Below are 144179 nucleotides of genomic sequence, written 5' to 3'. Positions count from 1 at the left end.
CATTAGAAGCGTTGAATACAAGTTTTTCATGAAATAATCTATGGTGGCGTGATACACCGCTAGCTAGTTTATTTCTAGAATTACATCAAAGTCCCCTGTGTTAATCTCTATTAGGTCCACACTTCATTTTCTATCTGCTATATCAATGACAAGGGCTCTATATATAACCTTCTCCAGTAGTGTCCTACTCTAAGGAGTAGACACAAACAACACATATTCAAGTCTTTCTGGTAATATATCCAAGTTTAGTATAAAAGTATGTGAAACAAATGAATGTAAGACACCAGTATCAATCAAAACATGTGCAAGATGGTTACAGATAGTGTACGTACCCTGTATCACGTCTGGGTTGACTTCTGCATCTTGCTGAGTGAGGTTGTAAGTCCTACCCTGGATAGGAGGTCTGGTCTGATTCTGATTTCATGGGCACTCTCTTGCGTAATACTGGGCACTCCCACATATATGGTAAGTATTATTGAGGCGATAGCAGGGTCGGTCTCCATGATCCTTACCACAGTGTTGGCAAATCTCACCGCGTCCTGTTATTGGAATCTGAGGAGTAGGCTGAGTCATTAGCTTAGGTCTCTTATTCTGCTGAGCAGGTATAGTAGGTGCTGGTCTGTGGTATGAAATCGATGACCTGAGGTTCCTTACTGCTGGAGGAAAAATGCGAATGTTCCTCTCCACTAGCTGTGTTTTTGCCGGAACGATCGAGTAAGTACTAAGCTCGAACACATATAGCTGCTGTCTAATATCAGGACGGAGGCCCAACTCGAACTTTTTTGCCTTTCTGCCTTCATCCATCATGCTCTTAAGGGAATACCGGTCCAACTCCAGGAATTTTTAAGAATATTCTGATATAGTTATGTCACCTTGGATCAGGTGTGCAAACTCTATTTCCTTCAGATATCGGAGATGCTTTGGAAGGTACTCTACATTGAAGGCCATCAAAAATTGTTCCCAAATGACTGAAACGAGCAGGTTGGCCTGTTTGAGTTGTCACCAGTGGCCTACTTTTTCCACTTGCATGTAGGTGACAAGTACGACTCTCTGTTCGATAATCACCCCAAGGGTTGTGAAGGCCTTCTCTGTCTCAGCTAACTAGTAATTGGCATCTTCAAAGGAGGATCCCCCTGCAAAAGTAGATGGGTTTAGTTTTTTATACATCTCAATGTAGCTTGAGTCCATCATGGAAGGAATTGGGTCCCGTGGAAGAGGGACTAGATTGTGCTGGGATAGATTGTATGGCCCTATGATGGTACTGGATAATACGGTGGAGGCACATAATTATACTGTGGTGGTGTCAAGTGATGTGGTTGGGGCATCGGGCTATATTGTGGTGGTGCCGGGTGATGCAGTTGGGGTGCTAGACTATACTATGGTGGTGTCGGATGGTACTATGGAGGAGCAGGGTCATACCGAGGTGGCTTAGGATCCTCCCGCTGCAGGGTGACTCAACCTGTGGTAGCGAGGGAGGTTCGGGTAGCTCCCTTCTTTTCTCCCGGGCCTATTGGGCAGCAATGAGCCTCTCCAGCATTTCAAATAATCGGCCAACATCCTCTCGAAGCAAACCCTCCCAGATTGCTTAATTTAGTGGGGGTCTTCCTCTTCTCATCTATCTGTACCTACATTTCATAAGGAATAGTTGAGTGACGATGCATTTTTTGGTGTTTCCTAGGGTTTTTATGTAAGGAATGATTTCGAAAAACGCGGCTCTGATACCAACTGTAATGACCTGAAACTTGAAAGAAAATAAATTATAAATTGAATGCGGAAGCAAAATAATAGCATTAGAGTTTACATTCCTTACACAATAATTCAGAATACTCAATAGAGCTACGAAAATGACTCCTCTAAAAGAACAATGAAAAATCAAATAAATAAATGGAAAGTAAACAACTGGACATACTATTCACAACCCTCTTGTGGATCGGGATTTGGATCTTCATTCTCTTAATCTGAAATAGTTAATGAAAGAGTGAGGTACACTAACCCAGTAAGAATATCACACTGCTCACCGATACAGAAATGAATGTTGATAAAAATTATGAAAATAGCTAATGGAGCTCTTAATTTAAGTAAATTCATTTATCATAAATAAAATCATTTATTGTACATTTACCGTAGTGAAATTTCCAAAACTGACCTATAGAGGCAATAACACAAACAATATCATAATCTCATATTCAATTAAGTAGAACAACAACTTTTCCTTTTTATCTGCCTATTAGTATTCATGGGGGTCCATAGAGATGTCCCCATTACGCATGAACCCTTATTCAACATTGTCAACTAACCGGTCATTCTCATACCATGTCCGGTATGAGTACTAAAAATACCATCCTTCAATACTCCGTTCGGTAAGAGGGTGAAACGGGCCGTCCCCATACTTCGTCCGGTATGAGCGCCAAAATACTACCAATCCTTGATACCCCGTCCGGTATGAGGAAACATTCACGGTAGGGTTCCCTATGCACCCGATCCGTCCACCATCTCCCAAGATATCCAGTAAGACTACCATTCATTCATTCACTTAATCAAATAAGTCTCTGTTTATATTTAATTTTCAGTTTCATAATTTAACTGTAAATCATGCAAAACAAGCAATATATGCATCAAGAAAACACAACTGAATCATCTTACCAACTCTAGTGTATTATTATGCATTTAAAACTATAAAATTAATCAGTCAGTTAAAACATGACAAACAGTAATAAATGATCGATTCCGACTCTATTAGTAACCTGTAATTAATTATCAAAATTTTTTAAATTAAGCAAAATATCGTATTATTTATAGTTAAACTTCAATTCTATAATAAGGAATAAGGTAAGTAATTCTTACCCGAATCGGTGTCTGAACATTAAACTTTTAGTTGCACCTACTGACGGTCCCTAGGTTCCCTAAATTTTCTTTTGTAGATTAAAATACACTTCAAGTACCTAGAAATACCCTAAAAAAATCTAAAATCGGTGTTAAAATCCTTTTTCAGCCAATTTTGAAATTCCGGCACGGTGGCACCACCATGCTCCGACGACGACACCACTGTCTACAGCAGCGGTTTGCCTTGAACTGTCCGTTTTTGGCCAATTTTGATTGATTTCAGCCGGTTTTATACTCATCCATACGAGAAAACACGTTAAGGGACCTCGGTTGGCCGAAAAAAGTTGAAAAGCAGAAACTTACTGGCAGCGAGATTTTCTGGTGCGGCAGCTCTGCCGACTCACCTTCGTAGTTGGGCGTTTTTCTTCAATCAACCTGTGAGAAACAGAATGGTGAATACAATAGTGGAGAAATCGCACGAAACAGAAATTGGGAAGGGCCTCATTGGAGGTAATTTTTTATTTTTCCCGCGGCGGCGCCGCTGAACTTTACCTACGGTTTCCAGTTTATCCACTGGTTCTTTTACTCCGATTTGGTGATGGAGGTGTTCAAAATTAAATTTTGAGAGAATAAATTTTTTTTTACCTTTTTTGGCGGTCGGAGGTGGCTCCAACATGGCGGTGGGTGGCGGTCGACTCCCTTCTCCGGCGACTAGTTTTTCTTCTCCGATGGAGGGCTGGCGGCTAGGGTTAGGGTTCGGTATGAAGTGAGATATTTATGCTCATCTCTTTTAATCTAGACTGTCTATCGCATTTGATCTCGATCATCCGATCGCGTTTAAGAAAGAAAGGAATTTGCACCGTTCATCGCGATTTGATCTTAACCGTACAATCGCGTTTAAAAAGAAAATGAATTTGGACCGTTCATCATATTTAATCGTGAGAATCTGATCGCACCTGAGGAGGGAACGGATCCGAACTGTCCATGCGTGTGGAAATAAATCTAGATCGTCCGATCGCGGGCACGTGGATTGCCAGCATGGTCTCCCGCGCGGCACCGAGTCAGCATGTTTTGCCACGCGACGTGCTCCGATTTGTCGGAACTACTGACTCGGTGGTCCTACGTGACATATTTTTTCTAAATTATATTTTGACCTCCAGTTTTTTATTTTTCTTTCAAAAACATCCCCAGAACACAAATTTTCACCCATTTTTTCCAAAATTATTTTTAATTTCATTATCCACCTATTTTTTTTTCTAATTTTACATTAAATAAAAATTTATAAAATTAAAATTTATATTTATATATATTAAATTTAATTTTTAAAATTAATTCTGGGTATTACAGAAAAATATAACAACTGAATACTATAAAACACATTAGATGGGGGATCTAGGGAAGAGACAATAGATAATTATTAGAAACTACTTTTTCAGTAAGTAGAAACATAATTAGCCATGATTGTAAGTGCCCAGGAATGTTATTATGACTATGTTAATTTTACATATGCATACTAATAGAACTCACCTTAACATACCTGTATGACTAGCTAGTTGGGTTTTTACAATTGGTATCAAACCAGTGAGTCCTACAATATTCTGCCAGCGTTATAACAAAACAATAAATAATTAAATAATATTAAATGTAATGACGCTAGAGACATACACATAACCATCTTGTAATATCAAGGGAGAGAGAATGAAAAAAGGAAGGGGATAACCCAAGGGGGAAACAACTCTTACCCCACCTATCCCACAACCACTAATTGTAATTCACTAGTGGCCACCCTCATTTTATCAGGTATCTCTTCCAGCCTTTCAAGGGCCTCATCCATTCCATCATGCACCACCCCCTGCGACACCTGTACTCAAACCAGCTCCACAAACACCATACATTAACCAGCAGAATGCTAGTCAGGAGGACTTCAACAGGTTGTGCTGGACAGTGGAGAATTTGGCTGCAGTGGTTAAGGAGAGAGAGATGAGGTCTAAACCTCTACACCAGAATGGGGGAATGGATACTAGCAACATTGAAAAGTTCAAGAGGTTGAACCCTCCTACGTTCGCAGACGATGCAGATCTTATGGTAGCAAAGGACTGGCTTAAGGAAACATAAATTTTTTTTGGAGTAATGGAGGTCACTTCAGAACAAAAGGTGCAACTTGCAACCTTCATGTTCAAGGGAGTAGTGAAATGATTGTGGAACTTGAGGAAGGGAGCACTAGCCCCTCCCATCACATGGGAGACCTTGGAAGCATTTAATGCGAAATATTTTTTGGACTTCATTAAACAAGGCAAGGAAGCAGAATTCGCAAACCTCCACTAGGGTAGAATATCAGTGGCTAAGTATGCGGAAAAGTTTGTAGAGTTAAGGAGGTTTGCATGGGAAGTAATGTTAAATGAGTTGAAAGAGGCCATAAGGTTTGAGAAAGGACTGAAACCAAAATTGTATCATCAGGTAGCAGTGTTTGCCTTGCCATTCTATCATGCAGTATTATAAAAAGTTGAGTTAGTGGAAGCACTATGGAAAGAAAACACAAAAAACTCCAAGGGGTTCTCCACTTATAGGAGGCAGTTGCCAGAGACAAGTCAACCAGATAAAAGATAGAGAATGGTATCAATTCTAACCCAAAAGGTCGCGGTGACAATAAAAGTGCGAGACTGCCCCTGTTGTGGAAGGAGCCATGGTGATCAACCGTGCAGAGTTTTCAGTTGAGGTTGCTTTAGATATGGGACTACACAACACTTAGTTCGTGATTGCCCAGAACACAAGGAGCAAATCAGGCCAATGATACTAAACAGGGTATTCGCACTCATAACCCAATAGGTGAAAACAAACCCCAATGTGATACAAGGTACGATTTTTATTTTCAATCTACTTGCTAGAGTGTTGATTGATACGTGTTCTTCACATTCATTTATTTCGCATACATTTGCATTGCACTTAGAAGTCGAACCGGTTCCGTTAGAATGTGTCGTAGGAGTGAGTACTCCAACTAATGGCATAATGTATACCAATATAATGTACAAAACATATGCAGTTGAAGTGGAAGGTAGAGAATAGAGGAAATTTAATCTTACTAGACAGAATATTTCGATGTAATATTATGGATGGACTGGTTGACAGCACATCATGCTCACATAGATTATTTTGAAAAAAGAGTTGTATTCAAAATTTATAATGAAGAAATTTGTTTTTAAATAAATATGTGAAAATTTTCAAATCCATGAGTATATAATCCCCCTACAAGTAGAAATGAGAAGATTAAAGGAAGGGTTAGGGGTTAGTATGAAGGGATAACGACGTGCGGATTAGAGTAATTGAAAACTTTAAGTTGACAAAATCTTGTCAATTATGTAAGAACCTGTAACAATACTTATATAAATACGACTACTATGTTTGATTTTAGGGAATGTGGATATGAAAGTCGCACTTTAACAAATACTAATAGTTAGGAACTTCCTGGATGTATTTCTGGAGGATCTTCTCGAACTACCACCAAAGAGAGAAGTGGATTCTCTATTGAATTATCCCCAAGAACACAATCGATCTCTAAAGCTCCCTATCGTACGGAAAGGATCGAACTTGAAAAACTTAGGAAACAACTACAAGAACTACTAGATACGAAGTTCATCCGACCCAGCGTGTCACCTGGGGGGCTCCAGTGTTGTTTGTGAAGAAGAATGATGGAACAATGCGCTTGTGTATAGACTATCGAGGCCTTAACCAGGTAACCATAAAAAACAAATACCCACTCTCACAAATTGATGACTTCTTTGACCAGTTGCAGGGAGCGCAGGTGTTTTTGAAGATAAATCTATACTCTGGGCATCACCAATGCACCAGCAGCCTTCATGTACCTAATGAACAGAGTACTTAAGCCATTTTTGGACCGTTACATCATTGTTTTTATAGATGACATCCTCATATACTCTAGAAGTAGAGGGGAACATGTAAAACATTTAACTTGTGTGTTAGAGATACTCTGAAAGGCCAGACTCTATGCCAAACTAAGTAAATATGAATTTTGGTTGAAACAAATTACATTCTTGGGACATATAGTGTCAGACAAGGGTATCTCAATGGATCCATTGAAGATTGAAGCAATACTTTAGTGGAAGAAGCCAATTACAGTGGCGGAGATCAGAAGTTTCTTAGGGTTGGCAGGATACTACCGTCGTTTTGTAAAGAGATTTTTGAGTATCGTCGCTCCCCTTACACGACTCACCAAGAAGAATGTGAAATTTGAATGGGATCACAGTTGTGAGGAGAGTTTCAAATAACTCAAACACTGACTCACCACCATGCCCATTTTAGTCATTCCAGATAATTTAGGAGGTACACAGTATACCACAAGGCCTAGGGTGTGTATTGATGCAGCATGGAAAAGTAATTGCCTATGGATCAAGACAATTAAAAAATCATGAAAGAAACTACCCGACAGACGATTTGAAATTAGCAACAGTAGTGTTTGCTCTTAAGTTACGACAACACTACCTCTATGGTGAAACCTTTGAAATCTACACAGAGCACAAAAGGTTGCAGTATTTGACTTTATAAAAAGAACTCAATATGCGACAAAGGAGGTGGATGGACTTATTGAAATATTTCAATTGCAAGATCCAGTACCATATGGGAAAAAGGAATGTTGTGGCAAATGCACTCAGTAGGAAAAACATGGGGTCTTTAGCACACATGATGGTCTTAGAATGACAATTACAAGGGGCAATGCATGATTTGGAAATCAAAGAATGGAGCCGGGGAATGTATTTAACCTATCTCAGAGTCCAACCAGTCTTAATTCAATGGGTTAGAGAAGGACAAATTAAAGACCCCATGTTGCCAACAATTAAAAGGAAAATGGAATCACATGTTATATCGGACTTCGAACTATAAGAGCATCGGTATACTCAGGTTCCGGGGTAGAGTATGTGTACTAGATAACAGTGAACTGAAGAGGAAAATCTTAGCAAAAACCCATCACTCAAAATTTACTATACATCCAAGCAATACAAAAATATACCAAAATCTGTAGAAACAATATTGGGGGGAGGGGGGGAGGAGAATGAAGTGAGATATAGCAGAATTTGTCCCGATGTCTCACGTGTCAATGGGTAAAAGTTGAACACTAAAGACCTAGTGGATTACTACAATCTTTACCAATACCAGAATGAAAATGGGAACACGTCTCTATGAATTTTTTGGTGGGTCTACTAAAGACCCGATTGAACCTTGATACAATTTGGGTCATCGTAAGATCAATTGACTAAGTAGGCACACTTCCTACCTATGAAGATTACAGACCCGTTGGACAAGTTGGTCCGTTTATACATTAAAGAAATTATAAGACTTCATGGAATACCTGTCTGAATAGTGTTCGACAAAGATCTCAGGTTTACTTCTCGATTCTAGAAAAATTTTAGCAAGCAATGGGAATGCAGTTAAATTTGAGTATAGTTTTTCACCCACAAACATATGGGCAGACCGAACGAACTATTCAAACATTGAAAGACATGTTATGGGCTTGTGTTATGGAATTTGAGAAAAATTGGGATGAACACTTACCACTAATAAAATTTGCTTATATAATAGCTACAAAACCAGTATTAAAATGACCCCCTATGAGGCATTCTATGATCAACCTTGCAGATCGTCTGTATGCTGGAATGAAGTAAAGGAGAGAAAAATACTCGGCCCAAAATTAGTAGAAGCAATTACATCAAAAATAACTATGGTAAGGAGAAATCTATAGACGACTCAATGTAGACAAAAGAATTACACAGATATCGGATGAAGGACATAATGTATGAAGTGGGTGAACATGTATTTGTAAAAGTCTCACAAATGAAGGGCCTCTTAAGGTTTGGAAGGAATGAAAAGTTGAGTCCACGATTCATAGGACTATTTGAAGTGCTAGAAAGAATGGGAATGAACGCATAAAAGATAGCCCTACCACCATTTCATTACAATAAAATTACAATAAATTTTGTATGTCATGTTATATAAATTATGAGGTTATTTTAAACATAACTTAAATATATCTATCATGAGTTTGGTTAATAGGAATGCCACACAAATACAATATAGATTTAAACCAAAAAAAAAAAGTAAAATTCTAAGTCGATTTTAATATCCAATTTAAATTTGATCCTTTATAGTCTTTATTTGCAATGTGGGCATATAAAATTTATGATTATAGAATTAGAGATATCAATATTTAAAGAAAAAAAATTTGAAGATATGAATAAGATTAATTTAATTATGCATCAAATGTATAAATTAATAATAATTCTATCGAATAAACTATTATACTTTATGAATTGAATAAAACTATAATATAGATTGATATTTATTAAAAAATAGAAAATTACAAGTACAAAATAAAAACCAACATGAAAAGAAAAATGTAAGTAGTAATTAATTAAAAAAAGAAAGGTAAGATCTTGATTAATTGCCATATAAACTGATATTTTGAATACGAATAAATTAAGGAAACATAATTACTTTCATAATAAATACTAATGGTAATTTATCAATAAATTTATATTTTAATAGAAAATAAAGACCCACGCGCATCTCGTGCGCGTGGACGTCGAGATGCGCGTGGATGTCAACGTCCAACCAGTATAAATATCAAAATGGAAGCCCAAAAAAAAGTACGAGAGCCCCAAGTCAAGTGACAAACCCAATGTTAGCCCATACCATTTAGGGCTCTTTTGTTTTGGACGGATATCAACCGTTTATTTGAAGCCCACATGACAAGATCGACGGTCTAGATCGATTTCCACCGGAACCCCCAAAGCCACGTGTATCCATATCTTACAGATTTGAATTCAAACATTTACCAGTGTAACGTTACAAATTGTTAGCCTCAGCTGCGGATCCGTGCCAAACACCGAACCAAAAGGCTTAATAGAAATAAAAGAAAATCGCAAATTCGGATACACAGTATCAAGAACCCACCATTTCTGGTTCCAAATTTCAACTGTAAAAACAGAAGAAGAAAGAAAGGATCAGGAGAGTTTGCTGAGGTTCACTTTCTTTCTCTACAACTCTCTTATTCTCTCTCTCTAAAATAGCCTCTTGTTGCTTTCTGGATTTTGCGTGTCATTGTTTCTTGGGATTTTGAATTATTTTTTGTTGGTTAGGAGGATGAACACGAGTGGGTTAATAATGGAGGAGAGTTCGGGAAGTGAGTTTCATGACCTCAATTTGGCTTCAAGAAAAGCGGAGGAAGCAGGTTAGAGTTCTCCTTTCTCCTAATTCCTCTCCGTGTCTGTATATGTATATATAGATAGATAGGCAGATACGTATATGTAGTGCAGGGGCAATTTTCTCCGTTTGGCTGCAGAGAAAATGAAAGAAAAGGTTGAACAATATAAGGAAATATTACTGTAGTATTCTCTCTGTATTTTCTCCAAAATCAAACGGAAGACAAGCATAGATTGTCTTCAGCTTTCAATAATATGTGAAAGAATTCATTCGGCGTGTGTGTTGACTCTGCAGCTATACGGCGATTCCAAGCCGCAGAGTGGCTCGAAAGCATGGTGGGTCCACTCGGCATACTGAGTCAGCCATCGGAAAGAGAGTTCATTTCTTGCTTGAGAAATGGTCTGGTACTATGCAATGCCATTAACAAGATCCATCCAGGTGCAGTTCCAAAGGTACTACTGTTATATTTCCATCAGCAATTCATGATTTCATGCACTTCTTTTTGTAATTTTTTATGAGAAAACCGACGCAAGAAATCAAATTCTGGAATTGATTTCTTTACATGCTCTGCTGTTTAACACCAGGCTTCTTATTAGGCTAGAAAGCGTCATTATGGATTTTGATTGGGGTTTATTTTGGTTCACATTTTCTGACTGGTTCAAATTTGAATAAGGTTGTTGAGAATAATCTACATGTGCAATCCCTTGTTCGAGAATTCCAACCTCCTCCTGCCTATCAATACTTCGAAAATGTCAGAAATTTTCTTGTGGCTGTGGAAGAGTTGAGACTTCCGGCTTTTGAAGCTTCTGATCTTGAAAGGGTAAATTGTTTGATAGACTGTGTATTAGTTATGTATGGACTTGTAACTAGCTTCCATTTTGAATGATCATCTATGACTGAGTGAATTGATGGTCTATAATAATCTCAGGACACTTGGGAGGCAGGGTCAGTTGGCAAGGTTGTGGATTGCATATTAGGCCTTAAGTCATACCACGAATTGAAGCAGACAAACACTGGGAAATCTTACAGGAATGTAAGATCTCCTATGGTTCTGCATTCTGCCAGTAGGACCAACTTGCTAAGGGGTACAGACTCTTGTAGGCGTTTAAACATGTCTGCTGTCTGTGATAAACAACCTGTCGAAGGTGAACTTCAGAAACTTATGAAATTTACTTACTGTGCATCGATTTCATATACCGAGTTACATTTTCCATTCTAATTACTTGATGACATCCTATAATGGAATCTTATTTCTGTTTAAATAAAGATGTACCCATTGTTTTGCTTAACAATGTAGACATTTGATGTTATAATCTGTTGAAGAGGCAATTATTTATCATATTGATAATATGTGGGAATTGTTTGGTTCCTAGCTTATAAGTGTTATGGTTTCTATAAGGTTCGTTTTTACCTTCATTCTGTAGCTTACTTATCTCTTACTGTGCACTGGATTTTGTAGATGCGATTGTCAAGGTTCTCCTTGATCACATGATTGACACAAAGGAAAACATTAATGATAATCTCTTGGTTTCACTTCGGAAAAGGAACCCGGTAATGTTCAGATGTCTTGCTACAGATGTTACTTCTATTGACATATACTGCATGACCAGCAGCTAGATTAGATTTATTTTTTTCTTTCTGATTTAGTTTGTTTTGCTACAGGATTCAGTGAAGTTAATCAAGAAAATCATTTCAAATTTCATGAACGAAAACCTTCTATCTGACTTCCCAGATGTGAGTCTGATTTGATTAATTCAAGAATTAAACATTGCATACATTTTCTGAAACAGGTGACTCGTTCCATAGCTTTCCCAACGTATTATAGACAGTAGAAGGGAACTCCTTCCTAATGACAATCTCAGTGCACTCATTGTCATCTATCAGAACTTCTTTCATACAAAGAGTCCTGCAATTTGAATTTCGGTTGTGGAAATGATTATCATGCATCTCAGGCATTGGCATATAAAGCATTTCTCAAATTATGATATCTATAACTAACTGTTCCGTGGAGAGCCATAAATGAACATTGGCTTTGTTGGATATGCAACTATTCACTTTACACACTTAGATATAAGTTCAGGATGCTCAACCTTATGTGGCATGTCCGAACAAAGATAACAATATGAAGCAAAATAATATAGTAGCTGAATATAAATTTTGGGATTTTAGAATATAGTAGTTGGAAGCTTTATCTTGCCAATACTTTTCAAGCTTTTGACATAAGAAATGAGTTTGATGTCTGATACAGCTTAAATCAAAAATTGAAGATTTTCCGGATGAAAGAAGTATCTCATCTGCCTATTCAACACCTACACCTCTAGAGGAAATAACTATTCGTGGAAATTCTCAGGTTTATTTTTCTTTCCAAATCCCTCTACGGTCTTTTTTTTATGCATACAATGCTCTAATTGGAAATCAGAATTACTAATGCAGTTTCTACATCTTGAAAGATCAGACCAGGATACATTTGTTTTGCCTCCCCTCAAAAGAAAAAATAAATAAATAAATAAGTAAACCATGTGTTTTTATCTTGTAAAGTTCAAGAAAATATTCGTATGGAACTTCATGCTCGGTATCAATTGTTTGCAATAATATAATGGTGTGAAAAGTGTTTTTCTCATGAACTTATGATGAAAAGATTCATTGTTTTACAGTGCCAGAAAGCTAGCTTGATGAAGGGTGCATGCAACCACAAGCGATTGTTGCAAGTACAAGAAAGAGAACTTCTGGTAAGTATTTGTTGTGCTTCTGCATGTAAGGATCTACTTGTTGCGACACCTATTTATAATTTTGGATGTTGCAAGAGTAATCTCTTTATCATGACATACACAGCAATCTCTATCAAACAAGATTTTTTCAAGATGACTTTCTTTTCTTATATGCTGGCACATGTAACTGAAGAATATGAATTCAATTAGCATCTATTAATTTTCCAATTGCCTTCACTGAACTTATGCTCTTATGGATATGTTATTCTTCTGTTATGATATTAATCTCAAATTTAACTACTTATTTGTCTATCATGGGATTTTCATATAAATTTCAATTTCCATCATTTACTTTTTTCAGGATCTCAAGGAGCTATTATCAACAACAAAGAGAGAATTCCAAGACTTGCAGTGCCAGTTGCAAAGATTTTGGGGAGAAATAGGTAATTTTCAGTCCAAAAGAGCCTATAATTGGTGCAACTCTTTTTTAGCCAAAAAAAAACTTGTCTCAGTCAACAAGCCCAAGTAGCGAAACTAAGTCATTCTTCATTCCCTTATTAAAGAATCCATTCTTTTTGTTCCAGGATGCGTTTTGTTTTGTTTTGGCACTGAAATTTCTCCTAGGAATTTGTCTTTTACTTCTCATAAATTTTGAACTATGCATTAGTAATGGCGAAGAATATATAAGACAGTTTCATGTTTTACTCATATTCTCTCTTTTGGTACCTATCTTAGTACTATTTCAAGTCTGTCTTTCTACCAGTTTATAACTGAAAGCATGACCTCCTGAAGTTCTTCCACCACACTCTTCTTAGATGAATTATGACAAGTTACTTTTTAATGTTGACAACCTGTTTTTGCATGAGCATTGTAGGTTCTTCAATATTCAGGGGGAAGTAGTTTTCTTGGATGATATATTTTGCTTTTTTCCAGGAAACCAGGTGCAGGAGATGTCTACTGCTGCTCTTGGGTATCACAAAGTACTAAAAGAGAATAGGAAATTATACAACATGGTCCAGGATTTGAAAGGTAAAAGCATTTACAAAGTTTATGTCTAAATCTCAGTGTTCCATCAGATTATTGCCATTAGATAATCACGTCGTAAAAATCCCCTTCAGGAAGTATCAGAGTTTACTGCAGAGTTAGGCCCACCTTCACTGCTGAACGAAAAAATGTGGTAGATTTTATTGGAGAGGATGGTTCTATAGTAATTTTTGATCCGTCAAAACCTCAAAAGGATGGAAGGAAAGTTTTTCAGTTTAATCGTGTGTTTGGTCCTACTTCAACTCAAGGTGAAGAATGTGTTATCTAGATGTAGAAGGCTATGATTTGGATGTAAATCTAATTGTCTTTTCTTTTTGCCTTATTCTCGTTGTGCTTTCCTTTTTTTTTTTTCAGAGGAGGTATTTCTGGATATTCAGCCTTTAATTAGGTCAGTGATGGATGGGTATAATGTATGTATATTTGCCTATGGTCAAACAGGATCGGGGAAAACATATACCATGGTAAGAACCGTGAACATCTATTTCAACATATCAAGTTCTATACAACTTTTAATTCTTTTTAATTGATGTGATATGTTTATTTGAAGAATTGATTAGTCTTGGTAGCACAACCTACACCATATAGCTCGAGGGTGATAAGTTGAAAATACCGTTAATATTTTCCTACCTGATATATGTGATCCTTTTCATTGCAGAGTGGTCCATCAGATGGATCCACTAATCATACGGGGATTAATTATCAAGCTCTTGAAGATCTATTCCTAATATCCAAAGAAAGGGAGGACATTATAAAGTACATAATTCATGTTCAAATGGTGGAAATATATAACGAGCAAGTACGAGACCTTCTTGCAGAGGATTCATCAACCACTAGATATCCTTACGCATGGTTCTTTTTATAATCATATAGACGTATTTTGTTGGAAAAAGATTTTTACCTCTGGTTTTTTTCTATATCCAAATATTTCGTTTTCTTAACCCATGCACAAGTTGGAGATCCGGAGTTGTACTAGTGAGAGTGGCATGAATCTCCCAGATGCTACAATGCATTCTGTCAACTCTACAGTCGATGTTCTCAACCTGATGAAGCTTGGTGAGGTAAATCGTGTTGTCAGTTCCACTGCAATCAACAGTCGCAGTAGTCGTTCTCACAGGTTCATCTTCAGGAGCTTCCGTACAATTATTACTTTCTTACATTACACTCTTGATTTTCCCACTTTCTTGGCTGTATTAAAACAAACTAATTGATAAAATGAAATATAAACTAATAGTGCTAGGATGGTTAATCATAATCTGCAGCATCCTGACTGTTCATGTGCATGGCAAAGATGCATCCGGCGGCATTCAGCGCAGCTGCCTGCACTTGGTAGACCTTGCAGGAAGTGAAAGAGTTGATAAATCAAAAGTTACAGGCGACCGTCTCAAGGAGGCACAATATATCAACAAGTCACTTTCTTGTCTAGGAGATGTAATCACAGCTTTGTCACAGAAGAATTCTCACATTCCTTACAGAAACAGCAAACTCACACTTCTCCTGCAGGAAGCACTAGGTATTATGTGCATGAGTTCATTTTAGCAGCTTCTGATTTATTATTTCTCACCAATCAGATCATGCCACATCATTTAGACACAATAATTACTACAAAAAATTAGACATAATAGCTGAATTTTGAGGTAGCCTAATGTGAAGGGTGAGAGAATGAAAATTTTTTAAGAAATGATAAACATATCTTTTAAACACATAAGTCAGTTAGTTGGCTTTGGCTTTTGTGAAAAGAATTTATAATATATTGTAGGAATCCTACTTCCTGTAAAAATTTAATTCTTATATAGATTAGTATTTTTTTCTAGAAAATCTTCCAATAAAGAAGAATTATAATCAACTTTCATAAGTAGGAGGTTTTTTTTCTTTTTGAGACTAATTTGTATTTATTTTCTGTTGACTATGATAGTTTATTATTTCATTATTTTACTTTATTATTTAATTAGTTGATATTATATAATTGAAATTTTATGAAAATAATAATGTCATATAATTAGAATTGTAGTAGAATAAAAATTCTCTTGTCAATAGATTAGAAATTTTAAAAATACCTTAGGTATAACAACATAAAGGGTGTGAGAAAAAATCAAAAATCAATATAGTATCAAAGTCAAATAAAGTTATTTTAAAGTTATAATTTTAGAGTTTTTTCCAAACCCTAAAATGGCATAATATGGTGAGTTGGTACACATTTATCTAGATATACTCTCATCACCACCCCAACTATATCTAACCCGAGCCGAGTCGAGCTATTTTGAACCGAGTCAAGCCATTGTGAACCGAACTGAGCTATTTTGAGCCAAGACTGAGCGGTTTTTAAGGCAATCTCGAGTCATTTTTAAGCTGAGCCCGAGCCAAGCTGCTGCTTCGCAAATCTGGTTCCAGTTAACAATTTGGTCTGCAAGTTGAGCGTGTGTGATATCGCAACACCAACTTGAGGGAGGGTGTTGACTATGATAGTTTATTATTTCACTATTTTAGTTTATTATTTAATTAATTGGTATTATATAATTAGAATTTTATGCGAATAATAATTTCATATAATTAAGAATTTTCTTATTAATAGGTTAGAAATTCTATAAATATTTTAAATGTAACAGTATAAAGGGTATGAGAAATAAAATTAATATTTTTTCTCCAAAAATCAACATTTTCTCACTAAATTCTCTTTAACTTTCTATATATCCAAATGTTGTAAATTAAGTATCATTAAAAAAAAAATTTAAAAATAGAAAATTTATTTATAATTTTTCATGGTATCACAGCAGGATCTCTGAACCTTAAAAAATTTTTTCTCTTGCCGATGACTACATAAAGAATGGTCACGGCAAGAATTAGTAACCTGTCTGAAGCCACATCCGGGTCTAATAGAATTATTTCTACCAAACTACCTGAATCGAAAACCACTCAAATTCTAATCACCAATCACAAACTAAATGAAAGCAACTATTAATAGTCTTAATCGACTAAGATGTTTATATGCGGAAGTAAGATAAGAATACCTTAGAAGAGAAGTCACCAAACTGAGACCGAGACCCAAAATTCCAGAATTAGAAGGTTAAGAATAATTCGATCATGTTGTGACTGATTAATTCTATGATAAATGACATTGATGAGAATTTTTTATTGCACAAAACGACGCACGAAATTTGTGAAGTAGTTAAAGAGTTCTACTCAAGTAAAGAAAACATATTAGAAATTTTTGGTGTTGAATCTAGTCTCCATAACCTGTGACAAGGAGATCTATCCTTAAACCAAGTACTACAGTATACTTATCTGTCACCAACAACAACTCGATGTACTTGAAGAACTTACATGGAGTTATTTAGATGATATAAAACAGTACAAAAAAATTTTGAAAAGAAAAAGAATTTTCAAATTTCTTATGGAATTGAATAAAAATCTAAATGAAGTCCGGGGAAGAATACTGATAATGAAATTATTACCTGGTATCCTTTAGGTATTTTCCAAAGGGGAGAAGAAAGCAAAAAAAAAAAGTAATGTTGGAAGATGGATTCACAAATCTTACTATTGAGTAGAACTCTGCCTTAGTTGTTTGGGGCCCTTATTCCAACCCAAACAACCAATGTTTTTGAGGAATTTGCATAGAGCTGTTTAGATGATGCAAAGAGGTATAGAGAAATTTTGGAAAGAAAAAGAATTTTCAAATTTCTCATGAGATTAAATAAAAATTTGGAGAATAATGCTCAAAATGAAATCATTATTCAGTATTTATGAGGTATTTTCCGAAGGAAAAAAGAAAGTAGAAAAAAAAGTAATATTGGAAGATGGAATTACAGGTCCTACTACTGAGTATAATTCTTCCTGAGTTGTCGGAAGCCCTTATCCCAACTCAGACAACGGTAAAGAAAGGGAAGACTTTGGTGTGATTATTGTAGAAAATCAAGTCATACTCAAAACAATTGCTGGAAAATTTATGGAAAACTAGTTTATTTGAATACCACAAAATCACCTACAGATAAAAGAAGTAAGGAAAATCATGCCTCTATTGGTGAAGGTGTCTCCATTAAGGAATCATGCTCATTTAAGAAAAAGCATATAGATGTCATCCAAAAAAATTCTTATATTAAAATTCCATTAATTACAACACAAGATTTGGGACAACAGCATAAAAAGGTAATTCTTGTAATCTTGTTAATGCTATTAAAGGAAGTCAAGAAACTTGAATCATTAGCTCAAGGGCATCTGATCATATGGTGGGAAATAAAACATTATTCAAAGGATATAATTTATAGAAAGAGAATCTAACCATAAAAATAGTAAATGGATCTCACTCAAGAGTGGTTGAAGTAGGTGATATCCCAATCTCAAAAAAGTTAACCTTAAAAAGAGTACTTCACGTACCTAATTTAGATTGCAACTTGTTATCGATAAGTAAGCAAATTTACTCAAGATCATAACTATATTGCTAACTTTCCTCAAAATTATGTGAATTTCAAGATTTGGATTTAAGGAAGACAACAGGCAATGCTAAAGTATACTCAAAGCTCTTTCTCTTCAAGAATAATGGATCTTTTGGAGACAATCCTATAATCTTCCTATAATCTAGTATATGTTGAGACTCAAAACAGTGCAACTTACTTCGACAATTTTAATACGATTATGTTATGACATTATTTATTTGAACACCAAAACTTTGTTATCTCTAATAATTATTTTCTTCTTTATTCAGAAATAAAAATATAAAGATATACTCGTACTATATATCCCACATTATCCTATAATGCCTCTAAACTATTTGTTATGGTACATAATGATGTTTAGGAGTCATCTAGAATCAGTAATATTACTGGTATTAGATGGTTTATATCTTTTGTATATGATCATATAAGAATTACATGGCTATTACTCGTGAAAAAAAAAATCAAAAGTTCACTATGTTCTCAAAAAATTCAATTACATGGTCCAATTTTAGACAATACAAAAGCATACTTTGGAAAAGAATTGGATATGTATCTTGAAAAAAGGGGATTGTTTATCAAAGTTCATATGTTGATACTCCTCAACAAAATATCATAGTCGGAAGGAAGAATAGACATCTTTTGGAAGTTGTACAGTCCTTCGTGTTCACAACTCAAGTTCTAAAATTTTCTGGGAGACGCTATTCTAAGTGAAATGTCTTCTCAAGTCCTTGAGCTTCAACCATCCTATCAAGTTATGATCTAATTCTTTCCTACCACTCAACTTCTATCTACCCTTCCCATCAAAGTTTTAAGTTGTTCAGCGTTTATTCACATACATAATCATCACATAAGTAAACTAGACCACAAATCAATAAAGTGCATTTTTGTTGGCATTCATCAAACTAAAGGAATTTAAGTATTCCTCACTAGTCACCTGGAAGTTCAATAATTACATGGATGTCACATTTTATGGAAATCAACCATATTATAAAATTGGTATTTAAGGAGAAAAGAATACGCAAGAATCCTAATCTTGGGACTTTACCATTGAATATCTTCATCATCCTCCAACTATACCTATTCAGTTTTCAGAATACATAAATCAATATCAAATACTTGTACTTGAACCTATTCATCATATTAAAAAATTTGAATTTCAGGTCTACATCAGAAGGAACAAGAACCAAAAATAGAAAGAGTCATAATTACCTTATCAGAGTCATAAAATTTAATTCGGATCTAGATCCAAAATCACTGAATATTTCAAGTAATTCAAGTTCATATCTCTCTATTGATAATCTGTATGATGATAGGCCTATTGATTTAAGGAAGAAAAGAAAAAAGAGCATGTATTGATCATGCAATTCATAATTTTGTTTCAACTAAAGGTCTTTTAGAAACTCACTGAGTATTTGTTAGGAATATTGATAAAATACAGATACCAAGAATAATTTATGAAGCACTAAAAGTGCCTTAACGGAAACTACAATTGTGGAGAAATCCAAGCTTTAAAAAAGAATAAGATTTGGGAAATAATAGAATTACCGCCTAGTAAACATCTAGTCGACTGTAAATGGATGTTCACAACCAAGTATAATATTGATGGTTTTATCAACAGGTTCAAACCTCAATTAGTAACCAGATGCTTTACTCAATCCTAAAGAATCGATTATCAGGATACATTTGGACCAATAACAAAGTTTAACATAATTCGGATGCTAATGTCTCTAGCTGTCAATTTGGACTGGTCATTATTCCAACTAGATGTGAAGAATATTTTTCTTAATAGAGAATTGGAGGAAGAAGACTATATGAAGATATCGATAGACTTTAAAAGTCAAACAATTAATAGAAAGGATTGCATACTAAAAAAGTCTCTATATGGACTTAAACAATCTCTAAGAGTATGGTTCGAAAAATCCACTTAAGCAATGAGAGGTTTAGAATTGATTATCAGGAGATATTTGCACTAGTAGCAAAACTTAACATAACCCAAATACTAATGTCTCTAGCTACCAATCTGGATTAGCTACTATTCCAACTAGATCTGAAGAATATTTTTCTTAATGGAGAACTAGAGAAATAAGTTTATATACAGATACCATAAGACTTTAAAAGCTACTATCAGAAAGGTCTACAGACTCTAAAAAATCCCGATATGGACTCAAACAATCTTTAAGAGCATAGTTCAAAAAATTCTAAGGCAATTAAGAGGTTTGGATATAATCGATGCTAAACAGATCATACTATGTTTTTCAACCACGATCTTTCAAGAAAAGTGGCAATTATTGGCATCAAGGAGTAGTGTTGAGATTGAGTTCAGAGCATTAACATAGGTATATGTGAAAAAATGTGCCCACAGAGTATTGAATGAATTGAGAATTCCCTCTTCAAAGTCTATGAAAATATTTTGTGATAATCAATGCATAGTAAGCATGGCAAAAAATCCAATTTATCATGATCGAACTAAACATGTGGAGATTGAGAACCACTTTATTAAAGAAGAAATAGAGTTATTAGCACGATTCTTGTGACATATTCACTCTTATTATTAAACCTCAGATATTTTCACCAAGGCTAATTAAGAGAACTTTCGAAGAACTAAGGTTCAAGTTTGGTTTGTTCAACATCTTAAAACCAGCTTGAGGGGGAGTAGAGGAATCCAACTTCTTATAAAAGTCTTATTTCTATACATATTAATATTTTTAGGAAAAACTCCCTATAAAAAGAATCATAGTCGACTTCTATAAATAGGAGATTTTTTTCTTTTATGGGGTTAATTTGTATTAGTTTTTTGTTAAAACTTTCTCTAATTTTTTCTTATATATATTTAGATATTGTAGATTAAATATTATAAAAAAAATCAATAAATAGAAAGTTTATTTACAATTTTTCATTTCTGTATGCTAAATTTTTTAGGCGGACATGCCAAAACATTAATGTTTGCACATCTTAGTCCTGAGGAAGATTCTTTTGGAGAAACAATCAGTACCTTGAAGTTTGCTCAGAGAGTTTCAACTGTTGAACTTGGTGCTGCTCGCGTGAACAAGGAGAGTAATGAAGTTATCCAACTTAAAGAACAGGTAAATCTTTCAAATATCTAGAGGGCTTGTTTTTCTATAATAAAATGGAGGGTTTCATGGGTTAGAAGGAATCTTTTACAATCTAATAGTTAGAAGTACATAATGTCGAATGATGAATTTATAACCTGATCTTGTTCTCTAATCTTTCAGGTCGAAAGCCTGAAGAAGGCATTAGCAAATAAGGAACAAAATGTTCTCTATAGTAAAACCAAGGAAATAAGATCTCCACGTGACAAAACAATATCCATGAACGAGAGAACTCCTCCACATGTCCGAAGATTAAGTATTGAGAATGGTAGTGCAGCAAAGAGTTTGAAAGTTATAAATCCTGAAGATAGGAGAGCATTGAGAACTCCTATAGTAACTCGCACAAGGAGATTGAGTCTGGAAGGGCAAAGGTCTGCTGCTACCAAGGATAACATTCACACTAAAAAGTCTGAAGATGAGAGTAAGTCCACGTCACCTGGAATAGGATCAATTAAAAAACCATTTGGACATTTCAGCAATGGCAGTTTCACCATGGATGTTTATCATCTACAAGTTCCCCGAAGTCCAACAAGTTCCTGTAGAAAAAGAACAGTAAAAAAAGATGGAAGAACACAAATTCCACATCTTCAACTACCAAAATCACCCGAGCCAAAAGTAGTTGCCAGAAATCAGGTTCAGATTGTCATGCAAAGCGAGTTTAGTGTTCCAGATGAATCTCGAACAACAAACGGATATGGAATAAGAAAATCCCTCAGAAACATTGGAAAATTAATAAATGGCTCTGAGAAGAGGTAAGCAATTGAGACCACAGTTTATGTTATTACTATTAGTTTCCTGGTAGTAAAATTGTTGGTAGGCATACAAACATTTCAACTGCTAGACAATATATCTGAATGGATTGAAATATAAAGTGTCTCAACTCAAAATGTCTCTGTAATACAGGAACCAAAAAAATTCAGTGGAAGCACAGACACCCATTAAAGATGCAAACAATATAAATGAGGTAACATCACCTGTTACAGCCAATGCAAGGTCACTGAGGAGGCAGTCCTTAACTAGTATTCAAGCATCAGCACCAAATAGGTGTCGACGATCTTCTCTAGGGGACAAACCAGTTGACTCCAGTAAGCAGCGGCAATACTGAGACAAGAATTGGTTCATGACATGCTCTTTTTTTTATCTAGCAATGAATTAGAAATCCCTTTGGCTTTAGCCTTTTCAGGTCTAAATGAATCGAGGAGTGTCCAGAACACCTCCTGTTCATCCATCCACAAAGACACCAAGGCAATGGCTGTAGAGCGCTAACTGGAGAGATTGCATGGTTTGATGTTCTACACTTTTTTTCTTCAGTCATGACTCATGACAAATCAGAAAATAGAGAGTCATGCTGACACATTCTTGTTGTATATTATGAGAAAAGGAATGGTAGGTGGTGGAAACCTTCGAAGGTCATTCGGTTAAAGATTGAGCTTCCCTCCCATTCAAAACTTTTCATGGTGTAACATCTTCTATGCTCTTTTTGATATGTAGATCATGTCGGAGAAATATTCTTACTTTAAAGTAAAAGAAATTTTTTCTTGATGCATTTTGAAAATTTGATGTGGGGAATCCTTGTGAGCCTAGTTATTCTTTTATCCATTTGAATGTCAAGGGACTGTTTGCTGACCATGGAGGTTGATTGACTGACTGAGAGGCAAACAAGTTTTGGTAATCGATATAAACTGAGTGATCAAGAAAATGCCTGTAAAATCCATCCTTGTGAGCCCCTAGCTATTCTTTTATCCATGGAGGTTGATTGACTGACTGGGAGGCATACAAGTTTTAGTAATCGGTATAAACTGAATGATCAAGAAAATGCCTGTAAAATCCATGGAAGCAGAAAAAATGAATTAATCTACCATGCAGGAAGGCCAAATTCCAGAATGAGCCAATTCTGGTTGATTTTGCAAATAGGGTTTCGGGGGTGAATAGTACAGTGTTTTTTTTTTCTTTGGTCCCATGCAGTCGCTATAAATATATATATATATATATATATATTGGTTTAATTGCTAAAATAGTGATTAACTTTAAACTTTTTAATTTCCTTTAAATCAGTTTAATTAAATTTATCTGTAAAAGAATTCTATATATGTAATTATTGCATGGTAATCATCATGTGAATTAATAAAATTTATTAAAAAATTTTATCAGGTTTGAAAAATTCAAATCTGAAGAACTTTTCCAATTTTGCTCTCACTTCTTCTAACCTAAACAATTACATATATTTCACTCGATTTTCTCTCGAATTCTTTATAAGTTTAATTCACATGACAATCATATAATTATATTTTAATGATATAATTGTCACATAGATAATGTGTAAAAAGTATCTATCTATTTGGGAGGACAAATTAATTAAAAGTATTAATTTAAATTTACAACAATTAAAATGTCATACATCAATTTTTTTTTTTTAAAAAAAAAGAAAGATACAACGTGGAGACTATTTTTGTGAAAAAAATTTACATGCTTAATTTTTATCATAACATCCCACAACCATCCTCATCAAAACAGCTTGCTCCATAAGAATCATGTGTTATTATTATTCAGCCAAAGGAGCCTTCCCTCTTTCTGCTAAACATGTACAAAATGTTTACAAAGACACCTTTTTCCTTCTTACAATTCTGAGTCCCTTTTTTTTGGTTAATACATACAAAATCAAATCCATCTGTCCATACAATGTTCAAACAATCATAATCATAGAGCCGAGTTAACGTGAAAACGATTGTTCGAGTAATCGTAAGCACGAATTAACCTTTTCTGAAATCTTCTTAGATCCAGCCGCACATTCTGGTGCTCAAGATAAATCTTCTTTGTGTATTCCCATCCCTTCTTGTTGACACTTTCAGGGTCCGCAAGGACAGGATCATTCTTGTCATATTTGTCATACAATGAGCTCTCTCTAGCAAGAATACGGTACCCTATATACTTCAATCCAAGTTTCTTTGCAGGTTCCCCATAGTAAGTTTCTGCTGCCCAATCTGTTCCTAGAGGAATTATTTGAATGAACACACAGCCAGGTTTCATAAACAAGAAATGAGTCATGGCTGCACCATGGACACCAACCATGACATGGCTTGAGTTAAGTACTCTGTAAATCTTGGCAAGTTCAGTTGTTCTCTCAGGCCTTAGGACTTTAACTGCAAACCCAATTTCCTCTGCAATTTTCACCATTGAATTCTCATTGATTATTGCTCTTGATCCATTTCTTGACAAGAGAACCAGAGTTGGTTTCTTGGAAACTTGAGCTTTTGTCTCGGATTCCACTGGCACAGAGGATGATGATGATGATAATGATGGAGAAGCAAGTTTCTTTCTCAGATTCTCTTGAGCTTCTCTTAGCTCGGATTGAATCAAGCCTCGAATCCGCGGTCGGTAGGCTTTATCCAGAAGATTTCTGAAATCAACAATGCTTTTGTTGTTCCCCTTCATTTGAGAAGGATCAACGGTGAGTTCATCATGGATTCTGAGACCAACAATGGCTTCGGGAAAACAATGTGTTCTCTTGTCCCCATTGAAATCAATTGCAGGATAATATGATAAATGAGAAAGAATGTCTCCATACTTCAGGATCCACCAATTATGGTATTCAAGAATCACGAACACAACCTTCTTGTTGAAATGCTGAGAGGTTATATACAGTGGTAGAATCCCATCGTTGAATTCATGATAAACATTGCCGGTATATCCTCCGGTAGAGAAGAACACGGCGGGAACATCGTGATAAACATCACAGTGATGATCAATACCCATGTTCTCATTTTTCCTGATGAGCTCCAATTCATCAATGGTGTCCATCACACTTGTCTCCCATTTCCGGGTGTAGGGTTTGATCCTCTCGTGCTGGAGTTCAGTGTCTTCTTTCTCTTTGCTGCTTTCCTCAACAACACCGGAAATGTAGTTGATGAGACCGCCATTTTTGGTGGTTTTTGAGCTGTAAAGGAAGATTGAAGAAGAAGCAGAATGTGTTCTCACATCACCTTTCATTATACAAACATCTGTGCGGAAAGCACTCCTGTCACAGCATATAGTTCCTGAATCCAACCCAGAAAGGAAAATTCAAGTTTCAGACAAATTTTTGAAGATTAATGATTACATATCTGTGATTCAATCTGGTCTAATAAGAGTTCAGTGAATGTTTTGATTGAAGCTTAAAGCTTTTATAATCATATTCATCATGAATGCAAAAGTATGATGGTTCGCTTAAAGCATGAAGCTTTATACTAAAAAGAGAAACAGAAGTACTCACCATTAGAGATGGAAGAACATGGCGGAGAATTCATGTCTGCATCCAAAACAAATCTTTCACTTCCTCTGCCAAAGGAATCTGCAAGACCCACAAAAAATCAGCAAGACAGAAACCAAGCCAAACAAAATCATCCCCAGAAACAGAAAGAGTAAAAGAAAAAAAAAACGAAGGAAAACAGAGAGAGAGGCAAAACAGAGAATAACCCAGGAGAGAGAGAGAAGCTTACATAAAAGAGAGAGAGAAGAAGAAGAGCCAAAGAGATGAGGAGCCAAAACCAGGCCGCAAGAAAGAATAGAGAGAAAGAGAAGAGTAAAAAGCTTCGGCCTTGTTCTCTTACTATAACCAGAGTTTGCAAACAGAAAAACCAAGGCCTGTGTTTCTTCATCTTCCCCAATATTTTCATGTTCTCCTTTCTTTAGCTGACGAGAACGCTGGTATCTCACCATATCTCTTCACACCCAGCAACGGATTAAGCTTCAATCTCGATAAGATAAGCTTATTTTTAAGCTTGCATGAGCAGCTTTTTGTGGTTGCAGCTTTTAAAACGTTATAAAAATGATTATATAAAGGATAAAAAAAAAAAAAAAAAAATGAGGGTATAAAACTATAAATGTTTGAGCTTTTTGAAACAGTAATGGCAATTCTGACTTCTGGGTTTTGGTGCTGCTCTTGAACCAAGAACAGAGAGAGGCTTACAAGGGAAGATTAGAGGGAGGTTTTGTTGAATAAGAATGTAAGTATAAGGGGTAAGCAGGTCAAAGATGGCTTTAAATAGTCAACAAAAATTTTTGTACAAGAATAAATCAAGAGAGAGAGAGAGAACCTGTTCCTGTTGGCTCCTCCCGGGTTGCCTCCTTTGCTTTAGTTTGGTTTTCTTCTCTTTCCTTCACTGATTGTGATTGTTGCCTTGTTTCACGCGCTTCCTTATTAAAACAAGAAAATATAAAATATACCTTCTTGAATTTTGATTTTTCAAAGAACCCAACTTTTTGTTTCTATGAATTTTTAATAATCTAATGAAATATAATAAAAAAAAAAATTATTATTAATTTAAGCATTTTTATCATTTAATCTAAAAAGGGTTTGCTTTTTTTTTTTTCACTTTTTTTGGGTAATATTATTACTCATCTTTCTGTAATAATTGAATCAGCATTTTACCTCATCATCACCTACTAGCCTTTTCTTGTAATTTTCTTTTTCAAAAAAAAAAAAAAAAAAAAAGAAGATAACAAGTATGAAGAAAGAGTGGTTATGAATGTGAAATTGGAAATATGTTTTTTTTTTTTTTTTTTTTTTTGAATTTTCATTAGAAATTAGTTCATTTTAGTATTGAACCAAATGGCTAAACAATATCTGATTTGATTCAATCCACTCTAATATGTTTTTCTATTCTCAACATGGAATACTTTTAACATCAACTACATATATATATATATATATATATATTACTTGGTCCATTTTCTCACATTCAGTTGATAATCAAACGACCCCTCTTTTTGTCTCCAAGAAATATAAAAACAAGTTATATAACTTACTGGGTTATATTTATTGCTACCAATAATCTTTTATTTGGAATATATATATATATATATATATATGTAGTATAAATTGTTTTAATTTCGAGATTGCTTTAATGTATTAATGTTCCCGAAATTAATTATATTGAAATGGGTGGGGGTTGTGATCAATTACTCAGAATTTTCTTAAAAAGGATAGTGTAAATTTTTCTGTTTTGAAAATTTATTATTTTATTAATAATATAAAATATATATTAATTACAGTATAATTTTGTTGGAATTTATAGAAAAATAAATAAATATATATATATATAATAATTATTGAATGTCGTTTTCATAAGAGTAGATAAAGTTGAATTTGGATTAATTGATATTTGCGTTAAACTAACAACTATTGACCATTAATAAAAGGAACCCAATTCGGACAAGCCACTTTTACTTTTCTATTGGCTCTCTTTGCCGTTTAATTACTAAATTGCTACACACATATATATATATATATATATATATATATATATACATATAGCTGGTTCATTGATTTAATTAATTTCTGGATATTTATGAGATTTGATTACTTCTCTTGATTATTGGTTTTTTAATGTTTTAATCATCTATATTATTATTATTATTATTTCTTCAAATTAACCATGAGTTTTTTTTATTAAAAAATAAATAAATAAATAAAATTTAAAAAAAGAAAAAAGGAAGGTGACATGCATGCATAGGTAAGCTAGCCCATTAACGTTATCTTCAAGCAATATACGTATAATTAAGACACATTAAATTATTGATAAAGTTAGTACCATTTATCACATTAACAGATGAGGAGCTTGTCAAAAATTAGAATATACGTATACATGAAACAACTGGAATAAATAATTTTAAAAATATCACACAATTATAATAAATAATTAAGAGCATATATTAAACATATAATTGATTTTAAATTATAATGTTGTTACTATTTAAATCCATATCGGATTTGTATGTATTATATTCTTCTTATGTTTCATTACATTATAATTTAAATTAACCTTAATATAAGTGTACAATAATATAGAAGATAAGATAATATGAGTACACTACATGCATGCTTCATTTAGTTAACCATGAAATATCCACCATTATAAATTGCTATGACTTATATATATATATATATATATATACACGCACACCATTAATGTAACACCTCTAACTTTTTGGGGGTTAAATGTATCTGTTATCATTCTTTAACCAAACTATAACTAGTAAACAGATATATTATGCATTCGACTACCCATTATATATTAAATAATCCAATTCGTCCAAATTAATTCAATATATCGCACATTACAACCACCTAAAATGACAGGTGAAAACTCCTATTTATAAAAGGGAATGTTAAATTATAACTTCATAAGTGTAAATAAAGAAGAGTCTATATGGTTTGACTAATTAGCTTCCTCTAAATGTTGTACTGTAGTTGATACTCCTAACTCCATCCTATGTACTACTGCACCTGAAAATGATATAAAATGAGCATACTCTAACCCAGTAAAATTAATTTGGAACGTAAACTAAAGTATGAAAAAATATTTGCATTTCTAGTCTGGCATCCACCCGTGTAAACCTACTCCATGTGCAAATATATCCCAATTACTTACTTCCACCCGTCTCCCTCAAAAGTTCCTAACCCTTTTCTAACTAATTAATAATACTAACTAGTCTACCTCTTCATCACTATTGGTGTGTCCTGTACCTACAGAGACCTAATCAGTCCATATTTCACAATCTATGACAATTATATAAGCAGTACTAAACCTGTATCTAAAGTACAATGATCTTACACACGTGTATAGTCATGCCAACCGCATCAGTTCCAGAATATCCCCACCGATCACTCACTATGACCCAACAGAAACACCATACCAGTAATCCTAAGTGATACACTACTAGAGTAGCTCAACCATATAACACATGCATACGCCGACCATCACTCAACCACCTATGCCAACACTACATCAACCCTCACTCGGCTATACTCACACACACACCAACACCACAACAGCCCTTATTCGGCCACATATGTAGCAGCCCTGGAAATTTAAAATGGAATTTTATATTCAAAAATATCAAATGCGGAAGCGATGTCAAAATTTGAATAACATCCCTTACACTGAAACCGAAAACGTGCTCACAAAATATAAAAGATTAAACTACCTAAAGGAGAAACTTGAAAGTAAAAACTACGAATGTGACTATGGAGTCTTTAGGCGTCCCCTTCGTCGTCCTCCTGCGGAATCGGCTCGGGAACGATGTCCTCTTGATCTGAAATGATTAAATAAGGAATGAGCTACACTAGCCCAGTAAAGACATCACGATATCTCACCGTCACGGAGGTAAAGGTGGGTAGAAAACACAAAACAACCAATGGAGCATAATTTACAACAAATCCTTTTATCGATAAATAAAACCTTTACCATTTACTTACCTCGGTGAAATTCATAAAACAATATACGAAAGCAATAACATCATCATCATCATGGAAACATATATATGAACTGTATAACATAATACCTATCACATTTTTCGTAATTCAATCGTTACACAACATATTTTCCTAATTCACTAGCCCACTAGTATCCATGAGGATCCATAGGGGTCCCACTACCCGTTAATCCTTAACACTTGAAATCAAATTCCATGGCCGTCCCCATACCCCGTCCGGTATGGGCGCCAAACCATAGACCTCATTACCCTGTCCGGTATGAGGGTGAAACGGGCCGTCCCCATATCCCGTCCGGTATGGGCGCCAAAATACATAAGATCTCCATACCTCGTCCGGTATGGGAGACCACAATCCCGGTAGGGTTCCCTACGGACCCGGTTTGTCTACCATCTCCCAAGATATCTAGTCAGGCTGACCACATTATACCATTATCCATTTACATAATTGTTCATTCTCTTTTTCCTCAGTCAGCATCATTAATCCACATACAAGCAAGCAAAACGATAATTTATGCTAAGCAGACAACATACAGCATCAATATCCCGGTCATCTAATCCATAATCAATAAAACAGTAAAATATGCACACGAAACTATAAAATGAAAACATCGAACCTCATGCTACGTTTAAAACTGTAAAACAGGCCAAATAACAATTAACCGACAAACACACTAGACTCGGGCTCCATTAGCGACCTTAAGCAATTTCACACATTCGTTGATTCATGAAATACCGTTTTATCATTTATTGAACTTTAAAACCGTGATAGGAAATAGAGTGAGGGGTCCTTACTCGTTTCGGGGTCCGAACACGGCTTCACAGTGTGCTTGCAGGCTGTCCCTAATTTTCCCTGAATTTTTCTCGGGGAACTGAAACGCACTACTGGTACCTGCACGTGTTCCAAAAAAAATCCAAAATTAGGCCCAGGGCCCCTTTCGGCCCTAATCGCAACTCCGGCACGGCGGCTCCGCCGTGCTCCGGCGACGGCGCCGCCGCTGGCGGCGGCGATTCGCCTCGGGTTGGCTGTTTTCGGCCGTTTTCGGCCGAATTCGACCACACTCGCATCGGTCCCTGCGAGAAAACAACCCTAGGGCCCTCAGGGGGCCAAAAAATCACGGAAAAATGGAGCTTACCGGCGGCGACGCTCTCGGGTGCGGCGGCTCTCCGGCGAGGTTCGTGTTTTGGTGATTCGGCTCCGGTCAACCTGTAGAGAAAAGAGTGGTGATCACGGTGATATAAAAATTGCATCAAACGGAGGCCGGGAAGGGCCTCATCGGAGGTAAAAACCGAGAAGGGACGCGACGGCGCCGCTGGGCTTCGGCCGTGTATTCCGGCCGTTTGGCCGGGATTTTGGCTCCGATTTGGCCACAGGAGGAATCAGCGTGGAAAAACGAGTCGGGGGTACGAAATTTACCTCGATCGGCGGTCGGAAGTTCCTCCGGTGCGGCGGCGGGTGGCGGCGGCCGGCTTCTGGTTCGTCTTCTCCGGCGAGCGGCAGGCGGCTAGGGTTTGTGGTCTGGTGTGGGGGTTCTATTTATAACCCCTTGCCTTTTGATCTCAGCCGTCCATTTTGTTTTAATCTGGGCCGTCCGTTTTTGATTAAATCTGGGTCGTCCGATAGCCCGCTTGATCTGGGCCGTCCGATCGCGCCCACGCGGATCGCCAACGTGGCCCTTTTTGGAACGACATGATTTTGCCACGTGGCAGGTCCCGGTTGGCCGGGACTGCTGACCGGGCCTGCTGACGTGGCTTTTTTTTTTTTCCTCCTCCTTTCCGGGCGTTACAACATACACACACACGAACACCCTAACGGCCCTTACTCGACCACACACACATACGCACTAACACCTAACGGCCCTCACTCAGCCAAACCACACATACTTTAACCCCCAACGGCCCTCACTCGGCCACCCACCTCCACTACACCAACCACACACACACATCATCACCACACCAGCCATCACCCAACAGCCACCAAGTGACCATATGCACACACACGGTTCTGCCACTATTGGCAACCCACCGGCCACCCTAGGCCACACACATACACCATTCTGCCACTATTGAAGAATCATCGACCGTCTCAAGGCCACACCGTCTCAAGGCCCTCAATGACCATTCCAAGGCCACACACACACAGTTCCACCACACTGGCCCCTCTCAAGGCCACACATATTGTTCCGCCACCATTGGCATCCACTAGCCATCATACAGCCACACACTCATTCCACTCTGCCATCACTGGCAACCAACCATCGAATGACCACTCATACACACACACACAGAGCCTTTACCGGCACACCAGAGTAATTGGCCACTCATACACACACACATAACCCATACCGATACACCAGAACACACACTCCTTCAAAATTCGGTGATACTCCCAAATATTTTTACCTATTTTCACCCTTACCTCTCGGTCTCCATGCAATTCCTTCCTATCACCCCTAACCTCGGCTCAGACTTTTCTACTACATGAACTATTTGCAACATTATCTATTTCCCTTCCCCTTCTTCTTCTCACAAACTTGAAAAGTAAGAATTCAAGGTGCGTCGCCACATTGAAATTTGAAACTTCTTTACCCCTTTCTAGTATTCGATGCTCACTTACCAAATAATCCTACAAGAATTTCACAATTGATTTACCATTACAGAGTTCACCATTCAAAATCCACTTACCTCTCCTTTCTGAGTGTAGTGTCGAATCGCAGTGATGAACCTTGTTCCAAACAACCTCCCTCGTATGTGGTTGCACTCTGACGAAGTCTCTCACACCACCTCGTCCTTATTAGCCTTTCAAGAGTCAATTTCTCCTTTCATTCTCCATCAAGCTTCCTCACTTTTTCTTTCTACTAACCTCACCCTCAAACCCTTTTGGTGTTACAGATGAGAAGAAAAAAAGCGAAAATTATTCGTGTAAGCCTGGGGTTCGGGCTCGGGTGGGTTTTTTTTTCTATTTTATCGGGCCGAAGGAGACCTTGGGTCTACTGGGTGTTACAATTAATAAACTAATATTTCATACACAATCCCAAATGACTACTCCTTTAAACGATAAGGACTAGTAAAACATCCAATTGTTGATATATTTTTATTCCAATTGATGTTTCTTATATTTATATTCAAAATTTTAATATTGTTGTTTTCAATGTCCAAAACTTATAAAAAAATATATTTTATTTGTGACGTAATCAATATTAAATCAATTTTTTACCGTGACAAAAATTTTCTTTCTCTATAAAATTAGCAAGAAAAATCAACATTATTTTATATATTCCCAATAGTACCTCTCCCACCAGTTTTAGATGAATGATTTTGTAAAAATTACAAAATAGTTGGTATTTATAGATAAATATACGTTATTTAATATCTACATATATTATTAATAACTAATAAAAGAATAGATCAACTTAGGAAACTTGAACTTTCCACAATAATAGTTGGTATTCATACACATATGATATCCCAGCGGATCAATAGGGATATTAATTATATTCATTCTTAAAAATATTACATACAAAAAATTCAACAAGTATCAGATATATATATATATCACCAAGAGATATTTCTTGGATAAATTTTTAATTAAAGAAATAATAATTATGAAAATTAAAATTTATTATTCTCACCCTTATAAGTATTAAGGTAAGATTTCTTACTCCAAAAATTAGCAATTGGCTTGTTATTTTGGGTTCTTTAAATGATAATTAATTGGAAAATTATTATAATAATAATTATTATTTTATAGGAAGGAATGAAGAAGATCCTTAATATTTTTTAAAAAGGATATATATGATCACGTGTACCTCAGACGCCAAGCCCGAGACTTGGAGAGCCGCTGACAGACATTCAAAAACCAACCAATTGCGCGCTAATTACGACGTAGACGTCAGCATCTCCATTTGTATGCAAGTTTTTATTTGAGATATTATTTTATCCCATTGGATCAAATTGTTGCCTTATAATTTTTTAAATTAAATAATATCTTGTAATATCCAAATTCAAAAAATAGATCCGAAATAAAATCTGTTAATTTAAATATACATAAAAAAATAAAATAAAATACATATTATAAATTAATTTAATAAAATTTTTGTTTTATTTAAAAAAAATAAATTAGGAATGAAATTGAAAACAATTTTAGTAAAAAATTGTGAAAAATTGGGTTCGCGGGGTATTTTTTTTAAAAAAATCAGAAATTGGGGGTTAGAACATAATTTTAAAAAATTTTACCACGTAGGACCGCATAATCAACAGTCTCAACGAACCGGAGCGTGCTGCATGGCAAGGCACGCTGATTCGGTGCCACGCTGGCGATCTGCATGCCCCACGATTGGACGATCCAAAAGTATTCTCGCGCAAGTGGACGGCCTAGATCCCTTCCCTCCTCAGGCGTGATCGGACGTTCGCAATCAAACACGATGAATGGTCCAAATTCGTTTCCTCCTTAGATACGATTGGACGGTCAAGATCAAACACGATGAACAGTTCAGATTCGTTTATTCTTTATGTGCGATCGAATGGTCGAGATTAACGCAATATGGGTATAAATATTTCGCATCATACAGAACCCGAACCCTAGCCGCTAGTCCCCTGCTAGAGAAGAAAAACCAACCATCGGAGAAGGGAGCCGACCGCCACCCACCACTGCACTCTAGCCACTTTCGACCGCTAAAAAAAGATAAAAATTCTTCCACCCACTCAGAATTCGATTTCGAGCATCCCTATGGCCATATCATAATAAAACAAATGGCGGGTGAGCCGAAATTTGCGGGCAAAATTTGCAACCGTCTCCGATGAGCCTCTTCTCGATTTCTGTTTCATGTAATTTTTTCACCGTTGTGTTTACCATTCTGTGTTCTATAGGTTGACCGAATAAAAACACTCAGCTGCGAATGTGAGCCGATGAAGCTGCCGCATCAAAAAATTTCACCATCGATAGATTTCTATTTTTTTATTTTTTTTGGACCAACCAAGGCCCCTTAACGTATTTTTTCGCAGGGATGGGTATAAAAAAAAGGTAAAAATTCTTCCACCCGCTCATTCGATTCTGAGCATCCCTGTGGCCATATCATAATAAAACAAATGGCAGGTGAGCCAAAATCTATGGGAAAAATTTGCAACCGTCTCCGATGAGCCCCTCCGTGATTTCTGTTTCATGCAATTTTTTCACCTGTGTTTATCATTCTATGTTTTATAGGTTGACCGAAAAAAATACTCAGCTGCGAAGGTGAGCCGGTGAAGCCGCTGTATCGAAAAATTCTACCATCGGTAGATTTCTATTTTTTTATTTTTTTTGGGCCAACAAAGGCCCCTTCATGTGTTTTCTCGCAAGGATGAGTATAAAATTGACCAAAACTGGCCAAAACTGCCAGAGCACGGCGGTGCCGCCATACTGGAATCCTGAAATTGGCCAGAAAAGGAGTTTAACACTGATTTTGGATTTTGAGGTATTTTTAGGTACGTCAAGCATATTTTAATCTCCATAAAAAAAAAATCAATAAACCCGGGGACCGCCAGTAGACGCAGTAGAAAGTTCAGTATTTCAGACACTGATTCGAGTAAAAATTCCTAAACTTACTCTTTGTTATGGAATTAAAGTTTAATGATTGATAATATGACATTTTATGTAATTTAAAAAACTTCGATAATAATTACAGGTTACTAATGGAGCCGGAACTGGTTAGTTATTTATTGTTTGTCCTGTTTAACAGATTATTTGATTTTATAACTTTAAATGCATGATAATATACTAAAATTGGTTAAATAATTAAGTTGTGCTTCCTTGATGCATGTATTGTTTGTCTTACGTAATTTACGATTAATTTGTGAAACTGAAAATTAAAATATAAACGGAAAATTACTTGGTTAAGTGAATTAATGAATGGTTATCTTACTGGATATTCTGGGAGTGGTCGACGGACCGGGTACACAGAGAACCCTACTGTGAATGTTATCTCATACTGGACGGGGTATCGATGGATGATTTTTTTGGCGCTCATACCGAACGGGTATGGGGATGGCCCGATTCACCCTCATATTGGATAAGGTACTGAGCAATGTTATTTTTGGCGCTCATACCAGACGGAGTATGGGGACAGTCAGTTAATTATTTAATTGGATATTGAATTCACGCATAGTAGGATATCCCTATAGACCCCCAAGGATACTAGTAAGCAAATAAAAATGGAAAATTATTTTTCTTGCTTACTTGAATATGAGATTATGATGTTATTTGAGTTATTATCTCTATAGATCAGTTTTGAAAATCTCGCAACGGTGAGTAAGCAATAAATGATTTTACTTATCATAAATGAATTTATTTAAATTAAGAGGTTCATTAATTATTTTTATGATTTTTACCAACTTTCAGTTTCTGTGTAACAGCCCCGGAAATTCATAATGGAATGTATATTAAAAATATCAAATGCGGAAGCGAAGTCAAAAATTCGATTAACATCCCTTACACTAAAACCAAAAACGTGCTCACAATATAAAAGATCAAACTACCTAAAGGAGAAACTTGAAAGTAAAAGCTACAAATATGGCTATGGAGTCTTTAGGCGTCCCCTTCGTCGTCCTCCTGCGGAACTGGCTCGGGAACAAGGTCTTCCTGATCTGAAATGATTAAATAAGGAATGAGCTACACTAGCCCAGTAAAGACATCACGATATCTCACCGTCACGGAGGTAAAGGTGGGTAGAAAACACAAAAAGACCAATGGAGTATAATTTACAACAAAACCTTTTATCAATAATAAAACCTTTACCATTCACTTACCCGGTGAAATTCATAAGACAATATACGAAAACAATAACATTATTATCATCATGAAATCATATATAAACTGTATAACGTAATACTTATCAAGCCTTTCGAAATTCAATCGTTACACAATATATTTTCCTCATTTACCAGCCCACTAGTATCCATGGGGATCCATAGGGGTCCCCCTACCCGTTAACCCTTAACACTTGAAATCGTATTCCAGGGCCGTTCCCATACCCCGTCCGGTATGAGGGTGAAACGGGCCGTCCCCATACCCCGTCCGGTATGGGCGCCAAAACACATAAATCTCCATACCCCGTCCGGTATGGGAGACCACAATCCCGGTAGGGTTCCCTACGGACCCGGTCCGTTCACCATCTCCCAGGATATCTAGTCAGGCTGACCACATTATACAATTACCCATTTACATAATCTTTCATTCTCTTTTTCCTCAGTCAGTATCATCAATCAAATACAAACAAGCAAAACGGTAATTTATGCCAAACAGACAACATACAACATCAATATCCCAGTCATTCAATCCATAATCAATAAAACAGTAAAATATGCACACGAAACTATAAAATGAAAACATCAAATCTCATACTGCATTTAAAACTGTAAACAGGCCAAATAACAGTTAACCGACAAACACACTAGACTCGGGCTCCATTAGCGACCTTAAGCAATTTCACACATTCGTTGATTCATGAAATACCATTTTATCATTTATTGAACTTTAAGACCGTGATAGGAAATAGGGTGAGGGGTCCTTACTGTCCGAACAAGGCTTCACAATGCGCTTGCAGGCTGTCCCTAATTTTTTCTGAATTTTTCCCGGGGAACTGAAACGCACTACTGGTACCTGCACGTGTTCCAAAAAAATCCCAAATTAGGCCCAGGGCCCCTTTCGGCCAATATCGCAACTCCGGCACTGCGGCGGTTCACCTCGGGTTGGCCGTTTCTGGCCGAATTCGGCCACACTCGCATTGGTTCCTGCGATAAAACAACCCTACGGCCCTCGGGGGGCTGAAAATTTACGGAAAACCGAAGCTTACCGACGGCGGTGCTCTCGGGTGCGGCGGCTCTCCGGTGAAGTTCGTGTTTTGGTGATTCGGCTCCGATCAACCTGTAGAGAAAAGAATGGTGATCACGGTGGTATAAAAATTGCATTAAACAGAGGCCGGGAAGGGCCTCATCGGAGGCAAAAACCGAGGAGGGGCGCGGCAGCGCTGCTGGCTTTCGACCGTGTTTTCCGGCCGTTTGGCCGGGATTTTGGCTCTGATTTGGCCACTGGGGAAATCAACGTGGAAAAACGAGTCGAGGGTATGAAATTTACCTCGATCGGCAGTCAGAAATCTCCCCAGTGCGGCGGCGGCCGGCTCTGGTTGTCTTCTCCGGCGAGGGCAGGCGGCTAGGGTTTTGTGGTCTGGTGTGGGGGTTCTATTTATACCCTTTTGCCTTTTGATCTTAGCCGTCCATTTTGATTTAATCTGGGCCGTCCGTTTTTGATTAAATCTGGGCCGTCCGTGAGATTAAAGCTGGACCATCCGTGCGCGCGATTGATCTGGGCCGTCCGATCGCGCGCACGCGGATCGCCAACGTGGCCCGTCCTGGATCGACGTGGTCTTGCCACGTGGCAGGTCCCGGTTGGCCGGGATTGCTGACTGGGTCTGCTGACATGGCTGCTGATGTGGCCCTTTTTTTTTTCTTCTTCTTTAATTTCCCTGGCGCTACATTCTGCATCGGTGAGTAGTGTGATATTCTTACTGGGATAGTGTAGTTCATCCTTTTATTAACTATTTCATATCAAGAGGACTAAGATTTAGATCCCGATCAACAAGAGGGTTATGAATAGTTCACCACCCAGACTCCCTTTAAAAGCTAGTGAATGTCGTCCTAAGATGCTCAGTTGTTTACTTTTCGTTTATTTCTTTGATTTTCACTTGTTTTTTTAAAATGGACATTCACATAGCCTTGTTGGTTATTCTAAATTATTGTGTAAGGAATATAAACCATAACTCTATTATTTCTCTTCAGCATTCAATTTATAATTTTATTTCCTTTTAAGTTCCGGGCTTTACATATCTTGTATTTGATTGGATGATCTTAATTTCGTTTTCTTTATAATTGGGAATATTTGGCATGTTTTTGTTAAAAATTGTGTTATATTGATTTTGATTCATTTTTTCAATTTTTTTATATTTTTATTATGATATTATACTATAATTTGTCACATACAATGCATCATCGTATAAGGTAATGATCGTAACATATTTACTTAAATTACATAAATTCAAGTTAAGTAAAATAATTTAACATTATTAATCTTAACAAAATCACAGAAACGTCACATCTCTTAAATGTAAGACATAAATATATATACGAGAATATAAAAAAAATTCTTATATTATAAACAAAAGTTACAAAATAGTAACTTTAATCTTAAGGTCTAGCTTTAAAAAAAAAATTTCTACATCACCACTCACTCTGCAGTAGTATATTCGATATCTGGAGGGTGGTAGGGGGATGAGATAAAATATTCAATAAGCAATATTATAAAATTACAACATAGTATATGAAATATGTAGTTTTCTTTACACACAACAAAAATATATATCATATATTCTTTTCAAAAAATATTATAAAATTACAATATAATACATGAAATATATTTCTTTACAAAAAATAAAAACATATATCATATACTCTTTTCAAAAAATAAATATGTAAAATCATAAGACGAATGCATAAATTAGAATACAGATTCACAATTGTTTAATTGTATACTTTATTACTACTATAGATGATCGATCAGTTACCATATATTATGTGTAAGCACATATACTTTTAACTAGTTCCCCATGTACTTGAATATGGAACAGTCAGGATATGCAGGTCACATTATTTTTTCATACACCCAAATATAGAACGGTTATGTATGGGTACACACTTATCACTTTACTAATACACCCGAATACGAAACGGTATGTATGACCATATTAAAGCTTAATATAATGCATGTGCTTTCGAAACAACTCATTTCCATAAGAAGTGATGGACATATATCAAAATTAAATTTTAAAAATAAAAAATAAAATAACACTTATATCGAAATAAAACTTTAATAAATATTTACTTAGTAAATATGAAAATACAAATTAAATTTTTTTAAAAATACGTAAGTCATAATATCACAACATCTACTTGCATATTTTTATATTAAAAATACGTGAAATACTTTAAAACTGCATAAACTAATGAATTTATAATATCAACTTACCTCAGGTCCTTAGCAATCATATTTCAAACATTTCATTTTATCTATTGCTTTATGTATCCACTCAGATATAGTCTCTCCTTATATTGTTTTAATTTTTTTGTGGAGTATATAATCTTAATTCCGACATATTTCCAGCTGAATATTCTCCTCTCAAAAATCCTGCAGAGTTTCGTGATGATTTTGATCACTTTTTTGACTCAAAAATATCCAAGACAATGCTCAAAACAAATCCTAAAAATTAAAGAAAAATTGAATTTCAAAACTTAAGAAAAGACTTGTCATTTTAATGGTTTATAACCTCATTTTGACCATGAGCATTCTTCATCTTCTCTTCCTCTTCTTTTGTTATTACAAATTTAGTAGAGTTTTTTTTAATGTTTTTATCTAAAAATTTTGTAATACTCTCACAAAATCACACACTTTGTATTCTTTTTTTCCTCATATTTTTCACTATTTTCCTCTCATCCACAATGTCTCTTCCTCCATTCTCCCATCTCCTATTTATAGGAGTAAAGAGTCACGACAGAAATATTATCATCATTTCGCACTGTCACTTCATCTAAAAGTTGTCACATTTAATTTTGACACTTCATCTAAAAGTTGTCACTTTTCTTTACGTAGCTTCATTTAAAATTTACTACTTTTCATTATGTCACTTCATTTAAAAAGTTTTTATATTTTTCCATATCTCTTCATGCTTATTATAGTTTCTTCATCCTTATCCATCATTTTCTCGTTTGACCCTAAATTTGAGCTGATATAGAGCTCCTTATATTCCCTTATACCCACATAAGCCCATAAGGCCTAAACAGCAACCCATTATAAACGTCTCTACATGTCTCTCAATTTTTCTTTTCATTTGACTATAAACTATGTATTTAACATTATTATATATTTTTAAATACATGCAAAAACTAAATTAAATATATCAAATATAAAAAATTAACTCGAGAGTATTTTCGAGCTATCACATAACTGATGTGCATATATAGTGTATTTTAATGAAATTTATAAATTTTTTAATAAAAATTTAATAATAACTTATATTTTTACAATAAATTATAAGTATACCCTATTAAATTAATGATAATAATAAAAATACTATTTTATTCTTGTTCAATTAGAGAAATAACTTTTTAAGTAAAATTTTATATCGAATGAAGCTCTGCCTATCTTAGTCCCTAAAAAATAGAATTGATCTTTTTTCTTCTTTCATTTTATGCCTCCTTCGAAATTTTATCTCCTCCACCTTCAAATACAACTAGGAAATAGATGTCGTAATTCTCGGGTCTGGAATATGGTTCCAGATTAATTTTAATATTCTAAAATGTATAAAAATTTATTTTCGAAATTAATAAAACTTAAGTTAATGTAAATTATGAAAAAAAATAGGTTAGGGATGAAATTGAAAATAATTTTGGAAAAATGGGTAAAAATTTAGGTTCATATGGTGTTTTTGAAAGAAAAATTAAAAACTGGTGGTCATAGTACAAATAAGAAAATTTTGGCAACGTAGGACCACCCAATTAGCAGTTTCGACGAATCGAAGCGTACTGGGTGGCAAGACCCACTGACTCGGTGCCACGCGGGAGGCCACGCTGGCGATCTGCGTGCCCCATGATCGGACAACCCAAAAGCGATCCTGTGGTCGTGGACGGTCTGGATCTGTTTCTTCATTAGGCATGATCGGACGGTTGAGATCAAACACGATGAATGGTTCATATTCGTTTTCTCCTTAGGTGCGATTAAACAGTCAATATTAAACATAATGAACGACCCACATTAACGCGAGATGGGTATAAATATTTCGCATCACACCGAACCCGAACCCTAGCCGTTAGCCTCCCGTTGGAAAAGAAGAACCAGTCATTGGAGAATGGAGCCGATCGTCGACAGCCGCTGCACCGAAGTCACCTACGACTGCCAGAAAAGGTAAAAAATTCTCTTACTCGCTCAAAATTCGATTCCGAGCACCCCTTTGGCCATATCAGAGCAAAACGAATGGTAGGTGGGTCAGAAACCGTGGGCAAAGCCCGACAAAGTCGCCATGGGAAAAACCTGCAATCGCCTCTGATGAGCCCCTTTTTATTTCTTATTTTTTACAATTATTCTACCATTGTGTTCACCGTTTTATTTTCTAAAGGTTGACCGAAGAAAAAATTCCAACTGTGAAGGTGAGCCGGCAACGCTGCCGCATCCGAAAAATTCCACCATCGATAGGTTTTCGTTTTCTGATTTTTTGGCCAACCAAGGCCCCCTAACATGTCTTTTCACAGGGATATGTATAAAGTCGTTTAAAACTGGCCAAAATTGGCCAAAAACGGCCAGGCCGAGGCAAACTACCGCTGCGGATGTTGTGCCGTCAACGGAGCACAGCGATGTCGCCGTGCCAGAACCTTGAAATTGACCGGAAAGGATTTTTAACATCGATTTTGGATTTTTGGGATATTTTTAGGTACGTGAATCATGTTTAATCTCTGCAGGAAAATTCAGGAAAACCTGGGGACCGCTAGTAGGCGTAGTAGAAAGTTCAGTGTTCCGGACATCGATTCGGGTAAGAATCCATCACCTTATTCTCCGTTATGGAATTGAAGCTTAATAATCAATAATATGATATTTTGTGTAATCTAAAAAACTTTGAGAATAATTACTGGTTACTATTGAAGCCAGAACCAGTTAGTTATTTATTTATCCTGTTTAATTAATTGTTTGATTTTACAGCTTTAAATACATGATAATATATTGGAATTGTTAAATGATTCAGTTGTGCTTTCTTGATGCATATATTGCTCATCTTGCATGATTTATAGTTGATTTGTGAAATTAAAAATTAATATGCAAACGGAAAATTGGTTGGTTATGTGAATTAATGAATGGTCGTCTTACTGGATATTTTGGGAGATGGTGAATGGACCGAGTACATAGGGAACCCTACCGTTAACGTTACCTCATATCGGGCGAAGTATCGAGGGATGGTATTTTTGGCGCTCATTCCGGACAGGGTATGGGGATAGTTGATTAGTTAACAAGTTTAGATATTGGTTCACGCATAGTGGGACATCCCTATAGACCCCTAGGGATATCAGTAAGTAAATAAAAAGGGAAACTTATTATTCTTACTCACTTGAATATGAGATTATAATGTTATTTGAGTTATTATCTCTCTAAGTCGATTTTGAAAATCTCGCAACAGTATGCAATAAATGGTTTTTCTTATTATAAACGAATTTACTTAAATTAAGAGCTCCATTGGTTGTTTTTATGATTTTTACCAACATTCAGTTTCTGTATCGTGAGTAGTGTGATATTCTTACTAGGCTAGTATAGCTCACCCTTCCATTAACTATTTCATATCAAGAGGATGAAGATCAAGATCCTGATCAACAAGAGGGTTGTGAATAGTTCACCACCTGGACTCTCTTCAAAAACTAGTGAAGGTCGTCCTAGAATGCTCAGTTATTTGCTTTTCGTTTATTTTTTTTTATTTTTGTTTGTTATTTTAGAAGGGATATTCCCGTAGCCCTATTGAGCATTCTAAATTATTGTGTAACTTTATTATTTCACTTCTGCATTTAATTTATAACTTTATTTTCTTTTAAGTTCTAAGTCTTTACAGTTGATATCAAAGTCGCGTTCCTCGAAACCATTCATTACACAAAAAAATGAATTATCACTCAACCATTCATTGTGAAATGCAGGTATAGATAGATGAGAATATGAAAACCCCCACTAAATCGAGCAGCCCGGGAGGTTCGTTTCGAGAGGATATTGATCGACTATTTAAAATGCTGGACAGACTCATCACTGTCCAACAGACCCGGGAGGAAAGGAGGGAGCCACCTGACCCTCCCTTGCTACCACAGTTTAAGCCACCCCTGTAGCGGGAGGATCCTGAGCCATCCCAGTACAACCTTGCTCCTCCACATTACCATCAGACACCACCACAGTATAGTCTGGTGCCTCCACCGCATCACTCGACACCACCACAATACAATCTGGTGCCTCTACTGTATCATTCGGTACCACCACAAAGCCATCTGGTCCCTCCCCAACACAATCTAGTCCCTTTTTCACGGGACTCAGTTCTACCCATGATGGACCCAGGCTACATTGAGAGGTATAAAAAACTAAACTCATCTGCTTTTGTAGTGACATCCTCCTTTAAAGAGGCTGAGTACTAGTTAGCTGAAATAAAGAAGGCTTTCACGACTCTTGGGATGGTCCTCGAACAGAGAGTTATACTTGCCACCTACATGCTGGTGGGAGAGGCAAGTCACTGGTGACTCAAGTAGGCCACCCTGCCCCTTCCAATCACTTGGGAACAGTTCCTGATGACCTTCAATGCAGAGTATCTCCTAGAGTATTTCCGACATTTGAAGAAAATGGAATTTGCACACCTAGTCCAGGGTGATATGACTGTATCAAAGTATGCTTGAAAGTTCCTAGAGTTTGACTGGTATTCCCCTGAGAGCATAATGAATAGAGGCAGAAAGACAAGGAAGTTCGAGTGGGGCCTCCGCCCTGAGATTATATAGTAGTTGTATATGTACAGGGTTAGTACCTACTCTGCTATTCTGGCCAAGCCACAGCTAGTGGACAGGAACCTTCGCATTTTTTCTCCAACAGTTGGGAACTTTAGACCCCCGATTTTACACTACAGACCAGCACCCATTACACCTGTTAAGCAGAACAAGAGACCTAGGCCAGTGACTTAGGCTCATCCTCAGATTTCGGTAATAGGACGTGGTAGGACTTGTCAACACTGTAGCAAGGATCGTGGGGACTAACCTTACTATCGCTTCAATAATACTTGTCGTATATATGGAAGTGCCCAACACTACGCGAGAGAGTGCCCGATGAATCAAAATCAGGCCAGACCTCCTATTTAGGGTAGAGCTTATAACCTCACTAGTAAGATGCATAAACCAACCTAGACGTGATACATGGTACGTACACTATCTGTAATTATCTTTCACATATTTTCATTGATACTGGTGCCTCATATTCATTTGTTTCACATGTTTTTACACCAAATTTGAATGTATTACCTGAAAGACTTAATTTTGCGTTGTTTGTGTCTACTCTTGAGAGTATGACACTACTAGGAGATGTTATATACAGAGCTTATATCATATATATATAGCAAATAGAAAATTGAGTGTGGACCTGATAGAGATCGACACAAGGGACTTTGATGTAATCATAGGAATAAACTGGTTAGCGACATATCACGCCACTGTAGATTATTTTCGCAAGAAACTTGTATTCAACCCCCTAGTGAAGAGTCATTTACAAATTAATAAAAATTTTAAACATCATCCCCTCATGGTAATTTTTCTAATACAAAGTACTTTAACTTGGTTGTTTTATCTAACTAGGTAAACTTAGGAAAGAAATTTGCATTCAAGAGATTTTGATAGTCAGAGACTTCCCGGATGTGTTTTCTGATGAACTACCCGGACTGTCAGTGGACAAAGAGGTTGAATTCACCATAGATCTTCAGCCAGATACCTAGTCTATCTCGGTTTTCCCTTACCGCATGAGCCATGTTGAGATAGAAGAGTTGAAAAAACAAATAAACAAATTATAAGATAGTGGATTTATCCGGCATAGTGTGTCCTCTTGGGGTGCTAGAGTCACATTTGCAAGGAAGGCAAATAGGACATTAAGGTTATGTATTGACTACAGAGAACTGAATAGGGTCACGATCAAGAACAAGTATCCTCTCTACAGGATCGATAACCTTTTTGATCAGTTTCAAGGTACTCAATTCTTCTCTAAAATAGACCTACGTTTAGGTTACCATCAGGTAAAGATCAAGGCAGAGAACATTTCCAAAATAGTTTTCCGAACTAGGTACGGACACTATGAGTTCCTAATCATGCCATTTGGACTAACCAACGCACCAGCCATCTTTATGGATTTGATGAACAGAGTTTTTAGATAATTTCTAGATCAGTTCGTTATTATATTTATCGATAATATCCTATTCTATTAAAAAAGCAGAGAGGAACACACTCACCATCTGACTTAGATTTTGCAGGTTTTCAGAGAAAAAAGTTGAATGCAAAGTTGAGTAAGTGTGGATTCGGGCTCGAGCAGACTATATTCATATGGCACATCATATCAAGGGATGGAGTGTCAGTGAACCCCAAAAAAATTGAGGCAGTACTTGGTTTAGAGAAATTGACATCGGTAAAGGAGATTCGTAACTTTCTGGGAATGACAGGTTATTATCACAGGTTTGTGGAAGGATTTTTTTAGCCTAACTACTCTTTTTACACGGCTCACAAAGAATAACGTTAAGTTTGAGAGGAACGATGATTGTGAAAAGAGCTTTTCAGAACTAAAGAAGTGGTTGACTACTGCACATATGTTGCTCTTGCCGAGTGAGACAAGTGGATACACAGTTTATAGTGATGTCTTCTGCTTAGGGTTGGGTTGTATTCTGATGCAGCATGGGAAGGTCATAACCTATGGGTCCAGGCAATTGAAGAGCCATGAGAAAAACTTCCCCACCCACGACTTAGAACTTGTCGCGATTATCCATGTCTTGAAGACTTGGTGCCATTACTTGTATGAGAAAATTTTTCAGATCTATACCGACCATAAGAGCTTGAAACATATATTCACTCAAAATGATCTCAACATGCGTTAGAGACGATGGATAAAACTCCTTAAGGACTACGATTATAATATTTTGTATTATCTGGACAAGGGCAATGTAGTAGCTGACACATTCAGCAGAAAAAGTGTAGGTATGTTAACTCACTTAATAGTTTTAGAATGCAGGGTAATCGGGGCCGCACAACAGATACGACTTCAGGACCTGAAAAGAGTTACATATTTGGCCCACCTGACTGTTCAACATGAGTTGATCCAGAGAATAAAAGAATCCAATTCGCCGATTCCAACCAAGCAGCTCTCAAAAAAGATGCAGAACAGGGAATAAATTTAGAATTTCAAGTTTTTAACGATGGGTTTCTCAGATTTCAAGATAGGGTGTGTATTCCATATGACAGTGAGCTGAAAATGGACATCATGATAGAGGATTATAACTCAAAGTTTGTCATGCATCTCGGAAGCACTAAAATATATCAAAGTATGCGACCCCAGTTTTGGTGGAACGAAATGAAAAGAGAGATAGCTGACTTTATTTCCAAGTATCTAGTGTGTTAGCAGGTCAAGGTAGAGCATCAGCACCTAGGCGGCTTACTTCAGTCATTACAGATTCTGGAGTGGAAGTGGGAGCACATCATAATGGATTTCGTGATAGGATTGTCTAAGGTGCACTCTGGACATGATATCATTTGGGTAATTATTGACCGACTCACTAAGTCTTCTCACTTCTTGGCCATCAAGATGACCGACCCCTTGGACAAGTTAGTAAGAATGTATATCTACAAGATAGTCAGGTTACATGGAATGTCGGTGACAGTAGTATCCGACAAGAACTCCAAGTTCACTTCTCATATCTAGTCTAGTTTTCAGCAAGCCATGAAAACGAAACTGTTTCTTAATACTGCATTCCACCCTCAGACCGATGGATAATCAGAAAGAACGATCTGCACACTAGAAGATATGCTATGAGCTTGTGTTCTTGATTTTGGAGGCCATTAGGATGATCATTTACCCTTAATAGAGTTCGCTTACAATAACAGCTATAAAGCAAGCATCAGCATGGCTCCGTACGGGACGTTATATGGCCGCCCATACATATCGTTGATCTGTTGAGAAGAGGTGGGTAATAGAAAATTATTCGGCCTAGATCTTGCGGAGGAGACTACAGCCAAAATAGTTAAGATCAAGAAGAATATCCAGACGACTCAGAGTAGGTAGAAGAGTTATGCGGACACCTAGAGGAGGGATTTAGAATTTGATAAAGGTGATCGAGTGTTCCTCAGGTCACCCATTTTAAGGAAATCAGTAGGTTTGTCAAAAAGAGAAAACTAAATTCCCAGTTTATTAGACCATTTGAGATCTTAGACAGAATTGATACTGTCGCCTACAGACTAATACTTCCTCCAGAACTGTATAGAATCCATAATGTGTTTCATGTGTCCATGTTACGCAAGTACATCTCGAACTCCTCTCACATCTTGGTCCACGAGTCCCTTTCACTCCAAGAGAATTTGTCCTATAAGGAGGTACTAGTGGGCATTGTATACCGAAAGAGCTGAGTACTTTGCAACTGAGAAATTCTCTTCGTTAAGGTCCTATGGTAGAATCACACATAGAGAGAAGCCATATGAGAGCTAGAATTAGACTTCAGAGTTAAGTATATCGGACGGGGTATGGGGACGGTCGGTTAGTTGACAAGTTTAGATATTAGTTCACGCGTAGTGGGACATCTCTATGGACCCCCAAGGATACCAATAAGCAAATAAAAAGAGAAAGTTGTTGTTCTTGCTCACTTAAATATGAGATTATAATGTTATTTGAGTTATTGTCTCTATAGGTCGAGTTTGAAAATCTCGCAATAATAAGTATGCAATAAATGATTTTTCTTAGGATAAATGATTTTATTTATATTAAGAGCTCAATTGGTTATTTTTATGATTTTGACCAACTTTCAGTTTTTTTATCGGTAATTAGTGTGATATTTTTACTGGGATAATATAGTTTACCCTTTCATTAACTTTTTCAGATCAAGAGAACCAATATCCAGATCCCGATCAATAAGAGGGTTGTGAATAGTTCACCAGTCAGACTCCCTTCAAAAACTAGTGAATGTCGTTTTAGGATGCTCAATTATTTATTTTTTCGTTTATTTCTTTGATTTTCGTTTATTATTTTAAAAGAAGCATTCTTGTAGTCGTATTAGGTATTTTAAATTATTGTGTAAGGAATGTAAATCATCATTTTATTATTTTGTTTCCGCATTTAATTTATAATTTTTTTTTTAAGTTCTGAGTCTTTAGAGATGTTTTCAATAACTCTTTTAAATCTTTTTCTTTATTGAAATAAAAAGTTCATAAAACCTTATATTGCCATTTCGATAGCAAATTCGAGTTTATGTTAATGGAAATACTGGGCATGGGTTGTTGAAGTTATTTGGAAATGGATCAAAGAAATTTTAAAAATTAATAATAAGATTTTAAATTTATTTTATTCATGTGTTACATACGTGCACAATACAAAATCTATAGACCAATCAAATTCTCATTAATTTTGCTAAGGGTTAGAGAGTCAATGAAATAATTCTACTGGGATTTAATATTTACTAATTTAGAAAAATTACAATCAAATGAAGCATGAATTGATATGAAAACTTAAAAGAAATCAAATATATCAAATTTATAATCTAATTTGAATTTATGATCTCATATAAGAAAAATAAAAGTATCATTCATCTAATTAATAAATAATTATGCTATTTATAACTAAAAATAATAACTTATATATTTTTAAATTTAAAAATAAAAATTAGAAACAATCCATATTATTCACTTTTCTTACAATTTTTTAAATAATACATTGATGTAATAAGTTTTTTTTTTTTTTTTTTAACCAAATAAAAAAGTAAAAATTCATATGAAATATATACCTTTTAAACTAAAACAAAGGAAGCACTGACAAACAACTTGCATGCTTTTGTCAGAACTCAAAAGATGAAGCTCCCTAAATAATTTGGGTAATTGTATTTTTCAGATAGGAGAAAATTCGGATATACATTTAATTTATAAGATATTTTTTTAAAAAAAAAGAATTTATTAATTTGCTGCTACAAAGCATTTTATTTTAATATTTCCCAATAGAATATCTATTTTATTTTTTAATTTTTGATACAAGTATTTTATTATCTCAATTAATAATAAAAATTCTCTCAAATTTTTATTGGCAAAAAAAAACTGCAGAATATTCCATTAATAATTGATAGATAAAGTACAACGGCTCTATAGTACCGACGTGACAGGAACTAGAGACTACAACATGCCAAAAAACATGAGAACTAAATTTTTACATCTCATATTTCCATTTTTTTTTTCAAATCAATAATAATAATACATAAATTTTAAAGGTTTTCATTTTAATTTGAACATAATTAAATTATAAAATTTACAAATTAAAATATTAACAAAATTTTAACTCTTGATGTAAATGTCCGGAACCTTAAAAGAAATGAATTTATAATTTTAAATGCAGAAGCGAATAATAAAGTTTAGAGTTTATATTTCTTATACAATAATTTAAAATAACTAATAAGATTATAAGAATGTACTTTCTAAAAAATAAGCAGTAGTTAAAGAAAAACGAATAAATAAATATCTTAGGATAACATTCGCTAGTACTCGAAAGGAGTCCGGGTGGTGAACTAATTATAACTCTCTTGTTAATCGGGATCTGGATATTGATCTTCATTATCTGAAATAGTTAATGAAAGAGTAAGTTACATTAGCCTAATAAGAATATCACACTAATCACAAATACGAAAAATTAAAAATTGATAAAAATCAGAAAAACATCTAACGGAACCCTTAATTTAATATAAATTCATTTAATATAAAAAAAAGTCGTTTATTCCGTACTCACATAATTAATTTTTCCAAATATAACTTATGAAAACTCATATTCATATTGCTTTTTATTTTCACGCATAAGATAACAAGAGACGATAATTTTTCTTTCTTACCTCCTTACATTACTCCTGGGAGTCTATAGGGATGTTCTCCTACTCGTGAACTCAATATCTAATTTAAATAATTAATCAGTTATCCTCATACTCCGTACAGTAATGAGCGCCAAACATTCCATCGCCTCGATACCCTGTCCGGTATGAGAGTGAACCATATCTCCGAAACTTTTTCGATAAGAGACTTCCCAGCCCCATTCGATAGAGGTAACGTTTACGGTAGAGTTCCTTATGTACCGGGCCCGTATGTCCTTTCCCTGGGTACCCAGTAAGCCTTTCACATAGAGATTTCTACCAACAAAATAACCAACCACGCAAACCACTATCTTATATTACATTTACAGATCCATTAAACTATGTTCATAGTATATAACCAAATAAACCAGATAAATCAATAAGGATATAGAAAATATAAATTTAGAACATGCACCATATAATAACGAGTAAATAGAGTAGTACAAGAAAATAAATAGAAAATCGAAATAATAATGAACTAACCGATTCTGACTCTACTAGTGACTTGTAATTATTTTTAAGGTTATCTAATTTTTCATAAAAATACATAATTATGCACAATTAAACCTTAATTTACCGTAACGTGGAATAGGATGAGGGATCGTTACCCGGATCAGTGTTTTAAGACGTCGCATTGTCTATTACGTCTTCTAACAGGTACCAGATTTTTTGAATTTTTCTTGCAAAATAAAAAACACTCATCACATACCTAAAAATACCCCAAATATCCAAAATTGGTGCCCAAAATTTTTTTCGGCCGACTTTGGGATTCCGGCACGGCGCCACCGCTGTGCTCTAATGTCCACAATAGTGGTTCACCTCAGCCTCGCTGGTTTTGGTCAATTTTGGTCAGTTTTACACGTACCCCTATAGAAAAAAAATGTTAGGGGCCTCAGTCGGCCAGAAAATCACCAAAAACATCAAACCTAACGGTGGGGTTCACTGAGTACGGCGGCTCCGCCGGTCCTTCTTTGCGACTGAGGTTCCTTCTTTGCCTAACTTGTATAGAAAAGGACGTTGAGCACAATGAAAAAAAAATTACGTGAAATGAGAAACATGAAGGGGCTCATCAGAAGAATTTTTCAGTTTTAGTCGCGGCGACTTTGTCGATCTTTGCTCGCGATTTTCAGCTCACCCGTTATTCCTCTTGCTCCGATTTGGTCACAGAGATGCTTGGAATCGAATTTCGAGCGGGTAGGAAGAATTTTTTTCCTCTTTTGGCGGCCGACGGTGGCTCTAATGTGATGGCGGTTGGCCTCTTTCTCCAGTGCCTAGTTCTTCTTCTCTGGCAGGGGTTGGCGGTTAGGGTTTGGGCTCCCATGTGACGCAAAGTATTTATACCCATCCTGCATCAATCTGAACCATTCATTGCGATTGATCTCGTACGTCCGATCGCGCATAAGGAAAAAATAAATATAGATCGTCCATCGCGATTTGATCTCGACCGTCCGATCATGGGGCACGCAGATCGCCCGCGTGACACCTACGTCAGTGTGCTTTGCCACATGACATGCTCCAGTAGTCATGTGGCTGAACTTTTATTATTTGTACTTTAACTCCCTGTTTCTAATTTTCTTTTTAAAAATACCCCCGAACCTAAATTTTTACCCATTTCTCTTAAAACTGCTTTCAATTTCATCCCTATCTATTTTTTTTCAATTATAATTAAATTATAATTTATTTTTTAAAATACCGAAATTAATCCTGGACAAAAATTCGGGTCCGGGTATTACACTTGACATTCGTCATATTTGATTTCAGTTTGACTGATCAATATTATTATTATTGTTTTTATTATCAAATTTCATACAACATAATAAAGTAATAGATTTAAGGTATGTGAAAAGAATGAATTATTTTTGAAGCATTTAATTAATTTTTTTGTTGTATTTAATTAAGAAATAATAGAAACAAGATTAGAAGATAAATTCTACACGAAATTTAAACTTAATCCATACTTTCTTTTTGTTAGAGTTCATATTTTTTTAAAGGATAAAAAAAGTTATATTAAATTTTTAACTCATCATCACGACTACTCTAATTAAATAAATCTAATTATGTAACACCCAGCCCAAAAAAAAATAGTTTTTATTTTTATTTTTATTTTATTTTTTATTTTTTTAATAAGTATAATTATTTATTTAATTAATTTATTTTATTTTAATTCAATAGAAAAAGGGATAAAAATTTGTTAAGGATTAAATTGAAAATAATTTTGAGAAAAAGAGATGAAAATTCGAGTTCTGGAGGTATTTTTGAAAGAAAAATTAAAAATCAAATGTCAAAACATAATTTAGAAAAATTGCGTCACGTCAGACGCCCGGTCAGCAACCCCAACCAACCAGGACGCGCCGAGTGGCAGAGGCACTGATGCGGGAGGCCACGGGGGGGGGAGGGAGGGGGAGGGGGGGAGCCATGTGGGTGACCTGTGTGCGCGCGATCGACGGCTGAGGTCCGTTCCCGCGCGCACGGACGGCCCAAATTCACTTCCTATTTAATCGTGACCGGACGGTCCAGATAAAAAATAACGGACAGCCTATATCAAAAGCGGATGGGAATAAATAACCCCATCCGGACCTAAATTCTAACCCTAGCCACCAGAACCCCTCGCCGGAAAAGACAATACAACCACCGGGTATGTATGTAGAAGGCTTACCTGGTGTTATGGAAAAAGGTGTACAGACCCGGTGCATAGGCCAACTCTACTGTGGACGTTACCTTAATCAAATAAGGCTGAGAAGTCCCATACCGGAAGGGGCTGGAAAGTATTTGTTCAATCTCATACCGGACGGGATATTGAGACAGTGGTACATTTGGCATTACTGGACGGGGTATGAAAACGACCGATTAATATATTGAATATTAGGTTCACGTATAGTGAGAACCCCTATTGACCCCCAGAGACACCGGTAAATAAGGAAAAATAGCTCAATTAGTTATTTTGCGATTTTTACCAACTTTTGATTTTCCGTATTGATTATAAAGTATTGATATTCTTGTTGGGTTAGTATACTTCATTCCTTTTATTTAACAATTTCAAATGATGATGAACAAGATTCGAATCCTAAATAGTAGAAAAATTAGTGATTAAAAGTTGTTTCCCCATTCCCACCAGCTGCGTTGTGGAGGTCAACCCTATAGGTTTCTAGTTGTATTTTTATTTTAGTTATTTCAATCTCTTTTAAGGGACATTATCGTATCTCTATTGAACATTCTGATTTTAACACTAAATTTTTTATTGTTTCCGCTCATATTTTCATTTAATTAAATTTCAGGTCATTACAAAATTTAAATTTATTATTTTTAAGTAAAATAAAAATATTTTAATCACTAAACTTTTGTTTTGTTGGCAAAGTCAAATCTTACTTGTTTGGTATTGAATTATTATTTCTAATAAATTCAAAGTGAGAAAATGTAACACTCAAAATTTGTATTTTTATTTTTTAATTTCTTTTAATTTTTATTAGAATTTTCATTTCGCTTCCGCACTTAGAATTTTTAATACATACATTTTTTTTTTAAATTTTTGGGGTCGTTACAGTTGGTATCAGAGCCGCGTTCCTCGGACTCATCCCTTACACAATAATGCTTAGAGAAATACCCACCGATAAATCGTTACTCAACTCTTCCTTGTGAAATGCAGGTGCATATAAATGAGGAGAGGAAGACCCCCACTAAACTGAGCAGCCCGGGATGATTCACTTCGGGAAGATGTGGACAGAATATTTGAGATGCTGGAAAGGATCATGGCCGCCCAGCAAGGTCGAGAGGAGAGAAGGGAGTTACCCGAACCTCCCCCACTACCACGGGTTGAGCCACCGCTATAGCAAGCAGATCCCCAGCCACCCCGACACGAGCCTGCTCCACCACAGTACCACCAGGCACCACCGCTGCAGTGTGAATCGGTGCCCTAGCCACCGTACTGCCCGGCACCGCCACAGTACAATCCGTTGCCCCCACTATATCATCAGGTGCCACCACAGGGCCCCCCAGTCTACCCCCAACCGGGCCCAATCCCTCTTCCACAGGACCCAGCTCCTTCCTTGATCGACCCAGGCTACATAGAGAGGTACAGGAGACTGAACCCTTCCACTTTTGCAGGGGGATCCTCTTTCGAAGATGCCCAGTACTGGTTAGCGGAGACTGAGAAAGCTTTCAAAACCTTGGGAGTGGTTCCCGAGCAGAGAGCTGCCCTTGTTTCCTACATGCTGGTAAGGGAAGCAGGTCGTTAGTGGGAGCTTAAGCAGACCACCCTGCCTATACCAACCACTTGGGAGCAGTTCTTAGCAGCCTTCCATGCGGAGTATCTCCCTGAGCACATCCGACACTTGAAGGAGATGGAGTTTGTTCAGTTGGTCCAGGAAAACATGATGGTATCGGAATATGCTAGTAAGTTCTTAGAGCTGGGCCGATACTCTCCGGAGACATTGATGGATGAGGGCAAGAAGGCCAGGAAATTCTAGTGGGGCCTCCGTCCAGAGATCAAACAACACTTATTGGTACTAGAGCTCAAGACATACTCAACGTTCTAACAAAGGCACAGATTGTGGAGAGGAGTTTCAACACCTATCCTCAGTCAGTAGGGAGTCACCGACCCTCAGCTCCACCCCGTAAACCAACACCTACTGCGCCGGTCTAACCAAATAAGAGGCCCAGACTAGTGATCCAGGCCCCTCCTCAGGCTCCAGAGGCAGCACGTGGAAAGATCTGTCAGCACTGTGGCAGGGATCACGGGGACCGACTATGCTACCACCTCAACAACACCTGTCGCATATGTGGTAGTGCCCAGTACTATGCGAGAGAGTGCCCGATGAACCAGAACCAAGGAAGACCTCCTTTTTAGGACAAGGTTTACAACCTCACCTAGCAGGATGCCGACGCTGACCCGGACGTGGTACAGGGTATGTACACTATCTGTGACTATATTGCTCATGTTTTATTTAACACTGGTGCATTGCATTCATTTATTTCACATGTTTTTACATCCAAACTTAATGTATCACCTGCTAAACTTGATTCAATGTTGTTTGTGTCTACTGCTGGGGGTGAAACACTATTAGGGGAAGTTGTCTACAGGGTTTGTGCCGTAGAGATAACAAATAGGAAACTGAGTGTAGAGGTTGATAGGGTTAGACATGGGGGATTTTAATGTAATATTAGGAATGGATTGGCTAGCGGCGTATCACGCTACCATAGATTGCTTTAGCAAGAAGGTTGTATTTAATCCTCTCAATGAGGGGCCATTTACAAATTAATAAAATCATTCAGTACTTATTCCTTGATGGCAAGTTTCCTTAATTTTCTAGTACCTTAATCTTGCTATTTTCTCTAACTAGGCAAGTTCAAGAAGGAAATTTGTATCCAAGAGATTCCAGTAGTCCGAGACTTTCCAGATGTGTTTCTGGACGAATTACCCGGACTGCCAGTGGACAGGGAGGTCGAGTTCACTATAGACCTACAGTTAGGTACCCAGCCCATTTCGGTTGCTCCTTACCGCATGAGCCGCATTGAGATGGAAGAGTTGAGGAAACAGATCACTGAATTACAAGACAGTGGTTTTATTAGACACAGTATGTCCCCTTGGGGTGCCGGAGACACTTTTGCCAGGAAGGAAGATAGAACATTGAGAATGTGTATTGATTACAGAAGATTGGACAAGGTTACAATTAAGAACAAATATCCCCTTCCCAAGATTGATGACCTCTTCGATCAGCTGCAGGGTGCACAAGTCTTCTCTAAAATAGACCTGCGATCAGGTTACCATCAGGTGAAGATAAGAACATAATACATCCCCAAGACGGTCTTTCGAACCAGGTACGGACACTCTGAGTTCCTGGTCATGCCATTTGGGCTAACCAACGCCCCAGCAATCTTTATGGACCTGATGAACAGGGTTTTCAGAGAGTTCTTGGATCAATTTGTTATCATATTCATCGATGATATCTTAGTCTACTCAAAAAGTAGAGAAGAACATGTTCACTATCTTGCCCAAGTTTTGCAGGTCCTCAGAAAAAAGAAGTTATATGCAAAGTTGAGTAAGTGTGGATTCTGGCTTGAGCAGACCGCCTTCCTAGGATACATCATATCGAAGGAATAAGTATCAGTGAATCTCGAAAAGGTTGAAGTGGTACTTGGCTAGGAGAAGTTGACATCAGTTAAGGAAATCCGAAGCTTCCTGGGGATGGCAGGTTATTACTGCAGGTTCGTTGAAGGATTCTCCAGCCTAGCAGCTCCTCTAACCCGACTCACAAAGAAGAATGCCAAGTTTGAGTGGAATGAGGACTGCGAAAGAAGTTTTTCAGAATTAAAGAAGCGGCTGAGTACTGCACCCATACTGGCTTTACCGAGTGGATCGGGGAGATATACAGTTTATAGTGATGCCTCCTATCTAGGCCTAGGTTATGTCCTGATGCAGCATGGGAAGGTCATAGCATATGGGTCCAGACAGTTAAAGAATCATGAGAAGAATTATCCCACCCATGATTTGGAGCTTGCCGCAATCATATACACCTTGAAAACCTAGCGCCACTACTTATACAGAGAGACCTTTCAGATCTATACTGATCATAAGAGTTCGAAACACATATTCACTCAGAATGATCTCAACATGCGTCAGAGAAGGTGGATGGAACTCCTTAAAGACTATGATTGTGATATCTTATACCATCCGGGTAAGGGCAACGTGGTAGCAGACGCTCTTAGCAGGAAAAATGCAGGTATCTTAACCCATTTAATGGTTTCAGAATGCAGGCAAATTGGGGCCACACAACAGGTTCGACTTCAGGACCTGAAGAGAGTCACATGTTTGGGCCGCCTGACAGTCCAGCCCGAGTTAATCCAGAGAATAAGGGAAGCCCAGTTAGTCGACCCCGCCCTGGTAGCCCGCAAGAAGGATGCATAACAGAGAGTGAGCTCAGAATTCTGAATCTCTGCCGATAGGTTACTCTGTTTCCAAGACAGGGTGTGTGTCCTACACGACAGTGAGTTAAAGAGAGACATCATGACAAAGTCCCATAGCTCGAAATTTGCCATGCATCCCGGAAGCACCAAAATGTACCAAAGCATGCAACCCTGGTTTTGGTGGAATAGGATGAAGAGAGACATAACTAACTTTGTATCCAAATGCTTGGTATGTCAGCAGGTCAAGGCAGAGCATCAGTGCCCAGGTGGGCTACTTCAGCCTTTACCGATTCCGGAGTGAAAGTGGGAACACATCACCATGGACTTCATAACGGGATTACCCAAGGCACGTTCAGGACATGACGCCATCTGGGTAATCGTTGACCGGCTTACCAAATCTTCCCACTTCTTGGCCATTAGGATGACCGACCCCTTGGACATGTTGGCAAGAATGTATATCCGGAAAATAGTCAGATTGCACGGAGTTCCAGTGACAGTTGTATCCGACAGGGACCCCAGGTTCACTTTTCGATTTTGGAGTAGCTTTCAGCAAGCCATGGGAACAAAGCTGTCTCTCAGTACTGCCTTCCATTCTCAGACTGATGGACAATCAGAAAGGACAATTCGTACACTTGAGGATATGTTCCGAGCATGTGTCCTTGACTCTGGGGGCTACTGGGACGACTATCTACCCCTGATAGAGTTTGCCTACAACAACAGCTACTAAGCAAGCATCGGCATGGCTCCATATAGGCGTTATATGGGAGCCTATGCAGATCACCAATTTGTTGGGAAGAAGTGGGCAATAGAAGATTGTTCGATCCGGAGTTGGTAGAGGAGACTATGTCTAAAATAGTTAAAATCAGAAAGAACATTCATACGAGGAGAAAGAGCAGGCATAAGAGTTATGCGGACACCCGAAGGAGAGATCTAGCGTTTGAGAAAAACGACCAGGTGTTCCTTAAGGTCACTCTTTTCAAGAGAATTAGTAGGTTCGGCAGGAGGAGAAAACTGAACTCCTGATTTATTAGACCTTTGAAATCTTAGACAGGATTGGTACTGCTGCCTACAGACTAGCACTACCTCCAGAGCTCTCCAAGGTCCACAATGTGTTCCATGTATCCATGCTACGTAAGTACAACCCGGACCTCTCTCATGTCTTAGCTCATGAACCACTCCCACTCCAAGGGGACTTATCTTATGAGGAAGTCCCAGTCGGTATCATGGACCGAAAGAGCAGAATACTCCACAACCAGAAAATATCATTTGTAAAAGTAGTGTGGCAGAACCACTCGCCAAGAGAGGCTACCTGGGAGCTAGAATCAGATTTTAGAGCCCAGTATCCCCATTTGTTCGACCAAGAGTAAGAGAAAAATTTGGGGAACCAAATTTCTTTAAGGGGGGGGAGAGTTGTAATACCCAAAATTTGTATTTTTATTTTTTAATTTATTTTAATTTTTATTAGAATTTTTGTTTAATTTTATTCTATTTTAATATTTAATTTATAAGGTTTAAATTTAATTTAATTTAATTTAATAGAAATAAAAATAATAATAATAATAAAATAGGGTAAAATTATTTTTGAGATTTAATTGAAATTGATTTTGGGAAAAATGGGTGAAAATTTAGATTCTGGGGGTGTTTTTGAAAAGAAAATCGAAAACCAAGAGTCAAAACGTAATTTAAAAAAGTTGTACCACGTCAGAAGCCACGTCAGCAGCCCAGTCAGTAGCCCCGGCCAACCAGAACATGCCGCGTGGCAAGGACGCTGACGTGGGAGGCCATGCGAGACGGAGCCATGTGGGTGATCCGCGTGCACGCGATCAAATGGTCCAAATCTCACGTGTACGGACAGTCCAGATCTCACGCGCACGGATAGTTCAGATCTCACGCGTGCGAACGACCCAAATTGAATCACGCATGGACAGCCCAGATTGCATCGCGATGGACGACCCAAATTTATTTCTATTTTAATCGCGATCGGACGGTCCATATTAAATCGTGATAGACGTCTGAGATTAAAAGGGAAAGGTTATAAATAACCTCACCCACACCCAACCCCAAACCCTAGCCACTAGTACCCTCGCTGGAGAAGAAGAACCAGTCACCGGAGGAGCCGGCTGCCGCCACCCGCCGCCGCACCAGAAGATTTTTTGACCGCCAAACGAGGTAAATTTTCTCTTATTGGCTCGTTTTTCGATGTTGAATCCGCCTATGGCCAAATCAGAGCCAAACCACCGGCCAATCGGCCGAAAAACACCGCCGAAGTCCAGCGGCACTGCTGCGGCTTCCCTCAGTTTTTGCCTCCGATGAGGCCCTTCCCGGTTCTTGTTCGATGTAATTTTTACACCATTGTGATCACCGTCCTTTTCTCTAAAGGTTGACCGGAGCAAAACATCAAATCGTGACTCGCACCGAAGAAGCCGCCGCATCCGAGAGCTCCACCACTAGTAAGTCTGAGTTTTTCATGATTTTTTAGCCCATTGAGGGCCCTAGGGTTGTTTTATCGCAAGAACCAATGCAAGTTTGGCCGAATTCGGCCGAAAATGGTAAACCCGAGGCGGATCGCCGCTGCGGGCGGCGGTGCCGTTGCCGGAGCACGGCGGAGCCACCGTGCCAGAATTCCGATATTAGCCGAAAAGGGGCCTGGGTCTGATTTGGGGTTTTTTGGGACACGTGCAAGTACCGGAGTGTGTTTCAGTTTTCTGGAAAAAATTTAGAGAATTTAGGGACAGCCCGTAGGCGCAGTGAGAACCCGATTTCGGACCCTGAAATAAGTAAGGATTTCTCACCCTATTTTTCATCACGGTATTAAAGCTCAATAAATGATAAAACAGTATTTCATGAATTGTGTATAATTAATTAAGGTTGCTAATGGAGCCCGAATTTGATGTATTTTTCGATCAGTTATTGTTTGATCTATTTTACAGTTTAAAATGTAGCATGGTATCTGATGTATTTATTTTATGGTTTCGTATGCATGAATCACAGTTTCTTTTATTATGGTTTGAATTATCGGGAACCCGTTGTTGTCTTGTTTGGTGTTCATTACTAGTTTATATGTTTATGTCTGATTGAATAATTGAGACCGAGAAAAATGGGAAATAAGGTATGTGAATTGATAAATGGATGATGTCGACAGCCTAACTAGATATCCTGGGAGATGGTGGACGGATCGAATCCTTAGGGAACCCTACCGGGAACGTGGTCTCTCATATCAGACGGGGTATGGAGACCTTATGTGTTTTGGCGCCCGTACCAGACGGGGTATGGGGACGGCCCGTTTCACCCTCATACCGGACGGAGTATGGGGACGGCCCTGAATCAAGTTATCAATGTGAATGGTTCACGTGTAGTGGGGACCCCTATGGATCCCTATGAATACTAGTAGGCTGATAAAAGAGAAAAATCTGTTGTCTGATGATTGAAATGCAAAGGTATGATATGTATTATGTTATAAAGCGTGTATGATTTCATGGTATTATAATGTTATTGTTTTCTTATGTTGTTTTCATGAAGCTCACCGAGGTAAGTGGACAGTAAAGGGTTTTATCATTGATAAATGAATTTATCATGAATTATGCTTCATTGGTTGTTTTTGTTTTCTACCAACCTTTACTTCTGTGACAGTGAGATAGTGTGATGTCTTTACTGGGTTAGTGTACCTCATTCCTTATTTAACCATTTTATATAAGGAGGATTTGGTTCCTGAGCCCGTCCCGCAGGAAGACGGTGAGTAGACGCCTAAGGATTTCATAGTTTTAATTATAGCATTCACGGGTAGTGGGACCCCTATGGATCCTCATAGATACTAGTAGGCTGGTAAATGAGGAAAATACGTTGTGTAATGATTGAAATGCAAAGGCGTGGTAAGTATTATGTTATACAGTTCATATGATTTCATGATGATGATAATGTTATTGCTTTCGTATGTTGTTTTATGAACTTCACCGAGGTAAGTGGACAGTAAAGGATTTTATTATTGATAAAAGAATTTGTTGTAAATTATGCTCGATTGGTCTTTTTGTGTTTTCTAGCTACCTTTACCTCCGTGGCGGTGAGATAGTGTGATGTCTTTACTGGGCTGGTGTAGCTCATTCCTTATTTAACCATTTCAGATCAGGAATACATTGTTTCCGAGCCCGTTCTGCAGGAAGACAGCGAAGGGGACGCCTAAAGACTCCGTAGTTACATTTACAGTTTTTATTTTCGAGTTTCTCTTTTAATTAGTTTGTTTTTTTATACTTTGAGCACGTTTTTTGTTTTAGTGTAAGGGATGTTAATCAAAATCTTTATTTCGCTTCCGCATTTGACATTTTTAATACACATATTTCAGTTTAAATTTTCGGGGTCGTTATAGTTACAGAAAATAATAACCTCAAATACAAAACTATATTATAATAATTATTATATATGTATTAAGATTAATATAAAAATTAAAAGTAAAAGTTACTGGGTTATAATTCCAGATATATAAATGTAATTTTTATTTCTTTTTTTAAAGAAAATGTAGGGGACCAATTTCTTATTATTCGTAAGTTTGCTTTGTGTCATTGATTGACAATGAAAACACGTGCTTCCATGCACAGTGAGAGAATCTTCTTTTAAGTTTTTTTTTTTTTAATTTTATAGCAAAATAACATGAAAAATGTGAAAAAGTAGACCCATATATACAATTTATATAGATTAAATAATTTAACCATCGTGATTTCAGTATTTGCAGCACTCCCTTTTTATTGATAAAGAAAAACTATACATATAACACTATAAAATAAATACATAACATATTATTAAAAAAAAGACTGGACACCACAACTCAACATGACTACTATAAATTATGTTGTAATATTAAAAAACTTGTATAGTTTAAACTTAGAGTTTAAACTTTAAATGATATAATTAATTTATAATTAGACTGTTAATTTTATTTTCTATGGTTTAATTTAATTTTATTTTAAAGATTTACTACTTAGTTATAGTTTAATTTTTTTAATTCTATATAATATTATTATTCTTAAATGATATCTATATGTGTAGAGATTTTTGCAAACAAACATATTAAAGCTCGGAATTAGATCAATTAAATTTAAGAAAACAAATTAAGAAATACAATATGATAATTTTGAAAAGCATAATATAATTTTATATTAAATGACAAAAATTAAAGTATTATTTGAATTCAATAATTCAAATAAAAAAGGTAAATATAATGTATCATATTAAAGATATATAAAATGCCAAATGGTTGAATTAATGGAAATAAATTGTATAATTATGAGCATTTTCTTGAATTAAAATTTATAGAATATTAAATATTATTAAAAAAATTTAATTTCAAGTTTGTTGTGTATAATAAATAAAATGTGTAAATTGAGAAAAATATGAAAGTTTAACCAACAAAGGACAAAAAAAAAAAAAAAATCAAACTGTAAATCACAAGGTCACAGTTAATCAATTCAGAATTTTCCTGAAAAGTGGAAGCCAACAACCCAACAATTCAGGCTTTTTTCTCTTAGTTGTTTGACTGCAAAATACTAATTGCAAAAAGACAAAAAAATCCCTTTGATTGTTGGACAAGGGGGATTCTTTTCCCTTTTTATTTATATGCATTTTTTTAATTAATTTTAGTGATTAACCAATAAACTTAATTTTTCAAAAAATAAATTTTCTATATAAAAAATTTTAGTAGTACTAAAAATTATAGATTCTTGATAATTAAATAATCATCTCCTAATTATTAGTTTAATCCATTGGACTAGTTATTAATTCTTGTGAGGATATATGTTAATTAAGGGAACAACTAGTAGATTTTGCCAAATAGATAACTATTTAAATAAATATTGTAGCACCCGGAAAGGAGGGAAAAAAAAAAAAAAAAAAAAAAAAGGGGGCCACGTCAGCAGCCACGTCAGCAGGCCCGGTCAGCAGTCCCGGCCAACCGGGGCCTGCCACGTGGCAAGACCGCGTCACTCCGAAAGGAGCCACGTTGGCGATCCGCGTGGGTGCGATCCGACGGCCCAGATCAATCGCGCGATCGGACGGCCCAGATTAAAACGAAATGAACGGCTGTGATCAAAAGGCAATGGGTTATAAATAGAACCCCCACACCAGACCACAAACCCTAGCCGCCCGCCGCTCGCCGGAGAAGACGAACCAGAGGCCGACCGCCGCCACCCGCCGCCGCATCGGGGAAATTTCCGACCGCCGATCGAGGTAAATTTCATACCCTCGACTCGTTTTTCTCCGCTGATTCCTCCTATGGCCAAATTGAGGCCGAAATCTCGGCCAAACGGCCGGAATACGCGGCCGAAACCCAGCGGCGCCGCCGCGCTCCTCTCGGTTTTTGCCTCCGACGAGGTCCTTCCCGGCCTCCGTTCGATGCAATTTTTATATCACCGTGATCACCATTCTTTTCTCTACAGGTTGACCGAAGCCGAATCACCAAAACACGAACCTCGCCGGAGAGCCGCCGTACCCGAGAGCGCCGCCGCCGGTAAGCTCCGCTTTTCCGTGATTTTTGGCCCCCCGGGGGCCCTAGGGTTGTTTTCTGACAAGGACCAATGCGAGTGTGGCCGAATTCGGCCGAAAACAGCAAACCCGAGGCGACTCGCCGCCGCCAGCGGCGGCGCCGTCGCCGGAGCACGGCGGAGCCGCCGTGCCGGAGTTGCGATTTGGTCCGAAAGGGGCCCTGGGCCTAATTTGGATTTTTTTGGAACACGTGCAGGTACTGTTAGTGTGTTTCAGTTCCCCGGGAAAAATTCAGGGAAAATTAGGGACGGCCTGCAGGCGCACTGTGAATCGTATTCGGATCCCGAAAACAAGTAAGGACCCCTCACCCTATTTCCTATCACGGTATTAAAGTTCAAAATGATAAAACGGTATTTCTTGAATTAACGCATGTGCGAAATTGCTTAAGGTTGCTAATGGAGCCCGAGTCTAGTGTGATTGATGATTTACTGTTATTTGGCCTGTTTTACACTGTTTTACAGCTTTAAATGCATTATGGGGTTTGATGTGTTCATTTTATAGTTTCGAATGCATATATTACTGTTTTATTAATTATGGGTTGAATGACTGAAGAACTGATACTGTATGTTGTCTGTTCGGCATGAATTACGATTTGCTTGTTTAAATGTGAATTGATGATGCTTATTGAGGAAAAGGGAAATGGAACATTGTATAGACTGATAATTGTATGATGGGGTCAGCCTGACTAGATATCCTGGGAGATGGTGGACGGACCGGGTCCGTAGGGAACCCTACCGGGATTGTGGTCTCACATGCCGGACGGGGTATGGAGATCTTATGGTTTTGGCGCCCATACCGGACGGGGTATGGGGACGGCCCGTTTCACCCTCATACCGGACGGGGTATTGAGGTTTATGGTTTTGGCGCCCATACCGGACGGGGTATGGGGACGGCCCTGGAAACTGATTATGAATGTTAAAGGTTAACGGGTAGCGGGACCCCTAGGGACCCCCATGGATACTAGTAGGCTGGTAAATGAGAAAAGGATATGTTGTATAATGATTGAATTACAAAAGGCGTGATAAGTGCTATGTTTTACAGCTTATATTATTCCATGATTGTGATAATGTTATTATTTTTCTTATATTGTTTTCATAAATTCCACCGAGGTAAGTGGATGGTAAAGGTTTTCATGTTAATAAACGAGTTTATTGTAAATTATGCTCCATTGGTCTTTTTTGTGTTTTTCTACCCACCTTTACCTCTGTGACGGTGAGATATCGTGATGTTCTTACTGGGCTAGTGTAGCTCACTCCTTATTTAACCATTTCAGATCAGGAAGACATGGTTCCCGAGCCCGTTCCGCAGGAGGACGACGAAGGGGATACCTAGAGACTCTGTAGTAATACTCATAGTTTTATTTTCGAGTTTCTCTCTTAGTTAGTTTAATCTTTTATATTTTAAGTACGTTTCTGGTTTTTCGTGTAAGGGATGTTAACTGAAATTTTGATCTCGCTTCCGCATTTGATATATTTAAATACTCATTTCATTTTAATGTTTCCGGGGCCGTTACAGTTGGTATCAGAGCCGCATTTCCTCGGACCCATCCCTTACACTATAGTCCTTTAAAGAAATACTCACCGATTGGTCGTTACTCAACCATTCCTTGTAAATGCAGGTACACAGAAATGAGGAGAGGAAGGCCCCCACTAAACCGAGCGGCCCAAGATAATTCGCTTCGGGAGGATTTGGACAGATTATATGAGATGGTGGAAGCTCTCGTAGCTGCCCAGCGAAGGCAAGAGGAGAGAAGGGAGGTACCCGGACCTCCTCCGCTAGCGCAGGTTGAGCCCCCGTTACAGCAAGCTGATCCCGAGCCACCCCGGCAGGAGCCTGTTCCTCCACAGTACCACCCGGCACCACAGCCGCGGTACGACCCGGTACCACAGCCACAGTACCAACAGGTACCGCCACAGCATATTCCAGTGCCCCCACCCCATCAGCAGGCGCCACCACAGGGTCCCCCAGTTCACCCTCAGCCGGCCCCAGTCCCTTTACCTCGGGACCCCGCTCCCTCCTTGATCGACCCCGGCTTCATAGAGAGGTACAAGAGACTGAACCCTTCTACTTTTTCAGGGGGATCCTCTTTCGAAGAGGCCCAATACTGGCTGGCGGAGACTGAGAGAGCCTTTGAGACCTTGGGAGTAATTCCTGAGCAGAGGGCTGCCATTGCCTCCTACATGTTGGTAGGGGAAGCAGTACGCTGGTGGGAGCTCAAGCGGGCCACCCTGCCTGTACCAATTACTTGGGAGCAATTCCTAGCGGCTTTCCATGCGGAGTATCTCCCTAAGCACATCCAACATTTAAAGGAAATGGAATTTGCTCAGTTGGTCCAGGGTAATATGACAGTGTCGGAGTATGCCCGCAAGTTCCTGGAGCTGGGCCGACATGCCCGGGAGACATTGTTGGATGAGGGCCGAAAGGCCAGGAAATTCCAGTGGGGTCTCCGCCCGGCGATCAGACAGCACTTGTTGGTGATGGAGCTCGAGACATATTCGGCAGTCCTGGCAAAGGCGCAGATCATAGAAAGGAGCTTCGACACCCGCCCTCAGCTAACGGGAAGTTCCCGACCTTCAGCCCCGCTCCGCAGGCCAGCGCCTACCATGCCTGTCCAACCCAGTAAGAGACCCAGGCCTGCCGTTCAGGGCCCTCCTCAGGCTATGGGGGCAGCTCGTGGGAAGACCTGCCAGTACTGCGGCAGGGATCATGGGGACCGACCCTGCTACCGCCTCAACAACACCTGTCGCATATGCGGCAGTGCCCAGCACTATGCGAGGGAGTGCCCTAGGAACCAGAATCAAGGGAGGCCTCCAATCCAGGGCAGAGTTTACAACCTTACCCAGAAGGATGCCGATGCAGACCCGGACGTGGTACATGGTATGTATACTATCTCTGGCCACATTGCTCATATTTTGTTTGATACTGGTGCATCACATTCTTTTATTTCACATGTTCTTGCTTCCAAAATTTGTGTATCACCTGATAGACTTGATTCACTATTGTTGGTATCTACCGCTGGGGGGGAGACATTACTAGGAGAGGTTGTCTACAGGGCATGTGCCGTGGAGATAGCAGATAAGAAATTGAGGGTAGACCTGATAGGGTTAGACACAGGGGATTTTGATGTAATCCTAGGAATGGATTGGCTGGCGGCGTATCACGCCACCATAGACTGCTTTAATAAAAAGATTGTATTTAATCCTCCCAACGAGGAGCCATTTACAAGTTAATAAAATTATTCGGTACTGATTTTCCCTAATGACAAATTCTTTTCTTCTTAATTCCCAGTGCGTTGATATTGTATTTTCCCTAACTAGGTAAACCCAAGAAGGAAGTTTGTATCCAAGAGATTCCAGTAGTCCGAGACTTTCCAGACGTATTTCCGGATGAACTGCCCGGTCTACCAGGGGACAGAGAGGTCGAGTTCACCATAGACTTACAGCCAGGAACCCAACCCATCTCGGTAGCTCCTTACCGAATGAGCCGCATCGAGATGGAAGAGCTAAGGAAACAAATCACTGAGCTACAAAACAGTGGCTTCATTAGACACAGCATTTCCCCATGGGGTGCCGGGATTACTTTTGCAAAGAAAGGAGATGGAACGTTGAGACTGTGTATTGATTATAGAAGGATAAACAAGGTAACAATTAAAAACAAGTACCCTCTCCCCCGGATTGATGACCTTTTCGATCAGTTGCAGGGTGCACAGGTCTTTTCTAAAATAGATCTACGATCAGGTTACCATCAGGTGAAAGTGAGAGCTGAAGACATCCCCAAGACGGCATTCCAAACCAGGTACGGACATTATGAGTTCCTGGTTATGCCGTTTGGGCTAACCAATGCCCCGGCCATCTTTATGGATCTAATGAACAGAATCTTCAGAGAGTTTTTGGATAAATTTGTCATCGTGTTCATCGATGATATCTTAGTCTACTCAAAAAGTAGAGAAGAACATGCTCATCATCTTGCCCAAGTCCTCCAGGTACTCAGGGAAAAGAAGTTGTATGCAAAGTTGAGCAAGTGTGGATTTTGGCTCGAGCAAACCGCCTTCCTAGGACATGTTATATCGAAGGAAGGGGTGTCGGTGAACCCCGAAAAGGTTGAAGCGGTACTTGGTTGGGAAAGGCTGACAACAGTTAAGGAAATTCGCAGTTTCCTAGGGATGGCGGGTTATTACCGCCGGTTTGTCGAAGGGTTCTCCAGTCTAGCGGCCCCTCTAACCCGACTCACAAAGAAGAATGCAAAGTTTGATTGGAATGAGAACTGCGAAAGGAGTTTTTCCGAATTGAAGAAGCGACTGACTACTGCACCCGTGCTGGCTCTACCGAGTGGATCAGGAGGGTATACAGTCTATAGTGATGCCTCCTATCTGGGCCTGGGTTGTGTCCTGATGCAGCATGGAAAGGTTATAGCATATGGGTCTAGACAGCTAAAGAATCATGAGAAAAACTATCCTACCCATGACTTGGAGCTTGCCGCAATCATACACGCCTTGAAAATCTGGCGCCATTATTTGTATGGAGAGACCTTTCAGATCTACACCGATCATAAGAGCTTGAAGCACATCTTCACTCAGAAGGATCTCAACATGCGTCAGAGAAGGTGGATGGAACTCCTCAAGGACTATGATTGTGACATCCTGTACCATCCAGGTAAGGGCAACGTAGTAGCCGATGCCCTCAGTAGGAAGAGTGCAGGCACCCTAGCCCATCTGATGGTTTCGGAATGCAGGTCCATTGGGGCTACGCAGCAGGTTCGACTGCAAGATCTGAAGAGGGCCACATGTTTGAGCCACCTAGCAGTCCAACCCGAGTTAATCCAAAGAATAAAGGAAGCCCAGTCAATCGACCCCGCCCTAGTAAACCGCAAGAAGGATGCAGAACAGGGAGTGAACTCAGAATTTCAGATCTCTGCCGACGGATTGATTCGTTTCAAGGACAGAATGTGTGTCCCAGACGACAATGAATTAAAAAGAGACATCATGACAGAGTCCCATAGTTCAAGGTTCGCCATGCATCCAGGAAGTACAAAAATGTACCAAACTATGCGACCCCGATTCTGGTGGAATGGGATGAAGAGAGATATAGCCGACTTTGTATCTAAGTGCTTGGTATGTCAGCAGGTCAAGGCAGAACATCAACGCCCAGGGGGGTTGCTTCAGCCTTTACCGATTCCAGAATGGAAGTGGGAACACATCACCATGGACTTCGTATCGGGACTACCCAAGGCACGATCGGGACACGATGCCATATGGGTAATTGTTGACCGACTCACTAAGTCTTCCCACTTCCTGGCCATCAGAATGACTGATTCGTTGGACAAGTTGGCAAGAATGTATGTCCGGGAAATAGTCAGACTGCATGGGGTCCCAGTAACAGTGGTGTCCGACAGGGATCCCAGATTCACTTCTCGGTTCTGGAATAGTTTCCAGCAAGCTATGGGAACAAAGCTGTCCCTTAGTACTGCCTTCCACCCCCAAACCGATGGACAATCAGAGAGGACAATCCGTACGCTGGAGGATATGCTCCGAGCTTGTGTCCTTGACTCCGGAGGCCATTGGGACGACCATCTACCCCTGATAGAGTTTGCCTACAACAACAGTTACCAAGCAAGCATCGGTATGGCCCCATACGAGGCGCTATACGGGCGTCCGTGTAGGTCACCGATTTGTTGGGAGGAAGTGGGCGATAGAAGATTGTTTGGCCCGGATTTGGTGGAAGAAACCACGTCCAAGATAGTTAAGATCAAGAGGAACATCCAGACAGCTCAGAGTAGGCAGAAGAGCTATGCTGATACCCGGAGGAGAGACCTGGCCTTTGAGAAAGGTGACCGGGTGTTTCTTAAGGTCACCCCCTTCAAGGGAATTAGTAGGTTCGGCAGATGGAGAAAATTAAACCCCAGATACATTGGACCCTTTGAAATCTTAGACAAGATTGGTACCACCGCCTACAGACTTGCACTGCCCCCTGAGCTCTCCCGGGTTCACAATGTGTTTCATGTATCTATGCTGCGCAAGTACAATTCGGACCCTTCTCATGTCGTGGCTCATGAACCGCTCTCACTCCGAGAGGACTTGTCTTATGAAGAAGTACCGGTCAGTATCACGGACCGAGAAAGCAGAATACTCCGTAACCGGGAAATATCATTTGTAAAAGTCTTGTGGCAGAACCACACGCCTAGGGAGGCGACTTGGGAGCTGGAATCAGAATTTAGGGCCCAATATCCTCATCTGTTTGATCAAGAGTAATGAGGCAAATTTGGCGACCAAATTTCTTTATGGGGGGGAGAGTTGTAGCACCCGGAAAGGAGGAAAAAAAAAAAAAAAAAAAAAAAAAAAGGGGGGCCACGTCAGCAGCCACGTCAGCAGGCCCGGTCAGCAGTCCCAGCCAACCGGGGCCTGCCACGTGGCAAGACCGCGTCACTCCAAAAGGAGCCACGTTGGCGATCCGCGTGGGTGCGATCCGACGGCCCAGATCAATCGCGCGATCGGACGGCCCAGATTCAATCGCACGGACGGTCCAGATTCAATCAAAAACGAACGGCCCAGATTAAAACGAAATGAACGGCTGTGATCAAAAGGCAATGGGTTATAAATAGAACCCCCACACCAGACCACAAACCCTAGCCGCCCGCCGCTCGCCGAAGAAGACGAACCAGAGGCCGACCGCCGCCACCCGCCATCGCATCGGGGAAATTTCCGACCGCCGATCGAGGTAAATTTCATACCCCCAACTCATTTTTCTCTGCTGATTCCTCCTATGGCCAAATTGAGGCCGAAATCCCGGCCAAACGGCCGGAATACGCGGCCGAAACCCAGCAGCGCCGCCGCGCTCCTCTCAGTTTTTGCCTCCGACGAGGTCCTTCCCGGCCTCCGTTCGATGCAATTTTTATATCACCGTGATCACCATTCTTTTCTCTACAGGTTGACCGAAGCCGAATCACCAAAACACGAACCTCGCCGGAGAGCCGCCGTACCCGAGAGCGCCGCTGCCGGTAAGCTCCGCTTTTCCGTGATTTTTGGCCCCCCGGGGGCCCTAGGGTTGTTTTCTGACAAGGACCAACGCGAGTGTGGCCGAATTCGGCCGAAAACGGCCGAAAACAGCCAACCCGAGGCGACTCGCCGCCGCCAGCGGCGGAGCCGCCGTGCCGGAGTTGCGATTTGGTCCGAAAGGGGCCCTGGGCCTAATTTGGATTTTTTTTGGAACACGTGCAGGTACTGTTAGTGTGTTTCAGTTCCCCGGGAAAAATTCAGGGAAAATTAGGGACGGCCTGCAGGCGCACTGTGAATCGTATTCGGATCCCGAAAACAAGTAAGGACCCCTCACCCTATTTCCTATCACGGTATTAAAGTTCAAAATGATAAAACGGTATTTCTTGAATTAACGCATGTGCGAAATTGCTTAAGGTTGCTAATGGAGCCCGAGTCTAGTGTGATTGATGATTTACTGTTATTTGGCCTGTTTTACACTGTTTTATAGCTTTAAATGCATTATGGGGTTTGATGTGTTCATTTTATAGTTTCGAATGCATATATTACTGTTTTATTAATTATGGGTTGAATGACTGAAGAACTGATACTGTATGTTGTCTGTTCGGCATGAATTACGATTTGCTTGTTTAAATGTGAATTGATGATGCTTATTAAGGAAAAGGGAAATGGAACATTGTATAGACTGATAATTGTATGATGGGGTCAGCCTGACTAGATATCCTGGGAGATGGTGGACGGACCGGGTCCGTAGGGAACCCTACCGGGATTGTGGTCTCACATGCCGGACGGGGTATGGAGATCTTATGGTTTTGGCGCCCATACCGGACGGGGTATGGGGACGGCCCGTTTCACCCTCATACCGGACGGGGTATTGAGGTTTATGGTTTTGGCGCCCATACCGGACGGGGTATGGGGACGGCCCTGGAAACTGATTATGAATGTTAAAGGTTAACGGGTAGCGGGACCCCTAGGGACCCCCATGGATACTAGTAGGCTGGTAAATGAGAAAAGGATATGTTGTATAATGATTGAATTACAAAAGGCGTGATAAGTGCTATGTTTTACAGCTTATATTATTCCATGATTGTGATAATGTTATTATTTTTCTTATATTGTTTTCATAAATTCCACCGAGGTAAGTGGATGGTAAAGGTTTTCATGTTAATAAACGAGTTTATTGTAAATTATGCTCCATTGGTCTTTTTTGTGTTTTTCTACCCACCTTTACCTCCGTGACGGTGAGATATCGTGATGTTCTTACTGGGCTAGTGTAGCTCACTCCTTATTTAACCATTTAAGATCAGGAAGACATGGTTCCCGATCCCGTTCCGCAGGAGGACGACGAAGGGGATACCTAGAGACTCTGTAGTCATACTCATAGTTTTATTTTCGAGTTTCTCTCTTAGTTAGTTTAATCTTTTATATTTTAAGTACGTTTCTGGTTTTTCGTGTAAGGGATGTTAACTGAAATTTTGATCTCGCTTCCGCATTTGATATATTTAAATACTCATTTCATTTTAATGTTTCCGGGGCCGTTACAAATATTATGAGGTGGTTTAATAATGCATGTAAGTTGTTGTAAAAGGCAGACACCCATATTACGAATTGAGTATTTAGCATGATTGTAATAATATAACGATACTGAAATTATCACTGTGTAGAAGAATTAAAATTTTAAATGCTATATTTCTTATACGTTAATTTGTAATACCCAAAACAATATACTGAAATGTCTTAAAACCTAAAGTATGAAAAACTACTAAAAAACTATTATTAACCTCAATTCGAGTCTGGTGGGGTAGATAAATAATATCTTATATATTTTTTTACTCATCGGGATCCGAATCTTGATTGTCTTGATCTGAAATAGTTAATAATAAGGAAGAGGGGGAGGGGGGGAGAGGGGAGGTTAGCTATATTAGTTCAATAAGAATATCAAAAACCTTACTACTGATACAGTAACCGAAGGATTGTAGAAAACCAAAAAACAACCGATCCAGCATACATTTTTTCTTTGAAACCTAAATGTTATGCATTTTTTACCCATTTTTACTGACAACATTATTATTTCCTTTTCTAACTAACAATCTTCCAAACACATACATTAAGATACAATAAGAAAAATAACTAATTTACAGTAGCCATGGAAGTCAGTAACTTAGTTTTTTACCATTTTACCCAACTAGGGTTATTTACTGTCCTCGTTTCTATTTTATTATTTTTATTAATTATACTACTGGTATCACTGGGGGCTCATAGGAATTCCCGCTATATGTGGGTATTTAAACATATTCTTTGTAAATCATCAGTCATTCCCATACTCTATCCAGTAATGGGTGCCACAATCAAAGACCGTCTCAATACTCCGTCTAGTATGGGTGTAATTACTTAACTCTCAATATCGTTCGGTATGAGACTTCACAACCACGTACGATTGAGGCACGCCCACGGTAGGGGTCATTCTATGTACCAAGTCCGTATACTCTTTTTTATGATATCCAGTAGACCTTAATTCATTCATGTCATCATTTTATGCTTACATTAATTGCATACTTCACTACTTTTTATACAATTAATGGTCCGTAAAAATTTTACATTGAAATGACACAAAAACGTGCAATCATGCCTCAATACCCATCTAGGAAGATGTATACCAAAAGTAAAGATAAATTGTACTAAAATAAATGGAATAAAAATTTTATACCACGAACCAACATAAATAACGAGATGGAATGTATAGATTAAGGTGAAACAAGATAAAATAGGACACCCTTAATGAAGCATAAGGAAATAAATAAACTTGTACTAGGTATACCAAGAAATTACGGGAAATAAAAGATAAAAATAAAAATAAACAAAAATAAGGAACAAGGGAAAATATAGATAAAAAAACTAGTAGAAAATTAAACTATCTAGACCAGCCCCATTAGCAACCTGTGTTGAACCATTAAGAGACCACACAATTATTTAGATCACCTTTTGTTATTAGTTAAACTTTAGTATAACCGTTACAGAGGAAGATTAGAGTTATTCTTACCCTGGATCAGGGGCTAGAACACCGTCTCTCTCAATTGTGATTCGCAGCGGCTCTCGACTCTTAGATTTTTTAGTTTTCTAGAAGACTTAGGAAGTATGCATTAAAATAATGTGAAAATAAATAAAAGGCAGTAGAAAAGAGCGAAAAAAACTCACCAGGGTCAATTTGAGGTTCCAGCATAGTGGTGCAATCGAACTGCACCATTTGGTTCTTCTTTTTCAGCGTTTTTCTCCCTCGATCACATCGAATATAGCAGGATTACGATGGAAATTAGCTTAAAATGTGAAAGGAAAGTGTTTTATGGAGAAATGAGGAAAAAATTCAGCCTTACCGATGTCGGTTTGGTCTCTAGCACAATGGTGCCACCCAGCTCTACCGTTTGGTTCATCTTCTCTAGCGACCCCCTAGCCCCTTCAGTTTATCCTTGTGGCTGGGGTTTCTAAGTCAACAAGGGAGGGGTTTAAATATCCCTATTCCTTTAATCCTAACCATTCGATCAGGCTTGGGTGGTGAAATGAAGGTCGTCTGATTGGGACCTATTTAAGAAGATTTGGGTGTGTAGATCTGAGCTGTCCCTCGTGATTTCTAGGAATGAATCTCACTCGTTCATTCCTCAGCCATCAGATCTCCACACAACTGATCAAGGCTGTTCGTTTGAGTCTAGACAGGATTGCAATTTAACTATTCGTGCGGGCAGGAATGGATGTGGGCTATTTGATCTGTTTGGTATACAGATTGCCAGCCTGCCTTTCCGCGTGGAAGCGTATGCTGACGTGGCAACCACACAACACGCTCTAGTTCGCTGAGTTGTTAACTTCGCCTCCACGTGGCCCGTTTTTTCTTAAATTATATTTCAGCCCCTACTTATCCCTTTTCTCTTTAAATTGATCCCTTATTTAGTTATGAAAGGGCCCTGATTTTGAAATTTGTTTTCAAAAGAGTCCTAAATGGGTTTTCTTTGATTAATTTTCCGCATTTCTTTCTAAATTTTAACTTATCTAAATATCATTGATATTTGTTTTTAATAACAATTACTATTATTTTTTAATGAAATTGAAATAACATCAAAATCATTGCCTCATGACGAAATTAATTATCCCAATCCGAGATGTTACAGTTGTGACATATTTTAAATAATTTTTTGGATGATATTTGGAATGTACTTATCACATTTACAAGATTTACTAATTATTTGAAATTGACTTATTGTATTTATAAACTTTATTATATTTTCAAGTTATTTAGATTCTATAAATGTGATTGATATAATTTAAAATTTTGTATTTGTAACGACAAAAAAAAGAAGAAAAATAAAAAATGGAATAATAATAATAAATAAATAAATAAGAAAGCTTGAGGGGGAAGAGAGGGCCAGAGAAGAAGAAGAAGGGAGGCACGGTGAGGAGCCGATCCACGCAAGGCGGAGAAACAACGGCTGAAGGAGAAGGCTTGCACGCGATCATCGCATGACGTGCTGGGAAGAAAGAGTCAGATTGCAGCAAGAGAGAGAGATCTGTTTCTAGTGTGTGGTGTGACAATGTGAAGGTAGATTCTCTCTTAGCATGCAACGCAACGACAGAGAAGGAAACTTAAAAGTGTTATGTACAGCAGGGAAGGAGCGGCTGGATCACAGAGAGGCCAGATCTTGACTGTTTTGGCGAGGTTCGTTTCGAACTAGGCATGCCGCGACTTTCTTAGTGATTTCTGTTCATTCGCAGTGGCATATACTGACTCCGGTAGTGGCACATGCGGTGGTGCTTTGGGATTCCAGTACCTTTGCCAACCAAACTTTAAGTAAGGATATCTCAACCCTCTCTGTAATTATTTAATCAAATTTTGGTTTAATCCTCACCTAAAATTGGTTGCAACTTTGAATTTAACTTACGTAAGATGCCGATGGTGATGATTTAACTGATTTTATGCAAGTGTTGGTATATAATTAATTATGCAATTATACTTTGCAGGTTGACGCACGAGAAATGTCATTTATGATTGCTTGTATGAGTGGGGTGTGTGTGTCAGTTTACGTATCTGTGTCGTGGTGAGTGTGTGTTTTGGTGTATATGTCTACTGAAAATATGTGCATCAGTGTAGGTGTATAAATAAAGAGTGCATACGATGTCATAGAAATGTATATATATATAGATAACTTGTTTATATATAATATGCATAAACCAAGTACTTTTTAAATAAATTATATTTGATTGTTTACATCTAAATATAAATAATAAACAGTATATGTTTGAAATATATATACGCATGAGACTGTTTGTTTAATATATTGTGTGTGTGCTTGATTTTTATATATACGCGTAGTTAGATGTGAATTTTCATTCTAAAATATAACTATAATGTGTCGAGTTTCTGACGTTGTGATGTGAAATAGAAATAATCTTTGAAGAGGAAAAAAACTTACTGGGTATCATGAGAGAGAGTGTACGGACTTGCTACATAGGGTGAACCTTAACATTGATGTATCTTCAGTCTTACGGGGTTGAGAAGTTTCATACCGGACGAGGTTGGGAGTTGGTTAAATTACACTCATACTGAACGAGGAATTGATCTACGTTCTAGATACCACAAACTAAAGATTAAGAAAGAGGATGTCTCCAAGACTGCTTTCAGGAAAAGGTATGGTTATTAAGAATTCTTAGTCATGCCTTTTGGTTTAACAAATACTCTTGTAGCATTTATGGATTTGATGAATAGAGTCTTCCAGCCATTCTTAGATAAGTTTGTCATCATTTTTATTGACGATATACTAATATATTCATAGAGTGAGGCTGAACATGCGAAACATTTACAATAGTGCTTGGGATACTTAGGAAAAAGAAGTTGTATGCAAGTTTAAGAAGTATGAGTTTTGGTTAAAAGAGGTTTCTTTCCTCGGATGTATAGTTTCAAAGGACAGGATATCAGTAGATCCAATTAAAATAGCAGTAGTTGTAAACTGGAAAAAGCCTACAACGGCAACCGAAGTCCGAAGTTTCCTCAATCTAGCTGGATATTACATGAAGTTTATTGAAATTTTTTTAAAGATCGCTACTCCACTAACTCAGCTCACTAGAAAGGACACAAAGTTCAAGTATAGTGATAAGTGTGAACAGAATTTTCAAGAATTGAATAAGCGGTTGACAATAGTCCCAATATTGACTATTTCTAATGGTACTGGTGGATTTTTTATATACAGTGATGCTTCAAAATAAGGATTGGGATGTGTGCTAATGCAACACAGAAAAGTGATAACATATAGTTCTAAACAATTGAAGAATCATAAACATAACTATCTTACCAATGACTTAGACCTAGCTACTATAGTTTTTGGCTTAAAGATCTAGCACTATTATTATATGGTGAAAGTTTCTGAAGTCATATAGACCATAAGAGTTTGAAGTATTTGTTATTGCAGCAAGAACTTAATATGCATTAAAGGAGATAGATGATTTACTTAAGGATTATGATTACAAGATCTTATACTATTCAGGAAAAGACAAAATTGTTACAGATGCACTTATTAGGAAGAGTATTTATACTCTTTCTACATGATGGCCTCAGAGTGGAGATTCGTAGAGGAGTTCTAGAAGTTGAACTTGAATATCTGAGATAAGAGATCAGGATGATACCTAACTAATATAAAAGCACAACCCATTTTGGTGTAGGAGATTAAAGAAACCCAACAGTCTGATCTTACCTTAAAGTTGATTCTGGAAGATGTCAGTAAGGGACTTAAACCAGAATTTAGACTATCAAAAGATGGTATATTGAGGTTTGAAAATAGAGCATGTGTGCTGAATAATAACAGTATGAAAAATGAGGTATTAGAAGAAGCACACTGTTTTAAATTTGTTATGCACCCTAACAACATTAAGATATATCAGAACTTGAGGATCAAATATCAATGGAGTAGAATAAAGAAAGATATAATAGAGTTCATTTCCAAATGTCTCATATGTCAAGTGAAGGCTGAACGTCAGAGGCCAGAAAGACTACTTCAACCCTTGTTGATAACTGAGTGAAGATAAGAACATATTACCATAGATTTTATGGTGGGTTTAACTAAAATAAGATCCCAACATGATACCATTTGAGTTATTATTGATAAACTAACTAAGTCTGCTCATTTTTTGGTTATTAGAGTAAATAACCCATTGAACAAGTTAGTTAAAATCTATATCAAAAAGATTGTGAGATTGCATGGAATTCCAGTCACAATCATCTCCGATCGAGATTCTCGCTTTACTTCAAGATTTTGAACCAGTCTACAAAGTGTCATAGGGACCAATATATCTTTTAGTACTAATTTCTATCCTTAAACGGATGATCAATCAGAACGGACAATCCAAACTATAGAAGATATACTATGAGCCTACGTCCTTGAGTTGCGAGGTAATTAGGACGATCATTTACCTCTGATTGAGTTCGCGTATAATAATAGCTATCACTCCAGCATTCAAATGGCACCCTATGAGGTTTTGTACAGAAGACCTTGCAGATCACTTATTTGTTGGAAAGAAGTTAGGGAATGAAAATTGATTGGACCTGAATTAGTGGAAGAAACTACAATGAATGTGAAATTAATCAGGAGACATTTTTTAATAGCTCAAAGTATGCAGAAAAGTTATGCCAACAATCAAAGAAGAGATTTAGAATTCAAAGTAGACGACCATGTATTTTTTAAAATCTCACAAATTAAAGGAATCATGAGATTTGGGAGGAAAAGAAAACTCAATCCTAGATTTCTTAGACCTTTTGAGATATTGGATAGAGTAGGAGTTGTTGCCTATTGTTTAACATTGCCACCTAAGTTAGTCAATATATACAATGTATTCCATGTGTCGATGCTGAAGAAATATCACCCTGATCCATCACATGTACTCCGATATGAACCCCTTGCACTTTAGGACAATCTATCTTATATTGAGTTTCTTGTAGATAGTGGATCGCAAAGAAAAGATATTACGGTCCAAGATAATCACATTAATAAATGTACTATGCCAGCTTCGTTCATCTGAAGAAGTCACATGGGAGCCATAAGAGGAAATGAAGGTCAAATACCCACATCTGTTTGTGACCACTGGTAAGTCCAATTTAGAGAACCAAATTTCTTTTTTTTTAAGGGTGGAGGATGTGATAACTCGAAAATACTCTCGAATTAATTTTTTATATTGATATATTTAATTTAATATTTATATGTGTAGAAAATGTATAATAAAGTTGAAGACATAATTTATAGTCAAACGAAAAAATGATGGATAAGGATGAATGAGCTAGAATCAACATGAAAAGACATGAAAAAAGGTGAGAACATTTTAGATGAAATGATATAATAAAAAGTAATAACTTTTATATAAAATGACATAACGAAAAGTGACAACTTTTAGATGAAATGACACGTGAAAAGTGATAAGTTTCAAATGGAGTGATATAATGAAAAGTGACAACTTTTAGATAAAGTGACATGTGAAAAATGGTAACATTTTAGATAAAACAACATGTAAAAAGTAGTAATCTTTTAGATAAAGTGGCATATAAAAAGTAGTAACCTTTTAGATGAAGTGACATGTGAAAACTTGTAACCTTTTAGATGAAGTGACATGATGAAATATTGTAACTTTTAGACTAAATGGTATGACAAAATAGTGGTAACCTTTCTCTGTAGCTCCCCACTCCTACAAATAGAGGACGGAAGAAGGGATGAAAAAACATTCCGAATGAGAGAAAAATAGTGAGAAACATAAAAGTGAGGAAAAAAGGAGTACGAAGTGTATGATTTTTGAGAGTATTGTGAGGTTTTAGATAAAAATGTTGAAAAAACTCTGCTAAATTCGTAAGAGTAAAGAAAGAAAAAGAGAAGAGGATGAAGGCTCACGATTAAAAGAATATTATAAACCGTTAAAAAAGTAAGTCTTTTCTTAAGTTTTGAAGTTCGGTTTCTTTTTAATTTTCGAATTAGTTTTTTGAGTATTGTATTGGATATCTTTGAGTCGAAAAAGTGACCAAAAATCATCCTAAAACTCTGTTGAAATTTTGAGAGGAAAATATTATAAATAAAGTCAGAACTCTACCGGAATTAAGATTGTGACTGCTAAGGATCTAAAGTAAGTGGATATTTGGGATTCATAGTCTACGTAATTTTGAAGTATTTTACATATGTTTAGTACAAAATATAAAAGTGTTTGACTTTGTTTGTCATATTTGTTAAGTAAGTATTTATTAAAGTTTTTCTTTGACATAAGTGTTATTTTACCTTTATTTTCGAAATGTGATTTTGATATATGTGCATAACTCATTATGGAAAAGAGTTATTCTGAAAATACCTGCATTATATTAGGCTTTAATGTGGCCATACATAACCGTTCTGTATTCGGGTGTATTGACGAAATGATAAGTCTGTACCCATACATAACCGTTTTGTGTTTAGGTGTATGGGAAATAATCTGATCTGCATGCCTTAACCATTTCATGTTCGGGGATAACAGTGTTTCAAGATGCTCATGTATGCCATTTCGTGTTCGGATACATGAGGAACCACTGATAAGTATATGTGCCTATACATAATGTATGATAATTGATTGATCCTCTATAATAGTGATGAAGTCTACAACAAAGTAATTGGGAATCTATTTTCTGATTTTTGCATTCGTCTTCTAATTCGTATATCTGTTTTGGAAAGATGATATGATATATATTTTATTGTATGTAAAGAAATTATATATTGCATGTACTATATTGTGATTTCATAATATCGCTTATTGGGATATTTTATCTCATCCCCCTATCACCCTCCAGATATTGAAGATACCGTTGCAGAGTGAACGGTAATACGAATGAAATTTTTGAATCTATACTATGACATTAAGGTTAATATTTCATACTTTTGTTTAGTAATATAAATAAGAAAATTTAGAGTCTCGTATATATGTTTATGTTTTACATTTAAGGAATGTAACACTTCTGCGACTCTGTTATGATTAATAAAGTTAAGTTATTTTACTTAACTCGAGTCTATGTGATCTAAGTAGGTTTCGGTCATTATCCTATAAAACAAAGTATAGTTCGTGACATGGAATTTTTTTTAACAAGAAAGTTCAAGTAAAATCCTTGATCAACCACATAAGATGATTAACTATTGTAATCTATGAAAAGGGTATCAAATAGATTCGTCTAGAAACAAGATTTGAAAGAGAGCAAAAATGGCGAATTAAAGGTAACTTGTCTTCTTAAAACTGTTGTGGTTATCATTATCATCATGCTATGATATTTCATTTTCAATGTTGCAATCTATATCTTTGATCACTAGTATTGATTATTTTGTAGTGGAAAACAAAATCCTCCACAAATCAAAAGTTAGAATATACACTTGTGAGCTTCAAATTGTATATTGATAAACTTTAGATAATTAGTTATGATGACAATCAAGCTTGATTTACCAATAGCAAAAGGTCTATACAATAAATACCTGTATTTTTAAGTGTTTTAACTCTTTTACATAACTTTTTTTTCTTCAGAAACCTATCAAATTGTCAGTAATAATCTTTGTTAAACTCTCGTCCATGGACAACATCACGAAAGTTGCAAGGTGCTCGAGATTGATAAAATGCCACATGCTCAAACCTTATCCATATCCTTCTTCATCATAGTAAGGACATTCCTGATTATACAGCTTCATCACCTTCTTTTTCTTTTTGATCTTCTCTACCTAGATAATGACATAAGGCAAGTAAAATTCTATTTTTATGTCTTTTAACTTCTTATTAAAATAGAGCTCAAAATATAACTTTGCATAGCTATTTTTTTTATGGCTCTTTAGGAACAAATGTTCATTTTAAAAGAATACCTTAAAGGGTATTAGTGATGTCTTCTCATTTTTCTGTCAAGATAGTAAATATTTTCTTCCTAAAGATCTTCCTCATTTTGAGACACTCCATTTTAGGATTGATATTAAAGTGAAGATAAATCTCAATGGCATTGTACATCTTGTTTAGGGCCAAGCTATAAAGCTCATTGATGGTGAGGGTTAGGCTTGAAGGAGCTTAAAGGGTAAAGAAGAAAAATAAGAATTTAATGAGATACAGTCATAGCTCTGATGAGACAATGTAACAGGCTATGGAACAAAATAGCATGATGGAATCCATGACAAAGGCATAAGCGAAGAACAAGGTGAAGTTTGTTTGTAGCATCTTAGAGATTGAGGAAAATAAAGTATTGATTTTTTAAAAACTTTTTTTAATTTTATGTTTTTAATTTTTAATTTTTAATTAAAAATATTAAAAATTAATATTTTTTTGACGTAAACGTTATTGCACATATGATATTTGACGTTGATACTAATATAATCAAAATGCGATGTGTTCCGAATCTGGGTCCACGTAACACTTCTATTAATAATGTGAATTAGTGGTTGGAGATTAAATGACAATTTTTTTTAAAAAAAAAAATATAGGAGTTAAAATTATAAAAAAAGAATACATAGAGTAACTTAAATATTTTAAAATAGTACATGAGTCAATTTAATATTTCAACCTAATCCTTGACAATTGCTTGAAGTAAACTAATAACACTTATTGATTTTAGTTCAAAGCACCTAATAATTATTCTTATTTCAACAATTTATATTTGATTATTGTTAATGATATTTTAGAAGTAAAACTTTAAATATATCATAAGGATACAGAGAAGGGTACTGTTAGAAGCCATATTAGAAGGTTAGTTTATTCTTTAATTTATTAGAGGTACTTTTATTTAAACTATTAAAATGTTATTTTTATGCCTTTTTTAAAAAAAAGAAAAAATTATCCTATCACCTTTTTAATTTACAAATATTTTTCATTAATCATTATTTATATAAATAAAATAAAACATACAAACCCCAGTTATTTTTCAAAGATTTTTATAAGCTTCCCAAGCTTAATATTCTCAATTACTTATAAATTAAAAACTTAAATAAACTAAACCAAAATTCCTCTCATTATTTGGAATATATTTAACAAAAATAAAAATATTGGGTCCTCTCTATCTTGCCTCATGGGCTGAAATTTTTAGGCCCATTTCTCCGGACTATTTTCAAGTATTTTTTATATAAATATTTATTTCATGTAAGCCAGACCTAAAGTTTAATGTAAAAATTATTTTCTTTCTACTTAACTATCACATACATACATACCATCACACACACACACACACACACATATATATATATATATATATCTTGAAACATACATAAAGTTAACAAATAAAATTTCGAGGGAGGCCCACATTACTATGCCGTCACCCTAATCCAAGCCCAGTAAAATTTAGTGCTGGGCCCTTTATCCAAGACCATAATATTTTTCTTGTATTTTTTTGGAGGTTTTTCAAATGTCCCCCATAACATAAATAATAAATAAATAAATTTACATCAATTTCTAATATTATTTATGAATACTACTTTTTCATCGTTAAATATTTAATAAAAATAATTTATAAAAATTATAATTTAATAATTAAAAATATTAGGACATTATTATTAATGTTGGAATTCAAACTTGCAGTAACGGATAGTAGACAAATCACACGTAACGCAAGTGGCTTGGTAACTTAATGAGCATACAAGAAAGGTGCTACGGGTTCAATCAATGACAGAGCCGTCAAATTTGATCCGTCCGTTACTGTTAGAATCCAGTATCCGAAACCCGTATAGGAATAATCCAATCCAACTGAAGACAAGTAACCCCTCATGTCCAAACACAAGGAGTTTAAATTTAAGGAGTAGGGATAAATTCCCACATGCATTGCTCATGACTTTCCTAACAAGTCCACTTCCTCGCACCATCCTCCCTTCTAACCCAAGAAGCAATATGAGCCGTCAGATCAACATCCTCACGCGGGTCCCACAGACCACATCACAATGAACAGATCACAGAAATTTTTCTTTTCAATCCCCTGCTGCTATATAAATCCTAGGATGAACATCGCAGCCTCCCGTTCGCCACATTTTATTGGCTTTGTTAAAGAGAACGAGAACGAAAAGGAAATATATGAGCAAAACCCTTGTTTGATCTTTGTATAGTGCATATACATATATAGCAATTATCTTCTCATATATATAAATATATAGACAGGGAGATTAGAGAAGGGGACAATGGCGGACGCGTTCTGCTCGGACTGCAAGAAGCAGACGGAGGTGGTGTTCGACCACTCGGCTGGAGATACGGTGTGTTCAGAGTGCGGGCTGGTGCTGGAGTCGCACTCCATCGATGAGACCTCCGAGTGGAGAACCTTCGCCAACGAGTCGGGAGACAATGACCCCGTTCGTGTTGGTGGACCTACCAATCCCCTCCTTGCCGATGGCGGCCTCTCCACCGTCATCGCCAAGCCCAACGGCGCATCTGGGGACTTCCTCTCCTCCTCCCTTGGCCGATGGCAGAACCGCGGCTCCAACCCCGATCGGGGGCTGATCCTCGCTTTTAAGACAATAGCCACTATGTCCGATAGGTAGTTATCACTTCTCTTCCTGATTCCTCAATTCACTTTGAAGTTGAAATATCGTTTTCTCTCTTGCGTTCCGAGAGAAATTTCTAAGGGAATTTGGATTTCTGATTCTGATATTCAGCCGGATCGGGCTTTTGATTTATGTGATTGCTAGTACTGATTGGTACTAGCGTATTGTGTGTTAGATTATAAAGTGTTGGTTATGAAGAAAGTTGTAAGAATTGAAGGGTTTTGGGATCATTGCTAATTGAGAGTATAGACCATGGGATGTGATGACGGGGCTTTTAGCATTCACTTATCTGTGATGAGTATTTCCATGGGTTTTGGTACAGAAGTAGATAAGAAAGCATTTTCGTCCCCTGGTTTGTAGTGTGAGTTGGCTGTTGAATGGATGAATTACATTTGGAACTTTGTTTTGAATAGTTTTGTTTTAGTAGCTAGTTGGGATTTATTGCATTAATTGTTTAGCTTAATGTGCGTTTTCTGGTTATGATCATGTAGTGTAGTGGCCTCATGATTTGATTCAAAGGCTTATCTTCGATTGTTTTGCTTCAATAATGCACGTAGCTTCATCTTGCATTATCAAGCTCATTTTGTATTTGCTTGGATGCATTCCCAGTTTTGAGCTTAACTTGCAGACTAAATATCAGTCCAAATTTCAGGTTTATATCTTTTTTTACTTTTTAAGATTTATTTTTTCTGTCCAAAGGAAAATCATGTAAGTTTTTGATAGGTGTGCTTTTGGTCTCTCTCTGAATATAAAAGAAGAGTAAAAAACATGGATAGTCCAGCTTGAGTTCCATGGCAGGGATATCAGCTTGAGTATAAAACATGGACTGACCAATGTTAGATGTTTATTCCATATCCTGGACCATGTGTGACTATGTGAAGTATGTTATCCTTGTTTGCTTACTTGATAGTTTTATCAAATGCATTAAGTCATTATTCTCTTCCTCTGTCTGGATTGGACTTAATAAACTTCTACATCAATAAACTATGCAGAAGTATTGCTGATATGGGAAACTTTGTTTTTGCAGGTTAGGCCTTGTTGCAACCATCAAGGTATGTTACATCTGCCCTTAGTTATGCGATCTTGTATGGTTTACTCTTTTATGAGCACAAAAGGTTCTTTTATACTTGTAGGACTGGACTTTTTTTTTTTAATTAATATAAATATAGACATATATTTGAGGCATTATTTATTGTGAAATTTATAGATAATGTAAGCACATAATATAATGATTTCATATTAATTTTGAACTTGATTCACGATAGGCCTGATCATTTTTTTTAAAAGATAGGTTTGACCACGTTTGACCCGAGCTTGAGCTGTACTGTAATTTAGTACAAGTGCATGCAAACAGAACATGGATTCTGCATGTGAAATTTTCGAACAAATTTCAAAGTAAATTAATTACACTAGATAACAATTAGAAGTTCTATTAAAATTACAAAACTCTAGTTCTAGAGGAGGCTCCAAGATAGCCAAAATATTCAAATAATAATTGCCAGGAGCATTGGGGCTTCCCATTTGGAGCACAAAACAAAATGTCTGTTGGTTTTAAGGGAGAAGGGATGTTGGAGATATTGTAGCAGTCCCGGAAATTTAAAATGGAATTTATATTATAAATATCAAATGCGGAAGCGAAGTCAAAATTTGAATAACATCCCTTACACTAAAACAAAAAACGTGCTCACAAAATATAAAAGATCAAACTACCTAAAGGAAAAACTTAAAAGTAAAAGTTACGAATATGACTATGGAGTCTTTAGGCGTCTCCTTCGTCGTCCTCCTGCGGAGCCGGCTCGGGAACGATGTCCTCTTGATCTGAAATGATTAAATAAGGAATGAGCTACACTAGCCCAGTAAAGACATCACGATATCTCACCGTCACGGAGGTAAAGGTGGGTAGAAAACACAAAAAAACCAATGGAGCATAATTTACAACAAATCCTTTTATTAATAATAAAACCTTTACCATTCACTTATGTCGGTGAAATTCATAAAATAATATACGAAAGCAATAACATCATCATCATCATGAAAACATATATATGAACTGTATAACATAATACCTATCAAACTTTTCGTAATTCAATCGTTACACAACATATTTTCCTAATTCACCAGCCCACTAGTATTCATGGGGATCCATAGGGGTCCCGCTACCCGTTAATCCTTAACACTTGAAATCCATTCCAGGGCCGTCCCCATACCCCGTCCGGTATGGACGCCAAACCATAGACCTCATTACCCCGTCCGGTATGAGGGTGAAACGGGCCGTCCCCATACGCTGTCCGGTATGGGCGCCAAAACACATAAGATCTCCATATCTCGTTCGGTATGGGAGACCACAATCTCGGTAGGGTTCCCTATGGACCCGGTCCGTCCACCATCTCCCAGGATATCTAGTCAGGCTGACCACAGTATACAATTTCCATTTACATAATCTTTCATTATCCTTTTCCCTCAGTCAGAATTATCAATCACATACAAACAAGCAAAACGATAATTTATGCCAAACAGATTACATACAGCATCAATATCCCGGTCATTCAATCCATAATCAATAAAACAGTAGAATATGCACACGAAACTATAAAATGAAAACATCAAATCTCATACTGCATTTAAAACTGTAAACAGGCCAAATAACAGTTAACCGACAAACACACTAGACTCGGGCTCCATTAGCGACCTTAAGCAATTTCACACATTCGTTGATTCATGAAATACCGTTTTATCATTTATTGAACTTTAAAACCGTGATAGGAAATAGGGTGAGGGGTCTTTACTCGTTTCGGGTTCCGAACACGGCTTCACAGTGCGTTTGCAGGCTGTCCCTAATTTTCCCTGAATTTTTCTCGGGGAACTGAAACGCACTACTGGTACCTGCACATGTTCCAAAAAATCCCAAATTAGGCCCAGGGCCCCTTTCGGCCAATATCGCAACTCCGGCACGGCGGCTCCGCCGTGCTCCGGTGACGGCGCCGCCGCTTGCGGCGGCGGTTTGCCTCGGGTTGGCCGTTTTCGGCCGTTTTCGGCCGAATTTGGCCACACTTGCATTGGTTCCTGCGATAAAACAACCCTACGGCCCTCGGGGGGCCAAAAATTTACGGAAACGGAAAATCGAAGCTTACCGGCGGCAGTGCTCTCGGGTGCGACGGCTCTCCGGTGAAGTTCGTGTTTTGGTGATTCGGCTCCGATCAACCTGTAGAGAAAAGAATGGTATCACGGTGATATAAAAATTGCATTAAACGGAGGCCGGGAAGGGCCTCATCGGAGGCAAAAACCGAGAAGGGACGCAGCGGTGCTGCTGGCTTTCGGCCGTGTTTTTCGGCCGTTTGGCCGGGATTTTGGCTCCGATTTGGCCACTGGGGAAATCACCGTGGAAAAACGAGTCGGGGGTATGAAATTTACCTCGATCGGCGGTCGAAAATCCCTCCGGTGCGGCGGCGGGTGGCGGCGGCCGGCTTCTGGTTCGTCTTCTCCGGCGAGGGCAGGCGGCTAGGGTTTGGGGTCTGGTGTGGGGGTCTTATTTATACCCTTTTGCCTTTTGATCTCAGCCGTCCATTTTGTTTTAATCTGAGCCGTCCGTTTTTGATTAAATCTGGGCCGTCCGTGCGATTAAATCTGGGCCGTCCGTGCTTGCGATTGATCTGGGCCATCCGATCGCGCGCACGCGGATCGCCAACGTTGCCCGTCCCCGATCGACGTGGTTTTGCCACGTGGCAGGTCCTGGTTGGCCAGGCCTGCTGACTGAGTCTGCTGACGTGGCACGAGCGTTTTTTTTTTTTTTTTTTTCCCCCGGGCGCTACAACTCTCCCCCCCCTTAAAGAAATTTGGTCCCCAAATTTGCCTCGTTACTCTTGATCGAACAGATGGGGATATTGGGCCCTAAATTCTGATTCCAGTTCCCAGGTGGCCTCCCTGGGCGTGTGGTTCTGCCACACGACTTTTACAAATGATATTTTTCGGTTGCGGAGTATTCTGCTCTCTCGGTCCGTGATACCGACCGGCACTTCTTCATAAGACAAGTCCTCTCGGAGTGGAAGCGGTTCATGAGCCAAGACATGAGAAGGGTCCAGATTGTACTTACGTAGCATAGATACGTGAAACACATTATGAACCCGGGAGAGCTCAGGAGACAGTGCAAGTCTGTAGGCAGTGGTACCAATCTTGTCTAAGATTTCAAATGGTCCAATATATCTGGGGTTTAATTTTCTCCTCCTGCCGAACCTAATAATTCCCTTGAAGGGAGTGACTTTAAGAAACACCCGGTCGCCTTTCTCAAAGGCCAGATCTCTCCTCCGGGTATCAGCATAACTCTTCTGCCTACTCTGAGCTGTCTGGATGTTCTTCTTGATCTTAACTATCTTGGACGTGGTTTCTTCTACCAAATCCGGGCCAAACAATCTTCTATCGCCCACTTCTTCCCAACAGATCGGTAACCTGCACGGACGCCCGTATAGCGCCTCGTATGGGGCCATGCCGATGCTTGCTTGGTAACTGTTGTTGTAAGCAAACTCTATCAGGGGTAGGTGGTCGTCCCAATGGCCCCCGGAGTCAAGGACACAAGCTCGGAGCATATCCTCCAGCGTACGAATTGTCCTCTCTGATTGTCCATCGGTTTGGGGGTGGAAAGCAGTACTAAGAGACAGCTTTGTTACCATAGCTTGCTGGAAACTATTCCAAAACCGAGAAGTGAATCTGGGATCCCTGTCGGATACCACTGTTACTGGAACTCCATGCAGTCTGACTACCTTCCGGATATACATTCTTGCCAACTTGTCCAAAGGATCAGTCATTCTGATGGCCAGGAAGTGGGAAGACTTAGTGAGTCGGTCAACAATTACCCATATAGCATCATGTCCCGATCGTGCCTTGGGTAGTCCCGATACGAAGTCCATGGTGATGTGTTCCCACTTCCACTCTGGAATCGGTAAAGGCTGAAGTAACCCGCCCGGGCGTTGATGTTCTGCTTTGACCTGCTGACATACCAAGCACTTAGATACAAAGTCGGCTATATCTCTCTTCATCCCATTCCACCAGAACCGAGGTTGCATAGTTTGGTACATTTTCGTACTTCCTGGATGCATGGCGAACCTTGAACTATGGGACTCTGTCATGATGTCTCTTTTTAACTCACTGTCGTTTGGGACACACACTCTGTCCTTGAAACGAATCAATCTGTCGGCAGAGATCTGAAATTCTGAGCTCAATCCTTGTTCTGCATTCTTCTTGCGGGTTACTAGGGCGGGGTCGACTGACTGGGCTTCCTTTATTCTTTGGATTAACTCGGGTTGGACTGCTAGGTGGCCCAAACATGTGACTCTCTTCAGGTCTCGCAGGCGAACCTGCTGTGTAGCCCCAATGGACCTACATTCTGAAACCATCAGATGGGGTAGGGTGCCTGCACTTTTCCTGCTGAGGGCATCGGCCACCACGTTGCCCTTACCTGGATGGTATAGGATGTCACAATCATAGTCCTTGAGGAGTTCCATCCACCTTCTCTGACGCATGTTGAGATCCTTCTGAGTGAAGATATGCTTCAAACTCTTATGATCGGTGTAGATCTGAAAGGTCTCTCCATACAAATAATGGCGTCAGGTTTTCAAGGCGTGTATGATTGCAGCAAGCTCCAAGTCATGGGTAGGATAGTTCTTCTCATGATTCTTTAGCTGTCTAGACCCATATGCTATAACCTTTCCATGCTGCATTAGGACACAACCCAGACCCAGATAGGAGGCATCACTATAAACTGTGTACCCTCCTGATCCACTCGGTAGAGACAGCACTGGTGCAGTAGTCAGTCGCTTCTTCAACTCTGAAAAACTCCTCTCGCAGTTCTCATTCCATTCAAACCTTGCATTCTTCTTTGTGAGTCGGGTCAGAGGAGCTGCTAGACTAGAGAACCCTTCGACAAACCGGCGGTAATAACCTGCCATCCCTAAGAAACTGCGAATTTTCTTAACTGTTGTCAGCCTTTCCCAACCAAGTACCGCTTTAACCTTTTCGGGGTTCACCGACACCCCTTCCTTCGATATAACATGTCCTAGGAAGGCGGTTTGTTCGAGCCAAAATCCACACTTGCTCAACTTCGCATACAACTTCTTTTCCCTGAGTACCTGTAGGACTTGGGCAAGATGATGAGCATGTTCTTCCCTACTTTTTGAGTAGACTAAGATATCATCGATGAACACGATGACAAATTGATCCAAGAATTCTCTGAAGATTCTGTTCATTAGATCCATAAAGATGGCCGGGGCGTTGGTTAGTCCAAACGGCATAACCAGGAACTCATAGTATCCGTACCTGGTTCGGAATGCCGTCTTGGGGATGTCTTCGGCTCTCACTTTTACCTGATGGTAACCTGATCGTAGATCTATTTTGGAAAAGACCTGTGCACCCTGCAACTGATCGAAAAGGTCATTAATCCGGGGAAGAGGGTACTTGTTCTTAATTGTTACCTTGTTTATCCTTCTATAATCAATGCACAGTCTCAACGTTCCATCCCCTTTCTTTGCAAAAGTAACCCCGGCACCCCATGGGGAAATGTTGTGTCTAATGAAGCCACTGTTTTATAGCTCAGTGATTTGTTTCCTTAGCTCTTCCATCTCGATGCGGCTCATTCGGTAAGGAGCTACTGATGGGCTGGGTTCCTGACTGTAAGTCTATGGTGAACTCGACCTCTCTGTCCCCTGGTAGACCGGGCAGTTCATCCGGAAATACGTCTGGAAAGTCTCGAACTACTGGAATCTCTTGGATACAAACTTCTTTCTTGGGTTTACCTAGTTATAGAAAATACAATATTAAAGCACTGGGAATTAAGAAGAAAAGAATTTGCCATTAGGGGAAATCAGTACCGAATAATTTTATTAACTTGTAAATGGCTCCTCGTTGGGAGGATTAAATACAATCTTTTTGTTAAACCAGTCTATGGTGGCGTGATACGCCGCTAGCCAATCCATTCCTAGGATTACATCAAAATCCCCTGTGTCTAACCCTATCAGGTCTACCCTCAATTTCCTATCTGCTATCTCCACGGCACATGCCCTGTAGACAACCTCTCCTAGCAATGTCTCCCCCCCAGCGGTAGATACAAGCAATAATGAATCAAGTCTATCAGGTGATACACAAATTTTGGAAGCAAGAACATGTGAAATAAAAGAATGTGATGCACCAGTATCAAACAAAACATGAGCAATGTGGCCAGAGATAGTATACATACCATGTACCACGTCCGGGTCTGCGTCGGCATCCTTCTGGGTAAGGTTGTAAACTCTGCCCTGGATTGGAGGCCTCCCTTGATTCTGGTTCCTAGGGCACTCCCTCGCATAGTGCTGGGCACTGCCGCATATGCGACAGGTGTTGTTGAGGCGGTAGCAGGGTCGGTCCCCATGATCCCTGCCGCAGTACTGGCAGATCTTCCCACGTGCTGCCCCCATAGCCTGAGGAGGGGCCTGGACGGCAGGTCTGGGCCTCTTACTGGGTTGGACAGGCATGGTAGGCGCTGGCCTGCGGAGCGGGGCTGAGGGTCGGGAACTTCCCGCTAGCTGAGGGCGGGTGTCGAAGCTCCTTTCTATGATCTGCGCCTTTGCCAGGATTGCCGAATATGTCTCGAGCTCCATCACCAATAAGTGTTGTCTGATCGCCGGGCGGAGACCCCACTGGAATTTCCTGACCTTTCGGCCCTCATCCAACAATGTCTCCGGGGCATGTCGGCCCAGCTCCAGGAACTTGCGGGCATACTCCGACACTGTCATATTTCCCTGGACCAATTGAGCAAATTCCATTTCCTTTAAATGTTGGATGTGTTTAGGGAGATACTCCGCATGGAAGGCCGCTAGGAACTGCTCCCAAGTAACTGGTACAGGCAGGGTGGCCCGCTTGAGCTCCCACCAGCGTACTGCTTCCCCTACCAGCATGTAGGAGGCAATGGCAGCCCTTTGCTCAGGAACTACTCCCAAGGTCTCAAAAGCTCTCTCAGTCTCGGCCAGCCAGTATTGGGCCTCTTCGAAAGAGGATCCCCCTGAAAAAGTAGAAGGCTTCAGTCTTCTGTACCTCTCTATGAAGCCGGGGTCGATCAAGGAGGGAGCGGGGTCCCGAGGTAGAGGGACTGGGGCCGGCTGAGGGTGAACTGGGGGACCCTGTGGTGGCGCCTGCTGATGTGGTGGGGGCACTGGAATGTGCTGTGGTGGCACCTGTTGGTACTGTGGCTGTGGTACCGGATCGTACCGCGGCTGTGGTGCCGAGTGGTACCGTGGAGGAACAGGCTCCTGCCGGGGTGGCTCGGGATCAACCTGCTGTAGCGGGGGCTCAACCTGCGCTAGCGGAGGAGGTCCCGGTAACTCCCTTCTCTCCTCTTGCCTTCGCTGGGCAGCTGCGAGAGCCTCCACCATCTCGAATAGTCTATCTAAATCCTCCCGAAGTGAATTATCTGGGGCCGCTCGGTTTAGTGGGGGTCTTCCTCTCCTCATTCCCGTGTACCTGTATTCACAAGGAATGATTGAGTAACAATATATCGGTGAGTATTTCTCTAAGGCACATTAGTGTAAGGGATGGGTCCGAGGAAATGCGGCTCTGATACCAACTGTAGCAGCCCCGGAAATTTAAAATGGAATTTATATTATAAATATCAAATGCAGAAGCGAAGTCAAAATTTGAATAACATCCCTTACACTAAAACCAAAAACGTACTCACAAAATATAAAAGATCAGACTACCTAAAGGAAAAATTTGAAAGTAAAAGCTACGAATATGACTATGGAGTCTTTAGGCGTCCCCTTCGTCGTCCTCCTGCGGAACCGGCTCAGGAACGATGTCCTCTTGATCTGAAATGATTAAATAAGGAATGAGCTACACTAGCCCAGTAAAGACATCACGATATCTCACCGTCACGGAGGTAAAGGTGGGTAGAAAACACAAAAAAACCAATGGAGCATAATTTACAACAAATCCTTTTATTAATAATAAAACCTTTACCATTCACTTATCTCGATGAAATTCATAAAACAATATACGAAAGCAATAACATCATCATCATCATGAAAACATATATATGAACTGTATAACAAAATACCTATCAAACTTTTCGTAATTCAATCCTTACACAACATATTTTCCTAATTCACCAGGCCACTAGTATCCATGGGGATCCATAGGGGTCCCGCTACCCGTTAATCCTTAACACTTGAAATCCATTCCAGGGCCGTCCCCATACCCCGTCCGGTATGAATGCCAAACCATAGACCTCATTACCCCGTCCGGTATGAGGGTGAAACGGGCTGTCCCCATACCCCGTCCGGTATGGGCGCCAAAACACATAAGATCTCCATACCCCGTCCGGTATGGGAGACCACAATCCCGGTAGGGTTCCCTACGGACCCGGTCCGTCCACCATCTCTCAGGATAGCTAGTCAGGCTGACCACAGTATACAATTTTCATTTACATAATCTTTCATTCTCTTTTTCCCTCAGTCAGCATTATCAATCACATACAAACAAGCAAAACGATAATTTATGCCAAACAGACTACATACAGCATCAATATCCCGGTCATTCAATCCATAATCAATAAAACAGTAGAATATGCACACGAAACTATAAAATGAAAACATCATATCTCATACTGCATTTAAAACTGTAAACAGGCCAAATAACAGTTAACCGACAAACACACTAGACTCGGGCTCCATTAGCGACCTTAAGCAATTTCACACATTCGTTGATTCATGAAATACCGTTTTATCATTTATTGAACTTTAAAACCGTGATAGGAAATAGGGTGAGGGGTCCTTACTCGTTTCGGGGTCCGAACACGACTTCACAGTGCGTTTGCAGGCTGTCCCTAATTTTCCCTGAATTTTTCTCGGGGAACTGAAACGCACTACTGGTACCTGCACGTGTTCCAAAAAATCCCAAATTAGGCCCAGGGCCCCTTTCGGCCAATATCGCAACTCCGGCACGGTGGCTCCGCCGTGCTCCGGCGACGGCGCCGCCGCTTGCGGCGGCGGTTTGCCTGGGGTTGGCCGTTTTCGGCCGTTTCCGGCCGAATTCGGCCACACTCGCATTGGTTCCTGCGATAAAACAACCCTACGGCCCTCGGGGGGCCGAAAATTTACGGAAAACCGAAGCTTACCGGCGGCGGTGCTCTCGGGTGCGGCGGCTCTCCGGTGAAGTTCGTGTTTTGGTGATTCGGCTCCGATCAACCTGCAGAGAAAAGAATGGTGATCACGGTGACATAAAAATTGCATTAAACGGAGGCCGGGAAGGGCCTCATCGGAGGCAAAAACCGAGAAGGGGCGCGACGGCGCCGCTGGCTTTCGGCCGTGTTTTCCGGCTGTTTGGCCGGGATTTTGGCTCCGATTTGGCCACTGGGGAAATCACCGTGGAAAAACGAGTCGGGGGTATGAAATTTACCTCGATCGGCGGTCGGAAATCCCTCCGGTGCGGCGGCGGGTGGCGGCGGTCGGCTTCTGGTTCGTCTTCTCCGGCGAGGGCAGGCGGCTAGGGTTTGGGGTCTGGTGTGGGGGTCTTATTTATACCCTTTTGCCTTTTGATCTCAGCCGTCCATTTTGTTTTAATCTGAGCCGTCCGTTTTTGATTAAATTTAGGCCGTCCGTTTTTGATTAAATTTAGGCCGTCCGTGCGATTAAATCTGGGCCGTCCGTGCGCGCGATTTATCTGGGCTGTTCGATCGCGCGCACGCGGATCGCTAACGTGGCCCGTCCCTGGTCGACGTGGTTTTGCCACGTGGCAGGTCCTGGTTGGCCAGGCCTGCTGACTGGGTCTGCTGACGTGGCTGCTGACGTGGCACGATCGTTTTTTTTTTTTTTTTTCCCGGGCGCTACAGATATAGTTTTCTTTTCCCAACTGAACATTCATATAAGATTCTCAGTAAACAATCATCATATATTGGACTATATAAGGATAGAAGGATTTTACTCTCAATTTCCTTTAGGTTTATTACCCAAATTATTTTTCTAGAAAAGTTTTTCTATATCACCTAAAAAAGTTAATTTTAACAAAGGTTTGGCAAGTGAAATACAAGAAAAATAAAAGGAAGTTGTCAAACCTGAAAAGATAATACTTGTGAATCAAAGGCCTATGATATTTTCACATTGTCTGTCATGAATTGATGCCATCAAATTTCTTGATTTCAATAGGCAATTGTGTAATATACCATCTTGAAATCCCAATAAATGATTGAATTCAGTTGCAAGAAAATTCATTTATAATTCCTATGCCTTACTGTAGTTCCTATTGAAATTAAACTTTACAAATGAATTCTAGCTAGAGAAGAGTTCAAAATATTATGATTAAAATACCTCTCATGACATTCAAAAGTTTACCAAAAACGGAGTCTCTCATTTATACTCCTGTTTCCTTGCTGCTTCTGTCACTATCATAAACAAGCTTATACTCCGTGGCTTGGGACTCATGCAGAAACCCTGGTCTATGTCCTGGTTGACCTGTATGGCAGGGTAGGTAAGGTAGTCTTCAGTGTATAACTGGGGTTGATCATAAGCTTCAATCTTCATATCTACAGGGCAAGATTTTAATAGACTAAGTTAACCCCACAGAGGATGGAGAGAACTTCTTGCTGGAACAATGTCAGGATGTTGGAATATGGAGTGAACAGAGGTGTATATATACAATAAAATGTGGTTAATCTCCTCTAAGAAGATTATCAGCACCAGTAGATTAAACGAAATCTCCCTTATTTAAAAAAAAAAAAGAAAAAAGATTAAACGAAATCTGCCATCAGCCAAACATGTTTTGGTGCATTTTCTTTTCCTTTTTTTTGTTTGTTTAGAAGTGAGCTGAGTTCTACTACGAGCTTAAGGGTCAATGGGTTGGAATAGGTAAGTTGACAAGTAAAATTGATAGTTGTCCCCCCCCCCCCCCCCCCCCCAACCAAAAAAAAAAACAAAAAGAAAGAGAGTTACTGATGTTCATGCAACAGGCTACAGTTTCATTAGTCAAAAACACTTGATGTTATGCGAGTTTTGAAATTTAAACAATATAAAATGAAAGCAATACATTATGAATCTTTGTTTAGTTAAAAGGACATTACAGTTGCAGATAATATGAATAGGTAATAGGAGGTAAAGAATTCAATTCAAATCTGTTAATAAAAATTGACTAGACATCTGACTTATCTACAGAAGTACTCCTTGTGGAATTCATTTGAAACTGAAATCTCTTATATCCCTTTTTGTAAAACAAGTGTTAAAAAAAATTAATATAGTTATTTGATATGTCAAGCTGTAAGTATCCAAAATGGGAAACAGGAAAAAATGCTAAATTGTTCTTTTGTTTCTTGATTCTTTTCATTTTCTTATACTTTTGTGCTGTCTGTGACGTAGATGTGCAAATGTGCTGCTGGCATTTTTTTAATCTCTTGAAAAAAATTTCTAGCAACAGATTTGCATGTGTTAGTTTTTGGCGGATCTCTTGTGCATCACAATTGGCAAGCTTAGTTTTCAGATTTAACTGTTTTAGTATTATGGCTGCTGAAAGTGTTCTAGGAGTGATCTAGTGGCCTATGTTTGGCGATTCTGGGGATTGCTGTCATGCTTATATCCATATCTACATATATTTTTTTGAGATAAACAGTGTATAATATGTATTAACAAGATACCAAGGAGGTACTACCCATTTACAAAAAAATTTACAATTGTGTTAAAATATTAATGATATTCCCAAAATTCTCATCCCCACTAATGTTATAACCCAATAAAATAAAGCCAAAATAATGAAACCATCTATCTCTAATCCTATGTGTCTCAGTCTCATTACCCTCAAAAGCCCTACTATTTCTTTCCTTCCATAATACCTAAAAAAAGTTAAATGAATCAGCTTTACAAACTTTCTTTTAATATAAACCCCATCCCAAGCCCAAATTTCTTCTTTTATATTACGCATCATCACCTAATTAATTCTCACGGGGCCATAGATCATCGTCCATAAATCATGCCATAGGACACCAAAGAAGGATATGGTTACAAGATTCCGCTGCTTTCTTGCACAAATAACACCAATTAACCGTGATTTTGCCTCTTATCAATTGTCAAAATGCATTGCTGACTTACTTCACAGGCAAAAAAATCAGTTCTTGGAGGTGCATTCACTTTCCAACTCTGATAAGCTGGGAAGTTAGTCACCCTATCAATCTCACCTCTCACCCTCCTATATCTATATATATTAAGGGAACAGGTTTCCAATTTTCTTATTTAAACTGGTTTTTCAGTTTCTTTTATTGGCTAGTAGCTACCTTGCCCTTAGTTCCTCTTATTCATTCCATCTGGATGATATCTGATTTTCTTTTGTATCCTCTGATGTGTACTTTTCTCTTTCGTTTGAAGGACCGGGCTAACGAGATATATAAAAAGGTGGAAGATCAAAAGTCTAGTAGAGGAAGAAATCAGGATGCTCTATTGGCTGCCTGCTTGTATATTGCATGTCGGCAGGAGGACAAACCACGCACTGTTAAGGGTACAGCCTAAGATTCTTTTATACATCTGGATGCTTCCTGATTTATGTTTCCCTTTGTATATAAGCTTCGCTGAACGTGTGGATTTCAACTAGAAATTTGTTCGGTTGCCAATGGAGCCACCAAGAAGGAAATTGGCCGAGCAAAAGAATACATAGTCAAACAACTAGGATTGGAGACTGGTCAGTCAGTCGAGATGGGAACTATACATGCTGGAGACTTTATGGTGCGTTCTCCTGCACACTTTTTAAATCATTGGAGTCCAGAGCTGCTGTTAATTCTGTTACTTATTCATAGGCGGCATCTTTTCCACTTGATATGATGTCAGTTCTTCATGATATTTACATGGCCCACTTACGTTAATCTCAATTTAATCTTCAGAGGCGTTTTTGCTCCAATCTTGGCATGACAAATCAAGCAGTTAAGGCTGCCCAAGAAGCTGTTCAGAAATCTGAAGAGTTCGATATAAGGTATCTGTATTTTTTCCCTTTTTTTTTTTTTTTGCTACAGGCAGAAATCCTTACTTCTCTTTCTTAGTTTACTTGTTGCTTCTGTTATCGTTTGCATTTAAAGCATACAGGACAGTGTCTCCTTTGTGACTCATGCTGGTTTTTGTCCCCCTTTTTAGATATAACATTATGAATAAAGTGTAATCTTTAGGCCAGTAAGATCTATTTGTAAAAGAGGAATGACCTTGGAAATAATAAAAGAAAATTATACAGCAAAAAGGAACAATCTAATAGGAACTTTCACATTTTGAAAGAGTCATAATAGTTGATAGGTCAAACATTTTTTATTAACGATATGCAATTGTTTAAAGGAATGTGCTAATGTTTACAATGTCTTTGGATAATTTAATTTAGCTGGGAATTTATTTATATTGGAAATCCTTCACAATGTAATACTTGTTTGGCAAAAGTTAAAACATAAGGAAATTTCTTAGATCAACGTACAATTTTAAGTGGGCGTCTTGAGAGCCTAAAATCCCCGTTTCACTTGAATAAATATAGTTATTTATAAATTCTATCAATCCTTTTTTTTTCGTCTTATGTCAGTATCTTTACCACCCTAGTACAAGAGAGATTAAATTGCAAGATAGAATTAGTTAGTACATCAGTGACGTTCCCTAGGAAGATCTTTAAGGAAAAATGCAAGGTCCTGAACCAAAGATCTGTAATATAGAGAAAATAGTAACAGAACCATCAAAACTCCTGTTTCTCTCCATATTGTCCACAAAATGAAACTGGGGTATCAAGCCTATATAGTCTTCTTGCGCCCACCATCTTGAATCCCCTCCACCTTTCAGTTCAGCAGATATAGAGTTCTTGACCACCCGTTGGATACCCAATAAGCTGATCTTGGATTGGAAAGCCTTCTTCCTTTCTTACACCTTAAGAGAAGATGACAGAGCAATTGTGACAATGCAACCTCTCTTACTCAAATTATCCAGGGTAAGTTCGCTCAAAAAAGAAAAAGAAAAGAAAAATTATCCACAGTAAGAAAGAATACTCCCCAGGCAGCTTCCCTTACAAAAAACACCATTCAGAGGGAAAATTTGCTTTTCCATTGAAGCAGATTTATCAAGGACAAGATCTCAATTCTGCAGGGCATGGATTTGAAGAAGAAGGTACACCCTTAGACAAGCTCCAGATCGGTTTGTTATCTAATTTGGGATGTATAGAATGGGACTTCAAGGGCAAGCAAGAAACGAATCTCCTTATTGTTCAGATTACAAGAAAGTTATGTAATAGCCCTAACCCTTTCATTTTTGTAACTTGCAATGCCATAAATAATTGGGAAGCAGGAGCTCAAAAGGTTGACCACCACAGCCCCTATCACCCCAAAACTTCAACCTAAGCCTTTGCCCAACTTAGAATGAATAACATCAGACATATAATTCAATCCCTTTCTGATATCTCTTAAACGACCAGAACCATAAGCATCATGATTGGTGCTGGATTGCCACTCCCCCTCAAAGAGACTGTACCTAGCCTGCTATCACTTTCCACCAGAAACAACCCGTACTAATGAGAAATCTCCACAGCCATTTGGCTAAGAGAGCCTTTTGATGTATGTACTCCTTAAATTACTTATCACATGCTCTGCTACATGATTGGTGCTGGATTGCCACTCCCCCTCTAAGAGACTGTACCTAGCCTGGTATTACTTTCCACCAGAAACAACCCGTACTAATGAGAAATCTAAACAGCCATTTGGCTAAGAGAGCCTTTTGATGTATGTACTCCTTAAATTACTTTTCACATGCTCAGCTACAGGATCCTCACAGTATATCTGCTCAATTTCTTTACAGTCAGCATGTACTTGAGTATTTTCAAGAGTGTTGATTTAGTTCTGTTACAAGCTTTTGTTTTTTTGATATTATTAACAGGGTCGCTTCTAGAACCCAAAGTGCTCAGATGCTACAGCCAATTTAATCCTATTTTTGTTTGGGACTTACATTCTAATATGATAGTTAACATAATCTTCTGTGCTGGAATTTGTAAGGGAACCTCTCCTCGAGAGGATATGTCCAAGCTTACATGTTTTTCTGATATTGATCTAACAGTGATTGGATTTTCTCAATAATAAAGTTTCTTGATAGGTTTCTTATTAGAGCATTGAATACATTTTTATTATCTGTTGCTTGGTAACCCCCTTGACCTTGGTTTCTACCCGTTGCAGGAGGAGTCCCATATCAATTGCAGCTGCAGTTATTTATATTATAACCCAACTGTCAGATGATAAGAAGCCTCTCCGAGGTTTGATATATCTTCCTCTTAACTGTTCAGAACAATGAATTTTTTCCAGTCAGTCGCATTTTTATTTCAAACCAGACTTTGTGCTTGGTTGAAGCCTATTGGCTAATTGATAGAGTTCCCTTCCTTAGCATGGGAGTAGATTGCGCGCCCAAATTAGACTTGACCGATCAATAGAATCAGGTTTTGGGTTTTGTCTAATTATTGTGGCAGTTTCTGAATCTATCCTGTTGATATGTTGGGGTTTCATGGTTGTTGTACAAGTGCATTTATTTGACACATGGTGATGTCTGGATGCAGACATCTCAGTTGCTACAGGAGTGGCCGAGGGGACAATCAGAAATTCATACAAGGATTTATATCCTCATGTGTCGAAAATAATACCGGCCTGGTATGCAAAAGAAGAGGATCTTAAAAATCTCTGCAGCCCTTGAAGTGTAAAGAATAACGGGAATACAGCAAAACTTGATTACTTATGGAGCATTTCTTTGAATGTATTAGAATGGTCTTGTGGAGGTACAAGGAGCGGATTAAGTTCTATCTTCATTTTTTGAGCAATCAACTAAACAAAGAGGTCTGGTGCTCTGCTCTAGTTTGTGCTTCAACTTGTTACAAAATTAACTAGTGAATTGTTGATTCATGAGGAGGGCTGTTTCTTTGATGGTATTTCAAATATTTTTTTAGTAATGATGTGTAAACAACACCTCCATTTTGTGGCACTATTCTGTCGAAAGATTCTCTGTGCTCCCCCCTGTCTCTGTTCCATATGGTACCCTTGGACTACTTGGGAGGAAGCCTGTATTGTCAGGAATCAGGATTGTCCCTTATATCCTAGAATTGGTCTCCGCCTGCAATAGCAGAAAGATGGATATTTACATGTCCTAGTTAATAAAATTTTTATAGGTGATGATATAGTTGTGTTTATATTTATCCAAAATTTCAGGAGATTATATTATAGTAACAAAAATGGGAGAATGCCAAACAGTTGAGTTGGTAAAGACTTCTTTAATGGCAGCTTGGCAGTTAATTAAACACAATGTGTCTAATTCCAACCCAACTTTCTTTTTATTCTAGTTTCTTAAAGACAAATAACATCTGCTTATCATTTACTAATACAAATATTTAGTGCTCGTTCTTTTTTTTTTTTCAATTTCTAAACATTTTAAGAAATAAAGTAATCATAGAGTGGTGTTCCCAATCATCAAATGAGTGATTCAAGATGATGAATGTTACTTACATTAGTACTTGATAACAATATATGTATGTATGTATGTATGTAAATATATTATGAGAATATAATTAATATAAGTAGGGATTGGTACCTTAAAATTCCCAGAAGGGTAATATTTTTAGTCTGACTATCTTACTCGTCGGACTCAAATGTTCCTCATAATTTCCGGAGAGCTGAGCTGAGTGTGCTCCCACTACTTGCTTCTGTCTCATTGGAAACTAGTGTTTTTCTGTATTCCTTTTTGGATAACAATCTGAAGCTTAATTTGTTTGAAAATTCATGAAATAATTTTGTTTTATTTCCACAAGGAAATGAATACTAAATTTACTTCATTTTTTTCAAATCATCCACACATTATCTTCTAAAAAAACTTACTCAAGCGAGTGACTGCCTCAATATCCTACTGAGAATACATCATATAATTTAATTTTTAATATAAATTCACACATTTTATTAAATAAAATAAAGTTGACCCAAAAAGATGCTGCACTTGAAACCCTGTAAATTCCAATTGCGACCCAACTAGTAGTTGCCAAAAAATAAAAACCCATAATCCAGTTCTTTCTTCCCCCCCCAATTTGGTGTGGATTGACAATCTTGAATCTTCTAGATCTTTTACCCATTTCGGAAATTTTTCCTTTTTTTTTTCTTTTTTTTTTAATAAAGAAAAAAAGCATGCACCAAAATCTGAGTCAAGCTGCAAACGAGGATGAGGTGGTGGTGGTGGTGGTGGTGATCGTGCCATTCCCTGCACAAGGTCATCTCAACCAGCTCCTCCATCTTTCCCCCCTTATCCTCTCCTACGACGTCGTTTCCTCCGTTCAGTACGTCTCTTCCGCAACCCACGTCCGCCAGTGTGCATGGTTGGGACCAACTTTCCGCCGCCGCCAATATCCACTTCCACCAACTCACTCTCCCTCCTTTGATCTACCCTCCTCCTAACCCCAACGCCGTAAACAAATTTCCATCTCATTTACAGCCTCTTTTTAACGTCTCCTCCGATTGTCTCCGCCGGCCGGTGACGGAGCTTCTCCGTTTACTTGCTTCTAAAGCCAGAAAAGTTATCGTCCTCTACGACTCCATGATGGGTTCTGTGATTCAAGACGTTGCTTTCATCCCCAACGCAGAGTCTTATACTTTCCAGTGTATCAGCTTTTGCTTATTTTCTTTTCGTTTGGGAATCAATTGAGAAACATCCAAACTGGCCAGATGCGATAATCCCCGCACACATCCCCTCTCTAGACGGTTGCTTCACGCCTCAGTTCTTGGATTACTCTGCTTTTCAGTATCAGTACCAGAATTTCAGCCATGGACGTCTCAACAACACTTGCAAAGTCATCGAAGCTCCTTACTTGGATTTGCTTCACCGAGAAACTACATGGGCAAGAAGCTCCATGTTTTGGGCTGTCGGCCCACTGAACCCTGTTGTTGCCATATCCACATCCCACCCACGGCATTTCGCGTCAGAATGGCTCGATAAACAAGTGCCAAACTCTGTAGTTTACGTCTCTTTTGGTACAACAACCGCCATGAACGACGAGCAAATCAAGGAACTCGCACAAGGGCTCAAACAAAGCGGCCAAAAGTTTATCTGTGTCTTAAGAGATGCTGACAAAGGAGACATTTTCGACGAAGAAGGGATCAGAAGAGTGGAGTTGCCAGAAGGGTATGAAGAATCGGTAAAACAGTGGGGTCTGGAGTTGAGAGAATGGGCGCCGCAGTTGGAAATCTTGGGGCATAAAGCAATCGGGGGATTTGTTAGTCACTGCGGGTGGAATTCTTGCATGCAGAGCACAACAATGGGGGTGCCAATGGGAGCATGGCCGATGCACTCGGATCAGCCTAGAAATACAATGTTGATAACAGAAGTGCTGAAGGTGGGGATCGTCGTTAAGGAATGGGAAAGGAGAGAGGAGACGGTGAAGACATCGGTTGTTGTGGAGGGTTTGAGAAGGTTGATGGGATCCAAGGAAGGTGATGCTGCGAGGAAGAGAGCAGGTGAAGTGGGTGCCGCAGTCCGGCGAGCCGCGGGTGAAGGTGGAGTTTCACGTATGGAGTTGGATTCTTTCATTGCTCATATCACACGTTAGTAATAAACCAGTAATTCCCAGTAAAATTTGTTGTATATATGTATATATATATATATATATATATATACACATTTAGTTGTTATTTTTGTTTGAAGATTATGTTATAACTAAGGGAGTGTATTATTATTAAAATGTATATGTGAAATTGTTATTAAAAAAAATTGGTTGTTAAATTTAATTGAGTAACTATTTTCTTATAAAGAATTTTTTAGTTAAAAAGTATCAATCATATTTTTATGGAATAACTATTTTCTAAATTATTTTTCATAAATAACTTTCTATTTAAATAATAGCGTGAGCATATCTTGTTTTAACGGTTATGATTTACTTCTTTTTCTTTAATTTGTTTTTGAAGATAATTTTACATTTATCAAATTAATATTACAAAATTCAAAATTTATAGTGATAAAAAATTAAGCCATAAAGTAAGTAGTGAACTGTTAAACACCCATACCAAATGATCCATAATTAGGCTAAACTAAAAAGTAATTACAACTCTTTTTTTTTTTTTTTTTTTCCAATTTGTTTAAGTTTCAATTTATATATATATATATATATATATATGAACTATTATTTTTCCCAAAGATCTTGTACTATATATCTTTTATACCAAGGTGTTCTAAAAATACAAATAACTTCACAAATTCTTAGAATACGGCTTTGTTAAATTCATTATGCCAAAAAATTAGAATGTACCAGAAATATCTAATTTCTCCTCCTACGGCACCTTCTAATTAATTAATCCTCAATTTATTCTAAGTTGTCTTATTATCACCTAAATTTTTTTTTTTTTTTTTTTTAAAGCAATTATAAGTAAATTTCTTGTTGATATTTTTAGCGTTGGCAAAAAAGTTTGTTGCATGATTACATTTACCGTGGGTTTAATTAGATAATTATATTCTTTTAATGGTTGTCTTTATATATATTTGAACGTTCAATTATGTTACTAATTTTCAGAAAATTAGTGACCAAGAAATTTGTGTTATTTAAGTTAAATAAGTTATAAATATGACAATTAATTTAGCGTTTTGAATTATAATTAATTAAATTGATAGGAATGCAAATGTATATATTTGTAATAATTATTAATCTGCAGTGGATTAGCTTTGTAGGCTAGTAGTTGGGGGGGGAACAATCGAGAAGTGGAAACTTATCCAATAATAATTGTGTATGTATATCACTTAAAAACTTACATTCATTCACATCAGGAAAATGTAACTAAGAAACATAATTAAAGAAAATCCAAAAATGTTCATACAATCGTTTATTATATTCAATTTCTACTCTCCAAGATTTATATACCATTTTCAATTCCCTACTGCCTCTATTTTTCTATTTCAATTTCCTAAACACCGTGTATGTTGATCTTGTTTTACTCCATCTGGAAAAAAAACAACATTAGATAATGGGATGAGAGTATCGAACGCTCAGTAAATTCCAACTCAACACCTACGAGCAACCAGAATCACTTTTACAGTGCAGAAACTCATCCACTCCCGTAGGCGTTTTCCTCAACTCAAAACACTTCCTTGAAATTTCTTCCCCCCCCCCACCCATTATCAAGACTTTTTACCATTTCCATAACAGATTGTATAATTTAAACAGAATAACCCACATTCAACTTACTTACATGTTCCATCCATTTGCAGAATTAAGCTGCTTCCCTGCACTATTCTTTCACATACATGCAGTTATTCTTGTCCAGAAGATGGAAAAACATTTGTATGCATGCCCACTAAATCATTCAATACAGATGTCTATTTAACTTATTGGTATCTCCACTTTTAATTCCATGATTTCCCCTCATCTCTTTCATATACACACAACTCCTCTTATCTAGCAACTGAAAAACATTAAAGCAATATGTATTTGTCAACTGAATCACCCAATGCAGTTACTTATTTCACCCATTTATATAACTCAATGTTTTATTTTCATGATTATCCCTCTTCTCTCTATGATTCTTTAACTCATTTTCTATCAGATTTCACACTCGGCTCCACCGGCCGATTTCTCTACCTGTACTGTTCACACCAGCAAATAACGCACACACACCAACCACTAGGGCCATGCGCGCGCACACACACACACACACAGCTTGTATTCCGCGTGCCAGACACAGCCCTTCCGGCCATCTCTTTCTCGGCCACAACTCTGGCCTCATATACATAACATATCCGGGAAATTCACTCCCCTTTGGACCCTCTGTTATCTGGTCCACTCCACTGACTGATCGGTAGTCAGCTGGTTCACATCACTCCGGCCACCACAGGCCACACACACACCACACAATAAGAAACAGCATACAGAAAAATATGAATTAGCCTCAGTTTAATATTGATTAATATTTACTCTCTAGCTTCTGTCACCAGCATCCTCACTATCCCACACTACCATCCAGGCCATTTACGACTCCATACTCAACTCTTTTAATGCCCATTCGTCATTGTTTCTATTCTGTCCTCACTCTCATTTACTGTTTGGGTCACTTAACAGAAGTAAGATTCCCCTGAAAATTTTTCAGCTCATCTCTGTTCAGTCTCGGTTAAGCCTATCATCCAGCAAGTCTCTCCTCTGCATCGGCTATCAGATTTTGTTCATAATTAAGTCTAGCTGGAACACCCTATTTTATTTTATTTTTCTTCTTTTTTTCCTCTCAGCAGTACCCATCTCTCATTCGGTGCTTACCCTGTTCCTCCACAGATTTCCCCTTCCCTGGCTGTTATTCACCTCAAAACTCCACTTCTATATTATGATTATCTCTACCCAGGATTAACACCCAAAACGCATTCTGTCAGGCCTCACCCGAGCTCTCTCCCTCCGACTATCATTCACCCAAGATTATATTGAAAACCAGACATTATAGCGCATGCCAATACACGTGTATGGATTTTACATTCACTGATAAATTCACTTACAGCGTGCTTCCCTCCGTCTTTCGAGCTTTCATCTCAAATCCTACTCGTTCGACTAATGAATTTACATACACTATAATTCAGATTCAAGTCGAAAAAGGAGCTGAAATGAACTTACCTCTCGGATTTGCGAGACGGAAATAAATCCCGTTGACTCTCTTCCTCTTTTAAGTTCCTCTCAGCCAAAGATGCTTCTCTGCTTGGTTGCTCTGCTCTCCTTTCTTCCTGAATTTCTTTCAATTTTGCTCCCTCTCTCCATCCGTGGGTTTCGTACATTGCCGTCCATTAGGGGATGAGATCTGGACCCTCGATTTCTTAATTCCTTTTAAGATTTCCAAGCTTTCCCTTCCATATCTAAAAAAAAAAAATGTCTTCGACTTGGTCCTTCTATTCCCATTTTTTCTTCTTGGGATGTTACATCATCAACCCTTTCCTTTTTTGTTCCTTATTTTGAAAATTAATTTTATCTTTGATCATATTCATACGTGGACAAGTCAAGCAAGTTGCTTCTTTTTATTTTTTCTAGCAGGCTACGAACAAAATGAATTTCATGTTTATTTACAAATTAAACTACATTTTCCATCAAATACTATGAAGTGTGATTTACAACTGAGCTTATATATGTTTTGCTTTGCAGCTCCAAATTTGACCTCCCACCCAGTTCAAACCTCCTTAAATGGCCGAATCAGCCACTAACTTAAATTAAAGCATTTAATTTATTATAAATATATAAATAAATAAAATAAGACATGTTACATGTAGACTGTAAATGAAGCTCATCTAATTTTTAAAGCTCTACTTCTTTTCTCTGCTCAATTTAATCTTTTCCTTTTCCTTGGGACATAGAACCAACTCTTATTTCCATATTGGATAAGCTTGCTATCATCAATAAAGCTGCGTCGTTTTTGTCTGAATAATCAATTTTTGGTCTTTGTTTTATGGGGGATGATTAAGAGAGAGAGAGAAAGAGAAAATTTATGTCCTTATTCTTAGTGTCTTATCTTCAAGGAAAACATCACATATGAAGATACAGTGTCAGGATATATACATATATATATATGTATAACTAAAGGAAGACATAAATCATGACTACAAGCTTTCAAAATTAGCCCAGTTTCATCAATGGCAGACATGTAATACCTGGAAGATCATGAGCAGCAGACTCACCTTAGAGAAGCTGCAGTGATAGTTACCATAGTGCCTTTTCCTGCATAAAGCCATCTCAACCAACTACTACAGCTTCCTTTCTAATTTCATCCCACAAATCCCAGTTGATTATGTCAGTTCCACCATACATGATCATCAGGTCAAGCTTCGTGACCATGGCTTTCATCAAAAGCATTCTTACCAGATTCAATTCCTCCTTTCCTCTTTCCACCTGACCCCAATCCCTCCAGAAAAATTCCTGAGCATCTCCAGCCATCCTTTGATGCCTGCTTGCATCTATGTAAGCCTGTAATGTGCTCTCTGTAAAAGCCAGAAGAATAGTCATCATACATGACTTGATAAATGACATCCATCATTCAGGATGCAGCCACAATCTCTAATGCAGAAGCCTACTGTTTCCAAAGTACATGTGCTTTCACTTTTTTCTACAACCTATGAGAAGAAATAGGTAAACCTTTCCCAGTCTAAGCTGAGATACAAGAGAGGCTTCCATCAGTTGATGGCTGCTTCAGCCTGAGTTCACAGATTATATGACACATCAATTTCATTTCATGGATTTTCCAGCTGGAGAACTCCACAACATATGTAGATTGATAGATGCTAGCTACATCGATCTTCTAGTGAAGATATGTCAACAGAGAAAAGAAAAGACGGGCAATAGGACCATTGAACCGAGTTAAGATCAGTGAGTGTAGGAACAGAAATACCAATAATGAATACCTAAATGGGTAGACAGACAAGCACCAAATCTGTTATATATATTTCTTTTGGAACTATAACCATGATGACTGATGAACAGATCAAAGAACTCGCAACAGGGTTGTAGAAAAGCGAGATGAAATTCATCTTGTTATTCAGAGAAGCTGATGAAGGAAACATTTTTGCAAAAGTTGATAGGAGGATTGAGGTTCCAGAAGGATTTGTTGGGACTATTCTGTCCAAAGACTCTGTGCTCCCCTTGTCTCTGTTCCATATGGTACCCTCCTACTACTACTTGGGACTTGGGAGGAAGCCTGTATTAGTCAAGAATCTGGATTGTCCCTTATATCCTATAGAATCAGTCTCCACCTGCAATAGCAGAAAGATAGATTTTTTCATGTCCTGGTTAATAAAATTTTTGTAGGTGATATAGTTGTGTCTATAATTATCCAAAATTTCAGGAGATTATCTAGTACAAAAGATATACTCAGAATGATACATTTTGCTACATAATACATAAGTGTGTGTCCATAATGCATAAGTTCATGCTTTCCAAAATAACTCTGCTTTTACTTTGTTCAACATAAGGAAAGACATGGGAAACCTTTTCAAATACCATCTTTTGAAGGTTGCTTCAACTCTGAGATTATGAATTTCATTGTTTATCAAGCAGACTGCCTAAAATCTGGGAGTGGAAATAAATACAACCGCAGGTTAACTGAGGATACTCACATTAATCTTCTGCAACATATTCACGAAAACAAGAAGCATTAGATTGTAATGCTCCAGGCCCAAGCATCACTAACTCAATAACTTATTAAACTTAAATTAATGGTCCTCCAAAAACTCGAACTCATCTTATCGTTGATTTGTGATTTTGAGTTTTTATATAGGGTTTAACAATCACATATTTTCCAACATAGAATTAAAATATACAATCTCTATAACTCAAACTCTTGATATTTTCATCAATGCTACATATTACAATCGCAAATCACAATCCAAATACTATAAGGTACAAGATTGCACCAATTTAAAAGTCACCGAGTTGGTACGTACCGACTCTCAAAAGTTGAAGTTCAATTAATTAATAGTTTATGAATTAAACTTTTGAATCCTGATATATCATTCGTAATGCTCCGGTCCCAAGAAGCTTGAACAAACAACTTTTGACTTCAAATCATTTGACTTCAAAAGTTTAGGTTATTATTTATGTATAACTTCAACTTTTATGTAAAATTTAATGATACATATATTTTCGGTTTAAAATTAAACATCACAATAAGAATTTGTTTTTTTAAAAAAAAATAACACAACAAGAATTTAATTTATTATTATTGTCCTTCATATAAGAACATTAGAAATGTTATTAGAGCACATGCTAATTTAGTGACTTCAAGTTGGCGTGATCTTAAACTTTATAACTTATTGGATTATGATTTGTGATTGTGATGTGTGTTCTTGATGAAAATATAAAAGATTTAAATTATAAAAATTGTTATACCTAGTTCCCCATACTAAAGAGATATGTGATAGTTAAACCTCATATAAATTCTTAAGCTACACACTATCAATAATTTTAGCTTGAATCTTTGAGAATTAATAGTTTAAATTTGAAAATTATTTGGCCAGTAGTTCTTGAGCCTGAGGTATTACATGGACACCAAATCCATGCTATCATTGCATTTGGAACCACGTCCATGATATATCAATATACTAAAGAACTTGCAGCTGGGCAAGAAGAAAGTGAAACAAAGTTCATATAGGTATTGAGAAATATAGATAAAGAGAATGTTTTTGCATAAGCTAAAAGAGACAAACTTCCAATAGTAGTGAGAGAGTAGACGGGATATTCTGGGACATCCGTCAACTGTGGCTTTCTGTCTCATTGCCTATGCACTCAGACCAGCCCAGGAATGTTGTGCTCAGAATCCTATTGCTTAAAGTAGGTATGGTTGCTAAAGAATGGTCAGATAGAAGAAATAATCACATCATCAACAAATAAGTTGTAAAGAGATGATGAAATCAGAAGAAAGGGAAGTAATGAGGAACCAGAAGTAGCAATAAGACAGTCTACAGCTTCTCGCATCGAATAAGAATCCTTTGTAGCTCAAATCACCAGAGACTCAAGAAAAACATATGTATCCACATAAAAGTTAAATTGAATCAATGAATTCAAGTTCAGATAATTTTGACAGAAGCAACTGAGACAGGATAGAACTGCGGCCTATCTGACATAACTATAAATGTATCAAAACTTAGGCTGCATTAACAAATTCTTGCTAGAAAGCACTTTATGATGTGGTTCAGAAATACTACTCTGATAACTTGCAATGTAATATTAAGTTGCCTTCACTTTGAAATGCTTTGATTTTGTAACTTCACATAAATAAAGTTAGAGAAAAAGGAGAAAGAAACCCAAAATAGACTTCATAGCAGAAATGAAAAACTCAGACGGATTGTACACAGCTTTTATCCCCTAGTTTGACTTTCTTCTACTCTTTGAAATTCCAATTCACAAGGGTGCAGAATTAACTACAGATATAAGTTTATATGAATATCAAATGAATTTTTTTAAATAAAAAGTGTAAAAAATATCATTGATAACCGAAATCAATAGGGTATTAACACTTATACAAAGTATTTATATATCTACCAAAATATCAATAAAAATCCCTTAATTCTTCCATAGACTGAAGAGTATTACCCAATAACAAAAATCCAAAAATTTGGAACTACATATTCCTAATCATGTCAAAATCATTACCGTCGTCTACCCTTTCGAAAACTTTTTTATCCCTCTCCTTCCAGACCGCCCATAAGATGATGAACAGGATGATGTCCGCTTGTTTCCTCCACTCACTGATGCCCTTCCACGCTCAGATTTCATCTTTAACTGAGCCAGCCATCACCCAATTTATTCCTAATAGTCCATAAACCATAATACATAGCTTGTACACTACCGAACACCAAAGAAATACATAGTTACAAGTCTCCACAGCTCTTCTATAGAGATAGCATCCATTCACCACAATCTTATGCCTTTTCGTCAATTTGTCGATAGTCAAAATACAATCATTGCCAGCCTCCAATGGAAAAAAAAATGGAGAAAGTCTAACCTTCCAAGTTTGTCTAAATGGAAAATAGTACCAGTCTATTCATGCTTGGTCAAATGCTTGTAGAAAGATTTGACCAAAAATGACTCATTAGTAGTGAGACACCATAAAGAACTGTTGTTGCTTCCTTCCAAGGATATAAGAGAAAAGATGCTTAGAATTTTCTCATACTCATAAACCTCTTGGTCATTGAGGTTTCTCAGCACAATAACCTGCCACTCCTCCTCGCCCCACTACATCCCTGAACAATTCACTAATCATGGTATCTTTCTGTTGTGCTATGGAAAAAATCTAAAAAGTCTTGGTCTTTGAGGGTCCCGCCTTCCAACTACAGGTGCTGCCACAATCTGAATCTACCACACTTACCAACTTTTCACCTAATGCACACCTGGAACTTATCTTAGTCTGCCAATTTCTTCCACAACTCTTTCGCATCTGGTCTTGACAAAGCTCTTGTCTACCAAGCTCTCTCATCTGTTCCAACTTTCGCTTCTATCACACATCTCGGCAGCACACGTTCTTCATTCATAAAACTCTAACACCACTTATCCTGTAAGACCATATTCATCTCCACTAAGGATTGTAACCCCAAACCTCCTTGGGGTATTAGCTTCTTGATCTCATCCCAAGAAACCAAATGGTATCTACTTCTTCCCTCCGAATCGCCCTATAAGAATCTATATTGAATAACTTTCAACTTCCTCGCAACACCCACCGGAATAGTCAAGAGAGACATAATAAATGAGTAAGTCACCTAGTGCATTTTTGATAAACATAAGTCTCCCCCCTTTAGAAAGAATAGCTCTCTTCCATCCTGCTAACCTCTTCTCAGATCTAGTCACCATAGGATCTCATGTTCCTCTTTAAAATTAGCCCCCAGGTAGAAGTCCCAAATATTTAATTGGCTGTTTAACTTCCTTATAACCCATGGTCCTGCCAAACTGCCGATGTTACTCCCATCCCCCAACCTAACCATCTCAAAATTTGGTAAGATTGGTGCTGAGTCCCAAAACCACTTGAAAACCTAGCAATAAGCACTTGAGATTGAGCATAGCTCTTTAATCGGGCTCATAAAATAATTTAGTATATTTGCAAAAAATAAGTAGATTATCTCCTTGACATGTTTCCCCCCTTCCACTTTACGGCTTTTGAATAATTCTAATTCTCTGTCCCTTATCACTATTTTATTCAAAACTTCCATGACCACAATAAAAAGTAAAGGAGATAATGGATCACCTCTGAGACCTCTAGAAGCTTTGAAGAAGGACGACAGACCACCATTAACCATTAACGCAAAGGACATAGTAGTAATGCAAGATTTAATCCATCTACGCCATCTCTCCCCAAATTCCATCCTCATTAGCAAATAATCTAAGAAGCTCCAATTTACATGATTTTGAGTTTTTCCCATATCGCGCTTGCATTGAACCTCCTTCCTCCTTTTGTGCATCAATGCCTCCACCACCTCATTAGTAATAAGTGCAACATCGAGAACTTGTCTGTCTCCGATGGAAGCATGTTGGCATTTGCCAACCACCTTATCCATAACCTTGGACATTCTCCTGACAAGAATCTCTGCTATGAGTTTGTATATGCTTCCAACTAAATTTATGGGTCTAAAATCTTTGATGTTGTAAGCCCCTCCTACCTTAGCAATGAGCACCAAGAAAGATGAATTAAGGAATCTAACAAAATATCCAGGTTCGTGCAGCTCTTTAAAAGGTTCCAGGATATCCTTCTTCATAATGTGCTAAAGTTCCAAAAGATACCCATATTAAAACCATTTGGGTTAGGTGCCTTGTCTCTTTTGCACAACAAAAAACTTTCGAAAATCTTTTCTTCCGAGAACTCTCTTTCCAAGAAAATCCTACCTGACTCATCCAAAACCTTGAAGTAGATGTCGTCCAGTTTGCACTTTCATCCAAAATCTTCATGGTATAACCTGCTAGGATAATCTCTAATCTCTTTCCACATATGCTTGTTCCCTTCCACTAGCCAATATCAAATGAAGATATGTTGTAAATCATATTTTACAACTGAAAAAACTTGCAATTTTAAGTCGACTCAGCATGAGGCTATTCTTACTTCTCTATCAAAGCCTTAAGTCATGCAGAGCTATAACACTGATTCCTTTAAGAAAGATCAGGGTAAGACAGGAAGGTCCACCATGCTGAAGGAGAAGAAACTAACACGCCCATGTTCTACATGACAGAACTTCAGCGGAATACTGCCCAACAGCCTTTCAAGAGTTTCAGCGTCTGCTTTGGATGGAGGATAACCACTACAAGATAAGTCAAGAAACAGTAAAATGCAAAAGATTTATCAGCTGGTTAAAATTATTCAATGGATGGAGAATCTTTTATTTTGTAACTATGCAAGATGACACAAAAGTACAAGCATGCTTGAACATACATATGCCATGCATAATAACTAATTCCTTCACAAATTAAAAATGAAATGATCATCTGCTTCAACACTCAAATTATGCCACTATGAACAATACAAGGACGTTCAAGTCTAGCAAATAATTAAAATGCTTAATAAAAAAAAAACAATATGCAGCTAATTTGAAAGAAAAAAATATACAAATCCTCAAAAGTTATCAGAATCATGCAGTAACCCATGGAAAATTAACACCTTGGGGAGCTAGTAAAGTAAAGTTTTTAGGTAGAACTGGCCTTTGTAAAAATATTTTTAAAAAAATGCAGAACTCTGCCTAAATCTTATGCAGTTTTGAAAGACCAATAAGAAAAAATTAAACAACCAAGTATTGAATTTCAATAAACCAACTCTGGGCTATGAAATTACCTTGTTACGCAAAGCACAAAGCTAGGATCAACGGGAGAAGATTTTTTAAATTTGCTATTTGGAAGATAGATATCAAAAGCCAGCTTCACTGCATTAATATGCATATTATTGAACAGTTCAGCAACATAATCTTCATGTAGTGATTCGCCCATTTCATTTCTTTCAGAGTTTCCTTGAAGAGAAACAAGTTCATTGTTTTTGTTACCACCTTTTTCAGTCCAAGGGATGCCATGCCGCCCAACAATATAACCAAGAGATTTAAGGTGTCTATAAACCTCATAACATTCCCATCCGCAGCTGTGCTTTCTGCCAGCAACTTTTTGATATAAATCTTCCAGAGACATAGGTGTATTTGCATTATCATCATCAAAAAGTTTCAAAGCACCTATTTCTGCCAAAAACCTAGAAGAAAGTACATGAATTAAAATAACAGTTATTTCCTTGAATGTACGGATGCTTATTCAATAATTCCCATATTTATTTAAATGAATGTCGTTAAACAAAACTAAAAGTTTAAAAATGTTGGACTAGTCCCTGAAATCAAGTCTAATACAGTTCATTTTTCAAGAGTCTCCTGTTTTCTCAAAAGAAGCTTGAGATATAAAGCAATAACAACATGAGAATTCATAATATAAAACTTGTTTAAGTTGACTTACAAAGTTTCCTCAATCAAGCAATATGTCTTTCCACCACGAATAATTCCTGTTGTTGTCCACATTTTGCCCTTCTTCTCTAAAACCTCAGCCATTCCCATTTCCTCATCCCAACGAGCCTTGGAAATTTCTTTCCTGGTAACAAGGTGACGAGCAACAGCAAGTCATCCAAGAGTTCTCCTTCATTTGTAATAAGTTTGACAATTAGACCATTTCCACAAGGTATTACTTATACCTGAACTGTAACTTGGTCACAGAACCACATGCATATTGATGTTCTTCGTCGTCCCTATACTGAAAATCAACCTCATTGTCGCTTACTGAAGAAGTTTCCCAGCCCTCACCGTCCATAACATAAAAATTTCAACAGAAAATGTTCGGCCCTAATAACATTGACTCAAAAATAAATAAAACAACTTGCAGTTTCATATCGAAATAGGTTGTGATTGCATGAGAGGGAGAAACAAGAGTAAATTCAATAAAAGAGATTGAAAAAGAAACTAAACCGGCAGCTTTGACTGATCAGACACGTAGCGCCGGTGCACGTGCAGCTTTGAGTTGTCGTGACTTTTCGAAGGAAACCAAGAATTGTATATTGGCGATTTGTGATATGTGTATGATTATTAGGGTTTCGAATTGGGAATTTTAATTCAAATAATCGGATCGTTAAGGAACCAATGGTAAAGCATAACGGAAAAAACAATAAAGGGATTTCATATTACTTGTGTTTAAAAATGTCTGTTTTTTTTTTTTTTATATTGTTGAAATGATTTTTTTAAAATTATTATTTAAGAATTCAAAAATTAAATAAAATGCCCAATATAATAGATTTTGTGTTTGTGATGTCTATCATAATTAGTAATTATATGCATATTTCTTTATTTAATTAAGAAATTTACTTCTTATCAAATTAAAAACTATTAAAATTTAATTTATATAATTAAAAACTTTACTAACAATTCTTTTAAGAAAAAGGACTTTACCAACAATTTAATTACAAATTTTATGGAAATTAAAGCTATCTAATAAAAAATTACTGAAATTAAGATTATTTAATTTAAAAAATAAAAAATAAATAAAAACCAAAAATGTACATCAGATGTTTCATAAAGTAAACATCTGTACTCAATTGCAATGAAAACACACATACAACATTATAATTTACAGACATTATTAACTCTCCATATCCTTGTAACTTTTTTAAGAAATAAACCATGTTCCAAATAAGTAAAACATTATCATGTATTAATAATATAAATAAAATTTATTGAATAAATATGAAGAAACGACAACCCTTTTATCTCCTTAGGTTAGCAAGTGCTTAATCCAACAATGTGACAAACCATCCCTTTTTTTAACTCTCTACTTCCTGTTCCGTCTTATCCGCATACAAAAATCAAAGATACACAACAGTTGAACGCATGCTCATAGTAAAAATGTGCAGCATACAGACATGCGCTACAACAAGGCTTGGAAAGCCAGAGTTAGGTCATGTAAGAACAAAATGGTGACAGACATGGTGAAATTGGAATTTCCTGCTTTTTCATTTTCTTGTACAGAACGTCACTAGCATATATATGATAACCTCAACCTAACACCGTCCATCACAAGCTTCGAGCAACCTTTTCGTAAAGATCACGAGGCCAATTCTGATTCGTATTATATGCTAGAAACCCGGCAATCTGGAAAGGCCAATAACATGCCCATCATTAAGCAAGAACTAAAAGCATATAGTAGGTGATTCTAATATTTACTGGAACTGAGAATGTTAGTATTGCCGGCATACCTTTGCTCGCATGGCACGAAGTGATCCATCAGTATCTGTCACATTATCTAAACATGTTAGAGCAACCTTTAGGAGGTCTGGCACACAAGCTTGGACATGAGGAGATAAACTCTGGAACATATTAACTGTGACATCCGATGCTCTTGGATCTAAAGGAAGGAATGGGAGTCTAGCTACCTCCCTTAGAACATCTAGATGTTTGCCTTGTTTTGCTAGCCTGTGGACAGATAGGATAGCCTCCAGCTGTCTCAATACAGTCTGTTGCTCCAGAACATGCTCTCTTTCTTGGGAACTGCACAGAAAATTCATGTCACCTCCGAAGTAGAGGGAAAAAGCAGAAAAGAAATAATCATGCAGAATGGATTCCGAGAATTCTGCAAGCCAAAACTGGAGGAAGATCACAGAGATTGCTAACATAGAGGTGACCTGATTTCAGGATAATATTTGAATGTTTCTAGAATCTCATTCCCAGAATGAATGAGACCAGCAGTCCGACTTTCACCATCCAATCTTCCACGTGACAGGGCACAAATTGCTTCAGAGAGACACTTATTGATGGTATCCAATGCCGCTGAAAATGCTCCAACTCTCTTCTGAATTTCTATTGACTAAATTTTAAGACAGAATCAAAGAACAAAGAGATGGAAACAAAGGGGAATAAATGTTAGACATAGTAACAAACCACCAAAAAACATTAAATACAGCCAATGAAAATATGAGACATCATATGTGCAACTGGGTACTATGCAACCTGCCAGGAATACGCTGTTAATGTATATGAAAGAGTTACCAATCATAAATAATTATCTTCCACACAAGTTTGAAAATTTTCCAGATAATGCTAGGAGAGAAAAGGATTACTTTGTCATATAGCCCAGCTTCCTGACACTGGCGAGCAGCTTCAAGCAAAAACTGTTGCCTTGATTTAAAATCAGTAAAAAATCTTCCCAACTCACCTTCCTCTCCAGCACCTCTTGAACCAAGCAGAAGATAAATCCCACCATCTCGTAACAATAACTCACTAAAAAGTTGCTTCAACATCAATCCTCTCTGCCTCTGCTGATCAACACTACTTCTTCCAGACCATGATAGCTGTCCACCACCTACCGCAGCAGCAGCTTGTGCATAGTACTCTAATGCCATTAAGAGATTACCAAGGCGTAAATACATAGACCCATACTGCCTAATTATGCTGGCTGCCTCGGCATAAGCATCCATCACACCATGCTTTTGCCCAGCTCCAGAACTTTCAGATAGGACTGCATGATCGGCTAGCACAATAGATATATGGGCAGCATCAATGTTGTATCCTTCGTCTCCAGCCTCTTTAGACAAATATAAGACAGCTGGTAGTAACTGAATGCTTAAAAGCAAAACATATGGGTATACCAATGGGTCCTTTCCATTTTTCGTATAATATGATGGCTCAAATTTATTAAGATAGACCTGCAAATCATCTAAACTGTATGGAACCAACCCATCATTCAAAAGAACAGAAGAAGCCACCCCAGAGAGGTCCCGTACAGCTGATAACTTGAACCATAAGAAATCCTCTATAGTATTGAAAAGTGTGGATAAATCTCTCAGCAAACAGTCAATTTGCCTACGAGAACCAGAAATTAAAGCATATAATAATAACTTCTTCTTATCATATGCAGCACGACCCACCCGATCACCCATTCTTAACATTTTCTCACATTCTTCTGAAGCAGTAGCTGCAATATCTGCAGGCACCATACCTCCAGTACTAATCCACTCCGTAAGCTGTCAAAATGAGAAGTTCAGTGATGAACATACATAACTATAAGATTATAATTTATTTTTTATTATGCAGTAAACAAACAGCACCAGAGGAGCAAACTGGCTTGAGGCACGAGAAGAGAAGGCGACATTTCTTGCTTCATCATAATATCCACTTCTCAAGCAGAAATATATCTGTTTGCACAAAAATAATAAACTTATGAGACAAAGTTGTATCTAAGAATATAAGCAGAGTTCAAAAGTTTATTAATACACAGGTGCAAAACTTGACACCAGTATAATTAACCAGCTATTTCATATTTAAAACAGGAAGATAGCAGAAAACAATTCATAGGAGTAGCAAATAAATCATACAAAAACCCTAAACTACAAGCACCATGTAACAATAGCACATTTTGCCAAATCTTATTCTCTACAAAATTCCCAATTATGATTCGATTCATCATAAATGTTATGTACCAAGAATTAAAAATTTTGAGATTTAATGAATTTATCAACCTGCTGCCAAGTAGTATCAACCGGAGGCTGCCTACGAGCATCACCTGCATCAAAATCTAGAACCCCATAATCTCGTAAGCGAATCTGCATAGATGAACAAAACCAGAAACTGTAAATAGAAGACAAAGAAGTCCAACAGAAATTTCAATCGAAAATTATTAACAGGACAAACCCGAAGAAAGGCACGGACTCTATGCAGATTGCCAACAGATCCTCCTAGTGCAGCCTGTGATAATATCACAAAGATGAAAGAAGATATGAGTTCTAAACAAAATGGCCACAGTTGATAGTTTATTGATCTTATTCAGAGAGAGAGAGAAAAAAAAAAAGAAAAAAGAGCCAATGCAGAAGATACTCGAGAGTCAATAAGAAAATTTTAGAGGGTCACCTAGAAAGCATCACAACTCCAAAATTCCCATTAGACAGGGAACTAATATTAAGTTCACATGGAGCAACAGAGGCAATAAACTATAGATTATATTCTAAATAACCTAAAGGTCATGCTAGATTTTTTTTTCTTTAAAGATAAAGGTCATGCTAGATAATTTGAATCTTCTCTCAAAAATTTCTAATCAGGTAGGGGGAAAGGTGATCAAAGATAGGATTAGGTGAAATAATTACTTGTGTAGGATGACTTTGAATGGTATCCATCATATATTTCTCATGCCCCCGTTCCAGATGGCGCCTTGCACCAATTACTAGAGACATCTTTCTGGAGACACTTTGCTGGATATTCGAATCTTCACCCATCATTGTCTGTCAGATTGTTAAATGCAACAACATTCATATAAGAGAGAAAATCCTAAGAGATAGTCACAAGTTATCGAGTTAGTAGTAGCATTTGCTAAGAAGCACATCTGAATACCTGAGACTTTTTCTTGGTGGGGGGAGCAGAAGCTTACCTGTATAAGATGCCATATCTTCTGCATGTTAACTGACTTTCCATGAGATGCTTCAAGCCCCAAACTCTCATAAGCACCTTTGAAAGCTGTGGCAGGCTATATAACATATAAGAGTTTTTGAGATAAAAGTTAGAAACAAATTTTGGAAAAAAGCAATTGAATAAAACAAATTTTGGAGAATCTTGTCAGGAAAAAAGAAAGTGTAAGGTTGACTCCTAGCAAGAGTCTAAACTACAGCACAAATAGCTTCAGTAAGCAGCACTACATCACAAATAAATCTAATCAACTTCAAATAAGCAACTTAATAGATGCATTGAAGCTGAATGAGAACTTATTTGCACCAAGGATAAATAACTAGCCTTACTTTAAATGGTAAGCCTTGCTCCCTTGAATTATTCAGATTTTTGACAACTTCAGCATAAACTGATGCTTTTTTTTCATGGATAGGCTTGTTAGCTAAAGGTATAAGCTCCATCCTGGGACTTGCTGAAACCTGAGGACTGGAGGCCATGGATACTATCTGACCAGGACGGCTGCCCATATTGCCTGCATCAATCATATTAGTCTTTGGTAATGTTGAAATTCGGCTAAGGCTCTGAAGGAAGTCACGTTTTCCCTTTTGCCAATCCTCCTGCCAAATATTAAATTCCACTGCTCACTAAGTAAGAAACAAACACACAGCAACTGCCTCAATTATCAAAATTAAGTTACAATCAACAAAGATAGAAAAGTTTCTGCTTTGAATATTACTTGTAATCTCATGCTCTCCAGCAAATATATTGTAATAGATTCTCAACCTCATTGGCTGAATTTGAAGACGAACTTGTTTCAAACATATCCATAAACAACACTCTGTACAGTATAACCTACTAGATATGGCCACAGAGATGAGTAGTTGCCAAAAAAGAATTCTCTCTCAGGAATCTTACACACACGCGCGCGCACATACATTTAGAGAAGAATCCTACACACATATCATTCAATAGTTAAAAGAAACTAAGCCACATTTTTTTATTATGCAGTTGCCATCTGACAACTCCTTAAATTACTAATGTATATAACTTCAGCTCAATATCATGCATAATTTCTATTTATGTTTATGCCTTCTTTGAGAACTATAAAAAAAATTACTCTCAGACAATTTCCAAACTGCCAACTTTGAAAATCCTTTTAATATCCATGAAAAAAGTAATTTACATAATAGATTCAATATCAATAAAACAAGATGGACAAACCACAAACAATTTTAAAAAATTAACAAAGAACAATGTTAACTAAATCCATGTACTATGAAACAAGAAGCTTCTAAAATCATGAAGGTAGTGAGGAATTTTTGTTGGAAAGGAAATGTATACTTCTTTTAAAGAGAGAGAGAGAGAGAGAGAGTATTTTCATACAAGAAAAAAGAAAATGATAAAGATGTATAATGTGGCAGGAAATCAAAACTAGGTTTAGAGCATTAGCAATACAATTTGGATGTTTTAATATATACCAAACAAGATTTCAAACAAAAGTAGTATACTTAAAAATAACAACATTAAGGTTGTAGTTTATTAAATTCTCATTCAATACCGGTTACCCTTTTGAAAATAAAAATAGTAAAAAGCATCAAGGAGGGTGCAACTTGTATATAGCTCTTTACAAGTCCATCAAAGCACCTACCAAGTGGCCTAAGTCCTCAAAAGAATAAAGAGGATGACCTTGTATCAAAAAGCCTACGGTCTAGAACCAAACATCCTTAATTATATCAAAAGAAAACTCTATACCCTCAAAAACCCTTCTATTACTTTCCTTCCAAATAACTTACAAAGCAACCAAAGAGATAAGGGTTAGGATCTTCCTGAAGCACTTAACCCCATGAATACTTCTCCAAGTCTATCAAAATATTCAATTGCTAGTTATAGTTATGCACAATAAGAAAATATGAAAGCTGGAACCAGGAATTGATAGAAATTAAACCAAATGTAACATAAAGATATTGGAAACACTAACCTCCAAAACCTTCATCATGTAATCATTAAAGCTTCTCACGTTATCCTTTTGAGCTTCTTGGATAGCTGACACGATTGCCATTTCGTGAACCTGAAGTGAATATATCATAAATTAGCTTTTTTCGAAATAAATATATTACGAATTACATAATCTACAATTATGCACCAAAACAGGAAAAATTATGTGATGTGGGCAGAATCATGCAAGTGAATAGGAAAATTATTGCTTAAGATAAAGAAAAGCCACAAAACGATACAATCAAACTGCACTTTCCATGATCACCTGAAGAATTTATCCACAAAGCAAAATATCAATAAGTACATGTGAAGGGAGACGAGATTGACTTTTTGTTAATGCAATTTTAGAGTAAAATTCCAGTTCAACAGAAGCACAAGAAATTGTCTCCATATACATTTGAATGGTGTGATCCACATAAAAGCAATTGAATTAGAAAACCAATCAAAATTGTATCACAAAAGAATAAAATTCTGAGAGAAAAATCATAAAAATTCATTTTATTTCAACACGAGTCATAAAAAGTATTAATTCTTCTTTATTACTTAAGGAAGAATTAACAAATACTGCTATTAAAAAAACATAATGACAGAGAAAATGGCTATGATGAGCATAAAGCATTGCGCTAGTGGCAAACCTAAAGAGTAGAACTTATTACCTGTTGCAGATACTCTTCAACGCTAGTTGCCTCAGCAGGGAAGACATCCTCGAACGTTGTCTTCAAAAGAAATGAAAACTGTTAATAAAATATATATCTTCCCACTAAGCAAAGGGAGAAAATAAAATTACAAAACACAAGCAAAGGATATCTCAATGAAATATTATAATCAACTGAACAGTGTCCTTACGATGAGTGTAAAAGAAGCAGAATATACTTATTAAGGGAGCATGGCTATTAATCTCTAATGAGAAAATAAAGAGAAACTGACCAACACGTATAACTAGTGCTACAAAAAGAATTGCATTTTTATCTTTTCAGATATTATTTTGCTCAGCCCTCTAATTACAGGTTTCATCCAAAAAACAGCATGGAGAATAAGTCAAAACCTCAAAGTTTCAAAAGTTTGAAGCAAATTAATATAGGTTATCAAATATCCAAGAGAACATAGAGATTGTTACCTTCAACTCAAAGGATTTTAGATCACGCGCAAGTTGCTCGGCATTTATTCCCTCCCTTGCAAGTAGCCTACAAACGGTACAGAGTAAAAAATATTGATAACAACCATTTTAATTATCCCCTGAACATAGTTTTAAATACAATGCCAATTTGAGTTCAAGAAGATGTGGAAAAACAAAAAAAATCCATACATCAATTTTGGATAATAATCATAGTGAAAACTCCAGAAAGGAACTACACAAGTACCTTGTGGCTGCAATAGACTGGGAAGGAGCTTCTGCTCTTAACGTTTTTGCCTTGAGTTTCTTTGATAATGCTTCTAACTGATCTAGGTTCCTCTGAAACCCATGTGAATAGTGGACTTAGATCAATAACCAGATGCATGACACTATAACTAAGCTTTCTTCAACTCAGTAAATCATTTTCCAGGAATAAAAATGCTAAGAAATATATAGACAGACACTTTCTGGACCTCAGATGTTCTCTTCCCCAGACCTAAGAAATATATTTTCTCGTCTTTTTCTACTTCTCTAACAGAATATTGGTGAATAACCTAAGATTCTCAACTTAAACTTCCTCCAAAGAAATTTCTCCACTTAAAAGGTATTAGAAAAAAACACTACCACAAATAATAGCACGACATCTTTAAGTAATTTACAGCATTTTTCTTTCAATTCATAAGAAAGACAAGTGGGAAGTAGGCTGAGGTCTGCTACCAAAAAACATAAAAAGGAAGATTTCAAAACTTAATTTGAATTTCTCTTCATTTTCCAGTAGTTCAGGAAACTAACTAATATGCGTCGGAGAAAATGAGTAGAAAAGGAAACCTGAAGAGGAGGAAACTGAGCCGAAGGAGCAGCTTGTTCAAGAAGCTTCGATGAGGAGTGGAGCAGATCGGTCCAGCTACTCATGTCTTGTTCATTCGCCATTACACACTGAGAAACAAAGTCATGTATCGCTGTCACGGGGAGGGAAAATGGGTTTTAGCTTTTGAAGCAAAGCCCTAATTCCAAAATGACAGTGACTCCAGTGGATCTTGAAATTTTTTATAAATTGATTGTTTTATTGAATTAAAAAAAATTAACTGTTTTATTCTATCCAAATTAAAAATATCTGCATATAGAGATTATTTGATTTAACTGAAACAAACTCAAAATAACATTCTCAAAAATCAAGCTCCAGCAACACACACACACCGAGAAAAGTTTGCTGTAAATCACAAAGAAGAAAAGAGGAAGAGCATGAAAGTAAAAGTAAATAGACGATGTCTGTAACAAAAATGGGATTTCGAGCACAACTCATGAGCTCATGTATTTTAACAAATGCTCAAAATGACTCTACAAATTCTAAGTGAGAGAAACCACCTGCCGAAAGAAGCACGGGGAAGGATTGCAGCACCGTGTACTTTTGGTAGGGGACGGAAAAATTCGTTGCCGGCGAGATAATCTAGACTTCAGTTCTGCGATTTGGCTGAGAAGAACTAGTGCTTCCCACGAACGAGAGAAAGAGAGAAAGCTGGAGAGCGAGATATGTAGGTTTGGCGACTGGAAGCAGAAGAGCGCATTGTGGTGTATGGCAGCTAAGTGTAGCAGGGGTTTGAGGAGGTAAATGAAGATGGAGAGAAAGAGTTAAAAGGATGAAGAACTAGATGAAATAGTCCGAGTGAAGCTCTGAGAGGAAAGGAGGATTTTGTGAAAATGAAGGTGAGTTAGCATGAAGATGGAGGTGAGAGGGGTTACAGTTTCCGGGGGAGGTGAGAGGGTTTTGAGAGGGATGGGAGACTGGCTACTGGTTCGAGAGGAGGAAGAAAGTTTAAAGGGTAAATGAGAAATTGGGCTTGAAAATTAAATAATTTTGATTTTTTGTAGTGAATTTGTACTTCTGAAAATAAAATTAGGACGGGATTTTCTATGTCCTATGTAATTTTTTTATAAATTTAATATAATTTTTTTGTTGGTCTAGTTAGATCTTGCAATTTTAAAAACTAAAATTACAAAGTTTAACCTAAGTTGATTTTTTCATGTCCATTTATATTAAATTAAATTGATGGTTTTAGGAGTGTAATTTTTACATTTTAAAACTACTTTTATAATTAAGAGAATAAAATTTTTATAGATTTTTTACTATAAAAAAAATTACCACGAAGCTATTACAGTAAAATAAAGCAACTCAGAAAAAACTAACATTTACGTTATTTTAAATATAAAAAGAATCAGGCATGAAAAAACCGACCCGATTTGTGCGATTCAAGAGATGGACATTTTTAGGAACTAAAACCCAATTGAAGCTTAACGCCCGAAACCGGAACCAGAGTGAGATTAGAATGCCGAGGGTGACCCAGATCCTGCGGAAAGGACAGAAAGCTCTAGACGATCTCAACTTGCTCAAGGTCTTGCACTCAGAGATCGCCCACGAACTATCCAATCCTCGCTTTCAGGTTTCCTCTTTCCAGAATCTCATAAAAAAGAAGCTGCATAGTAAAATTTCAGAAAATGAATATGAGTATTGCTTGGACTGGTTCATCAATGCTTTATAAATGGTGTCAGCAAATGTGATTTATGATTTCAGTTATCGTTGTTTTTGTTGCCTTTTTATTGTCATAGATGCCGTACTTCTTCCTGTTATATATCAGAAAAACACCTAATCTCCTGGGTAGGATCCAAATTAGTACTCGAGCCAGTTTGTTTTTTGTATAACCTCTTTAAAACACTGTTTCTTGTACTGCTTAGTTTGTAGTCAGAGATTTTCTCTTCAGTTATCGTGGCAATAAGCTTCCAGAATTTGATAATAGTGATTGTTTGTGGTATTCTTGTGATTGGTTTAATGGAGATTTTCTTTATGGTCTGTATTCTGAATTGGTGTGGCAATCGGATGAACTGAGTTGTATTGTTGTGAATAATTGTATTTGAATGTCAATTAATTCTTATTTTGATTTATTTGGAAATGAATTTTTAATTGGTATTATATCAAGCATTAACTAACAGATGAAGGAATGGAACGGAAACTGAATCACGGAGTTGTAATCTTTTCGTTTCCAAGCAACCATGTTGCTCCTTATGTAATTCTTGACATTTGACATTTGCATGTGCACGGCTCACCATTTTAGGATTACAAGAAGGAAGATGTCTTTGTTTCTATTAATGGAACATAGTTCTGTGCATTAGTACAGGATACTAGTTATGGAGGAGATTTTGTTGTGGACTGGGATTCACCCCAGACACAAGATGTTGTCATGCAGAGGAAGTGCGAGTCCGGTGAGGAGGTTGCTGTCTCAGCTTTATTGGGTCTAGAGACCTTAGGAGGAACTACATTGCACAGGGAGCTTTTGATGAAAGTTTGCATAAGAAAGCCTGGGTTGAGCTCAATTTTGCAGTTTGATTGCAGAGTTGCTGATAGCAGTACCAATAGCTATAAGTTTGACATCCGTAATGCCTACTATCTTCAGTCTCCAATTTCTACTTCTTCTTCAGCTTACAGGGGCCCCTTATTCAGGTATGGTTTATTCTCCTACATTATGTATACATATTAGCAGCATTAACATGACTGAATAACCTCTGATGTCATTTCTTGCCTTCTTGCAAGCCTTTGTCCTAGATATGATCCTGAAAATACAAAATAACAATGGCAGACAATCAATTGTCCTTCCATGCAAGTGTATTCCACCAGGTCATGCTATTGCATGCTACATTGGTACATTCTTAGATGGATTTGTTATTTGCCTTAAATAATTGAAAGGAGATCTCTTGGTTGGTGGAGGGGTTCCAGCTTTAGGATAGAATCGGGGATGATTGAAATTTAGACTTCCATGTATCTTCTCACTCATGGTCATGGAGAGGCATGGACTTATTGGCAAATGGTATTGGACCATTAGTAGGTTTTGCTGCCAATTTCCAGTGGGGGCCACTTATTTCTTTATGGCTAGAATGTATGTGGCTTATTTTCCAATTATCTGAGCATTTCCTGGCCTTTGGTCTTCAGCTTTAAAACAGCAGATGCTAACTTCCTAGATAAATTATTCGAACATGTTTGGATTTTGTGTAGACCTATTCTTCCTCCTTCCTATCTTTTGGTGGATTATATGGATGGTTTCTGCCCCCGGAGTTGGTATATTCAGTTATTCAGTCCTAGCATTGCTTGATATAAAATCCTTTCTAGACTATTTAAAGAGAAGACTTGATTGCTCGAGGAGAAATATTATCTGCTCTTTGGTGTTTTAGATAGATCCCTTCTGTTATCTGGGTGATTTTGGACTCTGGAAATGTTGAAGACATTCTCAAGGTACAAGAATTTGATGAGAGCTTTGGAAGAGTTGCCTTGGTGTCTAGTTTCCTCGTGGGTTTTATCCATTAGGATTCCTTAATTGATTCTCTTCATAGAATCTCTTTTTGAAAAAAAGTTTACAATATATTCAAAGAGCACTGATAATATGCTACCTGTATATTTTTTACATATGCAAGTCTCACTTTGGATTGCTCTGTATTCTTAACTTAATTTATTACTGAAGATGCTTTTGGCACTCGGTTATTATGTGGTATTTAATCCTTCATTTAGTTTCTTCATTGACAATGGTCTTTTATGAACCTCATAGTGAAGTGGTTTAGATAACAGACTTCCTACATGGGCGGCAACTAAGTCCCATCATGTGGTCAAGGCTATTAATGATAGAATAATTCTTCTTTTTCATTTTCCTTTTGAATGTAATTAAGGTCATGAATTCTCTCTTCATAATGCAGTACTCATGCTCGGCCATGTGTTACTCTAGAACAAATTTGTCAGTTATTTATGGTCTGCACAACATTAACATACTCGCACATTTCAGCCAAATGCTTCAAGTTCATCCTTTTGTTCTTCCTTTGTCCATATATATGAGTGCATCTCTGTGCGTGGGTGTCTCTGATTTTTCATGTCTGCAGGTCTTTGGACCCTCAATTGCAAGAAGCACTAAAGGAATATCTAATGTCCAGGGGAATCGGAGAAACCCTTATCAACTTCCTCCTCCTCCACCTACATAAAAAGGAGCAGGGTCAATATGTGAAATGGTTACATCAACTTGAATCCTTGGTGGGGAAAGGCCAGTAAACAAATTGCAGCAGCAGATTGAGTTGTTATTTGCTTTTACTGGCTTTTATTTTTGTTCCTGGTGCTGCTGAGTTGTCATTTGTTGTAGAAATAGAAGCTTCTGATTTTCTTGTTGATTAGAAAAAAGAAACTGTTGTTTTAGTAATTCAATACTAATGAGCTCAATTTGCAAGAGGTTTCGCCTTAGACTTGATTAGGATTGAAGTCTGTTTAAGCCATGAGAATGAAGAACAACATGGTTAGCTGCAAAATAATATGACATTAAGCTAACCTAAAATGCCAATGCCCGCCCAGGAGGTTCTCAGGTCATTGAGCTATCAATGCTGCAGGCAAACATAACACATTAATGAAAACATTTTATTATGGATGAAAAAGTTCTTATATTAAGATTTTGTGGAAAGTGAATTACTAAAATATTTTCTCAATTTTAGTTATACAAAATTTTTCAAAAAAGAAAATGAACTAACTGTTTAAAGAGGGAATTTATAGCTTCTTAAAAAAAAAAAAAAAAAAAAGAAGAAATTTCAATTTCCAAGTTCTCCAAAACATCCCCTCTCTCCAAGTTCCAACCAATAGTTGCTAACAAAGGCAGGTTATCCATTTTCTCCTGCTAATAGATGAGCTTTTCTTCATTGTTAACCATAGGCAGATATCTCTATTTTGCACACTTGTGTTTCAGAATTTACTTGATCAACTCAGCCACTAAATCAAAAGCCCAAATTAGGTTTTCTTTATTTTCTGAATTCGTCATGAGTAATGATTTATGATTTTAGTATTGCTACTTATCCTTTTGTGTCTATTACTGGTTGTTAATTATCAACTATGGGTGTGTTTCTCTTAATGGAGGAGAATGTGATAATTACATGCCCTAATGATTCCATCAAGGAGTGTAAGCACTGCAAATACTCCACACTGTTGCATGCAACTTATTGTTCTAGGTTAGAACTTTTTTGGTATCATTATGAAATTTCCTCTTCATGACAATATTGGTTTCTTTTTGTAAAATTTTCAAACATATTATCAGATTTTTTTTTTATGTTATTTCAATATAAAAATATTATAAAAAATGAATTATACATCTTCATTTTTTCAGTTTAGCATGTCATTTTTTAGTTTCAGCAATAAACATGTTATGAAAAGATTATAGTAAACAAAAGTATAAAAGTTAAGATTAAAAAAAACAACAAAGAAGTAAGAGTAAGAAAAATATTATTTTTCTACGGCTAAACTCTCTTTTTTTTTTTCCCGCATGAACTTGAAGCAAAAGTTATGCAAATTAGTTTAATGCACCATATATTTATTAATTGGAATAATGTAAAAATGAAAGGTTAAGACAGAGATGAAAGGGGCTAAAGGGATTTTTTTTTTTTTAAAAAAAAGAGGTATAAAACCCTGCAAATTTTGGTCAAGATGACCTTGAACTCGAAAAAGAAAGTAGCATTTTGTTTGATCTCTTCCATATTTGCTTGCTTAACTTGTAATCTGAAACCCAAGTAATTCTTTTCTTAATTATGCTTGTGGTATATGTCTATTGTTTATTTGTCATTTTTTGTATTTGTAGGAGTTACTCTGACAGAGTTAATATAATTAAGATGTTCTTTATATTCTTGGCTGAAAATAGAATTGGAAAATTGAAATTATGGGGTCTTGCTTTAACTAGTTGGTGCTACGGGGAAGAAGAGCTTGCGGATTGAGTTTCTTTTATGTTGGCTCCATTTTGTATCGGTGCTTCTTTAAGCTACTGTATTTTATAAATTTATTTCATAATTTCAGAATCTCTTTATATCAATAATCTGATATGATATTTATTTTTTTTGCTATGTTTTCTACATTTATTTTTCACTAGTTTGTAAAGTATAAATATGATCCTTTCTTTAATTAGATTTTAAGAATATGTGTTCGTGTTCAAATGACAACCTATTTAATGGACGTAAAGAGGAATATATATTTGATTCTTTGTTGAGTTATATTTCAATTCTATATCGTTGTGATTTAAAGGGCAACATAGTTTAGTGAACATTTAGTGTATATAAAGAAAAAGTAAAACTATAAGGTTCCTTAATAAAAATAATATTGGTTTAACTAAAATAAATGATTTGACTGAAGTATTTGTTTGATTGACTCTTATCCAATTTCTATCATATCTTGAATCAATATCTTCAACAATAATAATGAACTAAGCTTTCCTTATACCTTAAATGGCTTGATACAAAAAATGGACTTTGATTTTTTTCTCATTTTTAACTTTTTTATACGATATTTTAGTTGATATAATTAAGTTCATTGCCAATGAAAAATAGTTATTTAATTAATTTATTTATAAAAATAAATAAAATTTGAATATTATCACCACTTATTAGTTATATCATTATATAAAAAATTGATATATGGAAGCAACATAAAATCTTAACAAAAATCAAACAGAGCATATTTATATGATTTAGATTTAGAGATAAAGATAACAAACTTGGAGAATATGGTTTTTAATAAATCAAGTTTTTGATCTTTTAAAACTATATAAAATTTTAAATAAAACTTATAATATGTTGTGTAGTGATAATATGTTAAAATAATTAATTTATTTAACTAAAGTTTGATTCGGAAAAAAAAAAAAAAAAAAAAACAAGTGAAAAGAGAGCGAAATATTATTTCTATAACTAATTAGTTTCTTAAAAATCATATATCTTTAAAAAATTTATAAAATATGGAATACAAATACTTTTAATTTAACCATAAATCTGATCTAAATTATTAACCTTCTATTAAAGTCAAACTTATTAGTAGTGAAGTAAATTTTGTAAAACTTGCATTCTACCATATAAATTAGACTATCACTTAGTTTTTAAATATTCTCATTCCAACCACACACACACACACACACATACATCACAAAAACACCATCACCATCACCATCACCATCACCAACAAAATTCAAAATTAGAGTAGCTTGAATTACCAAATTTGTCCCAACTTATATGAAATTGAAATCTCAGTTTCTAATTCATTTGGCTTATGACATCTACAGACCGTAACTGTAATTTTGTGAAATCAACCATTTTTTTTCCTGCTTTACTTTATATTACTGACTCGTGCTCGTAAATAGTAATTAATTTAATTTAATTCACATTTTTATGTTGAGACACTACTCTTTAACTAAGGTCTTAAATGTGAAAAGACATTTTAAACTAATTAATTTAATTTTATCTACCTGAGTGGTAAAGTTCAAATATTACCAATCACACTTGTTCTTAATTATTAATAAATAAATAAATAAAACAAACAATTATTTATTAATAAATTAAAGTATATTTTAATATCATAAAAAAGTTGACTTAAATGCTCCTATGACAATGACACTTAGGCCTGTGGTCGTTGACTTGACTTTTATAGGTTGGGCGTTGGCTTTCTTGTCCGGCTCTTAATTTTTTTTCTCTTTTTTTCTTTTTTTTTTTATAATTTTTTTCAAATGATGTCGGTTCTTAAAATCTTATCAAAAATATTTATAATTAACAGCTCCGTTAATTATTTATATTTATAATAATCTTTTATATTTTTTATTTTTTAATAAAAATTCACATATTTCGTTAATTAAATTAAACTATACATTTCATTAATTAAATTATATTTAGTATCAATAATAATTCAATCTCGTAACATAACATAAATTTTATAAATAATTAATAGTTTTATGTACTTTGATAATTCTGTAAGAAATCCTTTTCTACACTTTTATTATATAAAAACTAACATATATTTTTAAGTTATGGTTAGAACAAATACACTAAAATATCCTAATATAATAATATTTGACTTCATAATACTTATTCATTCTATTTTATTTATAAACTATTATTTAATAATTTATTTTTATTTTAAGACTTAAATATTTAAATATTATTTGTGTTGTTCACTTTTACATAAATTAGTTGTTCTATTTTTTTGTGTTTAAATAAACTATATAATTATATAATTTATTTATTATTAAAAAAGTTAATACCTATTAATCGACGTGTAACATCATCTTCATTTAAAAAAAAAAATACTAACATGATCCTACTTGTAAATGATAAATAAAATAACAGGCCTAGATAATCATTTGTTTGCTATCCTCCTCATTTCTCTCCTTTATCCTTATATTTAAGGTTTGTTTTGTCTCTTTAAATTAACTTTTTCTTAACTCTTTCATTTTAATTATCCATGCTTCAATCATTAGGATTATCTTGAAAAATGATGTCATTTTTTCAAATTAGTTTTTTAATTAATGTATTTTTCATCGAATATCACAGTCATAAATATGTGAGTTTTTCAATATAGAAAATGAAATAAACAATTACTTATAATTAATTACAAAAGATGTAATTTAACTCTGTACCCTAATTTTTTTTCTCTTTAACACTATGATTTATATCATCTCTGATACCCTAATTTATATTATCCTTAGTGATATTTCATCTTGGATGTTTTGATTTGCTTCATTTTTAGTATATTGATTTACTTTATTCTCTAACACTTCCACTCAAGCTGGAGAATAAATGTTGCCCATTCTCAATTTGCTAAGATTTTAGAATATTGAATTACTTATGCTTTTATTTAATACGTCATCTATTTAAGAGTTGGTGGATATATATAGAGTAAATATTAAGTCGTTATCAAGTTTTTTTTGATAAAATATTTGTCAGTCTTAATGTATTTGATCTAGTCGTATTATACCAGATTATGAGAGATAGTTATGATCGATTTATTGTCACAATATAGGCACATATGATTTTTTTCATTTGATTTTAAGATCTTTTTATCTACACTAGCTAATGTACTCTTACGTATCATTCCTCAAAACTCTAATTCTGCACTTGATCTGTAACGCCCAATAATTTTAATATATATATATATATATTTATTATTATTATTTTTATTTATTTTATTTTATTTAGTTTATTTTAATTTAATTTAATAAAAATAAAAATAACAATAATTGTAAAATTAGGTAAAAATATTATTTGAATTTAATTGAAATTGATTTTGGGAAAAAAGGGTGAAAATTAGGATTCTGGGGGTATTTTTGAAAAGAAAATCGGAAACCGGGGGTCAAAACGCAATTTAAAAAAATTGTGTCCCGTCAGCGCCACGTCAGCAGCCACATCAGCGACCCAGTCAGCAGTCCTGGCCAACCAGGACCTGCCACGTGGCAAGACCACGTCGACGCGGGAACGGCCACGTGGGCAATCCGCGTGCGCGCGATCGGACGGCCTAGATGCGTCCCCGCGCGAACGGACGGCCCAGATTAAGCGTGCGCACGGACGGCCCAGATTAAGCGTGCGCACGGACGGCCCAGATGCATGCGCACGGACGGCCCAGATTCAATCGCGCACGGACGGCCCAGATTTAATCAAAATGGACGGCTGTGATCAAAAGAAAAAAGGGTATAAATAGAACCCCCGCACCTGACCACAAAAACCCTAGCCGCCTGCCCTCGCCGGAGAAGACGAACCAGACGCCGGAGGAGCCGGCCGCCGCCACCCGCCGCCGCACCGGGGAGTTTTTCGACCGCCGATCGAGGTAAATTTCATACCCTCAGCTCGTTTTTCAACGCTGAGTTCCCCTGTGGCCAAATCGGAGCCAAAATCCCGGCCAAATGGCCGGAAAACACGGCCGAAACCCAGCGGCGCCGCCGCGCCCCTCCTCGGTTTTTGCCTCCGATGAGGCCCTTCCCGGCCTCCGTTTGATACAATTTTTATATCACCGTGATCATCATTCTTTTCCCTACAGGTTGATCGGAGCCAAATCACCAAAACACTAACCTCGCCGGAGAGCCGCCGCACCCGAGAGCACTGCCGCCGGTAAGCTTCGATTTTTTGTAATTTTTTGGCCCCCCGAGGGCCCTAGGGTTGTTTTATCACAGGGACCGATGCAAGTGTGGCCGAATTCGACCAGAAACGGCCAAAAACGGCCAACTCGAGGCCAATCACCGCCGCAAGCGGCGTCGCCGGAGCACGGCGGAGCCGCCGTGCCGGAATTGAGATATTGGTCGAAAGGGGCCCTGGGTCTAATTTGGGATTTTTTGGGACACGTGCAGGTACCAGTAGTGTGTTTCAGTTCCCCAGGAAAAATTCAGGAAAATTAGGGACAGCCTCCAGGCGCACTGTAGAGCCGTATTCGGACCCCGAAACAAGTAAGGACCCCTCACCCTATTTCCTATCACGGTATTAAAGTTCAATAAATGATAAAACGGTATTTCATGAATCAACATATGTGTAAAATTGTTTAAAGTCACTAATGGAGCCCGAGTCTGGTGTGTTTGTCTGTTAGCTGTTGTTTGGCCTATTTTACGGTTTTAAATGCAGTATGAGGTCTTATGTTTTCATTTCATAGTTTCGTGTGCACATATTACTGTTTTATTGATTATGGGTTAAATGACTGAGAACCCGATGTTGTATGTTGTCTTGTTTGGCATAAATTACGGGTTTGTTTGTTTGTGTGTGAATTGATGATACTGACTGAGGAAAAGAGGAATGAAAGGTTATGTAAATTGATAATTATATAATGTGGTCAGTCTGACTAGATATCCTGGGAGATGGTGGACGGACCGGGTCCGTAGGGAACCCTACCGAGATTGTGGTCTCTCATACCGGACGGGGTATGAAGACCTTATGTGTTTTGGCGCCCATACCGGACGGGGTATGGGAACGGCCCGTTTCACCCTCATACCGGACGGGGTATTGAGGTTTATAGTTTTGGCGCCCATACCGGAAGGGGTATGGGGACGGCCTTGGAATCTGATTACAAGTGTTAAGGGTTCACGGGTAGCGGGACCCTTATGGATCCCCATGGATACTAGTAGGCTGGTAAATGAGGAAAAATATGTTGTGTAATGATTGAATTGCAAATGTGTGATAAGTATTATGTTATACAAATCATATGATTTCATGATAATGATAATGTTACTGCTTTCGTATATTGTTTTATGAATTTCACTGAGGTAAGTGGATAGTAAAGGATTTTATTATTGATAAAAAAATTTGTTGTAAATTATGCTCCATTGGTCTTTCGTGTTTTCTATCCACCTTTACCTCCGTGACTGTGAGATAGTGTGATGTCTTTACTGGGCTGGTGTAGCTCATTCCTTATTTAATCATTTCAGATCAGGAAGACATTGTTCCCTTTTAGTTAGTTTGTTCTTTTATACTTTGAGCACGTTTTTAGTTTTAGTGTAAGGGATGTTAATCAAATTTTTATTCCATTTCCGTATTTGACATTTTTAATACACATATTTCATTTAAGAATTCCGGGGCCGTTACATGATCTCATAACTATGCTTTGTTTATTAATTATCTAAGTGATTAAGTAGCCTCTGAGGATGGTATAGTAGCATGCAGTAGATCTTTTATCAACAATTGACCCTGCATAATTCTTTTTTAATATAGTTCATTTTTCTAGGGACCCTTTTGTAGGATTTCAAAAAAAATCTAGATCTAAAATCAAATAACCATAATGATATTGAATCAAAATGATTAAATTTGTAATCAGAAGTGTACTTGAATCTATAGTGGAAGAAATTTGCGTGTAGTGCGATGATTTTCCAAAGCAACATATGGCTGTAAAATACTTATTTTTACTGCTAACACGATAACATGAAATAAACAAAATGCACGTGTGATTTAAGGACCATAATCATTTTTTTATATTGTCGACTATTGTTATTTCTCATTTTATCCATCATAAAATGAGAAATTATAAATGTAATATCTTCACATATTACAAACTCATATTTAAGTATGATGCATTAAAACTCATAACCGTTTAACCATAATTGATCACTTTTAAATGGACATAATAAATTGATAGGCTGTTACACACACCGGCGCCAACATTAAGCCCACTAGTTGATAAAATGCATATAAACATATTCATACATAAGACTCCCAACAACTGAAGCATATTTTGCATCTCCTTATTCTCAAAAATATTCTTGGGATATTGATTTAGAGTAAACTTATCTCATTTAGACTCAGAGGTATCACATAGTTTACAATCTTGCATATCAAATCTCTTAAGAATTTGTTCGATATACCTCTTTTGTGATAATCTAATAATACCCCGAAAGCAATCCCAATGTATATGAATCCCTAATACAAAATTTACATCTCCAAGATCTTTTATTTCAAAATTCTTTGTTAGAAATTTTCTCAGTTTCATGCAATAACTTTATATCGTTATTGGTAGACAGTGTGTCATCAACATATAATATTAAAAAAATATACTTACTCTCACTGAACTAATGATATACACAATCTTCCACTATATTCATCTCAAAATCAAACGAGATGATAACTTGATACAATTTATGATATTATTGACGGGAAGCATGCTTAAGTCAATAAATGAATTTCTTTAGTCTGCAAACCATTTGCATTGCATCACCCGATACAAAGTTTTCTGACTGCATCATAAAAATTGTCTCACCAATGTCACCATTGAAAAATATTTTCTTAACATCCATATGATATAAATCAAGATACATGTCTTTAAAGCCATTATAGTCGTAAAAGAGTTTTTTGATAAAACGGGAGAAAATTTTTCCTTATAATTGATGTATTTTTTTTTTGTATAAAGCTCTTAACGACAAGACGTGTCTTGTACCTCTCCACATCGCCCTTCGAATCCCTCATAGTTTTAAAAATTCATTTGCAACCATTGGATTTTGCACCTTTAGGCAATGGGATAAGATCCCAAATGTCATTGTCCTTAATGGACTTAATCTCTTCATTCATGGCATCAATCTACTTTTGAGAGTTAGAACTTTTTATGGCTTGACAGAATTTGAAAGAATCATCTTCCGCCATTCAATTATCATCCTAATGTTCTTAGAAAAATATAATATAATTATCTAGAAGTGTACTTCTCCTATCTCTAGTGGATCTTCTTAATTATATTAGTTCTTGAGGGTGTGAAGTTTATTATTTTGAAATAGTTTCTCGAGTATGAACGGGAGGTAATATGACATTGCCTTGATCTGGATTTACGTCTTGAATAATGCAAGGTATGAGAACCTGATTTTGATCATTGTCAAAAGTAGCTAAGGGAATATCAATATATTCCTCTTCAAAGACAAGGTCTCAGGTTCTCTCTCCCTCTACAAACTCAATATCCTTAAAGAACTGAGTATTTTTTGTCTCAAAATTATCTTAGTAATGGAATCATAAACTTTATAATCCTTGAATAATTCAGAATAGCCAACAAAATATCAACTAACAGTTCTGAAATCCAGTTTCTTTTCATGTGGTTTATAAGGTTTGGCCTCAACTAAACATCCTCAAATATGCAAATGTCTCAAACTAGGCTTTTTGCTCATCCAAAGCTCATAAGGGGTCTTTATAGTTGCTTTAGTTGGAACAATGTTGAGTAAATATATTACGATCTTTAATATTTCTCTCTAGAGTAATTCAGACAAGGTAAAATGACTAATCAGACTCCTTACCATATTCTTAAGTGTTCTATTTCACTTTTCAGGAACATCATTCATGTTAGGAGAATCTGACATGGTGTACTGTGGGACAGTACCGCATTCCTCTAGGAATTTAGCAAATAGTCTTGAACATTATTCACCCGATCCGTCATATCTACCATAATATTCACCACCATAGTCATATCTAACAGTTTTAATTCTTTTATTGAGTTGATTCTCAATCTCTGCTTCAAAATTTTTGAACACATCTAGGGATTATGATTTCTCATGAATGAGATAAAATGTAGTCATATATAAAATAGTCATTGATGAACGTTATGAAGTATTGTTGACCATTCCAAGAAGCCGTAGAGAATGGTCCATAAATATTCGTATAAATCAGCTATAATACGTCCATAGCCATATTGGCACCCAATCTCCTGATGTTTGTTTGTTTTTTCTTTATACAATTGACATATCTGTCAAAATCTATAAAATTAAGGGAATCAAGAATTTCATCTGACATAAGTCTATCTATTCTCCAGTTAGTGAAAATCTATATCCGGGAGATAGTCAGGTTACATGAAGTCTTGGTGATAGTGGTATCCAATAGAGACCCTAGGTTTACTTCTCAGTTTTGGTCTAGTTTTTAGCAAGTCACGAGAACGAAACTATCCCTTATCACCGTATTCCACCTTCAGATCGGTGAACAATCAGAGAGAATGATTCGTATACTGAAAGATACGCTCTGAGCTTGTGTTCTAGACTTCGGGGGCCATTGGGATGATCTCCTATCTTTGATAGAGTTCGCCTACAATAACAACTATCAAGTAAGCATCGGCATGACCCTGTATGAGGGATTATATGGTCAACCCTATAGGTCACCGATCTGTTGGAAAGAGGTGGGCGATAGAAAATTATTTGGTCCGCATCTTGTAGAAGAGACTATAGCCAAGATAGCTAAAATCAGGAAGAACATCCAGACTACTCAAAGTAGGTAGAAGAGTTATTCAGAAACCCGGAGAAAGGATTTAAAATTTGAGAAAGGCGATCGAGTATTTCTTAAGGTCACCCCTTTCAACGGAATCAGTAGGTTTGGTAAGAGAAAATAATTAAATCTCTGGTTCATTGGAGCATTTGAGATCTTAGACAGGATTGTTATGTCTGTCTAAAGATTGACACTATCTCTAGAGCTGTCCAGAGTCTATAATATGTTTCACGTGTCCTTGCTACGCAAGAATAACCTAGACCCCTACCACATTCTGTCCCATGTGCCCCTTTTATTCCAAGAGGATATATCCTATGAGAAGGTGTCGGTAGGCATTGTAGATTGGAAGAGTAGAGTACTTCACAACCGAGAAATTTTCTTCATCAAGCTCCTATAGCAGAATCATATGCAGGAAGAGGCCACTTAGGAACTGGAATTAGACTTCAGAACTCAGTACCCCTAGTTGTTCGAATGAGTGAGAGTGTGACAAATTTGAAAGGCCAAATTTTTCTTAAGGGGGAGAGAGTTGTAATACCCATAATAAAAAATTGGTCCAGAATTTTTTTTTTTAATTATAAAGGAATTATATAAATAATTAATTTGATTTATTTTAATTCAATTTTATTAAAATTTTGAGAAAAAATTAATTGGAGACAAAATTAAAAATAACTTTAGCAAAAAGAGGTAAAGTTTTGAATTCGGATGGTGTTTTTGAAAGAACATTTGAAAGCAGGGAGTTAAAACACAAAAGGGAAAGTGTGGTTATGTAGGACAGCCCAGTCAGCAGACCCAGTGAACTAGAACATGCCACGTGGCAACCCCACTAACATCACCACCACACGAGTGATTTGCGTGCCCAGCGATCTGACGGTCTAGATTTAATCCCGCGCGCATCAACGGTCTAGATGTATTCTCTTTTTAAACATGATCGAACGGTAATATTTAATCTGATCATGTGGTCCAAATTCATTACCTGAATAGGATAGATCCAACGAACGAGAGAGGGTTACACGTACGTAAATGGACGGCACAGATCGACACAAGATGGGTATTTAAGCATCGCATTTCAGAGAACCCTAACCCTAGTCGCACATGCCATCACTGGAGAAGAGGAACCAGATGCTAGAGAAGAAGACTGACCACTGGCCGCCGCCGCATCGGAGCCATCGCTGACCGACGAAAAAAGTAAAATTTTCTCTTTCCCGCTCGAAATTCGATTCTGAATCTCTCTGTGGCCATATCAGAGAAAAATGGATGACAAGTGAGGCAGAAACTACGGGCAAAGCCCAACAGAGCTGTTGTAGCTAAAACCTTAAACCCCCTCTGATGAGTCATTTTCGTTTTTCGTTTCACACGATTCTTTAACCATTGTGTTTCTCATCCCTTTCTGTGCAGGTTAGCTGAAGAAGAAACCCTAGCCGCAGAGGAAAACCAGTGGAGTTGCTGCACCTATGCCAATATGTTAGATTTTCTAATTTTTCTAGCCACCCGAGGGTTCCTAACGTAATTTTTTGTAGGAATACATGTAAAATTGGTCAAAACTGGCCAAAACTGGTCAGGCCAAGGTGAACCGCCGCGTGGGTGACATAGCCAGTGCCGTGTCAGAACCCTAAAATTTGTCGAAAAGGATTTTCGACACCAATTTTGAGTTATTGGGGCATTTTCGGGTACGTGGGAAGTATTTTAGTTTTTGCAGAGAAAATTCAAGAAACTCCAGCCCTGTCAGTAGGTGTAACAAGTAGCACGATGTTTCAAAACACTGATCCAGATAAGGATCCCTCATCTTATTCTCTATTACGGTAAATTGAGGATTAATAATTGATAATTTTCTGTTTTGTAAAAATTAAAAAAAAAAATCCTAAAAATAATTACAGGTTACTAGTGGAGATAGAACCGGTTAGTTCATATTTGTCTTGATTCCTTGTTATTTTTCTGTGCTACTTAAATGGCTTACTATGATATTGTGTGTATTAAATTGATAGTTTCGATGGTCTTCTTGATTATTTGGTTTATTTAGTTCCTCATGTATTGTTTATTTGGTTATCTGGTTACTTGGTTATTCGGTTATGTTAAACTATATCGTTCGCTCAGATGCCGTTTAAATTAATATGTGAATATGTAATGAGATGTTGGTATGCATTTGGTGGTTGTTTAGACGATGATGATCTATATAAATGAAAGCTTACTGGGTACCTTGGGAAAAAGTGGACGGACCCGGTACATAAGAAGCCCTACCGTGCACATTACCTCAGTCGGACGAGGCTGAGAAGTCTCATACCGGAAGGATTTTTGGAGATATAATTCACTCTCATACCAGACGGGATATCGAGGCGATGGTATTTTGGCGTCCATTATCATACGGGATATGGGGATGGTTAGGTTAATTGTCAAATTTAGATACTGGATTTACGAGTAGAGGAATATCCCTATGGACCCACAAAAGACGACAATACCACTTTTTATTCTCATGCATAAGGGAATAAGAGATGATAATTTTTTTTCTTACTTACTTACTTGTACCCCTGGGGTCCCATATGGACGTTCCCCTACTCGGAAACCCAATACTAAATTTTAACAATTAAATTGCCCGTCCCATACCCAATTCGGTAATGAGCGTCAAACATTCCATCGCTCCGATACTCCATCTGGTATGGCTTGTCCACCCTTTTCTTGAGTAACTAGCAAGTCTTTTACATACAGATTTTTATCAATAAAAAACCAACAAACGCATATCAATATCTCATATCATATTTACAGATCAATTAAACTATATTTATATTGACGATATATAACCAAAATAACAAGATAACTTGATAAGACTATTGAACTATAAATTAAGAACATGTACTATACGGAAATCAAAGCAAGTAGGACAGTACATAAAAATAATAAAAAATTAGGACAATTATAAACTAACCGAATTCCGACTCCAATAGTAACCTGTAATTATATTTTTGAGTTTTCTAATTTTTTATAAAAAATATAATATTATACATGGTTAAGCCTTAATTTACCGTAACGGAGAATAGGGTGAGAGATCCTTACCTAGATCGATATTTCGAGACATCGAGCTGTCTACTACGCTTTTTAATGGGTATCGAATTCTCTGAATTTTTTTTGCAAAATTCAAAACACTCATCATGTACCTAAAAATACCTCAAAAATCTAAAATCGATATCCAAAACCCTTTCTGGCAAATTTTGGGGTTATAACATGGTGATGCCGTTGTGCTCTGGTGCTGGCTTCATTCCCTACGGCTGCAGTTCACCTCGGTTTGCACTGGTTTTGGCCAGTTTTGACTGATTTTATATGTATTCCTATAAAAAAATACGTTAAGGGGCCTTGGTTGGCCACAAAATCACAAAAACCAAACTTATCAGTGAAGAGGGACCTCTGGGCGCGGCAGCTGCACTGGTCCTCCTTCGCAGCTGAGATTCTCTCTTTAGCTAAGCTGCACAGATAAGGACAATGAATACAATGATCGAAAAATTACGTGAAACAGAAAGCATAAAGGGGCTTATTGGAGGTATTTTGGGGTTTTGGCCACGACAGCTCTGCTGGACTTCGCCCGCAGTTTCTGTCTCATCCGTCATCCCTCTTGTTCTAATTTGGCCATACGATGCTTAGAATCAAATTTCGAGCAAGTTGGTGGAATTTTAACCTTTTTTGGCGGCCAGCGGTGGCTCCGATGCAGCGGCGGTCGGCGGTCGAGGGTTGGCCTCTTTCTCCAGTGTCTGGTTCTTCTTCTCTGACGGGGGCTAACAGCTAAGGTTTGAAAGGCTCTCATGTGACGCGAGGTATTTATACCCATTTCACGTTGATATTGGTTATCCATCATGATCGATCTCGTCCGTCCGATCGTGTCTAAGGAGAAAATGAATTTGGATTGTTCATCGCGATTGATCTCGACCATCCGATCGTGCCTAAGGGCAAAATGAATTCGGGCCATCCATGCGTATGAGATTGATCCTAGGTTGTTCAATCGTGGGACACACGGATCATCCGTGTGGCACTAATGTCATCGTGCCTTGCCATGCAGCGTTCTTCGGTTTATCGGGGCTGCTGACTGGGCGGTCATACGTAGCTGAACTTTTTCTTTTTGTACTTTGACCCCCTACTTCTAATTTTTCTTTCAAAAATACATTACGAACTAAAATTTTCACCATTTTTTTCCAAAATTATTTTCAATCTCATCCCTTATTCATTTTTCCTAAAAATTTCACTTAAATAAAAATAAAATAAAATAATTGATTATTTTAAATTAATAATTAAATAATAAAAAATTATCTCAGGTCGTTTTTCGGACCAAAGAATTACAGATAGACCGAAATCGCATTCTTTTAGATAGAAGGCCCGAATTTGATACCGATTTTGGTAAATTTTCTTCCACCTTACATTCGGTTATTACTTTAAATTAAATCCTCAATCATGTGTATAGAAATTTTAGAAAAATTGGGAATATTAAATTGAAAAGGAATGCGACTGTATGGAACCAGAGTCGTGCGAAAGCTTTGGTATTTTTTCTTTCATTTGAGTTCCTAGTAAGAATTAAGTTAGCTTTCATTCAGAGATTTCATATTTTTATAAAATAATTTATTGATTTCAAAATGATTAATTTAAAAGTTTGACGGATGATTTTAAGTGTTGTCTTGAAAGGTATTTTGTAAAGTTTCACAGGTATGTGAGTGAGTGTCTATTGAGCGTTAGTATTGTATAGGGTATATGTATAATAATATGGATACAGACATGTCATGCGTGAATGAATAGGTAAAGATGCAGTATACATAGGCTTCTATTTTTTTAACGTAACGGATTCTATGTATAAGAAGTAGATGGATTCTAGGGCATGTTTCTGTATGTAGCTATATATATATATATATATATATATATATATATGAGTATGCATTATGTTGATATATACAAACTTGTATGAAAATGTAAATAAATATATATGTATGTTGATAAGAGCGTAAATAGTCATACGCATTGAATTCGTATGTGTAATACCTGAGCCCCAAAATTAGTTCGGGATCAATTTTAGAAATTTAAAAATAAAAAAATATTATTTATAAATTAATTTAATTTAATTTTGTCAAATTATTGAAAAAATAGGTTACAGATATAATAGAAAATAATTTTGGAAAAAATAGGTAAAAATTTGAATTTTGGGAGTGTTTTTAAAAGAAAAATTAGAAATAGGTGGTCAAAATACAAAAAGAGAAAATTCAGTAACATAGGACTGTTCAGTCAGCAGCCCCAATGAATCGGAGCATGCCGTGTGGCAAGACACACTGACATCAGTGCCATGCAGGAGGCCACGCGAGCGATCTGTGTGCCCAATGATCGAACGGTTCAGAATCGATCTCGCGCACATAAACGACTCGGATTCATTCCCTCCTTATGCACGATCAGATAGATGAGATCAATTGCGATAAACAGTGCACATTCATTTTCTCTTTAAGC

At 37.3% G+C, this 144179-nt stretch overlaps 7 protein-coding genes and 1 pseudogene across 14 annotated transcripts; 5 read left to right on the top strand and 3 right to left on the bottom strand.

The window, feature by feature from the left end:
* Positions 1–9696: 9696 nt before the first annotated feature.
* Positions 9697–22870, top strand: LOC110825903 (P-loop nucleoside triphosphate hydrolases superfamily protein with CH (Calponin Homology) domain-containing protein). The gene is made up of 20 exons (XM_088208885.1): positions 9697–9854; positions 9972–10063; positions 10330–10487; positions 10709–10855; positions 10964–11180; positions 11495–11586; positions 11698–11769; positions 12284–12385; positions 12690–12764; positions 13105–13186; positions 13677–13772; positions 13862–14035; positions 14142–14248; positions 14443–14631; positions 14738–14901; positions 15047–15297; positions 21134–21297; positions 21448–22076; positions 22228–22409; positions 22499–22870. Exons 2-20 carry the CDS (start codon positions 9976–9978, stop codon positions 22588–22590), a joined length of 3081 nt encoding a protein of 1026 aa, XP_088065011.1. The 5' UTR covers positions 9697–9854; positions 9972–9975; the 3' UTR covers positions 22591–22870.
* A 973-nt stretch (positions 22871–23843) lies between these two features.
* On the bottom strand, positions 23844–26512 carry LOC110825902 (Glycosyltransferase family 61 protein). 2 transcript variants are annotated; one of them, XM_022056442.2, is made up of 3 exons: positions 26397–26512; positions 25574–25651; positions 23844–25358 (listed from the first exon to the last, which is right to left on the bottom strand). In XM_022056442.2, exons 2-3 carry the CDS (start codon positions 25605–25607, stop codon positions 24022–24024), a joined length of 1371 nt encoding a protein of 456 aa, XP_021912134.1. In that variant the 5' UTR covers positions 25608–25651; positions 26397–26512; the 3' UTR covers positions 23844–24021. The 2 variants fall into 2 exon arrangements, with proteins under 2 accessions (XP_021912134.1, XP_021912133.1); XM_022056441.2 differs by lacking the exon at positions 26397–26512 and adding an exon at positions 25800–26362.
* A 57103-nt stretch (positions 26513–83615) lies between these two features.
* On the top strand, positions 83616–101367 carry TFIIB (transcription factor IIB). Its single transcript, XM_022032190.2, has 7 exons — positions 83616–84205; positions 85240–85264; positions 97574–97703; positions 97797–97927; positions 98083–98171; positions 100384–100460; positions 100758–101367. The coding sequence occupies exons 1-7, from the start codon at positions 83853–83855 to the stop codon at positions 100889–100891; spliced, it is 939 nt and encodes a 312-aa protein (XP_021887882.1). The 5' UTR covers positions 83616–83852; the 3' UTR covers positions 100892–101367.
* Positions 101368–102306: 939 nt separating this feature from the next.
* On the top strand, positions 102307–104874 carry LOC110807165 (zeatin O-glucosyltransferase-like). The gene is given in 3 exon segments (XM_022032202.2): positions 102307–102542; positions 102544–102828; positions 102830–104874. Coding segments are annotated over 3 exon segments (1413 nt in total). The 5' UTR covers positions 102307–102363; the 3' UTR covers positions 103779–104874.
* Positions 104875–104991: 117 nt separating this feature from the next.
* LOC110807168 (tRNA-splicing endonuclease subunit) lies at positions 104992–115840 on the bottom strand. 6 transcript variants are annotated; one of them, XM_088209490.1, is made up of 6 exons: positions 115372–115840; positions 115140–115271; positions 114484–114885; positions 109164–113956; positions 106812–108928; positions 104992–105159 (listed from the first exon to the last, which is right to left on the bottom strand). In XM_088209490.1, exons 1-4 carry the CDS (start codon positions 115485–115487, stop codon positions 113818–113820), a joined length of 789 nt encoding a protein of 262 aa, XP_088065616.1. In that variant the 5' UTR covers positions 115488–115840; the 3' UTR covers positions 104992–105159; positions 106812–108928; positions 109164–113817. The 6 variants fall into 6 exon arrangements, with proteins under 6 accessions (XP_088065616.1, XP_088065615.1, XP_088065617.1 ...); XM_088209489.1 differs by having other exon boundaries at positions 104992–108160; positions 108581–108928; XM_088209491.1 differs by having other exon boundaries at positions 104992–108928; positions 109164–113666; positions 113761–113956.
* Positions 108585–110579, top strand: LOC148252754 (zeatin O-glucosyltransferase-like; annotated as a pseudogene).
* Positions 115841–116379: 539 nt separating the features above from the next.
* On the bottom strand, positions 116380–125039 carry LOC110807159 (nuclear pore complex protein NUP93A-like). Of its 2 annotated transcripts, none has more exons than XM_088209422.1 (16): positions 124572–125039; positions 124035–124165; positions 123454–123545; positions 123210–123276; positions 122749–122808; positions 122076–122165; positions 120448–120714; positions 120084–120179; positions 119803–119937; positions 119354–119407; positions 119182–119265; positions 118771–118857; positions 117784–118686; positions 117349–117530; positions 116923–117214; positions 116380–116818 (listed from the first exon to the last, which is right to left on the bottom strand). In XM_088209422.1, the coding sequence occupies exons 2-16, from the start codon at positions 124134–124136 to the stop codon at positions 116741–116743; spliced, it is 2589 nt and encodes an 862-aa protein (XP_088065548.1). In that variant the 5' UTR covers positions 124137–124165; positions 124572–125039; the 3' UTR covers positions 116380–116740. The 2 variants fall into 2 exon arrangements, with proteins under 2 accessions (XP_088065548.1, XP_088065547.1); XM_088209421.1 differs by having other exon boundaries at positions 124035–124142.
* A 398-nt stretch (positions 125040–125437) lies between these two features.
* Positions 125438–128458, top strand: LOC110807169 (Mitochondrial glycoprotein family protein). Its single transcript, XM_022032209.2, has 3 exons — positions 125438–125644; positions 126377–126699; positions 128121–128458. The coding sequence occupies exons 1-3, from the start codon at positions 125531–125533 to the stop codon at positions 128284–128286; spliced, it is 603 nt and encodes a 200-aa protein (XP_021887901.1). The 5' UTR covers positions 125438–125530; the 3' UTR covers positions 128287–128458.
* The last annotated feature ends 15721 nt before the right edge of the window (positions 128459–144179 follow it).

The sequence above is a fragment of the Carica papaya genome, chromosome 8 (assembly GCF_054855325.1).
Source record: "Carica papaya isolate Zhongbai chromosome 8, ASM5485532v1, whole genome shotgun sequence".
NCBI lineage: Eukaryota > Viridiplantae > Streptophyta > Magnoliopsida > Brassicales > Caricaceae > Carica > Carica papaya.
Note: the sequence above shows the minus strand (reverse complement) of the source record. Positions and strands in the feature narration are given on the sequence as shown.

What these genes read in the sequence shown, in the direction of transcription:
- LOC110825903 (XM_088208885.1), top strand. Translation starts at nt 9,976, where the DNA reads ATGAACACGAGTGGGTTAATAATGGAGGAGAGTTCGGGAAGTGAGTTT. An exon ending in TTCTATCTGACTTCCCAGAT is followed by an intron (nt 11,770 to 12,283) that starts GTGAGTCTGATT and finishes TGTCTGATACAG; the next exon opens with CTTAAATCAAAAATTGAAGA. An exon ending in TACAAGAAAGAGAACTTCTG is followed by an intron (nt 12,765 to 13,104) that starts GTAAGTATTTGT and finishes TACTTTTTTCAG; the next exon opens with GATCTCAAGGAGCTATTATC.
- LOC110825902 (XM_022056441.2), bottom strand. Translation starts at nt 26,019, where the DNA reads ATGGTGAGATACCAGCGTTCTCGTCAGCTAAAGAAAGGAGAACATGAA. An exon ending in TTCTTCTCTCTCTCTTTTAT is followed by an intron (nt 25,652 to 25,799) that starts GTAAGCTTCTCT and finishes TGGGTCTTGCAG; the next exon opens with ATTCCTTTGGCAGAGGAAGT. An exon ending in ATGTTCTTCCATCTCTAATG is followed by an intron (nt 25,359 to 25,573) that starts GTGAGTACTTCT and finishes GGTTGGATTCAG; the next exon opens with GAACTATATGCTGTGACAGG.
- TFIIB (XM_022032190.2), top strand. Translation starts at nt 83,853, where the DNA reads ATGGCGGACGCGTTCTGCTCGGACTGCAAGAAGCAGACGGAGGTGGTG. An exon ending in TACATGCTGGAGACTTTATG is followed by an intron (nt 97,928 to 98,082) that starts GTGCGTTCTCCT and finishes TTTAATCTTCAG; the next exon opens with AGGCGTTTTTGCTCCAATCT. An exon ending in TGATAAGAAGCCTCTCCGAG is followed by an intron (nt 100,461 to 100,757) that starts GTTTGATATATC and finishes GTCTGGATGCAG; the next exon opens with ACATCTCAGTTGCTACAGGA.
- LOC110807168 (XM_088209490.1), bottom strand. Translation starts at nt 115,487, where the DNA reads ATGGACGGTGAGGGCTGGGAAACTTCTTCAGTAAGCGACAATGAGGTT. An exon ending in TGCTTGATTGAGGAAACTTT is followed by an intron (nt 114,886 to 115,139) that starts GTAAGTCAACTT and finishes ACTTTCTTCTAG; the next exon opens with GTTTTTGGCAGAAATAGGTG. An exon ending in TTTGTGCTTTGCGTAACAAG is followed by an intron (nt 113,957 to 114,483) that starts GTAATTTCATAG and finishes CTTATCTTGTAG; the next exon opens with TGGTTATCCTCCATCCAAAG.
- LOC110807159 (XM_088209422.1), bottom strand. Translation starts at nt 124,136, where the DNA reads ATGGCGAATGAACAAGACATGAGTAGCTGGACCGATCTGCTCCACTCC. An exon ending in TAAAATCCTTTGAGTTGAAG is followed by an intron (nt 122,809 to 123,209) that starts GTAACAATCTCT and finishes TTTCTTTTGAAG; the next exon opens with ACAACGTTCGAGGATGTCTT. An exon ending in TTGAAGAGTATCTGCAACAG is followed by an intron (nt 122,166 to 122,748) that starts GTAATAAGTTCT and finishes TATTCACTTCAG; the next exon opens with GTTCACGAAATGGCAATCGT.
- LOC110807169 (XM_022032209.2), top strand. Translation starts at nt 125,531, where the DNA reads ATGCCGAGGGTGACCCAGATCCTGCGGAAAGGACAGAAAGCTCTAGAC. An exon ending in TATCCAATCCTCGCTTTCAG is followed by an intron (nt 125,645 to 126,376) that starts GTTTCCTCTTTC and finishes GCATTAGTACAG; the next exon opens with GATACTAGTTATGGAGGAGA. An exon ending in TACAGGGGCCCCTTATTCAG is followed by an intron (nt 126,700 to 128,120) that starts GTATGGTTTATT and finishes TCATGTCTGCAG; the next exon opens with GTCTTTGGACCCTCAATTGC.